Source organism: Podarcis pityusensis (assembly GCF_964106645.2).
Source record: "Podarcis pityusensis genome assembly, chromosome: 4".
Classification (NCBI taxonomy): domain Eukaryota; kingdom Metazoa; phylum Chordata; class Lepidosauria; order Squamata; family Lacertidae; genus Podarcis; species Podarcis pityusensis.
The window spans coordinates 49,612,119-49,756,297 of NC_138027.1; the positions used below are offsets into that span (position 1 = coordinate 49,612,119).

General features: G+C 41.3%; 2 long non-coding RNA genes across 2 annotated transcripts; one reads left to right on the forward strand and one right to left on the reverse strand.

Annotated features, from left to right (window-relative positions):
- Positions 1-21,498: 21,498 nt before the first annotated feature.
- LOC308476211 lies at positions 21,499-92,995 on the forward strand. Its single transcript, XR_013985802.1, has 4 exons — positions 21,499-21,542; positions 27,387-27,551; positions 87,841-87,907; positions 92,883-92,995. It is a non-coding gene; the product is annotated as an uncharacterized lncRNA (long non-coding RNA).
- LOC308476209 lies at positions 26,271-31,042 on the reverse strand. Its single transcript, XR_013985800.1, has 2 exons — positions 30,679-31,042; positions 26,271-26,885 (listed from the first exon to the last, which is right to left on the reverse strand). It is a non-coding gene; the product is annotated as an uncharacterized lncRNA (long non-coding RNA).
- Positions 92,996-144,179: the final 51,184 nt, after the last annotated feature.

Here is a 144,179-nt window from a genome sequence, read left to right on the forward strand (position 1 = left end):
CATCAAAAGTAAAGAAAAAAACAAAAAAATACAACAGAACAACAACAAAAAAGCAAAAACATTTAAAAAACACATCCAATATCTCTATATCTCTACTTTTCATTTACTTGTGTCATTGACCTCCTCACACCTCCCTTTTTTGTATTCTTGTTCAATTAGCTATTTCAGCAAATCCTTTCCATCTTTTTTAATTTTTGTTCTATAATTTATCTTAACACAATTAACCTTAAATTTCCACTTTGACCCATTAACAATCTATTTTTACTTAATTCTTTATAACATTTCTGCTAAAGCCATACAACTTCATTCCAGCATCTTTCTAACATTCATTAATTTTACAATATTTCTGTAAATAAGCTTTAAATTTTTTCCAATCTTCTTCCACCGACTCTTCTCCCTGGTCTTGGATTCTGCCAGTCCATTATTGGCTTATTTTCTACCTCTTGTTGGCAAGTCATGATCTTGACTTGCTGGGGATTAATTTGAATAAAATTAGGTTTTAGGTTTCATTTAGGAGAGCAGGGTCAGCATCTCCCCTTCTGCATGGCATCCCATCAATTCCAACTTCTCCAGCACATTGCCTGCTCCTTGAGGAGGCAGCAGCTAATTAAATCTCTATTTATTATTTACACTATTTTTGAAGAAGCTAGCTTACACATAAAAACAGTGTATTTTTCCACAGCAATTCCTAGAGTGTGATGACTTCTTTTTTGATTTTTTTTTAAAGAATCCTGCAAGGTATACAATGAATATTCATTGTGAAGTTAGGTTATGACACCCACATCTCTCGCAGAGCTTTAAGGGTGAACTTAAAGGATGACAGAGGGATCAAATTATGTACCTGTAAAAGCAATGAGTTTCATTTTAACAGATATATACTTAAGCTGCCAGGGATGGGTTGATTAATGTAGCACCTCAGTGGATTTATGGTTTCCCTCTAAGTAGCACCAAGCAATATTTTATGCCAAAAACATGCAACCGGATTGATCTTCCTGTAGAAAAATAACAAAATAAAACAAAAAAACCCCTCACTGCTATGGCTAATCTTTTGATCCTGTCAACGGAATGAATTTTACTTATGCTGTGGTGGGCAAAAAAATGAGAGAAGCTCTTTATAAGAATGCAGAACATATTCCTCCATATTTATATAACTGTAATACAGTTTAGGACATACTGTTAAGGAGAGTAATCTGCAAATATTGTGATAATTTATTAATCATAATGTGATTGTGTACTCTAGATATACAGGCAGGTAAAAACCATGTCATCTTTTTTTGGGGGGGGATACCTACTGCAAATTAAACTGTTAATCTATATTGCTGCTGCTGCTACTCTCAGTGTTACTTTAGGAACACAGAAGCTGTGTTGTACTGAGTCAAACCACTGGCCCATTTAACTCAATATAGATGACATTGACTGGGAGTGGCTCTGAAGGATTTCAGGCATGGTTCTCTCCCAGAGAACCAGGAGAAGCCGGGGATTGAACCTAGACCTGCATGCGAACCAGATGCTCAACCCACTGAGACACAGTTCCTCTTCCAATCTTGGCCCATCATGGGGTTCAAGTTGGCTTCTGGGGCCATTTCCACAAAACCACACCCTCTTGTACATCAGCTAACATCAGTCATCTGATGGGCAGGGGCGGATGGTCTAATTCTGCTGGGTGCTTCTTCACCAACACATTCTTTGCAGGGAACATCCTGACAAAGCAGACCCCCGCAGCCACCAGGATTGCACTCTGATCATCCATTACGGCATATAGATTAGCGCGGCACATGTGTGCTTATACAAAGCTGCTAGGTAAAGCTCAGGAAGGCTAACATATTAAACGATGAGCCTCCCTTACATAGATGCTTCTACAAAGGAGAGACACTTGCAGGAAAAAAATACATTTTGAAAGCAAAAAGGTGGATGAATAAATATTTTAACAAATAAAATCTGAGTGCAGTCTTATACCCTATGTTGTGACAGAAAAAAATTCTTAAACTGCATTTTCTTAAGACGTATTATAGGATCTAGGGGCTCAGCTCTTAAGAACTGTCATATGATATGGATTATTTAACTTGTTCACATAATTTAAAAGTTAAACATTAATCTGACATATGGGGAGGTGTTGTTCACTACTTGCTTATCATGCTACATATTTTTTATATTCCACCTGACATATATAGAATTACTAAATATACAGTTAGGTATGTAAGGCTACATACTGAAAAGCAATGATTATAAGAAAAGTAAGAAATAAGGTTTTTTAAAGCAACAACAGCAACACTGCAGTGTCTTTGCTGCAGCAACACGACAGAGGGTCTCATGACATCTGGAGTATGAATACATTTATCAGGGCTTAGATGTGAATGGACTAGAATCATAGAATCTTAGAGCTGGAAGGGACCCAAGGGTCATCTAGTCCAACACCCTGCAATGCAGGAATCCCAGCTAAAGCATCCATGACTCTCCAAGGAAGGAGAGTCCACCCCCTCTCGTGGGAGTCTGTTCCACTGCCAAACAGCTCTTACTGTCAGAAAGTTTTTTTCGAATGTTTAGTCGGAATCTGCTCTCTTGCAACTTGAAGCCATTGGTTTGAGTCCTACCCTCCAGAGGAGGAGAAAACGAGCATGCTTTCTTTTCCATGTGACAGCCCTTAAGATATTTGATGATGGCTATCATATCTCCTCTTTTCCAGGCTAAACATACCCAGCTCCTTCAACCGTTCCTCATAAGGCTTAGTTTCCAGACTCTTGATCATCTTGGTTGCCCTCCTCTGCTTGTCAACATCCTTCTTAAATTGTGGTGCCCAGAATTGGACACAGTATTCCAGGTGTGGTGTGACCTGGTGTGTACTGGATCTTAATAAGTTTTTTCTTTATGACACAAACTCTGCAAGTATTTTAATTGGCCACACTATTAACTCTCTTAGGGGAACAAGCACTATTAAGCTCCATCCCTGTCACTGTCACCCTCCATGACAACGAAGTGTGTGATTCCTATTCAAAACCTGTGTGATTTAGAATCATCCATGGTTATAGTGGGAACTGTGGATAGTGACATTGTTGCAGAGACAGAGCTTAGCATATTCATCTCTCCCAAATGATGCTACCCACATGGGGATTATATTGCCCGATGACAACAATATTGATTAGAAGATTCGCAGATTAGAGGCTGGTGCAAATAAATGCTTAACACATGGAGGAAAGTGAATTGTTTTTTTTATAGTTGTTCACTACACAGGCTGGGTAGGGGTGGACAAAAAACAAAAATGTTGTTGGGCTGGTTTGTCACAGAATGGAAAGAAAAATCCTTTACGTTCCATGTGACTTTTTAAAGACAAAGGTGTGTGTGTGTAGGGGTGTGTGTGTGTGTGTGTGTGTAATGAATGCATTAAGAAAAGCACACACACTTATGTGGTGGTCTGAATTGAAAGTGTTTGTGGTCCAAAGACTTCTTGCCTGCCCTCTTTTATTATTTCTAAAGAGTAATTTCACCCTCCTAAAAATGACAACTTGGATTGCAGGGCTTCTGCCACTGTGTACATTGAAAACAATGTAGAAAGTCCTGCCGGGAGCAACAACTCTTGATAGTATGCTGTTGCTCTCACAGGGAATTTTATGCAGTTTGCATTCAATTCCCTCTTAGCATCTTAGGGGTGATTGAACATAACATATGTAAAAATATATAGGTAAAATACATAAAGCATGCAGACTGTACATAAAATATGAACAATACACAGAACTCCCCCTGAGAGAAAATGGAATGCTTTAAAACCTGTTGCTCCTAACAGTACTTGCTACATTGATTTCATTGTGTGCTGGAGCTCCTAGCTTTAGCTAGTGATACGCACTCTTAAAGGGACCCCTGACCATTAGGTCCAGTCGCGGACGACTCTGGGGTTACAGCGCTCATTTCACTTTACTGGCTGAGGGAGCCGGCATACAGCTTCCGGGTCATGTGGCCAGCATGACTAAGCCATTTCTGGTGAAACCAAAGCAGCACACAGAAATGCTGTTTACCTTCCCACCGGAGCAGTACCTATTTATCTACTTGCACTTTGATGTGCTTTCGAACTACTAGGTGGGCAGGAGCTGGGACCGAGCAACGGGAGCTCATCCTGTCGCGGGGATTTGAACCTTAGGTGGGTTTAATTACTTTTTCAAGAAGACATGAAGACAAGATTTATTCCCTGCTTTCCCTTTCCTGTCAAACAGCAGACTGGCATAATGTTAATGTCCAAGATGACTACATTTCAGCAACCTTGACTAAGTAAGCTTAGTTAAATAAGATGTTCCCAGCCTATTTCTAATAGGAGATTTCAATGCCAGAGTTGGGAGTGATCACGACACATGAGACAACTGCATAGGGCACTTGAGTATTGGCAGCATGAATGAGAATGGACAAAGGCTGCTTGAGATGTGTCCATATCACAGCTGCTGCACCATGAACATGTTCTTCTCTACTAGGTCGAAACAGCAAGTGTCCTGGAGACATCCAAAGTCAGGTCACTGGCACCAGAAGATCTTGATTGTCACCATGCGATTGACACTGAACTATGTTTGTGTCACATGGCTATCACAATGCTGACTGTGACTCAAATCACTCCCTGGTGGCAAGCAAGGTCCATCTCCTGCCAAAAGGACCAATACCACAAAGAAGAAAGTGTGGTCGAATCAACATTGCCAGAATACCTGAACTTTGTGGACTGTATTCTGCCTTGGTTAGACCACACCTGGACTACTGTGTCCGGTTCTGAGCACCACAATTTAGGAAGGTTGTTGACAAGCTGGAATGTGTGCAGAGGAGGGTAACTAAGATGATCAAGGGTCTAGAAGCCAAGTATTATGAAAAATGGTTGAAGGAGCTGGGTATGTTTAGCCTTGAAAAGAGGAGTTTGAGAGGAGATTTGATAGCCATCTTCACATATCTCAAGGGTTGCCACATGGAAGATGGAGCAAACTTGATTTCTCCTGCTCTGGAGGGTAGGGCTCATAGCAATAGCTTCAATTTACAAGAAAGGAGATGGCTGTCAAGCAATAGGTTAAGTAAACAGATATGCAATTGGCTAGTGTTCTCATAGTTTGAAAATATTCTTAAATAAAGAATAATTAGGAGTTGTGTCTAACATTAGTCATACTTTGGTCCATTAATTTAAATGGGCCTACTCTAAGTAGAACTTGGCTACAACCCTGTGGCTGCAATCCTGTATACACCTATCTTACTTTAAGATAAGTCCAACTGGAGCTTACTTCTGAGTAGACATGTATAGAATCCCACTGTACCTGCTCAAATGTTTGAAATTCCTGCTTTGAATTCCAAGTTTAATTTAATGGGCACCCATGGTTAATGCTGCAAATGTGTATTAAACGTGAAGAATAGCCATGCATGATTAAAAAAAATTATTCATGTCTTCTCATTTTACATGTAAATAAAATATATTTTCCTCTAATTTAACAGGGCATTGCTGCTGCTTCTTTTTTTAAAAAACAACAATATTCTGCAGTGCAGGTAAGATTAAGATATCATTTATAGTGGAGTGAAACTGGAATGATTTTTTTATTTAAAAAAGTGCAAGTCTCCATAATTAAAATCATATTGCTAATTACTCTAGTGCTCAGAAAAATGCTGTTATTGTTTTCAATTAGTGGTGATGAAACTAGCTAGAAGAATTTATAAAGGCAGAAGCTGTAAAACGGCTGTATTTTGTCTAAGGGATTCTTTGTAATAAATGGCTAGCTAGCCAAAATTAAATAGATATGACTGGCTCTTCTTAGGGCAAGAAAGGATTTTATAGGACATGATGCCTCAAAGTGCCAACATTCATATTCCACAGCAATATCAGCAGATTGAAGCCAGGGCATCATTCCAGAAATTATAACGGTTACTCTGGAAAGAGGTAGCATTCACTCTCATAGCAAAACTTGTAGACTAATATATCTTTGTGGGAAAGGGCCCCAAGTGGGCATTTCCATAAGCAAAGCACCAGTGGTATTTGATTCACAGTATCTATTTTCATACAAATATCTACCACCCATCTCTATTTATGCCATTTTCTGAGATAGATATGCGAGCGAGCACAGTGACACAAAAATTATTACCATCGTAACAAAAATATTATGGTAATATAAGCAGTAATGGAGATGAAGATTTGTTTGCTACATGAGCAGAGAAGGCATCACAAGTTGCTAATTGATACCAGAATAGAATGACTTTATTAGTTTGCTTGGTTTCTTGACAGGCAGTTCTTTAGGTATGAATGTGCAAGCTCATAAGCCACCGGTAATATTCAATTTTTTTTGTCTCCATTGGCTGGAAGGCACAAACTCATGCAGAATATCTATCTATATATCTCCCATTCATTTGGCTCAGTGAAAGATAAATGAATGGAATGCAGCACAAAACCTAAACTTACCTGTTAAACATGAAGGTTTTGAGCAAATTTCTTTTCACTGAGCCCTGTGAAATAAAACGTCTTAGTTATTCTCTTTATATCAGTGCCACATCACGCGTATTGTGATCCCAACAGCTCAGAGGAAAATAACTGACATCTGTGGCAAGATGATATCTGTCAGACTGTTTTATGAAGTAGGGGGTCAGACCCTTTCTGTTAGATCAGCTGATAAGACAGTTTTAGTAATCTACTTATCCGATAATATCTATAAAGGGAGTGTGAGTAGTTAAGGAAAGGAAACATAAGACATTTCAAAAAACTAAGTTATTGCCCTGTTTCCTCCAATGCCTTCTATATTTATAGAAAGAGAAAGTATTAACTTATCTTGATCAAACTACACACTATGCCATTTGTGGTGCAATTGTCATTAGTACCATGCCATACAGAGTGCAGTTCAACACTTACCACCATCTGCCTCAAATCAATTATAATAAATCAACCAATAGTGTTTCACTCATGGCATAATTGCAGTGGGCCAATTATAAAACAAAAGTTTGAGGCAGAAAGTTGATAAGCACTATTCATTACCCAGCATTAACTGTCACATTTCCCCCTACTTAAGCAGGTCTTCTAAATAAATAAGTGCAGACTTACAGACACCATCAATATCTTGAATAAGGTACAGGAAACAGCAGAAATTATAATAAAGTTAAGATATATATGTACATGCATCTAATCTAGCTAGAAACCATTCCCTTTGCAATACAACACTTTGGATTCCATGAGAAATTTCTCAGATATACAACTCTACAGTTCTTCTCCAACTTGGGTTTTAATACATTTTCCCTAGGGTTTCTTGGTCCACTCTAGAAAAATACACTACACCTCCATTCAGTAGCAGATGGCCAGGGAAGGTGGGGTGTCGGCAAACACCTAATTTCCAGTTATCCATGTCACTACTGCATAATGGAATGGAGAGAGCAAGGGTCAAGGAACAGCATTGTGCATACATGTCAGAAGGAGTGCTGGGTCAGTTCTGCCAGTGTGTTGGCACCACTCCAATCTCAGCACTGGCCTGCAGCATTCTGCACTGGCCATAAGAGATGCTCAACATGGAGAACTTATGGTAGTGTAAACATGAGGTTACCAGAACATGTGACCCAGTGGCAAATCAATCCTTCTCCAAGTGAGGGCACAGTTGATGTATTAGCTTAAGTAGGTGATAAGGGCTGTTTACCATAGAGGTCACCTGGGCTTCTATGGACAAAGATGGTGCAAATTGCACTCCTAAACTGCATACCTGCTGCTTCAAGAGGGAATACAAATCCAAATTTGTTGATTCTGGGAACAACTCAGCCACAATGTCACTGTCCTAGCAGGATTCATCTTCAGTCTGGGGTCTCTCAGTCAGTTCTTAATTCTTCTAAGGTAAGAAAGAGCAAAAGACAAGCCCCCCCAACCCCAGTATAATTAATATGGATTTTGGAGATTTACCGCATTTTTCACCCTATAGGACGCACTTTTTCCCCTCCAAAAATGAAGGGGAAATGTGTGTGCGTCCTATGGGGCGAATGCAGGCTTTCGCTGAAGCCTGGAGAGCGAGAGGGGTCGGTGCGCACCGACCCCTCTCGCTCTCCAGGCTTCGCGGACCTCTCTGCAAGCACCGGGAGCCCGGCGCTGGGCTCCCACTGCTTGCGGAGAGTTGCCTGCATGCTGAAGCCTGCGCGCGCTGAGCTCAGCACATCCAGGCTTCGCGCACCTCTCAGCAAGCAGCGGGAGCCAGCGCTGGGCTCCCATGGCTTGCAGAGAGCTGCCTGTTTGGGGGCTGGGGTCGGGGGAAGCTCAGGCTTCCCCCGCCCCAGCCCCGCGCCTGGGGGGGGAAATAATTCCCCCCTTTATTTCCCCGCCAAAAAACTAGGTGCACCTTATGGGACTGTGCGTCCTATAGGGCGAAAAATACGGTAATTAAACTAATAAAGGTATTGTCTGATATGGATTGTGGAGAAAAGTGACTTCTTATCACTTTATCCTCAAAAGCCATACCTGTTTGTCTATATTTTGACAGGCTTAATCCACTCTGGAGGGGCCTCTGTGCCTACAAATTTCACCTGCTTCTGTCAAAAGGAAAGAAAGTCATAGCCACTTTTATTTTGCGTAAGGGTGAATGGAGGACTCAGTGCTTCATTTTACACAAAATTGATCAGAACCTTAATCAGAGACAGAAACAGAAACAGACACAGTACAGAGCGACTCAGCAATAAAAAAGCACATATACATGTACTGTTAAGCAAAAATAGGTATATGAACTCACATTTCTTTGTAAATCTTTTGTATATGCAGAGCAAAGTGCAAGACAAGCAAATGTACTTCAGTTGTTTTCTTTCCACAATGTACAGCTTGCTGGTATACAGATATACTAACAAAAATCTGTGACTTTATAGAAAATGGCTGTGTTGGGAGCAGAAACTACTATATACAAGAGACAAAGGGAAAGAAAGGCTCAGAATAGATCATGTAACTTGTTTTCCTTGAAACAGGGTCTGTTTATAAAAAAATAATAATCCAAGAGTACAGCAGCCCAGCATGGAAGGAGCTAATTTAGTTGATGGCTGTGGATGAGTTTCTGACATGCTGGCTGGTAGAGTATGTGAGCCACAGGTGGTTCAAATCACATAGACTGCTCCATGCAAGGACTGAGGCATTTTCTCACATGGTTTACTCATCCCCACTAATAACATGGAGAGAGCGGTGATGTTTCTTTGGGCTAATCAATCAACCTCTGCCATCCCTAGCAGCCCTTCTTTCTTCAAATGTAATATGCGACAAGAAAGAAAGAAAGATCTGAAGATAAAAAGATTCAAAATACCAACATAAATTTAAAATAATTGAATAGTTCCTAAACATCAGTTAGAACTTTATGACAGTAAGAGCTATTTGACAGTGAAACTGACTCCCACAAGAGGTGGTGGACTCTCCTTCACTGGAGGTTTTTAAGCAGAGGATGAATGGCCATCCATCATAGATTCTTTAATTCACATTCCTGCATTTCAGCGGGTTGGACTGGATGAACCTTCCAGTTCTATGATTCGATGATTCCTTGACCCCTTTCTCCAGATTTTCAGATATTGGAAGTCCCCATTAGCCTGCTTCCTCTCTTTCCATGCCACCTGCTAACCCTGATTTTAATTTCTGTTTCTTGTCACAGTCTCTGATACTGGTCACAGTCTCTGATACTTCCAATTTCCACTCTTTTTTGTTAAACCCTTCCCTCTCATTGGAAGTAGGTATCTGTCCCAAATCCAAGGCATTTGGCAGATGGGCCATAGAGCCTTCTTCAGTAGTTTTGGAAGATCATCCATGTAGACCTGTATCTTGTGGGGGACCCATTAATCCTAGGCTCAACCCTGTCATGTATCAGCCCTGGGGGCTGAGAGGAATATATACCCAATGCATAAGCTGAAACCTTCCTACACCTGATATAAATAAAGCTGTGGGCAATTTTGCTCACTCCTTGAGGAGGGGTCACTACATCGCAATGTGGAATTCAATGTCCTAGTGTGACCATAGTGGTGTGTGTGCCAGTGAAGGTAAGATTCTTAGAGGTGAGATGCACATAGCACCAAGCATTACTTCCTAGAGCATCCCTTCTTTCATGGAGGTAGGCACTACCAGAAGAAAGCAAGTTATAGAAACATGGAGAGGGGATACAAAAATTTTTAAAGACAGGTTCCCAGAATACAACCAGAATACAAATCACTCAAGTATGTAATTACAGGTGGCAAACTAAATAACAAAAATCTACTTAGTTCAGCTGATTATCACAAAGACTTAAGCCACCTTCAAGCATCCAAAACAAACACTTGTTAGCTTGAAAACTGAAGTGGGGGAATATGGATGCAAGCCCCAACATCTTTGCATGCACCAGTTCTACTTCAGACTTCCTCACACTGGGAGATGTTTAAAGGAAGTTTCAAAGCATGTTAAACATTAGGAAGAACTTCCTGACAATATGAGCAGTTCAATGTAGAACATAATTGTCAGGGGTTCAGGAGGAGAGGCACAGGAAAGGGAGGAAATAGAGAGCGAGGGGGAGGAGTCCGAAGGAAATGTTAGCGATGACAGCGGTCCGAGGTCTCTGAGTCTTTCCAGCGAATCGGAAGATTCACAGAAAGGGGCTCCCATGGTCAGAGCAAGGGGGGTGCCTAGGGGGACACCCCAGGAAGAAGGGGCCAGAGGGGACTCAGAGAGCAGCAGTTGGAAATCAGGACCAGCGTCCACACCAGAGTGCAGTAGGGGGGAGGAGTCCCAGGCATCGGGATCAGGCGGCGCACTGCCAGTGGGAGGACATGAGTCAGGATTGGCCACGCCTCCATCGGGGAGCGAGGAAACGGTCGAGAGGAAGGTTGAAGGCTGGGCGCGCGCGCCAAGTTCAAATGTACAGGAGGGCGGCGCAGTTGGCAGCCCGGATAGGGAGCCAGGTCCCAAAGCCCGCCGAAAAGAGGGGGAGGAGTCAGGGGGGTCAACGTCAGCGTCAGAAGAATCCAGGAAGGAAGGGACCCCGGGGGGTAGCAGGACCCAGAGGAGAAAGGAGAGACGGAAGAGGTGGAGTAAGGCTAGAATCTTAAACTGGTGTACAGGGGGCGGAGACTCAGATGGAGCTTCGCCGATCTAACCCCTAGACGTAGAGCTGGGGCGCTGCGGCTTGAAAATGGAAACTGTACTTCAATAAAGACTTTTGTACATTACTGCCGGCTAGCGTTGGTCCTCTGTGAGCTGGGACCTGGAGCCAGCTCTGACAATAATGATTTTGAATGTGGTGGACTCCTTTGTTAAAGGTTTTTAAGCAGGGGCTGGGTTGCCACATATCAGTGATCTTGCAGCAATGGATTTACTGCATTAGAAGGATTGGATGACTGAGTTTTCTTAAACTCTATGAACAATTTTCTTAAACTCTGTGAACAGTTCCCTAACCTTGGGAGCAAAGGAACTGGGTAATCTGTGAACTGGACAAAGTCAAATAAAAATCTGTATTACATTTGAACTAAAACTGAGGTATGGACACTCTCTATAATTTATGTCCTCTCCCATTAGCCCATGTGCACTATTACCATTCAGATGTGCTGGGAAACACTTTTGGTCTTTGTGTGACTTGTTCACTGAATAATAAGCTGAGCAGCTTGCAATTGCAGTAGAGCTCTCTGTTCAAACAGCCAATCAGCTTGCTATTACTTATAGCTCTAGACTTTTAAACAGAACTGAGAAATGGATTTTTATTTTGCAAAATGCCAACCTATTTCTCATTATTGTTTTCCATTTAAATAGGTGGCTGTCTTGCTGTTGTTCATGCTGATGGGCTTTTGTTAATCCTTCCCCATTCCGTGACATTGGTGTAATGGAACGAAGTCTTGCACAGCAAGTCACTTCTTTGATTATTGTGGATTTACAATATCTATTCAGAAGTCTTTTGTTATATGATGGGAAACTTATCAACTACAGATAAGCAATTTTTCTCCAGAAAATGAAAATTGTAGATATTTGTTGCATCCCTGCTTGGAGCCCACATAAGTAACCATGTTACACCAAGGCAGATCATTGGTCTATCTAGCGCAGGATTGTCCACTAGCAGCAACTTCTAGGGTTTCAGACAGGGGTCTTTCATAGTCCTACCTGGAGATGACAGAGGGATTGAATCTGGGAATTTTTACATGCAAAGCATGTGTTCTGCTATTGTGCAACGAGCCTTCTCTTAAGTTACAGCTCACGCTGGCTTCATATTCTTGGAAATAAGTCAAGGATTTTACACTTGTCAAGGGAATTTTATTCCAAGATAAATGGTTTTGTAAAGAACGTCTAAGAGCCATTATTGAATACCAAGTAAGGACAGATATACTCTTACCTGTACTTTTTCTCCTCATCCGTGCACCTCTTCTTGATCTTCAAGAAAACCAATAGGGATGTCCTGCCCATTAGGTAATATAAATCAACCAAGAGCACCTAATCCATAGAGATCAGCTCCCTGTCACCAATGCTTCATCGCTAGTCACTTCATGATAGATAGAGAAGTACTTTGCCAATATAGCAAACATGAAATGCTCACCTAGGATTGTCAGACAGACAGCTTGTGGACTGAATCTAAAAGGAACAGTTTCTCCTATTCTTCTAGACGTAAGGCTGCAATCCTAAACACATGACTAACTAGGGAGTAAGCCATGTTGAGTTCAATGGGACTTCCTTCTGAGTTAGCAAACATAGGATTGGACCATAAGGCTAAAATTATTGTTACAGTCAACCACTTCAAATGTAAGGACACATCGAAGTGAATAGGATAGTGCTGGACATGGAAAAGGGGCAGAGGTTTTCGGTTGGTTATGAAAATGTTAGAAGTTACATTGATATATGTATGATAGATACAATGTTAGGTCAGAAGAAGAAGCACTAAAGAGTTCACATGGTCTCATCACCCCTCCAAGGAAAGTGTGATGGGAGTTGTGGTACTCTGGTCTACCCCTGCTCCCATTTCCAATGCACACAGTGGCCATGTCCCTCTTCTCGTCACATGTTTCACTGTTCACAGCATATGGGAAGGGGTAGGTATGCTGGTATATACATAGAGCTCTTCCATGTGATAGGGATCCTTATGGGCTCACAATGATCCCTACATGCATACACCGGTGCACTGAATGTGTGGTTTGAGGGACATGATCCCCAGGGATAGGAATGGGAAAGAGCAAGTGCAACTTGCATGACCTTCCATCACCACCACCATTAATTCCTTGAACACAAGGGGAGGTTGTCTTAACTTTTAAAGTGCTATTTTGGCATCAAGAATGATATTGTACTTCAAAGATTTAAATGGAAAAACCAACAGAACATGAATAACAACACACAGCCTAATTTTGTTCATCTATATTCAGAATGAGTAGCCATAGAAAAGTGTACTAGTATGAGGGATTCACCAGTTGAATGTAGTCAATTAAGAGATAAATGGTTGCTTTAGAAAAATTCCAGAGTTCAAGCAAAAGGAAATGCAAATGTACAGGTAGAGGCACACAGTAACTTGAAAACAAGTAAAATGCATTGTAATTTATTTCTTTGTGCATCTGACCTGCATTTTAGAAATAATTAATAATGAATTCAGTTTCAGAGTTATTGGCCTTCTCTGTTGTCATAGCACTTGGCTGAACAACAGAAGAAATCATATTAATTTAACTGGAAAAGTCATGCTGTAATAATAGGAATAGCTCAAAATCCGTTTTAAGTCTTTTCTGTTGATGCTTCTGTTTTCTTAGTGGAATGTAGAACTAGATTTCCATTGGCACATCTGGATCCATGCCACAGTGTACTGTCTATATTTCCTATAAAGCTTGCAGATAAATTTCAAAAACTGGGGGCACGCACAGTTGCACAGCACTGTGCAACTTGCAGTTTAAATGTTGTGCAAGAAATGTTATTTCACAGTAAAATTGCTATCAGATTTGTTCAAATTCAGTAACGTATGTGTGTAAAAATTAAAGTAATGTATCAACATACACGGGCTATATACACACTATACCACACTTCCTCAAACTCGGCCCTCCAGATGTTTTTGGCCTACAACTCCCATGATCCCTAGCTAGAAGGACCAGTGGTCAGGGATGATGGGAATTGTAGTCTCAAAACATCTGGAGGGCTGAGTTTGAGGAAGCCTGCACTATACCTTTAAAGCACATTAACAGAATCATAGAATTGAGAGTTGGAAGGAACTCAATGACTCAACTAGTCCAACCTCCTGCAATGAAGAAATCTCAGCTAAAGCATCCAGGACAGATGGACAGCCAACTTATTAAAAACCCTCAAAGAAGGAGAGTCCATCGCCCTTCCTGGGAGTTCATTTCACTGGTGAACAGTTCACACCACTAGCAAGCTCTTCCTGATGTCTAGTCAGAATCTCCTGTATTGGTTCCTACCCTCTGGAGCAGAAGAAAACAAGCTTGCTCCATCTTCCATGTGACAGCCCTTGAGATATTTGAAGATGGCTATTATATCTCTTCTCAATCTCCTCTTTTCCAGGCTAAACATACCCAGCTCCCTCAACCGTTCCTCATAAGGCTTAGTCTCCAGACCCTTGATCATCTTGGTTGCCCTCCTCTGCATGTGTTCCAGTTTGTCAATATTCTTTTAAAATTGTGGTATGCAGAACTGGGCACAGTACTCCAGGTATGCTCTGATCATGGCAGAACAGAATGGTACTATTACTTCCCTTGATCTGGAAACTTTATACTATACCCTATTCAATTCCACAAAAGTAGAAGCACATTCTTACCCTCAATAAATTTTGGGCACTGTGGTTGGTTAAGGGTTGCTGGGAACTGCAGCTTTATGAGGGATAAACTACAGTGCCCAGAACTCTTTGAGGAAAAGAATGCATTTTTTATGTGTGTACACAGTTGTGTGTACACAGTTGTCAGAGCTGCTTCCAGATCCTAGCTCACAGAGGATCACGCTAGCCAGCGATCATTAAATAAAAGTCTTTATTGAGTTACAGTTTCCATTTTCAAGCTGCTGCGTGCAACTCTACGTCTCATGGTTAGATCGGCGAAGCTCCATCTGAGTCTCCGCCCCTTGTACACCAACTTAATATCCTAGCCTTGCTCCACCTTTTCCGCCTGACTGTTCTTCTCTGGGTCCCTCTGCCCCCCGGGGTCTCTTCCTTCCGGGATTCCTCTGACGCTGACGCTGACCCCCCTGACTCTTCTCCCTCCTTTCGGCGGGCTTTAGGACCTGGCTCCCTTTCCGGGCTGCCTACTGCGCCACCTTCCTGTGCATTTGAACTTGGCACGCGCGCCCAACCTTCCACCTTCCGTCTGACCGTTTCTTCGCTCCCCGATGGAGGTGTGGCCACTCCTGACTCGTGCCCTCCCCCCTGTTGTGAGCTGCCAGCGCTTGATCCCTGGCGCCCTTCCTCTTCCCTGCTCTCTGGCGGTGACGCTGGTCCTGATTTCCAACTGCTCCCCTCTGAGTCCCCTCTGGCTCTATCTTCCTGGGGTGTCCCCCTAGGCTCCCCCCTTGCCCTGGCCACTGGTGCTCCTTTCTGTGAATCTTCTGATTCACTGGAAAGACTCGGAGATCTCGGGTCGTCGTCATCACTCATCTTTTCTTCTGCCTCCTCTCCCTCGCTCTCTGTTTCCTCCCTTGCCCTTGCCTCTGCTCCTGAACCCCTGACAACAGTTATAGAGACATATGTGTGTAATAAGTTGTGTGTACACAGTTATAGAGACATATGATGTGATTCAGAACGTACAGAGTGTGGATGTTTCTACAAACAAAGACACTGGAAAGAAGCTATTAAAATAATATGCTTTTAAAATAACAGCAAAATCAGATACATGACTCCTCACATAAGTCTCAATGAATAATACTTCCAGGTATGTGATTATAGCAGCATTCCCCAGCCTTTTACCCTCCAAATATTTTGGCTTGTAACTCCCACAATCCTTCATTGTTTGCTATGCCACCTGGAGCTGATGGGAATTGCATCCAAATGATCTGGAGAGCATGCCCCCACCCCCTCCCACTGCCAACTGGTGGCGCTGTACAGACTGGTGGGGTTAATGCCACATCCACAGCCCTGCTGTACATGGTGGGCAGGATAGAAGATGGGGGTAGGTTGATTGCTGCATCAGTCCAGACTGTTGGTGCTGCAGTCTGGTCCACATTGGACCCAATGTCACCACACAATGGCAGTGGGACTGGTTCAAGAGCCAATGGACCTTAGGGTTACTCAATCCCTCCCTACCTCCAGAATGCCCTTTTTTGGTGCCTTCCATTGACAGCCACCAGTGAAGATTCCACCAGCAGCACTTTCATCCCTCTGCATGTTCAGTGGCTGGAAGAGAAAGCTCCATTCTAGTGGTAGCTGAGGCAGGGTTTATGCTGAGATAAGATGGTGCCCGGCACACTTCCCCTGTGCTGATGGACGCTTGTGCCGATAGGAAAAACTTGAACTCTTAGCAGAGTTCTTAGCAGAGTTCTGCAGCGGTAGAAAGTGTTGCCTTGTGTGTGGATAATAAATCAGACTGAACACAGGCTTCTTGCTAATCTCTAACAGCCTTTAATGAGAATAAAAACATCATAAATCAGTCCCGGCGAGAGAGCGGACATTCTTTCGTCTCTCAGCCAAAAACGAAAGGAAACTCACACACAAAGAAAGATTCCCATATGTGAACCAAACCACGCCTCAGAATGTGAGACGTCACACAGAACTGTTTAACCCCGTAAGTTCTGATTCTCCTCACACCCCCTCTCGTCTCGCATCCTGAGGGAAAACTGTGAGTATAACTCACCCCAAACACAACCCTTCACAGAACTCCCCATGTCGCTGGAAGGTCAAGGGTTTGGTAAACCCATCAGCTAGGTTCTCCCGGCTCGAACAATACTTGAGCCGTATCCAACCTGCTTGGACACTCTGACATACATTCTGGAAACGTATGTCCAAATGCTTGGTTCTGGACTTGAACTGTCCAGATTCTGCCAACCTAAGACAAAGTTGATTGTCTCCCCAAACAGTTATGGGCAAGTAACAATCCCCACAGATCTCTTGGATCAAGCACCGGTAGAAGTCCAACTCCCTGCACAAATCTGACAACGCACTGAACTCAGCCTCAGTGGAAGAAAGTGCAATAAGACTTTGCTTCCGGGACTTCCACCCAACCAGGGATTCCCCGAACTTTACCACCAGCCCAGACACAGACTTCCTGTCCCCAAGAGATGCCCAATCGCTGTCACTCCAACACGTAAGCCGTGCGTCACCTTCAGCTGACAATGTGAGGCAAAACTCTTTGGTATCCTGCAAATGCCTCAACACTCTCTTGATGCCTTGCCAGGCATTTACACTGGGCTTTGTAGCCTCCCTGCTGAGCAGATTCACAGCAAACACTATGTCTGGTCTGCTCCACTGAGAGAGATACAACTGACTGAAACACCTCAGGGTTTTGGAACTCAGAACGCTCCCCAAGCTGACTGTCCTTCACGAAGTTGGTCTCCATGGGCGTTCTGACTCCTGCACAGTCAGACATCCGGAACTTCTCAAGCAACTGCTCAATCTTGCTTTTCTGACTGAGCAAGAAACTCCCGTTTTCACACCTGTTTATCCTAACGCCTAGATAAACCTGAACAAGACCAAGGTTTTTGAGCTTAAACTTCTTACCAAGCTCTTTGGCAAAACCTTGCACCTGTCTACTTGTCTGTGCCACGTACAGAATATCATCTACGAACACCAGAATTGCCTCCTGTGTCTCTTCTGACCCCTTCAGGTACAGGCAACTGTCTGCAAGACTCTTCTGGAAACCCAAACTTTCCAGAGCTTCATTCAGGCACAGGTTCCAATTTCTGGCTGACTGTTTCAAACCATAAATTGACTTGTGCAGCTTCCACACAACACCTGGCTCATTGCCCTCAAACCCTGGAGGAGGTAACATGTACAGATCCTCCTTCAGATCCGAGTTCAAATAAGCCACATCCACATCAAAGTGGTGCACTTGGTGCCCTCTTTGAGCAGCTACTGCTAAAAGCACGCGCAGAGTCTCACTCCAGGACGTAGGAGCATACACTTCGGTGTAATGCAGCCCCCTTCTCTGTGTGAACCCTCTGGCTACAAGCCTCGCCTTGTACTGTGGTTCTCCAGACGCTGTGGGCTTAATCCTGTAAACCCAACAACAGCTCACGGCCTGCTTGCCCTCTGGCAGCTTCGTGGTGGAGAACACACCTAAGGACCTCATTGAGTTCAACTCCTTTCTCATTGCCTCTTGCCACTTCCTGGCTTCTGCTTCAGGCAACTGTTGAACCTCCTCAAAACTCTCAGGTTCGCACTGCGCTAAACCAACCCACACGCTGGTGACCTCAAACCTTTCAGGTGGTACCCCCTTTGTAGCGCGTGTGGAACGTCTGAGCACTGTCTCAGGTGCTCCCTCTGACCCACTGGGGCCAGCTAGTGTGTCCTTGTTATCAGAAGACTCCCCCTCTGACTTACTGCGTCTTCTGGCCTTCTGCACTTTACTAACGGGAGATGAAGGCTCACTTTTGGGCTCTCTTTTAACAACCTGTGGAGATGCCCCTCCCTGTTCTTGACCCTGGTCAGAGACCTGGTCCTCATCAACAGGTTCAGCTTCTAACTCTCCCTCCTCATCAGAATCAGACAGACACTCTGAGAGAACGTCAGGATTCGCATGAATCCTTGACCAAGCACTCTGCTCACAGAACTCAGCACTCCTGCTGACTAGAATCCTGGACTGATCGCCTTCTGGATAGGCAAACCTCCACCCTTTTGTCCCAGGCTCGTACCCACAAAAGATCATTTTCCGGGACCTCGGGTCACCTTTCTTGCGTTGAGCCTTTGGCACAAGCACCCAAGCTTTGCAACCAAACACACGGAAGAAATGCACCTTGGGCTTCTTCCGGTGCAGCAGAAAATAGGGTGTGTCTCCTACAACAGAGCTATAGGACCTGTTCAAAGTGAAGCTGGCAGCTTTCCAAGCTTCGGCCCAAAAGCTCTGAGGCAAACCAGAGTCAAACAGTAAAGCGTCAGCTGCCTCAGCTAGCGTTTTGTTCCTGCGCTCCGCTACGCCATTCTCCTGAGGAGAAAAGGCAACCGTCAACCTGTGACTTATCCCCTTCTGGTGGAAGAAACTCTGCAGAGCAGACCTGGTGAACTCTCCGCCTCGGTCGCTCTGAAAGCTCTGCACCTTGGTGGAATACCTGTAGTTCCACCGCCGCAATCCAGTCTTTGATCAGTTACGCCGCCTCGCTTTTCTGTTTCAGCGAGAAGATCCAGCCGTTCCTCGAAAAATCATCTGTCAGCGTGAGCACACACCTGGCTCCACCCAGACTCGGCACTGGCATGGGTCCACAAAGGTCTGTATGCACTAGCTCAAAAGGCCTTGTGGTTACCCTCTCCGATCTGGGATAACTGCACCTTTTTATCTTTGCTGTTTTGCATGCCCTACAATCCAAGAATTTATCACATGCTTTCATCTTGCAACCCTCACTGCATTCTGGCAACTTCTGGATATATTTCCAACAGCTGTGCGACATTCTCCTGTGCCACAAGTGAGGACACGAATCATGTGTGGGAACGTTAGCACACCACGCCTGTGCTGTCTCAGCATTCCCCTTACCCTCCAGAGGTGTCTCCAGAACAAAGAGGTTGTTCTGACATGCAACATTGACCAGTTGTTTCCTACCCCTGGAAATAGAACAGACATCATTTTCAAAGCAAACCTTATAACCCTCCTTTACAAGAGCAGATACAGATAAAAGACAACACTTCATTCCTGGCACAACGTAGACTTCCAGCTCTGCCTGTAAAAAAGAAACAAACACATTGCCAACAGTGGTTAATTGTCTCTGTGAGCCATCAGCAAGAGTGACTGTTTTTCCAGTTGAAACAGCCCTGCAGTTCCACATTTCGCCACTAGATGGCGATGGCATCAGGTGATGGCTGGCTCCTGAGTCGATGACCCAACGCAGCATGCTGCCCTCACTGGATTTGTCCTTCAGCGTTGCCATGGAGGCAGCTAGGTGATAAGAAGAACCGTCCTTCTCATTTCCTCTGTCACGTGCTCCCTTCGCATTCCCACGCTGGCCTCCTCTCCTAGACTGGCTGCCATGGAAACCTGGCTGACTGCCACGAGGACTTGGCTGACTGCCATGGGAAGCGACCTTGGAGACATCCTGCCCGGCCTCTCTAGCTCTCTTCGGACAGGACCGACGCAGATGGTCAACTGACCCGCAGACAAAACAACAACGAGTGGAAAAAACCTGAACTGTGCCTTCTGGCTTGGCCCCCCCTCTGTTACCAGCAGGGCACCCTGCGCCAGCTCGGCCCTCTCTGAGACGGCGTTCCTCCTCGTCACACAAACGCCCAGTCACATATTGCAGCGTAAGATCCACTGGATTCATCGATTCCAAAGTTAGACACAAATTGTCATAACTTTTGTCCAAAGAGCTGAGCAAAATATAAACTTTCAGTTCCTCAGTAAAGTTGACTTGCAACAGTCTCAGCTTGTTTAAAACAGAGAGCATCTTAGTCACATGCTGTCTGATGCTATCACCAGGACGCAGCTTCAGCTCAAACAAGCTTCTGGTGGTGTGGATCTTTGCCCCAGCTGTGGTCCTATGATGCACTCTCTCTAGTGCCTGGTAGACCTCCTGGGCAGTCTCAAGACCCTCCACCAAAGGTAGCTGTGAGCCCTCCAAACTGAGCACTATAGCTCCTAGGGCTTTCTGGTCTTTCCTCTGTGAGGCTTGGGCAGCTGCAACAACCGCTGCTGCAGCTCCGGCTGCAGCTTGCTGTGGGGGCCCTTGGGTCGCCTCCCACAGACCCTTGGCTACCAGCCAGGCCTTCAGCTTCCTTGACCACTCCTCCCAGTTTCTCCCATTTAATTTTTCAAAGGGGACTGAGAATGACTCCTGTCCATCTGCCATCTTCTCCCCCGGGGCTGAGCCTACTCACATAAACAGCAGCTCCTCTTGGCACCCGGTCCTGAAGATGAGATCCTCCCCAGGAAGCTTCACTGCCTCAAACGTTAGGCAGGGGCTGCAGCTGGCTTCTCCCCCACACACAGGCATGACGTGGCAACAGCTTCCAAAGCTTGGCTAGCTCCCATAACCTGCTGAGATAAGATGGTGCCCGGCACACTTCCCCTGTGCTGATGGACGCTTGTGCCGATAGGAAAAACTTGAACTCTTAGCAGAGTTCTTAGCAGAGTTCTGCAGCGGTAGAAAGTGTTGCCATGTGTGTGGATAATAAATCAGACTGAACGCAGGCTTCTTGCTAATCTCTAACAGCCTTTAATGAGAAGAAAAACATCATAAATCAGTCCCGGCGAGAGAGCGGACATTCTTTCGTCTCTCAGCCAAAAACGAAAGGAAACTCACACACAAAGAAAGATTCCCGTATGTGAACCAAACCACGCCTCAGAATGTGAGATGTCACACAGAACTGTTTAACCCTGTAAGTTCTGATTCTCCTCACAGTTTAACTGGTGGGAGGCATGCTTAGCTGGCAGAATGGATGGAGTGCTAGTTTAAGGGAGTTTGAAATGCTCTGTTATTAATAGACACTCTAGCTGCAGTAATATGAATCTATAGCTCTTTCAGGAAGTCTTGTTTGGTGTTAAGTAAACAGGTAAGTGAATAGAAGTATGCTAGCTCCACCCTCCATTGTTGTTCCTGTCATCAGTCATGAGGACAAATGTCTAAAGGCGGGAACTTGTGGAGCTTCCTATGCATTTTAGAACCCTGATTTTCCAGGGCTTCTAACATGTACATGGAATCTCCATGAGTACAAGAGGCTCAACTTTCAGTAGCTCATCCTCTAACAGCTAACTCATGGAGGCCAACTGGAGCAGTGAAAGAGGGAAAGAACTGTCATACTCCTCACCACGGTCTCACATGTTTACTTAACATGGAATTCGTATGCTGGAAGAGGGCTTTTAGGAATAGCACATTAGCAGAAAAATAACAGAATAGCATCAATCAATAAACACTGTCATCATTGTTTAAAATAGTATTTTGAAATAGGGTGTGAGTTATTTGTGTATAAATAATTAGTAGGCAATACCATTAGCAGTTTTTGTGGTAGTGGATTACTCACTCCAAAGATTCCAGCTGTAGACCAGGCTACACAGTGTGTGTTTATTCAATATTTCCTCAGCAAATAATTTCATATAGATAAGATATTGGTGTTCAAGCCCTAAATGAAAAACAGCCATTATTCAGTGTCATATATGTCAATATAATAAATGTCCGTCGTGATTCTTATGAAGAGAAAAAAATGAAATAAGTCAAAAGAAGTGTGAGATTTATTTTTATATTAGAGCCTGTTGTAAATAATAATAATAGTTTAATATCTGATGTCCATAGTAGCTGCTTCTGTAAATTGAGGCTAGAAATGAAATTCAGTGATAGATTTGAATACTACTGGTGGGTTGGAGATGCCATGTTGTCAGAGGTTTGAAGATGTCTGAAGCTCTGCTGGACGAGTGGCAGTAGGGAGGAGGGGAGGGAAGAACAATTTCTCCATTCCCCCTTTCTTTAATGTCTCCCATACACCTCATTTTTGTTTCTACTGATGTAAGAACTCTGGCATCAGTAAAGTAAGGGCTGTGGAGGTTTATGCAGTGGCTGGGAAGTCACAACTTCTTCCTGAGGCTGAACATCTTACTTTCTCCATCTATCCATCCATTCATCCATCCAGAAAGATAAATCTAAAAGTTATTTGAGCTGTGGAACATGGCCCCAGAGACCACAGGATTGCAGCCATAATATTTTCATGGTTATTATAGAAACTCCTCCCCATGTTATTTTATCAGGCATCCCTGGAACTAGTTCCTCAGATTCTGGTGCTGCAACTCGGAGATGATTCAGTGCAGATGACTTAGTTGTCACTTAGTCATCAGGTATGGGATGACTTAGGTAATGCCTTAGCATGGTCCCCTGAGTTGCTTACCCTGTGATCTGAGATGCTGGAGAAGAGGGTGTGGTAAGGGACCACCATTTCAATAGGACTGAGAGAGCTACAAAGAGAATTAGGAGGGCTGTTAAGTAGAGGCTTCTGAAAATTGGAGGTGATTATAGACTTCCGGGTTGGCGCCTCTGGCAATGGCGGATTTCCTCCGATCGGGAGGAATCCGCTCGGTGGAAAACAGGGTCTGAACCGCCACGGCAAGGCGGAGACCCATCAAAAACCACAGGCGGGAGAAGCCTGTGGACGTGGGATTCGGCTGGCACCTTTGTGCCCCCCCTACTCGCGGGGAAACCTGGGTTTGGGGATCCAGAGTGACGTGGGGTGTGTGGTGCGGTGCTTTGAATCGACTGCTTCTTTCACGGAGTGAAGCCATATTGCTGTTGCCGGAGAGCGCCGACTTTTTCCTGTGAACAATTGGATTTTAAAGAACTGCCCGTGAGTAGAACGGAAAATTGGATTAAGAAACTTTTTAATTTGGCACTGAAGCGGGAAGGTCTAAACAGGAAGTCCGCCTTCCGCTTTTGTAGATAGATTGAAGCAAAGACACGGCAAGCTAGAGTTTAGAAAGTCGTCTGTAAAGGATCAAATTTTCATCATTTAAAATTACTGAACCCCCCTTGGAAGCAGGAGAAGAGGGGGGAACCTTTTTTTTAGACTGTTTAAACCTGCAGAAGAGAGAGTAAAGAAAGGTAATTTTCCACTGTCTTGAACCTGGGAGCGGGGTGTCAGGACAGACGTTTTGGGGAAGTTCATTGACTATGGACAAATGTTTTTGACAGATAGTTAAAAGAAGAGAAACATATTGATTCCATTGTTCCCCTTCGCATTTAAAAGGAACAAAATATTGACAAAATATCCGAAAAAGGAAAACTTTGTTGCTAGATCTGCTTTAAAAAAAAAAAAAAAAAAAAGATGGATACAAATAGAAATTGATTCCCCTAGAGGGAGCTTGTGAAACTGTTATTCGAACTGGGGAGCTTTGCAGCTGTAATAGATTAAGATCGTGGGACCAGACTTCGACCTTGAACAAGAATGTGCTCAGAGGCTCTGGTGCTTGCCTTTTGCAAGACAAGTGCTTTATTGGAACAGTTACATGAGAAGATGGATTTGATAACTGTTGCGATCGGAAATTTTGGACAGGCAGTGGGTACCTATATATAACCCACTCAGGAATTAATCCAGGAATGTGCTTTGACAGATCAGATGAGGGAGGAGGTTGTTGCTGGACCTCGGGTGGCAGAGATGGAGGGAGTTGTGGCCCAGCAGGAACATGAGTTGTTGGATTTGACAAACGAACCTGGAAAAAGTCAGATTTGGAGAGATGGAGTCCAGTTTGGCTTGGAGATGGGGGACTGGATAGACCCCCCTATGCAGGGATGTTTTGACCTTTCAAGTCTGGTTTTGGGCCGGGGGGAGCTCGGAGTTGTGGGGGCCTTTAACTTTGGAGGGACCTTGAAACATGCCTTTAAATATCACATGGATTTCAGTGTTGACTATGGAAAAGGGGCTGACTTGTCAAGAAGGGACAAAAATATTGTTAAGCTGGAGTCTCCCCGAGTGAAAGGAGCAGAAGACAAAGTAAAGTACAGGTATAAACATGAAGAAGACCTGCGGAAGGGACATGGAAGAGACTTAAGAGCCTCGGATATAAGGTCACCAGGTTGATGGACTAGATGGATGGGATAGAAAGGACTGACAACACCCGAGACCAGGAAGAAGAGACGATGGATGAAGATTGGAAGAAAATTTTAAAAATTTATTTAGAAAAGTATCGTAAAATTAATGAGTATTAGGAAAATGTTGGAATGAAATTATTTGGCTTTAGCAGAAATGTTAAAAAGAATTATGTAAGAATATGTTATGGTTAAGAGAATTTGGTATAAATAAGATTTAAGTTTTAAGTTTTAGGTTTTTTATGGTAAGATAAGGTTAAAATAGATTAAGGTAATTTAATGACAGAATATTGTGAAAGATGGAAAGGATTTGCTGAGATAATTAACAACTAGAATAAAAAAAAGGGAGGTGTGAGGAGGTCGATGAAATAAGTTAATGACAGTTAAGGATCTGGGAATATTGGATTTGTTTTTAAATTTTTTGTTTATTTTTGCTTTTTGATTTTGATGCATTGTGTGTTTTGTTTTTTCTTTTTGACTTTGGTTTTTATTGATTTGTATTGTTTATTTGTTACTTTTATCTACTTTTTTCTTTCTTTTTCTCTTTCTTTTGTTTTTTCCTTCTTTCTTTATAACTTTAAAATTCTCAATAAATATCATTTAAAAAAAAATGAAAATTGGAGGTGATTATATCTCACATGCCACCATTATAGATAATGTTGTTGTTGTTGGTATCCCTCTGTCTCGGTAGATAATGGAGGAATGTGCTTTTGGGTGGTGAAGTCAAACTGTTGGAGGGTTACAGCACCTGCTGTGGCTGTAGAGACATGTGCCTTTATAGAGACAATGATGTGCATCTCTCCATGGAGGAGTGGGACACTTTTATTAAGGAACTGTGGGAAGACCTGTTCAACCTAATGATCTGCAGATTCACTGAGCTTAAGCTGGCTTCTTCTGTAGTAGGTGGTGTGGGCAGAGGAGTAAAGAGGCTGCCCAGATGAGCCCCCTGAGGCACCTACATGGTGAAGAAACACTGCCAAACCTACCTCACATTGCCAAGCAGTTAAAAGGGGTTGAACCTTTTGACCCTGGATAAGTCTTCCTTCCTGACAGCAGAGGATGGTTGGAGCAAACAGATGTTCTCTGTTTGAGCAGAAGAAGGGCATGGACCAGTTAACTTAATGCTCCAGTGCTCAGAGCCAGGGTGGTGTCACTCCCAGGAGAATCTGGAGAAAAGCCCCCATCAGCCTCCTCCAGCTAGGCTGCTCACTTAGATGGAATTAATCAGTCCCATTTTCTTCAGTCCTTCATCACAGTAGTTAACAGAGCTGTGACTCTTTACCCCAGATCTGGCCCCATGTCTTCCTTTCCTAGGGTGGGGGGTAGTTCAATTTCCCAAGGTTTCTGGAAGCCTTCTTTGGAATGATATTTTTTGGGGGAAGAGGATACCAGAGTACTACTACCAGTGAGCTCTGCTTGGTTCAGTTTTATCTGTGCCTAGCTTTATCAGGAAAGTTTCATGGGGAGGATGGAATTAAAGCATCTCAGAATTCTGTCTACACATGCATGGCTTTTAAGAATGTGTTTGGACTGCTGGAACGGATTGAGGGCCAAACATGTTGTTTACTTCTTTAAAAAAGTAAGTGCTGTTGCAAATGGTATTTTTAAAAATACATAAATAAATCCTGTTTTCAGTTGTGAGCCTTTCTGTTAAAAGATTTGTCAGCTGCAAGAAATATCCTAACAAACACATCACAAAAATAACTGATTCTAATAACCATTTCTACAGCTCAGTCTTTAATAAATCTGTTAGCAGCAAAGGCAGAAACAGTAGCATCACATCACTAGAATTGGCATCATATGTTTCACAGGTTAGGTGAGGTGCTACTCGCTCTGAATCGAAGAGGCAGCAGGAAACCTTGCTGATTAATTTTACGCCATGTACTACTGTGTGGCTCCTTTGGGTAGTCATGCTTGGCAGTCCAAGTTTGAAGCACTTGGTAGTCAAGTCTGAAGCAGCATATTCTATTTATGTTGATTTCAGTACTAATGACTTTGAAGAGAGAAGTTCAAAAGATGCTCACTTCTGTGGAATAATCTAGCACCAGCTTGATTCAGATCAGACCTATGAAAAGTCAAATGCCAAACTGGGACAGGGTGGGAGGAAATCTTCTGTGCCACTAATTGCAATGCCAGTCCTCATTAGCACTTTGTCACTGCTGATTGCTGTGCTGCTCTTTACAAGTATTGTGACCGCAAAGGGCCTTATCAACTTGCTTTCCTTGACTGCACAGGATTTGCTCTGAGTCCCAGTGATGTACAGCAGCACAATGTTGAGTGAATAGCGCAGGAATAATAGCAACTGGGAGATCTAACAGAGGCCTCACTTCTGTTTTTATAGATAAAACAAAAAATGGTACGATTAATGTATGTCTCCCCCACCACCTTGCTTCCTTTTGAGCATTTTAAGAAATTGTTCTCCAAACTTAGTGAGGCTTTTGATTTGCACTCAAGTTCTTTGCAGGTTTGTTTGCACTGTAATTATGCTCTTGAACACTGACATATTAGAAAGAAATTCAGTGCATGCTAACCCCTTTCAGGCATTATTTGCAAGGGATGTAACAAGGCTGTGAGATCCATTCAAATAAAAATCAGTGCTGTTTTTGTTCCACTGAAAATCGCTTTTCACCAAATACTACATTATTCATCTTGTTCACTATTTAGCATAACTTACATAGCTATTTGTTTAACTCATTTCACTGTAAATGAAATGTTGAAACCATTATTTGTGGAATCAAAAACCACAACAATGATTGTATTTGCTTGGCTGAGTTCTGTTCCTGACCATAGATGAACATGTGAACTGCAGCAATATATTCTTCCTTTTCAGTTTGCACCAGAATTGTCTGGCATCCCTATTTACTGCAGTACTTGCAAAGGGGTCTGTATCCTCAGTGGTGCCGCACATGCCAGCAATGTTACCAAGCTGATTCATGCTCCGCTGGGTCTGAAGGGGGCTGTCTTCATTCCATAAATGGTTTGCAACATGGGAATGGTAAGTCTGGTTCAATCCAATCTTGGGGACTCTTTTTACAGTGAATATGCCCCTGTCGGATTCAGCCAATCATATATCAACTTCCCCATAGAATTGATTCCCTCCCTGTGCAACTTATCTGATAAAGCTTAGAAAGACTGAGCAAAGGAGAGTTTCCACCATGTTCACAGAAAATTTCTCACTGTGCAATCTCTATGGTCCCAGTGCATGGGCAGAAGTCACATGGACCCACCACCTCTGAAGCTAAGCAGTGCCTGGTCAGTGCCTTGATGGATGACCACCTGGAAACCACACGTTTGCTGTATAGCAGCTGATGTTGAGATTGAGAGATCACAGTGAAACTTGCAATGAACAGTTACAATTCTTCATTTAAAATCTGAACACCTGCTGATGTTAAGATTCCCTTACAACTTTTGTGGGGGATTGAATTTGTCCATGCTTGTATTGTGATTTGTTAAAAGATCACTTGGATATTATGTCAGCTGACCAACTGGCCAGCAACATATGCTTTATAAATAACACTCCCCAACAGTAGATTGTGATTTGCTGAGTATTCCACCTTTACACTTTTATCATTAGCCAAACACAATTTGACTTCCTTCCTCAGCATCAGAGAGTCATTGCTTCTTTGGGTGTGTTCACAGACAGAGATCTCCAACACCTTAATCTGAAGCAGAGGAGTTTTGGGGGTTTATGTATTTGTCGTTGTTTTTACAAACAGTTATTAATGTAAAATGAAAAGCCAATGGCATATGTTTCTCAGGCAGTTGACATCTGACATTGTTCCACTTGAACAAAGATTTGTGGTTTATTTGCCCCCAAGCTGCTTCTACATTTTATGAACTGTACTGCAGTCTTTTAATAGTTTTGATTTGATTCATTTGTTCTACTGCATTTCAATAAAGTAGAATGTGTTCATACATTTTTTATGTAGTGTGTTAATAGCTATCTGCACATACCGCTTCGTAAGCTAGTTATTTAGAAGCCTTCATGGAACTCAGGATGAAGGCAGATGGAAAAGAAAGAGCTCACTGCAGGTCCTTCCCTGTTCTGGGAATATATGGACAAAATATATAGACTCAACAACTAACTGAACACTGTCTGAAACCATCAGCCATGTGCATCTTGCTTGCTACTACCACCTCTTCCCAGACGATGATGCCCAAAATAGTGCTCAAACAGCTGATTGTCCAAATGTTAGAAGCTGCACCACTTTTGTCTGAAGCTCCCAGCTAGAGGGAACTTAATCTTCTCTGGCTGGTGAAGGATGTTAAGGTAGGAAGAGGACTAGGAAGAGAAAGAGTGAATGGGAAGGCAGGGAGGCACATGGTGGATTGCTTTAGACTGGCCTGTAAGAAGGTTTTTCTGTTCAGTAGTAAAATGAACCTCACGGTATAGCTGAAGAATATGAATATTCACACACATTTAGGCAGGAATAATCAAATGCAGACATATAGGATGGGTGACACCTGGCTTGGCAGCAGTACACATGAAAAAGATCTAGGGGTCTTAGCAGACCACAAGGTTATCACGATTCAACAGGGTGGTGCAGTGGGAAAAAGCTAATGCAATTCTAGGCTGCATCATTAGACATATAGTGTCTAGAATAAATGTATCACTCTAGATCAATAGTATCACTCTATTTTGCCTTGGTTAGATCCTGTCTGGAGTACTGTGTCCAGCTCTGGATACCACAGTTTGAGAAGGGTATTGACAAGCTAGAATGTCTGTCAGAGATTATTTGGCTTTGACTACTACATTGCAGTCCCATGGACTGCAAGAAGATCAAACACATCCATTCTTAAGGAAATCAGCCTTGAGTGCTCACTGGAAGGACAGATCGTGAAGCTGAGGCTCCAATACTTTGGCCACCTCATGAGAAGAGAAGACTCCCTGGAAAAGACCCTGATGCTGGGAAAGATGGAGGGCACAAGGAGAAGGGGGCGACAGAGGACGAGATGGTTGGACAGTATTCTCGAAGCTACAAACATGAGTCTGACCAAACTGCGGGAGGCAGTGGAAGACAGAAGTGCCTGGCATGCTCTGGTCCATGGGGTCACGAAGAGTCGGACACGACTAAACGACTAAACAACAACAACAACAACTACATTGCAAGGCGTTGGAGTAGATGACCTTTGGGGTCCCTTCGAACTCTACAATTTTATTATTCTGTTTCCAGGTGCATATGGCTTAGCTGGTTGATGCTGCTTTATCCCTTTGGCTTATTTGTTTGCTTTTTGCTGAGGCATTCTCTATGCTTTTATTGTTCTGATTTTAAAAAACTTTATTTATGACTGTTTTTTTGTACTTTGCATGATGTAAGCCACTTTGAGCACTTTAGAAATAAAGCAGAATGATGGAATGGGAATATTTTAGTAAATAATTAAATAATAAGAATGCTCCTTTCGCAAGGGGAATTATGTAATTCTGAAACTGATACAATATTGACCTTGCCAAGGGCATTTCCTAACCAACTTCAAGATGGCACATGGGTAATGAAAGTTGTACAAGATTTGCCATACATAAGCATTGCTGACAGGCCCCTTTATAACTTAATAGACAAAAACACCATCACCTCTGGGTCTACCACAATTGACCTGGTAACTTCAGCTATGAAGTGATATTGACAAACAGCTTTTTAACTCCTGATTCAAACATTCTTACACCAGAGAAGCAGATTCTATACATTCAAAGCTGCTATCTTCATTACTGTACTACAAACATTTTTCAGAAATATCCCTGGTTTTTAAACATTGCTTTCAGTGTCTGAAGACTAAATAATTAAAATGGTCCTCAATACTGGGGCTAATCTGAAAAGGAGCTTTGTGTCAAAAAGGAGGATCGTTGTATCATGATTGTAGAAATGCTTTATTCTCAGTGGTTCGTGATTGCTGACCAGCAATGTTTTCACCATAAATGCCCTTAAGCTGCCCTTAGTGGTATCAACACATAGCCTAAAATTATTTGCTATGTAGCACTGTAATGTAAGCAGCATTTGTACCTGATCCTGATTGGTTGCAATCATTCAGAGAGAAATTTCAGAGTGTGTGTGGTTGCCTGTGGGGAAGCACTGCAAAATCATAGGGTGGGGAGGTAACATTCAGGTTGCTATTCTAAACACACTTACTAGATCCAGACACTCTTGGAGGGAAAAGGTATCCTTCTTAATTCTCTTTGACTTCTCAGAGGCTTTTGATACCATAGACCATCTGCTGCAGCTGAGTTATGGGTGGGTGGCACAGCTTTGTAGTGGTTCTGGTCCTACTTTGATGGTCGCTCCCAGAGGGTGATAACTTGGGGAGTCCTCATGGGCCCTTGGAGCCTGCCAGATGCATGTGGTTTTCAGGTGGTAGTGGTGGGGTCACTCTTATAATTCTTTCTAAATGAAGTCATATTTAGTTGATATAGCCTTTTTGGCTGTTTGTCCATATGCATAACAAAAAATCCACCAGACCTCAGCAAAATCTTCTGGGTTTGCTAGACCCTTTTGTCCCTTCTTGGATGTGTCAGTTTCTCAGAGATTGCAGTAAATATGTCAGCTGCCCATTGTTATGCTGGCCACATCCTTCCAGCATAACAATGGACAGCTGACATATTTACTGCAATCTCTGAGAAACTGACACATTCAAGAAGGGGACAAAAGGATCTAGCAAACCCAGAAGATCATGTGAGTAACTAAGGTGTTCAAGGCAATGATTGGATTTTGTCCCGCCAAACATGGAGAGTTGGCAAAGTTAAGGTTTAACCAGTCTTTAGTGACTTCATGTGTGCAGTGCACTATGGAAACAGAAATAACCTTTTTATTTTTGCCTTAAGTGGATGGCTTTGGATCAGCACCATCACCAAGAAGTAGGCTGAGAACTAATATTAATTCCAACCCCTGGAAGTTGATGGTTTGAGGTGCTGTTTCAATAAGCAAAATCTAGCAAAGTCTCAGAGAGGAGCTGAATGTCATCAGAGTACGGTGCGCAATGTAGTCATACATCATCTCTGGTTGTCAAGGTAACATACCATTGCCATTCTAAGAATAATAGATCTTTCCAAATCCCTATAGGACTTAGTGCAGTTGTCAGGTAGTTATGCTACCTGGTTTCATAGAGTTCAACTTCTTGTCGAGGGTTTCAGAAGAGATCAATGTATTAACTTTTTGAAGACAAACAGAAAATATCAATTTCAACAACATAACTGTAATTCCAGCGTCCTGTGTGTTATTCAAACACACCCACCCCTTACAAAACAGCAGCTTGCAAACTATTTGTAATTGTCTGGACACAATATTGCGATGAGAAAGAGCCCATTGGAAGACCATCTGTTTTACATCTAGAAGGTCCCATGTTCAATTCCTGGCTTCTCCATGTAGGGATAGAAATTGTCATCTGCCTGAAATCCTGGTGAGCCACTGTCAGTTGGTGTTCATGGTACTGAACTAAATGGCAACTACTTCCTTTGTTGCTTCTCCATGTCAATTTTAGATTACAAGTGATTGTTGCTGGATTCCAGCTCCTGCCTTCCCCTACTATGGCTTATGCTGGCTGGGGCAGCATGACCAATAATACCTGGAAGGCCACAAATTTCCTGTCCTTGACCTTTAGGATCACACAATGAAACACTTGTCTAAACTAGATGATCCATGGAAACAGCCCATAGCCTTCAAAATGCTGTCACAATTACCGAAACTCCAGTGAGGTGTTTGCATGTGTGAATGAGCTGTTACTTCTCATGAAAGCCTATTGCAATTTTGTGTACATGCAGTGATTATTCACATACATTTGCATATTTACCTTAGACTATTTAACAACTGTATTTTTTATCTTGAATAAAATGCAGCATTTGCAGAGAACGCTGGAACCTTCTGCTTTTTTATTTTATGATATGTGACTGCAATTATGGTGAAACGAGGAAGCTATGACTCACATAAAGTGGATTTTGAGGGTGTTCTATGATGTGTGAAATGTATCTGTCCTTTTGGTGAGATGCAGGGTATCAAAGCCATCTTCTGCTCTGTTTTTATGCCATTTGAAAACTTTCTCCAGCCTTCCTATACAACATCTATTATGATATCTCTTAAAATTGAGGACCCCCTGGTCTTTCATATACGTACATGCACCTTGCAGAATGGGATGAGCTTTTCTTTGATGTATTCCCACAGTGATGGTGACTGTTTTTGTAATTATTACAATCATATTGGATTTATCTGAAATCTTGAACAGCTGCTGCCAACCGGAATCAGGTTGTATACAGTCAGAGCCACAAAGTTTATGCAACGTTAAGTGGCAACTTTTAAAATGGAAGAATTATGTGAAGGGAGTCTTCCCTATTGTATTTACTTATTATCAGACCAGCTTGGGTTAAAGCAAAAACAAAACTTAAACAACTAACCTTTTTAACTGACCTAGAAAATATTGCCCTGTCTCTTTAGCATGGCAACTAAATTAATTCCTCTCAATTAATTCCTCTCATGAAAAAGAACAGAGTTCAATTTCCTCCCCATAGAAATAATTCATAATTTTATGATTCAGTGGAGCTGGTTCATTAGATTCCATATGAAGGTACACTGCACATCTCTAAGGCATAACATATAACTATTGTGTGTGTGTGTTTTTTTAATGCTCCTGTGGCTGCTATTTTTGGCCACCTCCCTTGAAGTGAGAAGCAAACAAACCTCCAGAAATGTAAATACACACATTGTCAATGAAAACAAAGAAGCTGTGGGAGGGGGCATTATTTCCCCTTAAAAATCTGGTACTTTTAATATATGCCTTCATTTTATAATCTTAAAATGCAACTTGTTATGCTTAGCGCAGTACAAGGTTGTAATATTATCTTTCTTGCATATATAATGTATAATCTCCCTTCTTTATACAATTATTTGGAGACCTCCACTTTTAGCTAGTAACCTTAGGCTCAAAAGTTATTAAGTCCTATTCTTCCATATCCATTACTGCTTTGATTTCCTTCACTCATGATACTTCAAATAATTTTATGTCAAATCTTGGCTTGAAAGATTGCCTATCCTTCAAGCAAACATTCTTCCAATAAATGGAAAACGTTCTCCACTTACTAATATATATATATATATATATATATATATATATCCCATACTTTAAATCTAAATTGCAGCATATTATTTCATTTTGTTTAGCACACTGCATCTATTTTAAATATTGACAGTTGAGGCAGATTTTACTATAGTTGGATTATTTTAGACATATGGCAGTCCCCATGTGAGCACACAGGGATGCCATTGAGCTGGCAGTGCAGCCTGGCTTATGTGGAGACACCAAGTCTATGAATCATCACCACCATATGCCCCCCCCCCCCTTATATACAGATGTCCTGATTTCCCTGATAGCATTGAGACTCTCTGAAACTCTCCAAACCACTGGAGAAAGGGTGTTCTAGTGACATGGAGGAGTCCTACTTTGCTTTTTTTAGACAGAGACAAGTTGACATTTTTCAGAACGTGTGTTCTCCCTCATGGAGAGCACAGGTTGCGGGTGGGGCTGACAAGACACCTCACTGTTACTAGGCTAATGGTTTGGCCATCCTTTAAGCAGGGGCGGGCTGTTACTGGGGAAATCTAGATGTTGCCATTTGTTGATTGACAGCCCTATTTGTTAAATACAATGCTTGCAGCGAAGAACTTCCTCTTTTCGCTGCTTACTTCGGATCAACTTGGACCATCTGGAGGACAGTGGAGTGATCTTCTCATTGTCTGGTTACATTTCTTTATTTCCCCCTTCTCTTTAATCCTCTCTAGTCCCTTAATTAATTTAATTCCACCCCTTTTCTTTTTCCTGTTTGATTTCCCACCCCACCCCTTACCCTGCCCTTTGGGAAGATTCTCCCTGTACCTGTGAGCGCTGCCTGTGAATAATCCTCCTTGGCTTGCCTTTCCCAATAGGGAGAGAGCCCCCATTAGGGGCTTTCTTTTGCAGAAAGGTTTCCAGCTTAGCTGGAATCACTTTCGTTTATAGTATCCCCAAAGGTGGCTTTACTTTGGGTGTGTGCAGCGCTGTTGGCCAAATTTTAATCTAGCCTTGGGCAGGAGCACCATTTTGAGCTTCCTTTAATATTGCAATGAGTCAAAGATTCTTAAGAGCAGAAGCAGTGAGGCCTACATTCAGGCCTAAGCCTGCTACAGTTAGCAGTAAATTGTTAAGTCTCTGTGACCTGTGACTCATTCTCTCTCTAAGAATGTATCTTTTGCTTGCAGGCTCAGTTGCTATTGTATATTTGGGGCAGACAGAGTAGAGCCAGTGTCTCTGTGCCTCTAATGACTATGAGCACTCTGTGTATGCTCTTTAACTATGCTGTTTCTGAACAAGTTTATTTTCTTCAAGTTTGTTTTGCCCTGATAGTGGCTACCACCATTTTAGAGAGGAATTGTGGCTTAGTGGCTAGAGTACAGGACTAGGTCCGGGGAGACAGGGTTTCCCCCTCTTAGCCATTGTTATAACAAAACAAAACAAAACAAAACAAAACAAACTGCTCCTTTTGGACTATTCTGTGGCAGGGTAGTTGGGCCCATTTGTGATATCATTGCTCCCTCCCCCCCAAAAAAGAAAGGAAACGAAAAGAAATTTGGGTTTCTTGAGGAGGTGCTTCCCTCTAATAGGGCAAGCAGGGGTACCTGGTCAGGCGGTGGGCTGCCTCGAATTTGTTACTTCATTGGAATTATTTATGTCTGGCCTAGCAGGTGATCCTAAGGCTTTGCTCGCTTTGCCCTAGAATTCAATGGCATCTGGCAGCGATTCTGGCCTGAATAGCATCCCCAAGTGGTGCACGAAGCATTGGTTTCACTGGTTCCTCACATTGTTTAGTTTTTTGCAGTCTATGGCAGGGCCTTTGAAGATGCATCCAGAGCTTGCCTCTCCTGCAGAGGATGACTTGCTGATGCCCCAGGTGCCTTCTTCCAGAAGGAAGCTCTTCGGAGGCGGCAATCCAGGAGGAGGGCAAAGAGGAGCATGGATGATGCTTACACTTCCTCGCAGGGATGGGGACATGCGGACTACTTGCGCAGGTACATCATCCCTGGGCTCTGATGATGATTCATACTGAGGAGATTTCACCCCTCCCATATCCAAGAATCTCCTGAGGAGTCTGCTGATTCTCCAGAGAGGAGGAGGCGTGTTCTGCTCTCTACTTATTCTGCTCCAGCACCGAGTCAGTCAGTCAGTCAGTGTCGGAGAGAGAGAGAGAGAGAGAGAGGGAGAGAGAGAGAGAGACTGAGTGTTAGAGATCGTGTGTAGAGATAAGGTTGCTGCTAAGAGCAGACACTCAGTGCAGTGCAGCATTCATTTATGCTTAGACCTACTAAGCTCTGTATATAGTTTGTATAGTTGTAGATAGAATAAAGAAGATATTCTACAGAGCTGCTCTCCGAGTTGTTTATATACTCTGCTAGAGTCTGCTGTACTCTGCTGTGCGACGACTGTCTTCTTGTTGGAGTGAATCCGGTGCTCACAACTCTAAGCTGTGAGTCCACAGCACTTTGACCTGTTCCTGTGCAGAAGGTGGTCTCTGGAAGTGCTACCCAGCTCGCCTAGCCCAGTTGGGGCTGAAGTGGATGAGTCCAGTTGGTGGCACTGGCTCAAGGGCGATGCTGACATCGGTTATGGGCCCAGACAGTCGCCAGAGGTTTCTGTTGCTGACTGCCGGACGGCGGAACGGACGCTGCATGCTGGACTGATTTGCGGTGCCCAGAAGCAGAGCTGTTTTGGAGCAGAGTGTTCAAGCTGCCGCTGTTGCTGTTGCTGCTGCTTGATTTATGGAGGTATGTTGCTGACTGCCAAAGAAAGAAGATAGCATCCCTGTTTGCCTGTTAATTGTGCTCTGAGTGGGAGAGAGAGTGGCTGAAGGAGTCAAGGCTTTATCTGTGTTGCACGAGGGAAGTGTCTTGCTCTAAGTAATAGCAGACATGGCCTGTGCACATTCTGGCCAGATGGCTCTGTCCTTTCCTCTCCTCACGCCTGAGACCTATGCAGTTTGGCAGGTCAAGATGAAAGCGCTTTTACAGAGGGAAAAGCTATTTCACACTATAGAAGATGACCCTCCCGATAAGGATGATGATGAATGGCCTGAGTGGCATGCTGCAGATATGAGAGCCCGAGGGACAATTGTTTTGAGTGTTTCAGACCACTTGTTGGTGAACTTAGAGGGTCAAGAGACTGCACGAGCTGTTTGGCATAAGTTGAGAGATATGCATTTGAGGCAGAATGCTGGTTCCAGTGTGATTTTCTTCAAGAAGCTGTGCAGGCTGCAATTGGAGAAAGGTGGTGATTTGCCTAGCCATCTATCTCAGTTAAAGCGTCTCAGACAGGACCTTGTTCAGCGAGACCTGGCTATTTCAGAGGCTGTGTTTGCAATGCTTATGATAAATAGACTAGACGATTCTTACGATGGAGTAGCTGCCCAGATTTCTACCATGCCTTCTGACCGGCTAACGGAAGATTATGTGTCTAGCGTGCTCCTGAATGAGTGGGATCGCAGACAGGCTGTTAGAGAAAGCCGGGAATATGCTGCTGTTAAAAATGTGCTTGAAAATGTGCCTAAGTCTCCAGCAGGGGAAAGTGAAAGTGAAACTGCTGCTGTTAAATCACTAAAGTTGAGGTGGTGCTTTTCGTGTGGAGCACAAGGCCATTTGAGTTTTCAGTGCAGCAAGAAAACTTCAAAGAAGAAGGGAAACTTCAGAGGCAGAGGGGGAGGAGGACGAAATCCCCAAGCACCTGCTACTTCAAAGGCTTTGATCTCTCGCTGCTCCAATCAACGTGGGTGGAGTTTCTTTGTGATCGACTCTGGCTGTTCAAACCACGTGGCCAAAGATAAGGATCTCTTTGTTCATCTTGAGAAGCAAGAGAAAGAAATTCATCAAGCAGATGGGACTGTCCTCAGGAGTTTGGCTCAGGGAACTGTCTTTTTAAAGAGCCTGAATGCAACAGTTAAGAATGTCCTGTATGCGCCTGATATTCAGGACAATTTGTTGAGTGTTTCCCAGCTTGATCGTCAAGGTTTTAAGGTGGTGTTTGCTAAATCTCGCTGTGAAATTCGTCGAGATGGCAAGCTCATTCTGTATGCAAAATGTGTAAATGGTGTGTACCAATTGCCTTTTGTTTCAGGTACAGGTACTGCAGAAGCAACTGAAAAAGAGTGTTGCAATTTATCTGTTGATAAGAATGAGAAGTTGCATGACCAGTGTATTCATTATTACCACCGTGTTTATGGTCATTTGAATTTCCAGGCTGTGGCAAAAATGCCTGATATGGTTCAGGGTATGAAGTTAAAAGAATGTCCCTATCATATGAAATGTGTTTCTTGTGCTGAGAGTAAGGCAAGGCAAGCTCCCAAAGGTACAGAGTCTGGGAGAGAGGCCAAGAAACCATACGAAGTCATTCATGCAGACTTAGTGGGGCCTCTAGCGCTCTCTAGAGGCAATTCAAGGTTTTTCATGGTTTTGATAGACTCCTATTCAAGATATGTTTGGGTCTATATGCTGCAGAAAAAGTCTGAAGCCTTTACCAAGTTTCGCCAGTTTTGTAAATGGCTCAGAAATGTACATAATGAGAACGTACGTTGTCTTTTCACTGACAGGGGAGGTGAGTTTTGTTCAGAGGAGTTTGAGGCTTTTCTTTCTGAACAAGGCATTGAGCATAGGATGGCCACGCCCAGATCACCCTGGCAGAATGGTTTATGTGAGAGAATAAACCAGACCCTGCAGCAAGGAATCGAAACACTGTTACATGATTCGGGACTGCCTAATCCCTTTTGGGCCGAAGCTCTTTCGTTTTTCTGTCACGTGTATAACAGGAGGTACCAGTCCGCTGTAAATTGCACCCCATACGAGATGCTTCACAAAAGGAAGCCATGTGTAAAGCATTTTAAAATTTTTGGATCGGAGGTTTGGGTGCACACCTCACAGGGTGACAAGCTTAGCAAGCGTGGAGAACATGGCGTTTTCCTAGGATATGAGAAAGGGTCTTATTGTGTTCTGATCACAGACACGAAAACCATAAGGCTGACCAGGAGTATTGATGACAATCCAAAATGGGACAGAGTTGGTGTTTTTCAGTGCCATCCCATTTGTGATGATGGTGCAAAAGGGGCAAAGACAGTTAAGAGGGAGGCAAGTTCTGATGTGATTGATAATCCTGATGCCGATGTAAATTCGGATGGTGGCACAGATTATCAGAGCCCAAAAGCCTCAGGAGAGTCTGACGCAGATTCAGACTTAGCAGCTTCGTATACTTTAGCTCCCCACTCTCCCAAAGAGGAGGAAGCACCAGAACAAGAGGATCAGAGAGTTTTGCGCAGATCCGAGAGAACAACCAAGGGTGTACCACCGAAAAGGTTTTCTGAAGAGTTTGCAAAGGCTGCGGTCACATGCAACTCTGGTGGGGTTTTTAAACCAGGCATGAAGTGTGCCGAGAGTAATAGTACAAAACGCTTTATTTATTTCCTTACATGATATTTGAAGGAAAGTGTGTGTTTGAGTACTGAAAGTGGTTTGTTCAAATCTGCCTAATTAGTAATGTAAATTTGCATCTGAGAAGAAGAAATGTTTATGAAGATTTTTCTAGAAGCTGCTTATTCATTTGAGTATTCACAATGTGTATTTTGTGTGAACTACAGATTGAGGTTTGTGTTTTAACTCTTTCCTGATATACACAGAGTGATTGTAGTAACTGTTTATTGATGTGTTAAAGTGTCTTAGATAAAGGGGGAGAGAGATACCTGCATATGTTAACCAAGGTTGTAAGCAGAGAACAACTTTTGGAGTGTGTGTGTAAATTGCACTTATGTTAAAGATTCTTGAAATGGTCGGATGAAATGGGGGAGGATGAGGAGATTTCACCCCTCCCATATCCAAGAATCTCCTGAGGAGTCTGCTGATTCTCCAGAGAGGAGGAGGCGTGTTCTGCTCTCTACTTATTCTGCTCCAGCACCGAGTCAGTCAGTCAGTCAGTCAGTGTCGGAGAGAGAGAGAGAGAGAGAGGGAGAGAGAGAGAGAGACTGAGTGTTAGAGATTGTGTGTAGAGATAAGGTTGCTGCTAAGAGCAGACACTCAGTGCAGTGCAGCATTCATTTATGCTTAGACCTATTAAGCTCTGTATATAGTTTGTATAGTTGTAGATAGAATAAAGAAGATATTCTACAGAGCTGCTCTCCGAGTTGTTTATATACTCTGCTAGAGTCTGCTGTACTCTGCTGTGCGACGACTGTCTTCTTGTTGGAGTGAATCCGGTGCTCACAACTCTAAGCTGTGAGTCCACAGCACTTTGACCTGTTCCTGTGCAGAAGGTGGTCTCTGGAAGTACTACCCAGCTCGCCTAGCCCAGTCGGGGCTGAAGTGGATGAGTCCAGTTGGTGGCACTGGCTCAAGGGCGATGCTGACACATACATCATCTTGGACCTCTACGGGGGTCAGGGTGAGGCTGTCCCAGGTCTTTAAGGATCTTCTTGGATAGCTCAGCTGGTCAGCGTGTGGTGCTGGTAATGTCTAGGTTGCAGGATTGGTCCCTGTATGGGACAGCTGCATGCTCCCCCATCGTTCTACCTGGACACTGAGGTCCAGCACCAAGGGCTTTCTGGTGGTTCCCTCACTGCGAGAAGCAAAATTACAGGGTGCCAGGCAGAGGGCCTTCTCGGTGGTGGCCCCCGTCCTGTGGAACACCCTCCACCAGATGTCAACTACCTAGACTTCTAGAAGACATCTGAAGGCAGCCCTGTTTAGGGAAGCTTTTAATGTCTGATGCCTTACTGTATTTTAGAATGTTAGACGCGGGGCTGCCATCATTCCCACAGCTTGCTGGGATCGCAGCTTTGTGCTTATGGGAAGGGTTTTCTCAAGGTTTAGGATTCCTCTGGCTCTTCAGCCAGTGGCTCGGAATACAGCAAATCAAAAGTCAGTTAGAGAGCTACCTGAGGTAGCCTGAAAGAAGGTTAGGAAGCAGCTTGCATTGAGACATATGGTGGGATCCCCTTTGATCCTCCTTCTATTCCTGATCTTCATTTATCCCCATCGGGGATTGTCCCTAAGAAAGACCCATATAATTCCATCTGATCCTTATTTATCACATCCCAAAGGCACCTCAGTGAATGACGCTATCCTTCCGGAATTGTTCCGTGAAATACGCGGCTCTGGATCAGGTGGTTGAGCTTACCAACAAACTGGAAGAGGTGCCTTGTTGGCGATATGCAATATTCATTTGGCTGTTAGGCTGCTGCCGGTTCACCCTCAAGATTTTAAGTGGTTGGGCTTTAATTTGGATGGAGCTCCTTATATTGATAAGGCGATGCCTATGGGTTGCGCAATAGACTGTGCAGCACTCAAGTCCTTTAGCGCGTTTCTGGATTGAACAGTGCGAGTCAAGACTCATTTAATTGGGGGTACCATTATTTGGATTGTTTTACTGGCTGGTTCATGTGACACCAGCCTCTTCGTAGGCTTCTGGACACCCTTTGTTCCCTCTGGGAGCTGGGTGTTCTGTTGGCAGTGGATAGGACAGTGCATCCTACTGCCCCTTTTAATGGATTTGGGGGTTAGCCTGATATTGTAGCTCAAACATCTGCTTGCTGTCCTGAAGCTGTTTGCCTTGAAGGAAGTTATTCTTGTTATACTTCCTCTGAAGCAAGTGAATCTTGCTTGCAGAGTGTTGCCCCAGGCCACCCCTTCCATTCCTGCTAGGCCTGGGGCCTGAGGTCCCCTTACCTTTGTGTACGCTTACCAAGTGAGGTGAAGGCAGATCTCATGCGATGGTTGCAATTCCTTTTTTTTTTTTTTAATAGAAATTTATTGGGTTTTACAATAGCAATACACATAATAAACAGTGTAACATATATCTTGACATAATTTCACATTTTCTTTGGACTTCCTCACATCTCCCGCTCCCACTTTCATCGTTATAACATTTTGTCAGCAATTTATCATCTTATTTAGATTCTTATATCCCTTCTATGTTTCATAATCTTATAGTTCTCGAAAGAAGTTAAATTTTCACAGTCTTACTTATTTTCTTAAAAAAAAACCTCTAAGTTTAGTGGTGCTCAGTTATTTTGGTCTAGCATCTTATTTAGCATTCGCTCAAATTACAATGTTTTTGTAAATAATTCTTAAATTTCTTCCAATCCTCCTCAGTCCTCTCTTCTCCCAGGTCACGAATTCTGCCGGTCATTTCGGCCAGTTCCATGTAGTCTATCAGTTGCATCTGCCATTCTTCCAGTGTGGGTAGATCTTGAGTTTTCCAGTATTTTGCGAGAAGTATCCTTGCTGCTGTTGTTGCATACATAAAAAATGTCTGGTCCTTCTTTACCACCCCTTGGCCGACAATACCCAAAAGGAAAGCCTCTGGTTTCTTCGATGGTTGCAATTCCTAAATGAATGCAATGGTAGTTCGCCATGGCAGGATACCTTGAACCTGCACAGGGATTTTCAGGTTCATGCTGATGCTGCTGGATCTTTGCCCTTTGGTTTTTTATTTCAGGGGCTGCTGGTGTGCATAGCCATGGCCTCAAGCCTGGTGTTGTGAAGCAATCATGTGACCTAACTTTTCTTGAGTTTTCCCCATTGTAGTAGCTGTTCACATGTGGCCCGAGGAGTTCAGTGACCATCGGATCTGCTTTTGGTCTGATAACCAGGCAGTGGTGAGCGTCTTGGCAAAACAGTCCTCACGCTCCAGCTGAGTCTCTGCCCCTCCGCTCACGCTTCGAGCTGCGCTGCTTAAGGTTTAATATTGTGCTTTCTGCTCTCCTGATTACGGGATCCTCTAATGATGTTGCTGACACTCTATCCCATTTTCAGATGGAGCGCTTCAGATCCTGGGCTCCAGACACTCAGCTACTGCCAGACTTTTCCGGACCACCTGTGGCACTTTGACAATAATTAGTTGTCAATTACAGAGAGCAGCAGCTTCCATTTCCCCTTCTGCTTTTAGCTCTTATGAGAAGGCCTGGATGGATTTCTTAGCCTTAAGCTGGCAGTTCTCGGCCATTCAGAAGAACTGGCCCCCATCCTCTGAGCAGATCCTGCAGTATTTGGTCCACTTGCTGCAGATTGGATGTGCTGTTAAAACTATCAGAATTCAGTCCGCTGCAATGTCTGAAGCTTTAATTTTCAGAGACCCTTGTATAAAGTCTGTCTTGTGCAGGGCCTTGGAAGGTTGGAATAGGCGCCAACCTCATACGACAGTGGGCAGGAAGTCGGTCAATTTTTACCTATGCAGTATCTGCAACAAGTTATAACTTGTCTGCTGGTTAAAGATCAAGGCGAGACTCCTTTCATCTATTCCATTGCATTTTTGGTGCACTGAGGGTTGGGCTGAGAGTCTGGAGGCTTATTGCTTCAGGACTTTTCCTTATCTGCTTTGGAGCTTGTCATTAGAGTTGGGAACTCTAAAACAGACCTAGTGGGCAGGAGTGCCACCATCAGGCTTCCCGTCACAGGTGAGGAGGGCCCTTGCCCGGTTATGGATACCAGAAATATTTGGCTTTTCATTCCCCTGGGGGCTGGCCCGCTCCTAGCGCATGAAAATGGGTTCCCATTAGCCAGGCATCAATGTGCTTACGTCGTGCACCAGTTATTACGGCCTGCGGCTTGCCTACCGCTGAACACGCCTCATTCCTTCCGAATAGGGCTGTTGCAAAGGCTGCACACTGGGGGCCTGTCAGTAGACAGGATTGTGAATACGGGTCATTGGAAGTCTGATGCTGACAAGGGTTACATCAGGAAGTGTCACCAATGATGTCTGTGCTGATGCCTGTCTGTTATTTCCTTTTTTCATAGGAGCAGCTGTGCACATTTGGATTGTCGGCCACAGCATTGTACACTGGGCTGGCAAGCGCTCTGACGAGTCTGGACTGGGGCGCCATCTCAGTCTTCCTGCCCATGTGAACATATACTGGATATCCAGATGGGGAATGCTTTGGGAGGAGTTCCTTCCTTTGGAGCGGTCGAGTGTGACCTGTGCAGGTTCTCCCGCAGTGCTGGTGGTGCAGCTGGGCGAGAATGATTTGCCGTCTTCCTCCAGCATAAGTTTGCATTTCTGCATGCAGGAGGACTTGGATGAGTTGATGGCAGCTCTCCCTGGACTCAAAATAATTTAAGGCATTGGTTCAATGTGGTCTGGAGGGGGGGTCCCTCCAGCACCTGTCCCCTCCAATGCGCAAAGGTAATCCGTTAAAGGAATCCAAGGATTCGCCATGCTTTTGTCGACCCCTTTCGAGGGGTAGGGCCAAGCAAGAGTCCCTGGAGCTTTTTGGGTGAGCTTGAGTCTGATCCTGGTTCATTGCTCCCCCACAATGTTTGCTTGTACTGACGATATGGTGGGGCCCAGTCATCAGTGCTGCCCTGCTGAGGTCAGGTGCAGCTAGTAGGGAACCAATGCCTAGACAAACTACCACCGAGCAGGCCAGAAAGCATGTTAATAAGGGGGTGGAAAATAAAATAAAATAAAATAATAAAATAAAATAAAATAGGTCCTTGCTTTAGGTGGTTCTGTGATATTGCACCCTGCTATTTCCGTCGAGGCTGTTGCCCTCTTTAGGGCAGATGGGGTGCATCTTTCTCCTATGGGGAACGACACCTGGCTGGATGCGGTTGCTTTGGGATTCATTGCTCCCCCATGATGTTCGCTTGTACTGACGATATAGTGGGGCCCAGTTGTCAGTGCTGCCCTGCTGAGGTCAGGTGCAGATAGTCGGGAACCAACGCCTAGACAAACTACCACCGAGCAGGCCAGAAAGCATGTTAATAAGGAGGTGGAAAATAAAATAAAATAAAGTAAATAAAATTAATAAAATAAAATAACAAATAAAATAAAATAAAATAGGCCCTTGATTTAGGTGGTTCTGTGATATTGCACCTTGCTATTTCCTTCAAGGCTGTTGCCCTCTTTAGGGCAGATGGGGTGCATCTTTCCCCTACGGGGAATGACACCTGGCTGGATGCGGTTGCTTTGGGATTGAAGGAAGGGTTGCATTTGTGAGTGGTCTGGCAGTGAGCTTCAGTGCTCAGTTGGCGGTTAGGCATTGGTCTTGGAATTGGAACATGGTGGAGGGGTATGGATTCGGCTGTGCCTGCCCCTCCAAAATGCTGCTGCTGCTGCTTCAAGGGTTTTCTGTTAAAGGAACCCAGGGGCTCCCCATGCTTTTGTCCGAAACCCCCTGGCAAGGGCTAGGGTCATGCAAGCCCCTGGGAGCATTCTGGGGAGAGGTGAGGCATGGTTCCTAGTCCCGTCTCTCTCTCCCCAGGTGACTTACCCTTGCTGACTTCGTGGGAGGTGCAAATGTCAGAGCTGTCCCCATGCGGGGTCAGTTAGTGCTACCAATGCCTAAGCAACCACTCACATTGCTATAATTTGAATAAAGTTGTGGCCAAAATTATGCCAAAAACCTTAAACAAAAATTAAGTGTCAATTGTGTTTTTCTTTTGGGGGGGGTGTCTTGGGGACCTCGACACGCAAGTATTTTATTTGGAGAAAATTTCTGATTTCTTCCTCTTTTTTTATCATCACCCTCTATAAAAAGACCACTTTACAGAATTATTTCTGAATACCCCCCAGCATTTTGTTTGTGGTAACCACCATCTTCTCTCCACAAGGCCACGGTATTGTAGAGGATACAAAATGGTGGCCAGGCTTCCAATGCAGTTGCCATTGTTGCTACTTGCAGTGGCAGAAAAAATCCAAAAACAAAAACAGCTTGTAAGGAAAAAAGAAAGGAACTATACTACTACCCCCACTTCTCTCCCCAACTACTACAACTTCTTCTTCTTCTTCTTCTTCTTCTTCTTCTTCTTCTTCTTCTTCTTCTTCTTCTCCTCCTCCTCCTCCTCCTCCTCCTCCTCCTCCTCCTCCTTCTCCTTAGGTCACCTTCCTCATCTATTTCCCAGTCTTTATGAGCTATTTTCCTGTAATTTTCCTAACAAAATATGTGACTTACACACACTTGGCAACAGGTCTGGTGCCTTTCATCCTCTTCTATTGAAAGTCCAGGCTCTTTCACAGCAATCATATAGGTGTGATTCATGTAATGCAAAGTAATCGCCATTGGATGCAACCTATAACAAACTCACAACAGTAGATTCTGATGGTGATTTTGAACATTATACTCAAGCACAGCAGAAGAGTTACTGACTTGTGCTTCCTCTTGTTCAAAGCTCATCTGTTTTAGATGTGAAACAGTGACTTGTCCTGAGTAGGAAAATTCATGAGTATGATGCCTCAGAAGTTAACACATCTAAGTGTCCAAGTCATCACTTTCCATTTTGCAGTTTTACATTGCAAATGAGGTGACAAGTCAGTTCTGCTTCCTCAGTCAACAGTTGTTTGTAGTGTCAGAAACTGTGCAGAGGATTTTCTGCATATATGATGTGTGTGAATGCATTTTATTTCTATATATTCCTTTCCTGTTGTTACCGAATGGTGAGAGAACCTGATAAATATGTAACAACAACAACAACAACCCTAAATGCTACTTGTTAAGTATAAAAATGTGTAGACTGGATGCAGGACTTGCCAGGCTATGCAGATTATGAATACTCCCTTCATCATGTTTTGAGGGCAATATTTATACTTGTATTAATAGAAATAGGGAAATACTCATTTTGTTTCCATGGAGAGTAGAAGTAGACAGATATAAGAAAATTTGAGAGAGAGAAAAAGAACATTTTTTTAATCTGTCACTTTTCCATCAAAACTAAACACTTGGGAAATGGTGTTACCAACTATTTTCAGTGAAATAAAGCAATTTGAGAGTCTGGAAATAAATGTATTGTAACGTTACTTTTCATATTGATGTTAAATTTAAGACTAGCCCAGGAAAGCATTTGCCTTTTGAGTTTGGCATCAATGACTGTATTGATCTAGTGCCCTAGTGTATGCCCTGTTTTGCAACCTCATCCAACTACACCTGAGAATTCTTCCCTTTTTGTCTTCCATTTTATAAATCTCATGCATTGTATTGCCAGCTCTGCACATACATTCCTTCTGCTGTTTATATAATGCAGGCCCTGGAGGAAAATAACTGAGTGAATTATAATAAACAACATATTACAGGCAATCAATAATATAACAAAATCTTAATTATAGGCACAACCATGCAGTTGTGTATCTGATGCTCTTAAAAATAGGGGCTATATTCATTTGTATTATTTATTTATTGAAATATTTATTGCCTGCTCTTCATTGCAATAACAATTCCGGAGCAAGTTGCATTAAAAATTTAAATACAGAATATGTGATAAAGCATCGTAAATAAATATACCATATTCCTCCATGAGTGGAAAACTAAAAGTAATAACAATGAGACACATGTGCTAGTGATCAGCTGATGCCTGAACGTAAAGATGGTTCTTCATCTGTACTCTAAGACTTATTAGAGCTGGTGCTAACCACATATTAAAGAGGAATGCATTCCATCATTCCATTTGTTTATTTTGAGAGATTTCCCCCCCATAACTGCCATTGGCTCCATTGAGTTCTCACAGCACAGTCCCATTGAGTTCACTGAATAATTGTTGTTCAACATGATAACTTTAATTGTTATCTAGTTATAACTCTTTTAGAAACCTTCTGTTGGAAAAGGAATACATAAATATTGTAAGTACAGTAAGTGAACACATAAAATCCCGATCACTATCTCTCAGTCTGTCCTATCGCACAGGGTTGTGGTGAGGATGCAACATGTAAACTGCCTTGAGCTCATTTAAGAAAGCAGAATATAATTGTGACAAAGCTACTGCAGTAACAACAAATTACCTGATTAGGAACATCTGCCATAGCTTCTACATCAAGCAAAATGTAAAGAAAATAATGAGTGGTTTATTTTAAGTTGCACTTTCAAAATAAATGATTTCCTTAATATATGTTTTATTCAGTCAGTAGTAAGGTTTTTATATAAATTTTGCTTTTGAAACATCTATATTAAATTATTATTATTACTATTATTATTAGACATATACACTGCCCTATACCCAGAGGTCTCAGGGCGGTTCACAACAGGACAGCAACATATAAAATCAAACCAAAAGCAGTAACCCAATAACTCCCCCCCCAAAAAAAGCGCCACATTCTAGAAGGATGTTGAATGTCAATAAGATCAACCGAAGGTCTTGTTAAAAAGGAATGTTTTTGCCTGACGCCTAAAGGTGTATAATGAAGGCACCAGGCGAACTTTCCTGTAGATCAATAGATAAAATGTGTAATAAACATCTCTCAGTCTCTCTTAGTATCCAGTCTTTGTTCACTAACAAATCTGTTTTAGTCTGTTCCATTCATATACTTCAGAAAGTTGAAACAAAATAAAAAAATTCCTTCCAGTAGCACCTTAGAGACCAACTAAGTTTTATATTGGTATGAGCTTTCGTGTGCATGAACACTTCTTCAGATAGTTGTTTGTCTGTCTGTCTGTTCTCTTATGCATTTGGATACTTCTTAATATGCCAAATTTTGCATGATGATTTCCAAGATCAAGGAGCAGCATTTTTTGTCTATGTTTAGATACATTTGGATACAATTTTGGATCATGATGGCAGGCTGAATCTTTAAAAACTGCACTATTTTGTGTCATGAACTGGCAGGACTTTGGGAAGGAGGAGGAGGATCCCAGCAAGGGGTGCAGCTGGGACTGAGTCACACGGGGGCAAGCTGGGGGTGGGGAAGGAGAGGTTGGTATAGGTAGTACTCACATGGTGACAGAGGATGACGAGGGGCCAGTGCACAGGAAGCTGAGCAGAGGGACCCCTTGCCAGAGCCAGAGAGGCCCCCATCCTCATGAACATGGTGGGTCCTGAGACATAGGGAACAGTGGGCTGTGCACTCCAGGATGCAGAAGCAGGTCGGTGCTTGCAGCCCAGTTCATTAGCTGACTAGGTGGGTAAAGAGGCATGCGATTCCTCAGCTGGGGCAAGATGAGAGCAGGTGAGGGTCACATGCCTCATTAAGCCCAGATGCAATCAGCAGGCACAGTAGAAGAAGGCAACAGAGCTGAGGTGTTGTGTCTGCTCAACTGCCCATGTTGAGGTCTTGGATGCTCTTGGGCCTCCACAGGTTCCTACTTCAGGCGTGACTTCAAACTTGGATTAACCCTGAACCTCGTTTCCTGACTTTGGGCTTTCAACTTTGGATCTCGGATTGTGGATTTTGTGGATGCTGATCAACCCTGAACCTCGCTTTGACCTTTGGCCTTTGACTTTGGATCTCTGACTGCGGACTTTGCAGATGCTGATTGACCCTTGGATTTTGGACTTGGTCTTGACACACTGTCTGCCAGGTAGGCCAGGGGATCAGATCTTTTTGTTGTGGTTCGAGGACCCGATCCCCGCATAGTGGAATGAAACACAAGGACACGTGATATAAGGTTAATGGGCAAGAAAAGGCCACAACTTTATTGATTACAGCAAGTGAAAAGGTATTGGCTTAGGCACTGGATTACATCAGCTGACTCCACCCACTCGGAGAGGGGTGAGTCTAAAACAGGGGGGTTTATTCACCAGTAGGTGGAGCCTGTTGATGCTAATCCAACAAACAGTGAGGCCAGGAGGCTGGCGCCACAGCAATTTAGGCTGCTGTACACACACCCTTGAAGGCACCTGGTTGGGTGCCTAGCTGTGGGCGTGGGCGCCAGCCAGGTGAGTGGAAGGCAGGGGGCAAACGCCCCCTGCTTGAGGTGGAGTCCGGCTCCCAGCCACAACCACTCCCCTCTCTTGCAGGGAGGAGAGTCTTTTGTTTGATTGGAAATATATTGGAATATATTTTAAAACATTATATATGTGTATATCTGCCATAATTGAGCCCAAGAGGTCTTTGATTGGGCAGCATAGGAAGTGTGGATCAAGTCAGTTCTGAATGGAATTTGCAACAGAAGCTTAAAGAGAGTCTACATAAGAGAGAAACCAAACAGTGAAAAATCCCATTAAAATTCCCATTCCTGAAGCAAAAAAAAAAAAAAAAAAAAAGCCTTAGGGTAAGGAAGGGGCAGATGGTTTCAAGTAGCAGAAGGCGTCCATTAGCACCTCTCCCCAGTAGCAAGTAACGTGTGGTATGTCTTGTTTCCCATCAAGGTCAGAGGGCGTGAGTGCAATAGTTTGCCACTGAGATATTTCTGATTTGAATAGGAGCCTTCAATTGCCTGCTACCCTATCCCTCTACCCCAATATGCTTAGACTTTTTCATGTTGAATGAGGATTGTTAGTGGGGGGAAGGAAGAAAGCCAAGGTATTTGTGCTAATATCATCTACTCCTTGCTTAAAGGTGCCTGGTGCCCAAATTGATTTGGACTGCTTTATTCACATTGTTTGGATCTGGCATGCTCTTTGCACCAGTATTCTTGAGGACTGCGGGGTGGTTCGCACTACTCCTCTGACAGCTCCAATAGTTCTTCCACAGGTCTTCCACCAGAACGACCCTCAATGGTATCTTTAACACTGGTTCCAGGAGACCCTCCTTGACTCATGGAGTGTCTGGTTTATCTTCTGAGGACTCAATGTCTGGCACCAGGTCAGGGCTAAGCACAAGACCTCCTATTTGAATAGTTAGGCCCTCTCTGATCTGTGCAGCAGACTAAATTACTGTAGATTCAGAGAGAACAATAAAACCCAGAATTACTACATCTTTACACATATTTGGCACATCTTATCACCTCTATAGCATGCAGTCACTTCATTCAAGATCTATTTTATTTAAGACCATGACACATTTGTTCAAATAAATGCACACCTCTGGTCCTCAAGCACTGGACACAGCCTGCAATGTCACATACTGTTTACATTGTAAATTATTTTTTTAAAAAAAATATCTGTTTTAAATCATGCTGGATCTTCATCTGTCTGTGTGTATCATTCTCGCTCTTTTTAATATCATTTGGATCATTTTAACATATTCCAAGCTGCACATTCAATTAAAATTGAACTGAAGCAATGAAGATGCAGCTGCTCTATAGCCTGAAATAAAACATGAAAAAATGACTGAATTGGAGTTCACATTTAGATGAGGTTTTGTAAACCGTGTGATGTCACCCATGCTATCTCAGAACATATCTTTCATTTTATCCCCAAACCAGAGTGATTTCTCCAAATGAATCATAATTTGTTATCTTGAAGGGCTGTATCTTTTAAAGGAAAACCTGTGGGTTGTTCTTTTCTTCCATTTCTAGTGGGCAGTTTAAAATGTGTGAAATATATGAATGGAAATATTGAGTGGGGGGAAGAAGCTTCATGTCTTTTCCAGTAAATACTGTTTGTATACAAAGAGCTACAACTATATATACTGTATGCATGCCATCTGCATACCTTATGCTATGTATACACTCTTTTGGAGCCCAAGAGTGGGGCATCAGAACCACAAACCAGTGGGTTTCTTTCAGAGTCTGAGCTGCCCTAATTCTGCAGGAAAACACTGGGATGTCAGAAGGAAACCATGTCCTGAAACCTCCTGTTCTCTCTCAAGCAAAGGAAAAGCAACCAGTGCTATTTTTTCCCTTAGAAAAACCATCCGTTTAGTTTAGGATTTCCCTTCTCAGTTCAAGCTATCATCTCTGTTGGATATCTGATGTTTATTTCATGTCTCTAAAACTTCCCATTCATCCTTGATTACTTTAATAACACATTCCAAGCCTAGTAAAAAGAAGCGATCAACCCCAGAGCCTCTCTTCATGTAGATTGCTCCTCACTACAGCAGGAGTTCCTGTAGGGTTAATATACTTCATTTCTTGGTTCAAAAGCTCTGATAGTAACTGACTACTTCCATAATAGTCACCAAAGATAGGGGGAAATAGGGTGGGCAGGGGTAGTCAGCTCTGTTTTCTTAAAATATTGGGTTGGTGTTGTCCTAAAGCAAATATTGTCAGCATACCACCATGATTCTGTTTTGTTGTGCTAGCTTAGAGAACTGAGCTTGGCTTTCATGCTGAGACAATATAATGGTTTGGCACTGCTGTGACAACAGTAGGTACCGCTGTCATTAAGCAGTGCACCAAAATCTTGGCATATTACTGGGAGGATATGGGGCATGAACCCAGATGACTATACCATAGGTAAAAGATGATGATGATGAGGCCCTCCCTAAAAGATTTGCATTCCTAAAAGAATGTATGTGGCCATGGAAACTTCTTTGCTGGTTTAATGACATCTAGCTGATGTACAGTTGTAAATGGTTGCCATGCTACTGATTGCCATCTTGCTTCTTATCGGGTGCTTAAGGTGACAGAAGCCACTCTGTGTGCTATTGCAGCAATGTCTAATTTCAGGACTGGGGGTGCATTTGCTTTTTATTTTCATTATGAAATTTCATTTGAAATACATTACCAAAATGTAGAGATCTTCTGTACTGCCTCTGATGGCAGCACAAGTCAATTTTTAAAGCACATTACACATGCAGCAAATGCAATTTTGTTTTTATTAGCAAGCATAAAAACATACCTCTCTGGTTCAGGTTTCCATGTAGCTTATGTTGAAGTAGGGTGTTTTACTGCATTGTCATCTGAAATGAAGACCTACAGTAGACTATTCTGTTTTCAAAAACATCCAAGGGTGATGTGCAAAAGTAGCCTTCGCATAATAGAAAGGTATTTAATCTGCAGCAAGGAACTAGTTACTATGCCAACAAGTCACCACAATGAGAAGTATTTCCAAACTCTTCTATTATATGAAATATTAACAGAAGATAAGATGGTAATTTACTGTTAACCTTGGTGTAGTAACTTAACCTTATACGTAACCATTTACTTGTACAACAGATCTCTCTGCTGCTGCTGGCAGTGGAGAGCTATTTTACTGGAAGGCTTCTTTGAGGGGACATAAGAAAGGACCAATTGGAAATTTGACATGTATTTCATACACTGGGTCCCTACACAATTGGACCTGGCATTTGCCAGTCACAGTGCCTGACCAATGGTTTTGTCTGAGTGGGCGGGAGACTAAACTGCCACCTTCTGCTGTGCACTGCTCCATTGTGGGCTCCAAGTCCCCTTTAACTGTGATTGATTCCATGAGATTCACATAGTGTGATCCAAGATATTGGAAAGGGGAATGTGGAGGGATGTAAGACATCCTGCTAAATTGAATGGAATGAGAAAAAAGGTACATGGGATGACAGAATGCTGCCGTATACTGAGACAGACCACCAGTATAGCTAGCTTGATATGCTGACTGGCAGCAGCTCTGAAGAGTTTCAGATGGGATCCCTCTCAGCCCTAATTGGAAATGCTGGGGATTAAAAATGGGAAATTTGCATGCAAACCATGTGCTCTACCTCTGAGCCCTAACCTTCCCAAATATGAGCACTGTATTGGCTGGGGGCTGATAAAGAGCATCCTGGTACAGCTGTTAAGCTCCAGGATATTTCTTATAAAAAGTTAATTTACAGAAGGAAAGAAACACTTGTCAACTATGGAGAGTGACTGTTTCAATTTCAGGGTATGGTCAAAAAGTTTTATCTGTGCTAGTTTTGAAAGCTTTGGTTTGAGTTTGGAGGTTGACCCCTCATTTGTGCAGTAATGTGATGAGAATTAGAGACAATAAGATTGGGCTGTACAATTATCTTTATACAGACACCTTCAAGTGCATACATGTGGGCAGGTAATCCCTCCCCTACCTGGCCTGATCTCCTTGGCAACGCTTCCCCCAGGTGGGATTGGACAGCTGACTGGGGTAGGCGGAGACCTCCAGGTATCCCACCTGAGGGAAGGCGAAGCCAAGCCTATGCTGATGGAGCCGCTCCAGATCCAGGGGCTGCATGCATCCACGCAAAGGTCGCCCCCCCCCCATTTTATGCGGGGAGTGGTCATTATTACAATCCTCATTTAAAATAATCACTTTTCCAGCTGTCAGCCATGTTCACTGTTAAGTGAAGCCTTTTAAAATTCTTATCAGTGTGTTTTTATAAGGGTGTTTGTGTGTCTCGATCCACACCCCCCCCACACACCTACACACAGACACACACACACACACCCTAGTCCCACACCATTATCACTTAAATCAAGCTAAACGAATGCCAAACAAATTTGTCTGTTTTGAAAAGAAAACTAATATCTGCACTGCTTGAGTAACGTTAGCAAATCTTGGAACACATTCCACATTATGAGCTTAAAATGGATTGATAGTCATTATCTCACCATAAAGGGGCTGTAGTTTGGTGAGGGGAGTTACAGAATTGCCAGCAACCTCAGTTCTATGTATGTTTCTCTTATGGTCAAACGTAAGTTCAAGATATAAAAAGTCTAAGGTATAAAAACTTGTATTTTAATTGTATGCACTTCCCCTAAAATATATACATATTGTATACATTTTGTACACGTTATCCCCATAGAATGTACATTTTGTATGTCTTTTTCCTACAAAAGATATCTTTGGCACACACACTGGATCCCTAATGGAGCACAAACTGCACCAGCTTTGGAGTTGCCATAGATTATTTCCCTCCAATTTAATTTGGGGAAAACTCATCACACCATTTGTGCTGCCAGTATGAGTCCAGTTGATCATTGATAAAAGGTGGTTATCTTTCTTTGGTCCTATTCCCATCTTTTGGATTGCTCTGTAAGCAGCTTAATACCAGGATAACTAGGAAATCTCTACATGGAAATAACTTTTCATTGAAATCATTTGATGGAACCCTTCTGAATTTCTTGCCACCCTCTGGAGACAAAGAAAGGGTGTACACACTTAAGGCCTTTGACCATCTTGTAACTAGAAGTTTTCAAGGGGATCTTTAGTTGCAAAGAAGTTCAGTATCCAGAGAAAAAACTATGTCTGATCAGCACCTGAGTGCAGGAGGTGTCAATCAACTGAATTCATGCTGGCATAAGAATGAAATGAATTCCTTGAACATCCCTACTTGGACATTCTAATTAGTGTAAAGGCGGGATGGAACTCCTTTAATACTTGCAGGAACACACATTCCTTTTCAGCATGGCATTTCCATCTTATGACTTTTTATTAAAAGTACAATGTGAACGTTTTTGCAGCTTGCAAAGACATTCAGAAGATTTTTCATATTTTCCGAGGCACGGCATCCACATGGGAATTTGTAACGTATTTTAGACTAACTTAAAAGAAAGCTAAAGTGTGTAGCGTATCCATTTAAATGGTAGATGGCTCTATGCCAAAATGCTGATTCCTCCCAAGCTTTGAAGAGTAGAGAACGTATACTACTTACACCTACATATTTATTGCAGCTTATTAGATAGAGGTAAATATGTAGTTATTCAGGGGGTGGGCGGGGGTAGAATGATTTCTTTATTCCCAGAACATGTATAACACAGAAAGAAATTGCCTGAATTCACCTTATAGTGATATATTTTGTGTTTATTTCAATTTTCTCTGCTGGTGGTTGAATGAAACTCATGGGTGCCATTTAGGAAGGGGGGCAGTTACCTCCATGTGGTTCAGACCACATGGGAATTATTCAAGAGCACCTATATCTTGGATCAGCTCACAAGCTCCATGCAGGGAGTGATTCTTAGAATAGGAAGTATGTTAACTCTGTGTGGCGAAAACAGAAACCCTTTTGCTTCAAAATGATAGAACAAACCCAACAACCGTAGGGTGGTTTGTGCTACTATAATACTATGAGATTTTTTAAAACACGAAAAAGCACAACATAATGCTTCTAAAAGCACTTATAAATGATCTTTAATCTTTCTAGGAGCAGATGTTTTATTCTATCTGAAATGATGTTCATGATGGAGCTGTATCTAGGGCAAATCTTAATGGGGTGTTTGGGGTATTACAGTGCTTAAAATGAAAACAGGGCTTTTTTCAGCTGGAACTTGACAGGACTCAGTTCCAGAACCTCTCAGGTGACTAACATTGCCATTCTAACATATTAAGGGAAGTGTTCATTGTGAGTTATGGCACCTCTTTTTCTAGAAAAATAGCACTGGATGAAAGGCCCATCTAGTCCTGAACTCTGTTCTCTCAGTGATCAACAAGGCGCTAATGGGAACTCTACTAATTGTTATTATTTATTTAAGCCATCTGAGCTGGTGGCTATATTTCTGCAATCTTATGTTGATAATTTCCATATTTTAATTATTTATATTGTGTACAAAAACTAATCCCATGGGGGGGGAAATATTTGTCCTTCTAAATAAGAATAAACACAGAAGAGTAAGCAGTCTTTTTTTTCTTTTCTTTTTTGCTGTTTCACACCTCACAGGCTCATCAATTAGAGATGACCTAGAAACTTATCTGCTTGGTGATGAGGCATGCACAGTGTTTGATATCTAATTCTCCCCCAGACACACAGCTGCTGTGTGGGGCTAATGGCCATATTTACAATATCCCCTCAACCTTCAAATTGCCTCTGCTGCTAAACTCAGCAGATTCCATAAGGCCATGAAGAGTTACTGCTACTTAGCACATTCCTGACTCCCGCCTTTTGCAAGTCATAGCAGTTAAGCAGGAGCATTAGGGATGGTATCTTCCATTTGTCAACACAAAGTTACTTTCTAAAAGAGCAAAGGGGAATTGTGCTTTGGATGCTACAACTATGAGTCATTGCCCCCCCCCCCCCGAGACTTTGCTTTCATAGGTTCAGCTTAATGAGTAGCTCAAGGCTGAGCCTGGAGACACACACAAAACAGGGACAGAGATTAGCTTTGGGTCATCCAATGGTGTGTGGATCGGGAAATGCCACACTGATGAACTGCTCCATCAGCAGCAGTCAGTGGCAAGATGTCTTAGTCAGGAAAACTGGGCAGTGGGACTCATCCAGCCCCTCAGATTATTCTGCCCAGTAGCAATCCTGACCCCACTTACTTTCATTGAATTCAGTAGGACTCATGGTTGAGTAGACACAACTAGGATTGCACATTCAAACCAGTCACTCACAGAATGTTATTACAAACTGAGCCAAATGGCACAAAAGTTTAATTATAGTCAACATTGTTGCATTGCTTAAACAGATCCACATACGGCTGGAGATAATTCAAGATGTACATATTTATTGCATTCATGCTGACCAATTAAATAAAGGAAAATGGGATACAAGAGCTTGTGTAGCATTATCAAAATCAGCTTAACTGTGCAAGTGATTAAGAAGACAAGAGCCTGCTGGATCAATCCAAATGTTGATCTAGTCCAGCAGTTGCTTTTATAAAAAGTGGACAGCATCAAAGATTTAATGCTTTTGTTCAAATAAAACTATTAAAAATATCTTTATCTGGTGAACTTAAATGATCTTGCAAGAACAAATAAAAGAGAAGTGACTCTTTCTAACTTGGAGGCGTCACTCAAATCAATATTGGTGTCCTGCCTTGGGACTTCAAAGCACAGCACAAGGAAGCAACAAAAACAAGTGTTTAAACCATTAGATTTGAACTTCAATACAACTTGTTCCCTTTCTGGCAGAAGCACGGTAATAGCAAGCTTTGCAGTGTGTTTTATAGCCTCACACCCAGAGATATGTTATGATTTGAGGCCTCTTTTCTAGAACTAGTTTCTTAGTCTGCCAGCTAGGCCTCTCGTTCAAAGGATGAACTATCAGTCTCACTCAGCAGCTCCTGTGAACTCACATTATTCTTTACATTACAGCTACATTGCTGTCTTCTGTGTATTTTCTATTTTTCAGCTTTGCTGCTGAAGCTCACTATGTAGGAGCTATTTAGGAGGAGCTAAAAGGCAGGAGTTCAAATCCTGGTCATGGTAGATAAGGCTATTTCTCTACCAGAGCTCTGCCAACATTAAATATTTTAACTACACCCAATCTTTTTGGCTGTTTTTTATTTTTATGACAGCCTTTTAATGCCACTTATTTGATATGTCTGCATCAGATGTTCCAATAGATGATAGATGGAGAATTTTCCACACATGACCAAGTTTGGAGTACTTAGTTGAACTGGAATACAAAAAAGGGAGGTATGAGGAGGTCTGGGAAACAAGTAAATGTAAGAGAAGTGATGAAAAGATGGAATTGTTTTTAATTATTATTTTTTTGTATTTCGTTTTGTTTTTTCTATTTTTCTCTTTCTTATTTATGTATCCTTCTTTTGAAACCTTAATAAATATCATTTAAAAAAAAAAAGTTTGGAATACTTAGAAATATAATATCACTGACATATATAGAGCAGTGTATCAGCTGCCAAATGAGTCCTTACCTTCAGGGAAGATCAATGGAAGAAGTAGTAGAATCTGAGTTTTGATAGGCATGGATCTTGTCTTCCTTTTCCATCATTGTACTTTCCTTTACCCTAGAAGCTTGTATGTATACAGAAGCTCATGTTGTCACAGAAATCATATGGCTGGGTCAGCACCAGTAGGTTATATCACTGAATGCTTACTTGCAGACTCAGATGTACACATGGCATTACATTATATTCATCTCAAGGATGTGGCAAAAAATATGATCCTCGTATTCTTCTCTAACTCATATTTAATCTGACTCAGAGATGAATTCTCACCAACCGTCTCTCATTCACCCACTTATTAATTCCCCAAATCTATCTTTTTGCTTCAACCTCACTTACTAGCAGTAAGGGTAGAAAATTGTATCCCCTAGTGGGTAATTCAAGCCTGAGCAGGGCTTGGAGAGGGGGTGGGATTCCTTCCGTGTTTGTGTGTTCTCTCTCAAATGTATGCATATATATATATATATATATATATATATATATATGATATATATATATATATAGCTTGGCACAAGAGCCAGAGATAAAATGTGTCTACAACTGACTATGTAGTTTGGGAAAGAAGGCAGAAACAGTCTTAGGGTGGACATGAGAGAGGGGATCTTGGGAGTTCAAAGGGGTTAGTTTGAGTTGGTTTGAACAATTTTCATGCCAGCCTATCATGTGCCAGGAATAGCTCATGCATCACTATTCATTTTTCACAAATTTCCTTCCTACAGTAAATGCAATATATGCCATGGACTTGTTCCCACCAGACTTATATAAAGCAAAATAGATTGTGCATGTGGAAAGAATGGCTTTATCTGAAATATAAGCTAATTGTTTTTATTCAAATAGGTCTGCCTTTCGCATAGCTAGCACGCTATTACTCTCACAAGAGTTTTCAGCTAATTGTTGTATCTGCCACTTGCTAAATTTGTTTGCTAAATTACAAAGTCACAATGGGTGCACAGCCAGCCACTCCCCCGCCAAAAGATCTTTACTCTAATTGTTTTATCTGCTGCTTGCTAAATCTGTTTGCTAAATTGTACCTTTCATTGAGCTTACACCAAAACCTTTTCAGGAAGCAATTAGTACCTACTGACAAATTTTATAGCATCGTGTATACACTTTAACTGCACGGGTGGGTCTGAAGGAGAAATGTACAAATAATACAGCTGTCAAAAGACTGTACTAAAGCATTGCCCAAGGCTTTCATAACAACATTCCTGTTATCGGACAAACATTGTTTCAGAGACATGAACTTGAAAGCTGTTCTTCCACATGTTTGTGTTGCTTTTGTTTTTATGACTGACAGAATATTGTTACTCTAATTCGAAATCTTATCTCAGGGCCATATTCCCTGTTTTTGCTTCTGTGATGCAGAAATGCACTCCAAATATAGACTCACTGGAACCAGTACCACTACTCCTACACCAAAGGACTGATTTAGAAAGAGTAGTAATAGCAGGCTGTCTGTGTATTCCACAGGGATGGGGGAGAAAATCAATTCAGTTCAAACTGAAAAACAAGCCAGCTTTCACACTTCCCAAAACAATATGTGAAATGAAACACAGCGATCCTTTTAAATTCACACCTCTCTAGATTTTGCAATGCAGTCCTCTAGCCCAGTAATGCAGGCAAAGGTGCATATACTATGGTAAGTGTACAAAAAATGGATAAATCAGTAAACATACCGTAATATGCAATACTGTATTATGGACAATTGTTTGCAATAACGTGTATGTTCCAGAAAAATGGATACAAAAATGTGTGTATTTGGATAAAGCCAAACTAAAATCCTATGGAATCTTCATGAGAACTATTTTTTAAAAAAATTAAAAAGAAACTGATAGAGAAATGCGGAGAACTGAATGAAAGACTGGAAAAATAATGAAGCAAGCATAGCCAGGGATGTTGTGGATTCTAGATCAGCAACATCTGGAGGGGCAAAGGTTCCTGTAATAATAATAGGGGTTGCTCGTGCGTAAGTTGCCGCCACTCCTGGCTAGGTTGCCTGGTTAAACCTTTTCTGTCTGGACAGCCCTTCACTTCGTGGCTGTTTCAGTCGCTAGCAGAATCCGTCAGTGGGCATTTCTTAAACCTTTTCCAGCATAAAAGCTGTTTGACGCCAAGTCTCCTCCTACTCTCCCTGCACGGAAGTCTTCTGCGCAGGGAGGGTGTGGGTAGCGGAGGACCCGTGCTCTCCCCGCTGGTCTCCGGCGAGGAGTCCTGGAGCCCCCTCGCCGATTCCCCCATCTGCCCCCCTTTATCCCTGGTGTTACGCTGATTTCCTTCCCCAGCTGATGAGCTGCCTCTCTCTCTGCTGGGCCCTTCTCCAGCATCACTTGAGAGCCTTGCCTCTACCTCTGGCTCCGATGTCAGTTCCCTGACAGTTCCCTACAACTGAATTAAATAGATCAGATATCTAAAGTAAGCACCAGCAAAGGCACATAAATATGTAGCCCTATTCAGGTAGTCACCTGAACATTGTTTAAAGTGCCCACAAGTGTTACCCCATCGCCATGTATGCAGCTTGTCGCATTCAGATGAACACTTGTATACGTCTCCACGTGAATGGGAATGTTGCTAAGGGTGAGGCTTCTTAGTGCATTCCACAGTGAAGTTGTGAGGAGGAGCCCACCTGTGAAGGGACATTGAGAGTGGAACTTGTGGGTGAGTCTCCACCTGCTCCTCAAGCAAACAGCTGAATAAGACTGAGCTTGGCCACATTTACAGAAAAGTAGTCAAAAGAAGATGATAGCAAAAAGCTCTTACTGTAAATACCAGAACATTGAGGTAGATTCCACTTAATCTAAAAACCTGTCTCCACACACATGCCTTAACGATTGGGGTGTTAATTACCTTTTCCTTCTGCTGGAAATCTTCGATATTTGCATATAACTGTACATAGAGAATGTGGAAGGAAAGAAAACTCACCCGCCTCAAAGGAAAACTCTCTTCCCAATTTGGAAGTTGCAGTAGCCATGGAAGACTTTCCTTCTCCTTTCACAATCACCCTGAATGGCAGGACATGCCAGCAATCCACCTCACTGGCTACCACTACGTATATGATAGTTTTGTACATATGGTTTGGAGCACACTTTGCTTATTTGAGGGAACATCTGACAGTATGATGCCTCGCCTGATTTATAATTTAGCTATAATTTAGCTATGACTTGACATTTGAATTTGCTGAATGTGTAGTTCATTTGTAAGTCATGCACCACTTCCTATAAAACATATGGGTCCGTACTAATGGCTATAAAATAGTTTGGGAAACTGCTGTGTAAAGTCTGAGATTTGCATCAGTACCTTCAATTATGTTATCCTAGAATACTGTGGCTGCATAGTAATTATCAGGGACAGACACTTGGGAAACATTTTTTAATCAAAGAATTTTGATTAGTCTAATCACTGCTCAACGACGACTGCAAATGCAAGGTCTTGCCGCATTCCAGCTGGAAACCTTAGGTTTCTTTGCTAAGGAATACAGAAAGTGTTCCTTGGAAATAATGACACTGTTGTGGCTGCCAGATGAAATTTGCAAGCTGAAAAGTGAGAGGAATACCAAAGAGCAGAATACCTTAAACATAAAAAACAATAACTTAAGACGTTTGACCTAGGCCACTTTGCGTTTTCCAAGGCTAACTAACAGCTGCTAGCACAGCATAAAGCTGCCTCAAGTTTGATTTTATGTTTTTAGCCATGGAGAGTCTTTCTGTAGACTATTATTTATTGTTCTGTTTTGCTGAATGCATCGATTACAAGAAATGCCTCCTAAAGACAGAAACTGGCAAGATCTGATGTACAACTATTAAGAGTCTGAATGCACTAGAATGTACAATGTAAATCCCTCTGAGGAACACATCCCCATTTTTATGAACATGCAGTGCATCACTACATTCACCATAAGAAGCATCTTAATTATCATTTTAATCAAACATTTTGTTTTTCAACAGTCTACTGTTAATTCCCACTTTTTGTCTGTGCCCTATAGCACAATTTATTTTTTCTCTCTTTCTGCATCATAGATCTCTCCAAATACTAATAGAAAAGTGGGCATAGCTAGAGAAAAAGTACTAAAAATAAAAGAAAAGGTCTTTCTCCCTGATTTCTGTTCTAATGTTCCCCATTTCCTCTTCATTCAGCTCTTACTGTCAGGAAGTTCTTCCTAATGTTTAGGTGGAATCTTCTTTCTTGTAGTTTGGATCCATTGCTTTGTGTCCGCTTCTCTGGAGCAGCAGATAACAACCTTTCTCCCTCCTCTATGTGACATCCTTTTATATATTTGAACATGGCTATCATATCACCCCTTAACCTCCTCTTCTCCAGGCTAAACATGCCCAGCTCCCTTAGCCGTTCCTCATAAGGCATCGTTTCCAGGCCTTTGACCATTTTGGTTGCCCTCCTCTGGACACGTTCCAGTTTGTCAGTGTCCTTCTTGAACTGTGGTGCCCAGAACCCAGAGTACTGGACACAGTACTCCAGGTGAGGTCTGAGGTGAAGTAACATTGTATTGTGAGGCATAAAAATGGCAACTGCCTATCTCTAGCTGGAGAAGGTTGCTGCTTGGGCCTCTTCTAGACAATGAAGAAGGGAGCAGATGGTGGTGGCACCAAGTGGTTTCAGGGCTCAGCAGGTTAAGTGTCTTGGTGGCTCTGTCAAAGGTGTGCGGGTTTTGTCATTAACCTAGCCATGCTAGATGCTGACATCAAGTCCCAGTGTAAGGGCTCCTCATATGAGCATTCAATTTTGGGGGGGGTCTCAGAGACTTGGAGCCTGGTCAAAGGAATACTTATGGGAAAGTGGGCGTAGCTAGAGAAAAAATACTAAAAGGACAAAAAAAGGTCTTTCTCTCTCACATTATTAACATTTTATTCCTGTGTATTAATTGACAGAAGGTGACCTTTTGAAACTCTGCTGAAACAAAGTTGCTGTGGGCATTTTCAGGAAAAAAAGGACAATTATGCCATGACATCTGGCAGGCTATAGCCTTAAGCCTTATTAAATATATATGTTTTGAAACTTTAATATGGCCTGCATATTTCCCAGTGGGATGGGATCTCCAATCCACTATGGTACCTTCTTTGTTTTAACAGTGAAGTTCCTTTGAATAAAAATAAATGTTTTTTTTTTAAAGCTTAAGGTTAGCTGTGTGTGATATCATGCAAGATTACCATTGGACATCCCAGCAGCCGAGACCCCATTAATATACACACATGCATGGTGATGAGGCAGATGCTTCCCTGTGGTGTGCTTCCACAGTGTGGAGAGCCAGTGTGGTGTAGTGGTTAAGAGTGGTAGACTTGTAATCTGGTGAACCGGGTTCGCGTCTCCGCTCCTCCACATGCAGCTGCTGGGTGACCTTGGGCCAGTCACACTTCTCTGAAGTCTCTCAGCCCCACTCACCTCACAGAGTGTTTGTTGTGGGGGAGGAAGGGAAAGGAGAATGTTAGCTGCTTTGAGACTCCTTTGGGTAGTGATAAAGCGGGATATCAAATCCAAACTCTTCTTCTTCTTCCACACCACAGAAGCATGTGTGTGCGCGCGCACATGGACATTCTAACGCCATTGTTGTATTCTGGGTAAACCATGGAAAATGGAGTCCTGGCCACCAAGCAGAGGCTCCATTATGCCCACAGTCAATGCTAGCTTTGCTTTATGCTGGCCTTGCCCTATGCTTGCTCAAGACTGAAGTTTGGTGCAATCGGAACAGCGTGAGTAGCTGAATTTAGAAATTTCAAAGGAGCTTTATATGAGGACTTCACAGAGGAATGAAAACCTAGGATCAAAGAGATCATGCTAAATAGAAAGGCTGTTCGTTATGATAAATGCTATGTCATTGAAGGATGCCAAGTCAAAACATATTAGAAGAACAACAACTTTGATAAGCACAACCAAGGAATGGGCCTAATCCATCATATGCATAGTATAGATAACACCGAGGAGATGAGTGTAGTAGATCTTCTCCCCAGGCCATAAACTAGAAAAGGACAATTTATGGAGTAAATAAGAAAAAGCAAACAACATGACTGATTCTATACAAATGCCTGTATTTTCCATATTTAAAGCAATTTATCTGTTGACTTGTAAAGCAGAGTCATGCAATGCCCACTTGCATTTAAAGTAGTAAACCCAAAGAAAGCTAAATCACACATGGGGTTTATTCTAGCGTTTAGATTGGCCCTTACTTAGTAATCCTCACAAGCACCCTATAAGTAGATCAGTCTTATTATCTATTTTATACATGGTGGGCTAAGGCTAAAGGACTTTATGCTGCACAACACCATCCAATAAGTTTATGACATGAGCTGAGATTTAAAGCAGTGGCTTCTAGTTCATACCTCATGCTCAGAACAAACATGCTGTTCCAGGTAGACCTATCCAGAGACCTAATTCTTTGAAATTAAAGCCGCCTACCTGATGCCTCTCTGCCTTATGCGCCATACTCTGACAACAACAGATAGCTCTGCACCATCTTGACCTGTAGCGATACGTGGCTCTTTGTAGCCAACTCACCTGACACCCGAGTCCCTCTGAATATATCTGTTTGAGCTCAGGAGTGGGCCGGATCCAGTGTACAACCCAAGACTCAGCATGAAAATGAATGGAGGCACAAGAGAGCTTCTGGACTTTCTTTGCATTCTCCTTCCTGTGCATGGTTCCTTTGGACCTGATAGTTTTGATGCAGCAGAACATGTCTATATTTATAGATCAAGGTTTGATTTTAAAATTTCATGTCCTTTCCCTCTCCCGTTTAAAATTAATGACGCCCTTTTCCCTTTAAGATGATTTAAATTCATAGCCTGCTGAGCATATAGGTTCTGCTTTTTAATCCAGAAAATTACAGACTATTACAGTAATATTATTCACCTTTTTCTCTTAAAATGTCAAATAGCTAGCCTGAAATCTGGTAATGGAAGATAAATTTGTATCTTGAGAAAGACTTAATGATATTTTTTCAAATCTTAGTGTCGACTGTGTTGAACAAAGATATTATTTCAACACACAATGTTGAATAATTACTTTCTAATATCTACAAAGTGTTTTGTTCTAATGCTTTTCCTTAATTGTACAGTGGTACCTCAGGTTACAGATGCTTCAGGTTACAGACTCCACTAACCCGGAAGTAGTACCTCGGGTTAAGAACTTTGCTTCAGGATGAGCTAAAGTGGTACCTCAGGTTAAGAACAGTTTCAGGTTAAGAATGGGCCTCCAGAACGAATTAAGTTCTTAACCCGAGGTACCACTGTACTTATATTGGATAGTTACATATAGTTGCATGGTGGTTTCAGAACCTCTGGAACTTATTTACTGGTCCATACTATTCTCTAGGCTGGGTAGTGTGGGAAGTCAATTAAGCATCTCTTTGTGATAAACTGAAAGGTGATAATAGGAACACTGCTGTATTTCTCACTGTATCTCTATCACTTCATTGCATTTGTACAGTATCCAACCCACCTGTCACTAAATACAATGCAGGTGATACTATGGGTGGTGTTTTTGCCTCCTCATTTCAAAGGATATTAGGTGATGGAGCAAGAATCCTATCAGAGCTAGATATGATCACATCTTCACAACTAATACATCACTGGAGAGAGTCTTGCTGGACTTAACTAGGCCCTCAAGACTGTGTTCTGGATATCCATTCTGTAGTCTTAGGTCTCAGCTAGACTGGTAAAGAAAAAGAGAATTATATGTGTTTTATGTGCCACCAGATGGTGACATGGAGTCCCATTTTTCTCTACCTGTTTTCCCTGTTTAAATTTACAATGCTTTAAACTGAAATGCTTCTTTGATGTGTCTAGATCTCGCCTTGTTATCTGTGCAACTTTTCAAAGCCATACAAAAATGGGAGTTTAGTTAATACATCTCCTTTTGCCATAGTAGTCATAGCTGAAGTGAATTTCAGTCCTCGGTGCAATTGAGTTGAAAGTGGTTTTTGTGTGTGTGATTAAGCACCAGTCACAGAACAGCAGCAGGATCCCCCAAAATAAGGAGTTTGAAAACTCTATTTATAAGCAGAGCTGTCAAAAATACATCTTGCTGCTTTTCATTTATATGCAAATAATTTGGAATATGTCTTGCATTTAGCTCAAATAAAATGCAGATGTATGAAATATGTAAATAACTGGATTTTTTTATTGATGGATAAGTGCCCACCTGCTCTTTTTGGATCACAAAAATATAATATGTCTGAGTTTGATTGTAAGAGCCTGATCCTACTTAGGCTTATTTAAAAGTAAGTCCCACTATATTCAATAGGGCTTACTGCCAAAACTGTGGTTGGGAGACATACTTATCTGGGAGTGAGCCCCATTCAACTCGGTGGGATTACCTCAGAGTAGACATGACGAGAGCTGCACTGTTATTTACAGTTGCTGCAGTGATGCCACACTTCAGTGAGTTCATCATTATTTAGTATGTATTTAACAAAAGAATTTATTCCCTCAGGGCAGTCATCTCCTCCCTCATCCCATAGTCATCTGCCATCCATTCACCTATGGGAATGAATGAGAGGGAAAGTGTGAATGACACAAGACACCTGCTTTCACTTCAAGAAGACACATCCCATCCCCTTTTTGATGCCTGCCAATCCCTCCTCCTCCTCCTCCATTCCCAGAGGAGAGTGGCTGGGACCATGTGGGTGGGGAAAGAGGACACTGTCCTGTAGAAAGAATAAAGGAAACAGACGGAATTAGGCGAAGGCACCAGGTGCCTCATTCTTGCAGAAATTTTTAGAGTGGAAGAAGATTGGAGAGTTACTTTCCCTCATCTCACTCTTACCAGTCTTGTTCATTAGGCAGAGCCCTGCCCTACAGGATTCAGCGAAGGGCACTGAAAATCAAGTCAGCCCCTATCTGCATAACCCTTCACTCTTCACTCGTTCATTTCACTTTAGAATATGCTAGATCACCAGGAAAGTAGGCTAAAAATTGTTGTGAAGTGTCTCCCAAAATAAAGTTGCTAAGTTCATGTTTGAAAAGATGGTGACAAAATTTCCGGGGTCAAGCCAATTGCTCTATGTGTGCTGGTTTTAAACAGCAAGAAGCTGGTCCTTGTGAACCTCCCTCAAGTCCCAATTCAAGGACAATTCACCATCTGCAAGAGTCTAGCTTTCCACTGCAGACTGCCCTGGAGTGTCTGTCTGATGACAGTAATGAATAGCACTATTGAGGGGGAAGCCCGGCATATGATTCTTAGCTTGTTCCCAGAACTGATAAATTATTGTTTGACTGATAGGAAATGAGTTTATTATTGGCCTCAAGAAAAATAACCTGCAGCAAGCTCATTTACTGCACATGCAGCTGAAAGAGATACTGTAAATCCATTTTCTAAATATGTTTTCCTCCAGGACTGTCTTGACAATAGGCCCATATCCCCTTCCTGAAGAAGTAATTCCCTTAATCTATTTTGTCACTGAAACTCAACTACAGCACACTCTAGCAGACCTATTGTTGATGTCACTTTTCTTCAGGCGAGGGGAGTAAGTGGTATCTTGCTGAAAATGAGTTCTTGCTTTAATTCACTTTAACACCTTTAACCAGGAACGGAGAAGCTGTACTACAACGCCCATCATCCCTGGCTGTTGGCCTTGCTGGGTGGGGCTGATGGGAGCCACAGGTGGAAAGCCACAGTTTCCCAATCCCTACCTTAAAAAGAAACTTGGACATTCAGGAGCTCATCTACATGCATCTGAAACCCATGTATCTTTCTGTGGAGAAGCTTACCCTTCAGCATTTTAATAATCATAAGCAAATGAACAAGGAAAGGCAGATGAAATGCAAAAGCACAAGTCATTTCACTGCATGTTGATGTAACACCCAAAGGCAGGCTTTAAGTGACAGCCTGAACATTTGGAAAATTAGAAATCTGGAAAAGCAGAAGTGCTATTTGTGTGACTATCACTCAGATATAAGCCAATCTGGTATGGAAGCTAGGAGAACTCATTGATGTGTCTCCCCATACACATGTGATGATTATACAATCAATATGAATATAAAAATTGGGGAAAGTGGACTGTGGCACCATGATTAGGAACATTCTGAAATGTTCCTAACATCTAAGGACGTTTCTATGTATGTGTGAAGATTGATACATATTTTTGTACATTCCATTGGAGCTTATGTCCAGCTACGTGTATGGGATTGTAGTCTAAGACATAGAATACAACATACATAGATATAGTAGACAGGGTTGCTAGGCTCTTAGATGATAAACTTTTGTTAAACCTTTACCCACTTGTGTTCCTTTGTTCTTGATATTTTAATTAAGACAATTTCATTTCTTCACTAACACCTTCATTATTTACAAGTAAATCCCACTGAACTAAGTGGCACATATTCCCTATGTTTTCAACCCTTTGGGGTCCCTGGCTCCCTTGACCAGCTACATTCTTTCTGTGGCACCCCTGTGGGGTTCAGGAGCCCAGTTATGTCACCCCTTGCCTGCAGAGCTGGCAGCCCCTCACCCCTTTTCTATCACCTTCTCTTGTGGAGTGTTCCCTCAGCCTCCTCTCTTTCCCCCTCTCCTTGGGAGTCCTCTGAGCAGCTGCACTGCCACCCCTGGTTTCTGAGCTGCCCCCTGCTCCAAAGAGAGGTCCCTCTTCACACTGCCCCACAGGGGCCTGGGAAGCACCCCCTGGTCAGCCCCAGAGGCACCATTCGCCTGGGGAGCTTATAGCTAGGGCTGCTGCAATAAACAGCTGTGCAAGCGTTTGGGAGGCAGAGATGCAAGTGGGCATCAGAGGAAGGAAAGAGGGACAGAGGCCAGCATTGCCTGTGGCACCTCTCACCATCATTCAAAGCACCCCAGGGTGCCACAGCACACTGGTTGAAAACCTCTGCCTGAATCTATGTACACTGGATTGCAGGGGGTTACTTAACAAAAAGTGCAAATTTGCTATGTTCACATTAAAATGTGAACCAAACTCAAGTTCTCCCCCATCCCTACTTTTTAGCAGTTCAGTCACAGGCCACATTTCAACAGGCTTTAATTCACCACTACAATTTTGAATACAACCGTACAGAAAACCACAGCCAAAGTCGTCAAATAGAAGAACGCTTTGGAAAGCACCAAGAAATACTGAACTTGTGAGAACTGCCACAAGTTCTGTGGGATAATGCCCTCCTGAAAGACAAACACTATTATGCAAATAGGTGCATACCGTATATTATCTGATAATGATAGTGATGTTAATAATAATAATAATGATGATGTTCAGTTCTTTCTCACTTTAGAGCTTTTCCAGTCCAGTGCTCAAATGATCAGAGTTTAATAATCTGACAGCTGTGAATTTGCTCAATAGTCCTGATTCAAAGATTTGTCATGAACATGATATGGAAACCTCTGTTGCCTGTATTCAGAGGACAAAAATTTCTGCTGTGAACATTCTCTATCCAGTATGAATGCAGAATAGGAGAACAACATAGAGATAGAAGAAATGAAATTTACCGTGCAAATGGTTCTGAGAGGGTAAAGAAGCATGAAACAGATATATAATTAGAGATCTCTGCAAACAATCTGGTTAAAAGATATTAGAAACAATTTCAATGCCATTTCAAAAGCAGCAGTGCATTTGGGAGCATTGCTATTGGAAACGCAGCGACTGTGAACTCCTGAAGATTTCCAATAGATGTGGGCAGATAGAAATCAATTGAATAATAGTAACTCACATCCATTGTGGGGTTGTTGTTTTTTTTACTAAACTTGAGAAATAGGATAAAAGGGGGAGATGTCAACAGGAATAAGGAAATTTGAGCAGCAGGACACATTATATATATTCAACTGTATGAACTGAACATAGGGTGGTAACCACATTCTCTATCATTACTTAGAGAATGCAAACACCTGACTAATCCTGTTACAGAAAATAGAATAATATCAGCCAACATGTTATTTAACTGATCAAATAAGTGGTTGTAAAGTATTTTTTCCCTCCAGGCATACCTGCATGAACTGCTTTCAAATTTTGCTCCATTCCTTCTAAAGGGATGTTTTCCATTAGATAAACACTCTCTTACAAGCTGCAGTCTCCTTGCTTAATCCCACAGAGTCATTTTATTAATCAAGCCTCTCGATAGATGAATAATTTCTTTTTCTTATGATTTCTACAAAAGATTTTGGCTTGGAGAGAATAAAGGAAATGTGGAACATTTCCAAGCCCTTTTGTGAAGCTACTGAGGAATGATAAGTCTGCTGTGGTTTTTTAGACATTCAGACTTTCTACGATGAAGGAAGATCTAAAACTGGCACAAATAATAAAGGACTATGGAGGGTCAAGTTAGAATTCACACCTGTTTAAATCAGTCTGGTCTTTAAAAAAATCAAGGCCATATGAGAAGCTGCACTTCTGTAGACAGTATTACACAGAACTGAGAAATCATGGAAGTGTTGAACTGAAAACTTATATGGTATTTATTAATGGATTGTTTTTTCCACCTTTAATAATACAAATCTTTACAAGGTAGCTGAAAGCAAACCATAAAATGATGATAAAATAAATCAAAGCATCAAGATATTCAAACATAGAAGGATGAAACATCAAGGACAGGAATAGCACCATATCTGAGAATACTTCTAAGTGTCATTCCTGATCAGCTACTGATCAGAGAACAGGGACATGCAGCAACAACATGGCTATATACTAAGGGAAAGAGTGGACAGAGATCTTCAATATTCTGGCAATGCAAACTAAAAGAATAGTGCAAAAGTCAAACATCAGTGCAGATTCAGTATTGGGACCATGTGCTTTAGATTTGCAGCGGGGGGGGGGGTTGTTTTTTTTGAAGGAGAATGATTCAGAAGCATCTTTAACTTGGTCAGTAAGTTTCATATGGTAAAGCATGTTTTGTGCTTACCATTCTAATACCCTTCTTATTAGAATGAGTTCTCAGATAGCTACCCACGTGAAAATCTGCCTAAATTAATCAGGTCACTAGATGAGGAGATATCTTAACAGCACAATCATATACACATATTTTCAAAAGTAAGTTTCACTGAGTTCAGTGGGGCCTACTGACTGAATCCCTACTAACAAGTTGCTGCATTTTGTTGTGAATCTACCTAATTTGCACCTCCTGAAACAATAGGTTCAGTGAAATGCAACTACCTTCAAAATTTGCACATCTCTGAATTTTGTGGTGCAGTTCCCCAATAAAAGAATGAATGTTAGAGGGGAGTGTATATAAGTGTGCATATGTTATAGAAAACACACAGAAAGGCATTATATTTGTATTTAAAATATGTTGATTTTTATGGTGAATTTTCCTGAGGATTTTTTTTTAAAAAATGCAATCTGATGTAAAAATGAGGGAAATAGAACTGATGGTTGTAAAAATGAGAAACTGAAATTGACAGATTCATATCTCCCTCCCAGCACCCAATAAGCAGATTCAGGATTGTAGTTTTCATGATCTGATAGTATTCTAGAAGTCCTCCTATGAATGTATGCACACATTCCTCAGGTATAAGAGTGGAGTTTATATCAGTCAATGGCATCATTTAACAGTGTTTGGGGCTAATATTAAGACCATAAGATGCCAAATAACCTTGCAATCAAGCATCAGCAGCAAAGTCTGTAGAAATGTCTCCTGCTTACATATTTTTCACTTTAGAAAGTGTGAAAATCTAGGTGTTATATGATTAAACTCTACAACACGCATGTTGACAGTAAGAACACTTAGCTGCTTCTTTACATCAAATACTAAACGTAGGGAGATGAAACGCTAATCTTTTAAAGACTAAAATGACAGGGATATGGAATGGTAATCTAAGTTATTTGAGAATACTTTACATCTATTTGCTCCCAGCTATATGCGCCAATAGAATAATGGCCAGAAATTTCAACTGGACAAGGAGCAAATCCTGTGTGGAAAAAATCCCACACCAACCCATTATAGATTAATTATGGATGCAGTGGGTGGGGTTTGAACTATTATATCCCACACTAATGCAAGGAAGGTGTATTGTTCAATGTCAGGCCAGGTTACTGCAGCAATTTGTCCTTTCGTTTGAAAGATATTTGCTCTCAGTCGCCAACGTTTTATTTGCTCATTGTTTTCCTTATCACACTTGCCATGTCATTTTAGAACTGAAGTGTCTGTAAGAGTGTTCTATTACAAATGAGGTTTACAGGACGAAAAGGTAACTTTCCTGTCCGAATAACAGCAATCATGTCAAGCTGGGGGGGGGGGGGGAGAGAAACCCTGCAGGTAATAAGTCTGCAGAAGGCCTCTTGGGTCATCTAGTAAATGTTCTTGATGTTCCAACGGGTTGTTTGAGGGCATACAACACAGTGCCTTTAACAAATCTGGCAGTGTGTCATCTTTGTTCGCCTCTCTGGAGCCATAAAATATAGACAGTCTCCACATTCTGACCATCCTTTACACTTTTAAAACTACTTTCCAATTTATTGCTTGGCAAACAAAAGTTTGAGGCATGCTTCTTAGAGATAAATTCTCACACAAACTGTGAGTTGCTTGTGCTAACCACACGGTGAGAGATTATCCATAAAGAACATATGCCTGCAATTTTTTGTGAGTCCTGACAGGTCTTGCATGGACATTAAATCTGAATCAAACTGCTTGAGCAGAAGGTCTTTCTTTATAAAAACTTGGTTTCCTTTAAAAAAGAAATCAAACAGCATTGACGGCTTGACAAGATACAGTATGAAAGCGTGGAAGATATAGCAAAAACAAACAAACAAACAAAATAAACAGCAAAAAGCACCACGGTGGGAATTGTAATAAGCAAAATGCACATTTAAAAAGCTTTCTAAGGATTCTTAAGGAGTGAGCCTTGCTTTAAAAATCTCACCCAAGAAGACGCTTTTCCTTAGGAAAAAGTGAGACTGTGCTTATGCTCTCTGGCAACCTCTCTACCAACCAAGTACAAGTCAGAAGTTGTGCTTGCTCAAACTTCCTGCACACTCCTGTCTTCTCCCAGACCTTCCCCTAGTCTTCTATATGTTGGTTACAGAGTATATGAAAGGGAAATATCAGTGTATAGACTCCCCAAGCAGGCCAGCAGGTAGGAATGATCAGTTTGGCTATGGACAGATGCTTTCCTTGAGCCCATCATGACATTGCTGCTGTTTGTTAAGAGGAAGTTTCTGGGAGATGCTCCCAGTCAATCTGGCTCAATGTATGGCTACTGCTGTGCAATGCATCCTAACAGAATTCCTTACTCTCCTTGCGGCCGGGTGTGTAGAGCTTGCACTATCCAGCAGTAGCCTCCTTACTATGAGAATAAAATCATAGAAGGACCACAAGGGTCATCTAGTCCAACTGCCTGTAATGCAGGAATCTTTGGGTCAAATCCACAACCCTAAGATTCCGAGTCTCATGCTCTAGCAACTGAGCTTTCCCGACAGTGATGGAAGCAACAGAGTGCAAAGTCTGTGCGAGTGTGTCAGAAATGGCAGAGGACTTGGAGCACTGGGAGGTGATGACATGGAGATGAGAGGGTGCACTGACCAGCTGCGACCAGACACTTCAATGGTCCCCAAACCCAGTGCAGCAAGTCTATTTTTCTAAATACAGTGGTGCCCCGCAAGACGAATGCCTCGCAAGACGAAAAACTCGCTAGACGAAAGGGTTTTGCGTTTTTTGAGTCGTTCCGCAAGACGAATTTCCCTATGGGCTTGCTTCACAAGACGAAACGTCTTGCGAGTTCTTGCGAGTTTGTTTCCTTTTTCTTAAAGCCGCTAAGCCACTAAGCCGCTAATAGCCGCTAAGCCGCTAATAGCCGTGCTTCGCAAGACGAAAAAACCGCAAGACGAAGAGACTCGCGGAACGGATCAATTTCGTCTTGCGAGGCACCACTGTAAATGAAGAGCAAAATAGAACCTTAAAAGATAGCCATTTACAACACCACAGTTGGGATGGTGTCAGCGCATGTTACAATACTATTCCTCAACCACCGCTTTTTTTTTCTTTGCAAAAGATTTATATGTGTCTCAGCACATAAACCTTTGCAAGGGTACCAAATTTCTGTAGCAAGAAAAGTGGGGCATGATTTTCTAAAATAAATATTTTGTAAATTACTTTTAGGATCATTAATTGGGAGAGAAGAGATTTTCACCATCGTGCAGCTGGCTTCGATCTGGTAGTTATAAGTCCATGTGTAAAATGAGGAATTTTTAGCTTTGGGGTATTGTTTATAACCACCCATTTTTCCTGCATTTCTTATGTTGATTGGTGGACTGTGGGAGCTTCTAGTGCCCTACTTCTTAAATATATTTTGGTGTTTTTGCTTTGCATTTTAGAAGAAAAGGTCATTCATCTTTACATGTGCAATCTGGGAGTTGGATTTGTATCCATAAACATTTCCTTTGCAGCAAAAGGAAAATCATTCTAGATCTTTGGGTGTCCTGGGTCCAAACCAGGAGCCCTTGGAGAGATTGTCTTCTGCTGATGACTGTCTTGAGGGGATCAATCCACTCCTTGGTCCATCACATGTGGAACTTCAGGCAGGAGGGCCCACATCTCCTCCCCTGAACCCCTGCAGGGACACCTGACTCACAGAGCCTTCAGAGAATCAGGACAGACACTTTCCCAGCAGCTGTCATAGCAATGCTTCTCAATACATTGTGTGACCAGGCAGCAACTGCCCCAGCCCCCAGGGGCCACCAGAAAGGAATAATGACTCGTGATAATGTGCTATGGAATTAACATTTGGCCACAACTTTATTAAACTTTCAAATGTGGAAGACCTTGGCTTAGGCATTGGGCGTGTATCCCTCCCAGCCCCCCAGCCGGGGGAACTGGGGCTCCTCAGGGTTAATGGGATATGGGGGTGCACTGCAAGACACACATGTACGCAGGCAGCCCACCCCATATTCCCGCACGCAGGGTAGTTCACTGAAAATCTTTCAGGGTATGGCCAGTGACACCCATGTTACAACCCCTTTAAGAGGGAACCGGGAATCGCTGCCGTGGGGGGGGGGGTGAGTCAGCACTTCACACACACACCCATTATAGGGAAGAAAAGACTAAAGGATTCCACCCAAGGCCTTAAACTGCCAAAGTTATGACGAATTGCTACAGGGAGGACAAAACCTGCCAATGCAGGATCTTCCTGGTTCTTCAACAGCAACCAGTCAAAAGAATGTAGCAGCGCCCACTAAACAGGAAGAAAAGGGTTAGCCTGCAAACAAGAAACATTAAACAAAGGGAGGGTTGGGTGGGTGGGTGGCTGAAGCTCCTGAGCCGACTGCCTGGCTGCTGCCAGCTCCACCCCCTATTTATGCAACTGGCCCCACCTCCCAGCAGTGTAAATTGACTAAATGAGGCTGGGCGTGAACCTCCAAAGAATAACACTGAGAGGCAGGCCAGCCCATACAACCAGTAAGTTCCCTGCACGATCTGGCAAAGGGCGCCCACAGTGTAAAGTGTGAGTGCTCATTATGGAGATAAGCATTTTTGCCCTCAAAGTGCCTTGCAAATTTGTCACAGCATTGACTTGTTCCTCCAACTATAGTTAAAATTAACCACTGTTTATCCACATGCAAACCAATGTAGCAACTGTAGCTAGCTAAAAGTGGAAGCAAAAGCTTCCAGTCTCCACCTTGTGACTGCACCCAAAGAAGAGAGTGGAGGGGGCGTTAATGAGAGCAAGACTCGCTCACATGACACTAAACCATAAGTTGAATGCTACTTCTGAGCTAGGCCACCAAATCAGACATCTGAGCTACAGCAAAAGCTTCACGTACAGTGGATGTGCCTGCATATACTTTGCAGAACTCTGGGGTTGGGTGAGATAATAATTTCATGAAATCCTCAGATCCTGAATGAAACACTTCTGATTGCAAAAAAATTACTACTAATTCTTTAAAGCACCATCAAATATGCATATTTAACTAACAAGAGGTAAATGAATAATTTATCCAAGATAGGATGGAAAGGAAGACATTAAATTGTTATCTATAGACCCATTTTGCACTCAGAAAAGCTATTATGAATTCTCTGGAGTTTTGTTCTGTGCTACATGTCTTCAGTGTTCTGGATCGTTACAAATGTGTTCCGATTTTTAAAGAGTGCACACTTTTGACATGCAGCAGTAGCTGAACAAATATTCTATTAAGAGCTTTTTGGAAAGAGATTTCTTTGAAATGCTCTTTTTAAATTGCTATTCCGCACAAGTAATTCATGTTGTAGGAACTGTGTGGTGCCATTTAATGAAATTAGAAGGACTTTTAAAACAACATTTTATTTCTGTTGAAATTAAGGGAATGAACATTTCTTAAAAAGGAAAGAAAAACATTTTATGTGCACTAATGCTTCCATTTCATTGACTGAAAAAGTACAAGTAAATACAAAACAGGGGAAGCTAAGAAGAAAGGGACCAGCAGAATTTCCTGTGCTGGCCAAAATATAAGTTGTGATTGTGCTGCAGCAGACAAAGTATGATAGACGCAGAACACATTTCATTCGTCCAACAAAAGGGTAAATGATGCCTCAGATGCGTATGAAATGGTATCCTGCATTTTCTGCTATAGTAGCTACTTCAGAAGTACTAGGCTAGAAGGCTAAACCTGAGCCATGTTACCATTCATAACATATGGAGTATGGGGAGAAAATGGTATTTACTATCAAACTTTCAATTCTATATTTTTTTCACTTTCCATGGCTGATGCATACCCATCATGCATACTTTAGTAAGCAGTGCTCTAAAATATTCTGGGCCTCGGGAGACATTACAAATTGTAATTAGCACCATAAAGTACCCCCAAAAGAGAAAGAAAACTGGACATGCTCCAGAATCACTCCTTCTGGGTCTCCTCTTCCCCTGTATGGGGAAGGGAACCACAAAACACACCCAACTGAACAACCCTTCCAACATTCGATTTATTTTTTACAAAGAAAAGGGGGGGAGCAGGAGCAGGCCTTGGCAGGCACCAAAGAAAACAATGGTGACCATGAGTGGCAAGTTAGGGATCCCCCCAGACATGCTTCCTGGGAGTTAATCTATTTGATCTCAATGGGGTTTTGTTCTAGGAAGATTACAGGATTTAGGATTATATGGTAAATATGTTTACTACATTTTAATGAGGATATTTTTGTATATGGTGTAGCAAAATTAGAAGTTACTTGATGTGTGTGATTTCACAAAGCTTTCCATTTTTGAGGTCAAACCTTATTTCCCTATAAAGAATGATAATAATAGTATTTTGCTGTAACGTATTGGTTGAATAGCCATTGATGACAGTGTCCATTATTCCAGTATGAATAATGCATTATAGACATGCACTGTATTATAGATATCAATTTCTTCATTAGAAATTGCGTGTTCATATTCCACTTGTCTGTATCATGTACCTTTCTGTTTAAAAGAAAGTCATCACAAATCATTCATTGAAAAGGACACTAATATTAATAGTTGATTTGGGTCAATTGAGTTCAAAAGACAGTCAATACATTTATTTATAGTTCAATCATATGTATGTTTATTTGGAAGTCAGCCTCACTGAGTTCTTTGATGCATACTCCCAAGCAAAAGTGCCCTTTTGAACACAGAAAGGGGCACTTTAAACAGAGGATGGAGTACAGCACTTGAATTAATGATTGCGTGTCGAGGTCCCCAATCCACCCCCCAAATAACTCACAACAGACACGTAATTTTTGTTTAAGATTTTTGGCATGATTTTGGCCACAACTTTATTCAATTACAAACCATGAGTGGTTGTTTAGGCAGTGGTTAAGACTATCTGTCCCCCCCCCCCGCCAGGGGACAGAACTGACTTCCGGGCACCACCGAAAGCCAGTGTGGGAAAACAAGTCGGGGGAGAATTGGAGCTGAGTCACAGGCCTCAATTCTTACCCGCAAGCTCCCCGAAGGCTTGCCGGCCCTAGTCCCATTCCAGGGATTGGACGAAAAGATGGCAAGCCCCAGGATTCCTTTAACGGAATTCCCTTTCCACAGCAACCATGGAGGGGCAGGCCCAGCCTATCCTAACCCCTCCTCCACCAATTTATAACCAATGCCTAACCGCAACCTTACAAGCTGTGACGATTTGCTACGCAGTAGGCAAAAACCACCCAGCCGGCCAATTTGCTAGATGGAAAAATTCCTACCAGGCCCCTGCTCGAAGGCAGACGACACCATGACAGGCATAGCAAGGTCAACGCAACAACCCCTTACTCTAGGGCGGGTGGGCGGGTGATCCGTTGCACGCAGCAAAAGAGAAAGCCCCAAGCTGCGTGCAGAGTATTTAAACATTTTACCCCTCCCACCAAAATTGCAACATCACTTTTACCCCAGCAACCCAGCAAACCAATCGCTGCCCCCAGGCCAACTTGGAGAACCTGCCTGGCAACAAAGGGGTGGCTCAGCAGACCCCACCGCAAAACGTGCTCTCCATGAAGGAGAACACACTTTCTTACAACATAGATATATTTTGACAAAAAAATAAATCAAGAGGGGTTGTGTTTCTTTCAACTTTTCTTACTGGGCAATGGAAGCCCATCTCAGATATTTTTCAGCCCTGTTACTACATTCCCTCATAAGCTAGTCCAGGCATAGGCAAACTCGGCCCTCCAGATGTTTTGGGGACTACAATTCCCATCATCCCTGACCACTGGTCCTGTTAGCTAGGGATGATGGGAGTTGTAGTCCTAAAACATCTGGAGGGCCGAGTTTCCCTATGCCTGGGCTAGTCATTTAGGGTATCTAGAAACTTAGCATTACTTCACTTAGTTTTCATCTATGCTACACATCCCTTGCAAGGTGTCCAATCTGATTTGTAGATTTTTATTATTCTTGTATTCTGTTAAAGTTACCATTCCGTATATATCTTAATACTCGTAAAATAAGAATACTATTTTAAAAGCAGTGCGATAAGCAGCATCTGTTCATCCTTTAGCATTGGCTCAGACAGTGCCAGTACACAGTAATTAGTAATGTAGAATTGTAAAGCAATTTTGGGGTGGTTGGGCTTTTTTGCTTGGATTCCTTTCATATTCTAAGGGAGGATTGCTGCAACTCTGCACCAATGTAAGCTAAAGGTAAAGGACAGTCAAATTTGACTATGGTGGTGTTCATCTCTGCTTTCAGGCCAAGGCAGCTGGCGTTTGTCCACGGACAGCTTTCTGGGTCATGTGGCCAGCATGACTAAACCACTTCTGGTGCATGGAAACACCATTACCTCCCTGCCGCAGCGGTACCTATTCATCTACTCGTTCTGGTATGAACTGTGAGGTTGGCAGAAGCTGGAACAAAGCAAGAGGAGCTCAGCCCGTCACATGGATTCAAAACTGCCAACCTTACGACCAGCAAACCCAAGAGGCTTGGTGGTTTAGACCACAGCACCACCTGAGTCCCTCAGGTTGAATACTACAGAACTCAGAGGAGCTTCCTTCTGAGAAATCGGGTCCTCCCTTAAAGAGGGCATGTGTTGCGGTGAGACCTGGCAACCAAACCCTGTGTTGTGGGTGGGTTGATTGATTAGCCACAACACCCAATTGGCAGGTCCCTTGATGCTGGATTTAATCAGGCCAATGGGACGCAGGCTAAACGGATCAAGGGACCTATATGTATCTATGCACGTGACCCAGAGCTTCCTCTTTCGGTGCATGCATTGGACCACCCGCCCACCTCTCCCTATGTTTAGGGCTGTACACTTGACCTTGCTATGCCGTTGTGTGTCATCTGTCATTGGGACAGGGGCATGGCAGGAATTTTCCCCCACTTGGCTGATTGGCTGGTGCCATTTGGGTTTCACCTGCTGTGTAGCAAATCGTCACAACTTGAAAGGTTGCAGAAAGGCTCTGGTTCAGGTGATAGGGATGGGAGAACGCTCTCGCCATCCCTATGTGAAGGGTATTCCGTTAAAGGAATCCAGGGACTCAGTGGTTTGGTCAACCCCTGTGAGGGAGTTGTGCCCGTGCCTGAGTCCAGGGGGACATTTGGGTGGCGGAGATAGCCTGTTCCTGGCTTTCCGCTTATCCAGGTGTTCTCCCTAGGCTGACCTATGCTGGTGCCCTGGGTCAGCGCTACCTGCATGGCAGGGAGCTAGTTGAACCAGAGCCTATGCAACCATTCACTTGCTGTAATCAATAAAGTTGAGACCTAAATTCTTCCAAAAACCAAACCAAAATTTGAGTCTTGTCTGAATTTTTTTAAAGGGGGAGGGTTAAAAGTCTGAACATGCAAAGCTTGGCTGGGAACAAAGTGTAAGGCAAACCGGAATAAGTATTGTAAAAGAAATGAAATATACTAAGTGTAAAAGAATCACTTTTTAAAGAGGATTTGAATTTCATTTCACCAAATGCTAATGACTGGTTATGTATTTGCTTATTTGGCAAAAGTATGACTCACTCACTCCAAAATGAAAGACGGAACAGCTGGCATTGCTTGGCACCCAAAATGGATTCCTAGAAAGAAGTGGGGCCCATTTTGTAGCAACCATTTTCTTTTAATTAACTCATGTAAAATGGTTTCAAAGGAACAGGGAAATAAAGAATTGGGGGGGGGGGGTTGTGCCTAAGATTCTCCATGGAATGGTGAATCAGGTAAAACAGACTAAATAAGATGGGTGGACTGTTTACTTATTTCCTTTTATAGATGAAATTTCGTTCTCCAGACCCTCAAAAAGTTCCCCAAAATCTATCCCACCCCTCAAGGGTGGGAATTCTATGCTCACTAACACGGTAGTTATTTTTTAAAAGACAAAGTATTGTGCAAGTGGTTGTGACAGACATTTGCTGAAATCTGAAGCATTTTGCCCCGAATATCATCTCAGCCATTTCCATATGACCCGAACATATTATTTAGGTTAACATAGAGTGTACCAAGAGTTACTGTAGCACTTTTAATATAACATATTTTCTTCCTTTTGATTTTATGTCAATCTTTATGCTCTTAAAATTTTGCAAGTCCCTTCAAAACCCCTTATGCAGCAAATAACTAACAAACTGATTAAACAACAACCAACAGTACAATCCTATACTTGTGTACTTCTAAATCTGATTGAGTTCTTCAATGGGGCATACTTTCAAGTAAGTGTTTATAACTGCAGGTAATGGAAATGCTCAGCGTATATAGTATAGTATAGAACAAATAAGCACATTCTCTTTGAAAGTGGGATAAACAGGTTATAATTAGTTCAAAATGTGCAAAATAGGGTTTGTGGCTGGCAGCAGGAACAATTCAAGCAAATATTACTTTAATCTGTCTTTTGAATTCTAAAGCAATTGAGGCATATACAATAGGAGAGCAGCCCACAGGGAAGATTATTATAGAACCTAGAAAGGTATTTTCATTCTGTTAGCTCGACCTTGTTTGCAATTATCAACGTAGCCTATCATTTACTAAGTGGTTAGTTGTGCGTATGGGACCTTTTTCTTGCACTATAATTACAATGTGTAGCAAAAGTATAATTGTGAGGAGTGGTTGATAGAAATGGGTAGTTAACTGTCATTAAAAAGCTTCCTTAATGTATTAATTTGCTAATAAATATTTGTCAAATCTGTCTTTGGATGAGTTTTATGAAATTATATATAAAACCTGGCACCATAGCAGTGTTGTGCAGATGACGGAAATGAAGAGGGTTTTACCCGTCTCTGTGAGTTGATCAGGGCTTCCGCACTTAACTTTTTGGCAAAGTACAGATTACTTGCAAAGGACGTATACAATAAAATTTTGTTAGTCCATAGGGTAGCTCTGCAGATGTTTTGGACTACAACTCTAATAAGCTCCAGATAGATGGGTAATGGTAAGGTAAGGAATGATAGTCTAGAACGGTAGTCCAGAACATCTAGATGCCACCAGGTTTGAGAAGGCTGACACCAGCTCTGTACAGAAGACTCACTCAGCATATGAAGGTTGGATATGGGCCACTGAGTACAACCCTGTTCCCTCTCTATGAGTTGATTATCCCAATATCTGTCTCTCACATGTCATACGAATACAATTTTTAAAAAGCAACCTATTTTACGAAAAGAATGCAAACCAGGGAGGTTGTTTTTGGCCTTTCTCCTGCCTGATTTTTGGTAGTATATTATATAGTGCAACTCAATGGGGAAAATCCTAGAGGAGAGTGACAAAATCAATATAGAGTTAAAGTGTATTTAGATTCTGTGCTATTTTCAGGCCATTTTCAGTACTCTTAAAAATGGCATTGGATGAGTTTTTAACACCCTAAAGCATATTATACATGGATATGTAGTGGAGCACTTTCCATTTTTATATATAGTCATAAATGTGTTCTTACAAAATGGCAAAGTGGCATGCATAGTTATCAGTATTAGTGATTCACACTTTTATGGTGGGTTTTAGAGTTTTACACACAAGCAACTAAACTTCTCTGATGTCAAAAAATCATGTACCTTAACTATACGAGAGAAAATTGACCAAGGAACCTATATGTTATGCACTGAAGTTCTCACCCTGGGCCAGCAGGGGGATACTGTAGATAGTTTTCACTCAGGTCCAGATATGCAAGTAAGGGATTGAAAGTGACATTCAGTGATTGGATAGTTACAGAACGTTGTTACAGTTGCGTTGTACTGGAGCTCTATATAAGCAGGCTGGCTGAACCCTTCAGTTCAGTTCTGTTCTGGCCTGTGAATAAACAAGAACTGTTTGAAGAATCGCTGTGTCGTCTGATATGTTCACCCACAACTTAACACTATACATGCTTTGCAATGCTTGAATGACCAATAATTAATGCCTACTTGTTCTTAGATTAAGTCAATATGAGTGTGTGTGCTTGCTTTCATTATATAACAAATGGAATGTTTACAATAGTTTGTAAGAATTATCAGGACAAAACTGAGCATTCTCCTTTGTTCTAAGGTGCAATCATCCACACTGATATCATTCTTGTATAATTTGTTCTACAATTGCTTCCACAGCTGAACAATATTTATGAAGCCTTTTGTTTCTTTTACTATTTGGGTAATTTTTGAAAAATGTGTTGCAAGATAGAATGTTACACATTTGTGTTTCTAGCCATGTAAGTATAACAAAATATTTCCAGAAGGTATGGAGCACAAGAGAAGTCAGCTAGAACCATATTTAGAATTTCATTTTGTACAGCATTCTGCGAAACTCAACTTCTTAAGTCAACAGGTCTACCTGATGAAGCCACAGTTTTATGTCAGGAAAACAAATATCCAAGTCCCACAGTTAGAAGAACCAAACTACACGTTCCACACAGTCACATATAACCACCACCACCCTCACCACAAATTATCCATTACAAAAGGCAGCCATAGAGGCTAAAAACTGAAATGAAAAGCTATCATTTTAAAGGGGGGAATAGGATGGTCTTAAAAGCTAGAATTACAACTTAAGTGTTTCACTAGGAAGTTACATTGGGGTAGGGTTGTGCCAAGCTTTTGAATGGTCTTTATTTTAAGCATTTGAGGGGTGATGAAATGAAGAAGCTTCAAAAGGATTGTGGGGTGTATAAAGTCTCATTTTTAAAAAAAGTATACATTTTTACACCCAGACACTTTAAAACAGGTTTTAAAACTCCCATTCGCATGCTCACAACAGCATACGGATCTTTGAAGACAAGCTTCCAGCTTTGCAACACTTCTGGATATGATGCCATGTAATGCCTGCCATGCTAAATACTTTCTTTAAAGAGCCTTCTGCTGCTACAAGTTGGATCCTCCTAACAGAGGGTCCATGTTGTGCTCGGCCCTGAAACTCTTCCCTAACCAGCTTGTGGTTGGGGCTTCCCCCGCTCCAAGCTGGTGGTGTCACAGTTATGCCAATGGCCTTTAGCTAATCAGCAGCGTGGCAAGGTTGGGGGTTGGGGGTATCTATTTGGCAGCACGACGTAGGGACACCCGCCCACCCACCCATTAATTAGGTCATGTTTGGCCTTGCTTTGGACTTCGGTTGGTCACCTCTTTTGGAATGGGGGCCAGGTAGGAATTTTTCCCAATGTGGCAGATTGGCTGTGGCCACTTGGTTTTTGCCTACCTCTTAGCAATCATCACAACTTTGTAAGGTTTGGCGGTTAGGCATTGGTTTAGGGGAATGTGGGGAGGGGAGGTGCAGCCATCACCTGCCCCTCCAATGAATAGGGTATTCTGTTAAAGGAATCCGGGGGTTTGGATCTCATCCGAAGCCCAGAGAGGGGCTAGGGCCATGCCAGGACCCCTGGGAACCCCAGGAGTGAGCACCAGTCAATATACACTGACAGAGATCCCCCTGCTGGTTGTTTACCATTCCAGGCTTCCTGCAGGGTGGGGCAGGAGCCAGATATAGTTTGATACCAATACCAGTCACATTTGTGTATTTTAATAAAGTTGTGGCCAAAATTTGCCCATTAACATTTAAACTAAATTCTGTCTCCACTGTGTCTTTATTTCCATTCGGGATGGGTTTTGGGGCTCGAAGCACAAGTGCTAACAGGGTGTTAAAAGCCTGTTTTGTGGGTGGGTGTGGTGGTGGAAAGGAATCCCTTGGCCACCTCATTGCATTCATAAGGTAAGCATACCCCAACCCCTTTAAAATTCACACACATTATCCAAAGTGAATGTCTTTCCCAGAGAATGAATAGATGGGGGGGGGGGGGCAAGGATCACAGTTTGGCACAACACTTCTTCTGGATGTGAATCTAGCCTGATTTACCAAAAAAAAAAAAAAAAAAAAAGGCAAATCAGTTGTTATAGTCTCATTTGCTTCTTCCTTTATAACAGAGTTTGTCAAGCTGCACTGCTAAGACAGGTAATTACATGAGAAAGTAGCTGAGAACTTGGTAAACACCGAAGTGCATAAATGTCACTTCAAATTAAGCATTGCTTCATTAAGATACTCCTTGTTTTGTCAAGCACTGCTTCTAACCGAGGATGAACTAATCATTTCTCTCATTTTCTTATGGTCAAGTATTTTGCAGGGCGGCCAGCGGGGGTGGGGGGCAGATGAATATTTGCAGCAGACCTGCAGCTGCTCCAGAACATCCTGCTGTTATGCGTTTGCTATTCTGCCAGACCATCATATCTGCATTCGTGACTCCATTCAGACTGCAAAACATCTCAAAGAAAATTGCCAGATTTCAGCATAAAGGAGATATTATAGTGAATCCAATTAATATTATTTGCCAGTTGTTCTATGTTAATGGCAGACATTCAGTAAGACTGGACTGCTGTAAACTGCTTCCTAAATGGCACTCCCCATGCTGACCTATCTCTTCCTTGCCAGAAGCAACCAGTGAGGTGAAGTGAGGCAGGGAAAGTAACACTAAGAACGTTGCTTTTAGCACCACTCCCCTAGTACACATCACTTGTAGTTCTGGCCTAAGTGTAGACTCTTATCAGCAATTATAAGACAGGGATGAGGAACCAGTGATCCGCTAGATGTCATTGAGCTCCATCTCCCATCAACTCCAGCCTGATTTGGTAATGGTCAGGGACAATGAAAGTCCTAAAACACCTGGAGGGCCACAGATTTGTCATCCATGTTATAAAAGTCCATAGGTCAATATATAAGAAAGATCTATCTACTCATAAATTTCATGACCATTTGTTACATAACCAATAATAATTTCCATAATTTAACAATAAAGGACACATGCCATATTGAAGTTGGTAAATGTCCCAAACCAGCAAAATGATAAAAATATTTCTAGTCTTCTTCAGACAGTCTGTAGATGTGCTAACTAATCACTCAAGAGTAGGCTGTGGAGACAAGTGTGTAGGCTTCCTGTTAACATCATTTTCATGATGCTCCATTTGTTGGAGGTCAAGGAGCTGATGTTTTGAGCCTCTGGAAGCCATGGAGAACCCATTGTGTTTTAAAACCCCAATTTTCTGAACTTTTATTCCCCCCCCCCCAAGCAAATGGTCAAAAATGAGAATGCCAAAATTCTTATTCTACTGAGAACATTGTTACAGATCAGTTTATATTCATCAAGAGGTGTTTTTTTTTTAAAAAAAAAACACAAATATGGAAATTTAGTGATATGAATTTAAGATGAGAAAAAGGAGAAAATGAAAAAAACAGACATTGACATATAGTGCAGAAATAACAAAAATCCTTCCAGTAGCACCTTTAAGACCAACTAAGTTAGGTCTTAAAGGTGCTACTGGAAGGATTTTTTTTATTTTGACTATGGCAGACCAACACGGCTACCTATCTGCAGAAATAACATTTGCCATAATTAGCATCAAACAAATGAAAAAAGGTGGAAAGGAGCACATAAGAGGAAAGAATGAGAGCTCACAGTGTATTCCTGATTTTCTAGTCTATATTTTGAGATCAGGCAGCATTATGTCTTCAAGGAAGAATGAGGAAAGACCAAATGATGGTCCTCACATGATTTACATTCTAGGTATTCTTATGTTTTGAATTAAAATGTTAAGATACAGTTGACTTTGTAAGTTTTCATGGCGGGGATGGTGTGTTTGTGTGCAGTCAGAAGTTCAGTCAAGGCGAATAAGCTTACCAAAGCAAATGTGAGTGCAGCAGAGATTGTTTTACTCAGTAAACACAAACTATATACAAACTATACACAGTTGCTTCAGAAAGTCTTTCTGAGCCTAGAGAGAGCTTTCAGAGTCCTTCATTCAACAAAGTTCTCAGCAAATGTGTAGTACAAAGTTGCCAGAGTCCTACAAAGTCCACATTTCTCTGAGTCTATGGTCTTCAGTTTTTTCAATTTGTTTCCAGTTCTGTCTCCACAATCTGTCCTACACAGAAAGCTGTAACATGAGCTTCTTACCAAGGCTGCACTGCAGCAGAGATCAGGACATCATGTGCACTCTGCAGCTGTACCTTAGAAATAAATCATTCCAACTGACTTATGGAGAATTAACTCATTCCTTCACAGGGGTGGGGCTACAAGTCACATCATCCCTGGCCATTGGCCATTTTGTAGGCTCCTAGTATAATTCCTCATACTCATAAAGACCATTGGAATTAGGTTATCCCTTTCTCACCTTACATGCTTCATCAAAGCAAATGAGGTCTATAAATTTTGATGCCTGTTTAATTATACCTAGCAAGAAAATAGACATGCAAACTTTTGACCTTTTCTGTTTGATCTTTTATATTTTGGGGGGTTTTGGCTGGACAATTGTGCTGTATCTGCTCTTCTGTAAGGTTGTAAACTGTAAGTAGAGTGGAAGGGCAGGGCAATCAAAGTATGGAATACTGAAAAGGTTGAAACCATAAAGCACCTAATACTAAATTTTGATATATTTTTATTTAATACAAGACAAAGGTTTGTAATGGAAATGGGATCATCCCTTTGGAATGTCTGTATTCATCACTGGAAAATAGTGGGAAACTCAACAATGCTTCAATCCTTCAAGATTTTGTAGATTTCTTCCGGTCTTTGGAAGAAGAAGAAAAAGCAAAAACAGCAACTATTTAGCTCCCCCTAATTCCCTTCTTTGCATAACAGTTCTGGAGAATACTGTGGGTGGAATGTAGCATCACACTAAGGCAATGTTTCCACCAGTGCAATCATTTCTGCTTGCTGGATGGAATTATCTCCCCTCTCCTGCCCCCCCCCCCACTGTTCTCCTGACCTACATAGTTTTTTGGGGAATGCAGGAGGTGGGGACACTGGTGAAGAAATGGGGGGGGGGAGAGAGAGAGTGCACCACCCTGGCACTATCAGGGAGGGGGGTACCATTGTGGCCCCCCCGGACACACGCCGTGCACACCCCCCACCATGCTGGGCCCCCAGGACACATGCCAGGCCCCCAAGTGAAAATGCCAGTCTCCCTGGAACATCCTCTCTCTTCCTAGTAGGCAACGTATTGCCAGGCAGCTAGTATCCCACCTCTGCCCCACCCAGAAAGCATCTTCTGAAGTCATATTTTCCATTGCAAGCTCCTCAGAGAAATATCAGGGCATAATACAAACAGGTGGGAAAATAAATTCACAAGGTGAAGAAGACTTGTGCCTTGTTTTTAACCATTTCCTTGCCATTTCTATGGGTGTAACTATTATCCTCTTTAGCCAATATTTTGTAGGTGTATGACACAACCTTGAGTTATTTTTCTCTCCCCCACCCTTTCCAGCCCCACCATGTCTGTTAAAATCTCAGGAGTAGCAGCCTGTTTTCCTATCAGCTGGACTTTCTTTCCTTCAGCAATTGGCAGAGGCAAGCAGTTTCAGTGTGAGCTGTCATTTGATTATTTTCCTTCCCTACCCTCCTGCTCTGATTCCTGTTCTTCTTTACTGGCTTGGAACAAGTCCTCACTGTATTGAATTTTCCTTACAGACCAACATGTTGCCAAGGCAGAGAAGAAAATGCTTCCTTCCCCATCCCCCGCCCCTTCTTCCCCTGGGTGAGTAAATGGCTAGCATTTGACCAGCGCAGCTGTATTTTACACAGTGTTATTGTTGTCATACTGTTATTTTTAGCGTAGTTCTAGTTACATTTTTAAAGCCTCCATCCCTGTTTCTTTGGCCTATGATGCTGTGTAAGCATCTCTGGCATCATTAACTGCTAAAGAGCTGACAATGGCTGAAGCTGCTTTTGTATAAACAAGTGCAGCAATTTTTCCTTTCTTTCAGACAGATTCCTCAAGGCCATATGTTATGATATCATTGATCTGACCTCAATATTGTCAAATTTCACAAAATCAGGGCTGTTAAGCCTGCAACTTTAAGCAGATGTAACACACAGCAGGATGCTCCATCAAAATTACACATTTGGACCCTTATTGCTTCCTAACGGATGGAACAGTTTCCAATTATTATTTTTTCCCCACGGTACCTTAGCACTGAGGCATGAATCCTCTGAATGGGTAAAGGGATGTTTTCATGGCATTTCCAGATGATACAAAAAGGCCCCACAGGAATTTATTTTCAGGGGTGAAATAACAGTAGCCCTGATCCAGTGTACAATTCACCTGTGTGAGCTGTTATTTTATTCTCTCTCTCTCTCTCTCTCTCTCACACACACACACACACACACACCATGCTGTTAACCATGCTGTTCACAATGAACTAAGGTTTTAAACTCTGGTTAAACATGTGGTTGGAAAGACCACATGCTTCATTAGGGTTTTAAATAATAATAATATGCAAGGCTGTGCTAGGGCTGCAGATCAGGTTGAGTTGGGTGCTGTAAACAGCAGTAGTGTGGACAATGTGTCCATGCACATCCAGCTCTACATGCATAGACCCCTATCTAAACATGATGTTTGCATACTGGGGACACCAGATAGATGGCCAGCACCATCTCAGTTGCATAGAGAAGTACATAGGAATGGTCCCAATGAAAATACATGTGCCAGGCTTGTTTGTCATAGGAATGGAACTAAAGCCCATACCATTCCATTTCTGTGCATCCCATTTTAAATGTGCATTTAAAAATACTAGATGGTCTGGGTTGTGAGTGCTTATGAGGTGGTCTCAGGCCTGCCTACCTTCTTTTCTTGTTTTTTCTTTTTTAAAAAATAGTTTCAGCATCATAACAGTGGCTAACTAGTGTGAACCTTTGCATCACATGTAATGAAATCAATGCAGCAAGGCATCCTGGGAGTGAGAAGTCTTGATGATGTAAAATGACACAGACAAAATCCAGAAGGATGTGGAGATCGAGCAGTATGCTGATTCTGGAGTGCATCTGTGGACTGATCCCTGAAGGTCAGATCATATGTGTCTGCTTCAGAATTATTGCTCAATTAATGTGTCCTCTATACTTACTTTTAATGAGTCAGGTATAGGAAAAGATTTGCTCATTTTCAAAACGATACAAGCTTTGTGGTCTTCTACATTTCTTCTATAGCTTTGATGTTAATCTTAGTGGGAGTAAAAAAGTTGCAATTACAAGCACATTGGGAATTCCTGAAAAAGAACTTTTCTGAACATGTTCCACATATGGTTTGTCAATGCCACTCCCAATCTCAACTGATGCTAAAGACCACCTATCTCTATCGCCATCCCTATCTGTCCCCTTCATTCAAATGTTCAGTTAATTTCCTTCTTCACATCCAGATCTTTTTATTTCTGATTCCATCCTTTTTATTTCTATTGCTTTTTTATATTTAATGTGGACTAAAAGGGTTCTTTTTTCCATTTTACACAGTTCTATTCTGATTTTGTCTTACAATAATCATAATTGTACAACAGTAATAATAATGTAAATATCAATATTTATAAGCATATGACAATTTTCTATAGTTAATAACAATGCTTTGATTCAGAGAATAATTATAATTAAATTATAGGGTGTCTAGTTCACATTGATTTCTGGAAACACATTGATTAGCTATGCTTCAATGCCCTCTCACTGCCCGTAATGAATATAATGCAACCTATAATTTAATGACAAGGAATTATCTAACATAAACATGGAACTCAGATTCTTTTCAATCAAAACAGTTGTTTTTCTGTGCATGTGTGACTTTCTCCACATAATCTATAATTTTTGCCACCTGCCCCAAATCAGCAAATATTTCATGCTGTCTAGATGTGTTAATTTTTATTAAATAAAAAAAAGCTTATTCTTAGATCTAATAACTACCTTCTAGCACAAAAAGGGTTTTGTTTAGTACAGTTGTCACTGTGGTGACACTTTAAAAGAAATATTTCTAGTTCTTCCTGGTAATTAAAAAAATTGGAATAACATTTGCTAGGTTGTTTACCATCCTGAAATTGTGCTAAGGTGTAGAATAACTGAGTGACACATGGCCAAAATATCTGGGGAATTACCAACACAAACTCTGGTCACATCACATTATGCCCAGGATCCAAAGTGTTTCCAGGAAAATTCAAGGTGTAATTTTGCTGGTTTCCTGACAGATTGTGCCACATAAAATGCCATTCCAGAGGGTCACCAAATGTTTAGCATCAGCTTCTGGGTGGCAGAGTGGACTCTGGAACAAAGGCCCTAGCTAAAGCTCTTGTGCATGTGTGGCCATTTGGCAGCAGACTTTGAGAAAAAACTGGATTCATATCCCAATGGAACTCAAAGCACGGTTTTGCAGAACCAGTGCAGGTTATATTGGTCATTCCGTGTTTAACCTACACCCCGGTCAAGGACATATCCAGCAGTGATACTTCTTACCAAGAATGGTTCTAGGTTACTTGTTTTTTCATGTAAAGGGATCTTAAGCAGCTTGGCTGGAAATGAGCTGGGCTTGATAACTAATACCACTGTTGTCAATCAGCATACATAGCACTAGACTGAACATTGTTCCATCTTGATACATTTAGCAGCTACTTTCGTGTTCTTTCCTTCTGTACCTTCCTTCATAATTGCTCCTGTAATATTTTTCTTTTTCATAAACTGAATATTATCTACATTACAAATGTGGACTCCTATACTGTATGACTGACAACATAATGCTATGCTATGCTATGATCACTGATACTTATAGATATGTTACAAAAGAAGGAATTATCATGGTACTTACCATATTTTTTGCTCCATAAGGCGCACCTGACCATAAGGTGCAACTAGTTTTTAGAGTGGGAAATCAAGAAAAAAATATTATTTCCCCCCCCCCAGCCCCAAAGAGCAGCAGACAGGCTACGCACAGCCTGTCCACTTCTCCCAGAGCTTCTCAGGGCTGCCAGGGGAAGCCCGGGTCTCCCCCTCAAGCCCCAAAGAGCATAGAAGCCAAGACAGCCAGCGGGATCCATCCCTCTGGCTGTCTTGGCTTCTGCCATAGCCGCCGGAGAGGCTGCGCGCGGCTAAAGAGGAAGCTAGGTAATCAATGTATACATAATGTATGTTTAATTTGTAGGCTCTGAATGACTAGACTTGAAGGGGAAGAGACCCGGCAAAATACATTATATAGGCCCAACCAACACTGTTAGGTGTGCTTAAGGCCACTGAAATCAATTGTCTTAAGTGTATGTAACTTTGCTGATAGTAATCTGGGATCTAAAATTTCCAGTGCCTAACTCTGTGTTGGATTTCACTGATAGTATTGTAGGCTCTAAAATTTAGAGTTGTTTCCGTAATAACAGTTTGTCCTCTCAAAGAGCCTGATGTGAGCTTGGATTCTCTCAATGGATTCTATTCAGAACCGGTAATTTGCAATACAGGGCTATTTCTAGCTATTCTGATTAGCAATAACTCCTCTCTAGTTAAAATGATGCTCACCATCCCTTTTAAGTTCCACGGCAGATCCATTTAGCTTGTGACATTCTAACATTAGTTTCTTTGCCAACAGCACTATAACTCCTTTTCATTGCCTATTAGAGAAGAGAATTACGCCAAGCCATGGCCAAAGATCACATAAGAAACAAGAAAGTACTCTTTCTACATGATTAGCTCCGTGTGCCTTAGGAGAGTGAGACAAATGAAGAGGAGATCATTTAGGGGAAACTTCTGTTAATGCTTACCATGTTCCCGATTCAGCTGTAATCAGTCTGACTGGCTGTGTAAGGAGGAGGAATCTACCATTCAGATGACTGATAGAAAAGCACAGGGCACAGTTAAATTGCTACCATGGCTATGCTGTGGGAGGATTCGGATCTACCCAATGGAGTTACGCCTTTACAGCAAATGCATACACATGCAACTCTATGGTCAGATAACACAGGCTTGGTGTGTTACAGAAATGGGGAAAAATAGCCCCCGAATATGGGTCTACCACAGTTCTCACAGCAATCTAATTCAACTGATTCACTAATTATATGGCCGTATCTTAGCTTATTGCATCAGTCTGAAACCATTGGAATGTTTACTTACATTGCTATTAGTTCTCTAAAAACCAGAGCACAGCATGGCTGTTCGAATCAAATTTGTCTGTCTTCTGCTTTTTCTCATAAAGAAATTAAGAGATTTTGAGTGAAATGTTGCTAGTCCCCTTTCCAGATTCCCAATTTCCTTTTCTCTGAAGGAAAATTTGGACATAATGACTTCACGATACAGGAGTTCACAATGTGAGATTTTCCCCTTTTCATGTAGCCATGCATTTATTTATGCAAATTTGGGCTACAGCGTAGAGGCTTAATTGCTCTGCAACCTCTCTAAAATGTGAATGAATTGCTTATTATATCATTAGTCTTTCACACCTTTTAAAGAAGGTCTGGGTGGCAAACTTTAATGGTGGCTTTCAAAAGCCACAGAGTTCCAGAATGTATACAGAGGTCAATGCGGGTGTTTTGCGACATGCACAAAGTCTATTCATTCACCATCTCAATCACTGTGGTCTGCACGTGGTTTAATAGCTACATTGTTTTGCCATGCTCATAATTTCCCCCTACTTTGGTTAGCAATGTTTGCGGTTGGAAATTGAATAGCTTATATTCTATTTTGCTGTGCAATTATTTATAAACACTTTTTTACATCTCTTTTAGGGACTTGATGCAGGAGAAGAGTCATACCAAAAATATGTTCAGGGTTGGGGGAGTTTCTTCAGAATGCAGGGCAGTGGACAAGAATCAATGGCATTCAAAGACTCTAATATCTATACACGTCAACTGTTGTTATTATTATTAATATGATTACAACTATTTATTAAATGTGTTAATTGTTATATCTTGCCCAAGGCAACCCAAAGTGAATCTAAAGGTAAAGGGTAAAGGGACTCCTGACCATTAGGTCCAGTCGTGACCGACTCTGGGGTTGTGGCGCTCATCTCGCTTTATTGGCCGAGGGAGCCGGCGTACAGCTTCCAGGTCATGGGGCCAGCATGACCAAGCCGCTTCTGGCGAACTAGAGCAGCACACGGAAATGCCGTTTACCTTCCCGCTGGAGCGGTACCTATTTATCTACTTGCACTTTGATGTGCTTTTGAACTGCTAGGTTGGAGGAGCAGGGACCGAGCAATGGGAGCTCACCCCGCCGTGGGGATTCGAACTGCTGACCTTCTGATCGGCAAGTCCTAGGCTCTGTGGTTTAGACCACAGCGCCACCCACTATTTAATACATAAATATTTAATACATAATCTACCTATCATTATAATTTTGGTTTACCAATAGGTACAGAATTTGTACCTAAGACTGAAACTTCTGTTCCATCTATCTATGTGACTTGTCTAATATTGTTGGTTATTTATGAATGACATTTTGTGGCAGATTTAAAATGTGCTGATTTACTGCCTCCAAATATGAAATTGTGCTATCTGAGTTGTAGGGAAACTATATTAATATCTGAAAATAGTTTCCGTTGCAGTTCTGATTAAGCCCTCCCAAATCACCAGACTCTACAGAAATGGTATTTGGCTTGATTAAACCCTGCCTGTTTATTTAGTGAATGTATACCCCACCCTTCATCATAAAAATGTTTCCCCTGCAGGTAACAACACAACAAACAAATATGCAAAATCATATTACAAATAAAGCAAAAATTACAATATATAATTTACAAAAATTACACCTGTCCTACTTCAAGGGTCTATGTATGAATTCTACAATTAATACATTAAAAAGTGAAACTGTCATAAAGTACTGAAAGGCCATAGTCACAGAAAGATGGTGGAAATTTGGACTAAAATATTCAGAACAATGTTTAAGCACAAATGCCACTGAAAAGGCTTAAAGGGCTGGGACAATTAACATATATTGTTGCTCAGATACTTAGACTTCAGCCCTAAGCATGTCTACTCAGAAGTAAATCCCATTTAATTCATTGAGACTTACTCTTGGTTGAGTGGAGTTAGCATTGCAGCCTAGGGTTCTCTTCTCGTCAAACCTGGAAGTTCCAGAAGTTCCAGAATGACATTCTTGTGCTCACCTTTGGCAACTGCTGGTCTGAGTCTGTAGGTCATACTTCAGGCACATTGTGAACGGACACTGGGGGTTTGCTTTAGCCCAGAAAGCTTTATTTCCTTAACTTCTGTTTTGGCAAATCACTAAATATTTGATCAGAAAGAGTGGTCCCATATGCCATAGTTATAATTATGAGCAGACTGATATTTACACACATATTGGAATGTTTATCTGCCATGATGCCTCATGCTTTTCAAAAGAAAATTAAAATCTGTAGTGGCTGCTGTATGGAATAGGGATTTGAAAATACACATAATTTCTGAATTCTAAATCCAACTTGACAGCTTCCCTTTCAGCACCACTGGTATGTGTAGCTTCTGCAGATCTCGGAAATTAGGAGCTGTGCTCAGGCTGAGCTGCCACATGAAGTGGACAGTATGGCCACAGATGACTAAGAATACATGCAAAATTTGTTGGTGTTGTATAGCCTTCTTTATCATATTACTACACTTGACTTTTGTATAGAAGGGGATGCAGAAAAAGGAATGGTGTGTAATACTGTGTAAGTTCCCGCATGGACAATGTGACTGGTGATTGAGGGACATGACAGACACTGTGCAAATCATTATGCTATTGGTGACAAGCAGTGGTTCACTGGTAGAATATATGTTTTGCATGCAGAGGGTCTCAGATTCAAGTCCTGGCAACTCTAAGTAGGCCTGGAAAAGACTCTTGCCTAAAACCCAGAAAAGCCCCTCCTAGCTAATGTAGACAAAACTGAACCAAATGAGTCAATGGTGTGACTCACTAAAGGGCAGTTTCTTGCGTTTCTCAGTTCATGGGAGATGGTCTGTGGGATCTCTATGTTATATCTGTTCATGGAGCTGCTTGTGGTGATAAAGCTATTTGGGTTGAACTTCACTCTGATGAATCAAACATGACATGAGCCAACAGTATGACGCGGCAGCTAAAAAAGCCAATGCAATTCTGGGCCTCATCAATAGGAGTATAGCATCTAGATCAAGGGAAGTAATAGTGCCACTGTATTCTGCTCTGGTCAGACCTCACCTGGAGTACTGTGTCCAGTTCTGGGCACCACAGTTCAAGAAGGACACTGACAAACTGGAACGTGTCCAGAGGAGGGCAACCAAAATGGTCAAAGGCCTGGAAACGATGCCTTATGAGGAATGGCTAAGGGAGCTGGGCATGTTTAGCCTGCAGAAGAGGAGGTTAAGGGGTGATATGATAGCCATGTTCAAATATATAAAAGGATGTTACATAGAGGAGGGAGAAAGGTTGTTTTCTGCTGCTCCAGAGAAGTGGACACGGAGCAATGGATCCAAACTACAAGAAAGAAGATTCCACCTAAACATTAGGAAGAACTTCCTGACAGTAAGAGCTGACAGTAAGAGTAAGATTCTATGATTCTATGATTCTATGATTCTATGAATCCTTACTGTTTCTTTTTGTAGTATGGAATTAGGACTGTGTCAACCTCCTATGCAAGAATGGAGGCTGATATGGGCAAATTGTTAGGAAGGCTTAGCATGGTATCTGTTGAATGTCTCATAACATTAATTTGAACACACACACACACACACACACACAAATGGTTTCAATAGAACAGGATAGGATAAGAGATGTGATGTGATGATGACACTTCTGTCCTTCACCCTATTCCTATAGCGGGTTACAAGATTAAAACATTCATTTCACTTTTAATTTGCAGACGACATTTCTATATTACTATACACAAGGCATCTTATAGCAACAAAATGTACAACAAAGAACACACACCTTATAATAATCTGATTCAATACATATAGTCATAATAAAACCTAACTTTTAATTGGAACAATTTATATCAAATAATGTACCGTATTTTTCGCCCTATAGGACGCAATTTTTCCCCTCCAAAAATGAAGGGGAAATGTGTGTGCGTCCTATAGGGCGAATGCAGGCTTTCGCTGAAGCCTGGAGAGCGAGAGGGGTCGGTGCGAACCGACCCCTCTCGTTCTCCAGGCTTTAGGAAGCTATCCGCAAGCCTTGGCAGCCCGCGGGAGTTCCCGCCGGGCTCCCTAGGCTTGCGGATAGCAGCCTGCATCCCGAAACCCGGGGCACGCAGCAGAGTGCGCCCCGGGCTTCGGGCAGCTCTCCGCAAGCCGTGGGAGCCCGGCGCGACATCACGCTGGGCTCCCACGGCTTACGAAGAGCTGCCTGCATCCCGAATTTTTTTTTCTTTATTCCTCCCCCCCCAAAAAAACTAGGTGCGCCCTATGGGCCGGTGCGTCCTATGGGCTGAAAAATATGGTACTATTCAATAATCTATTAGAATACAGTGGTACCTCAGGTTAAGTACTTAATTCATTCCGGAGGTCCGCTCTTAACCTGAAACTGTTCTTAACCTGAAACACCACTTTAACTAATGGGGCCTCCTGCTGCCGCCGCACCACCGGAGCCCAATTTCTGTTCTTATCCTTGAAGCAAAGTTCTTAACCTGAAGCACTATTTCTGGGTTAGCGGAGTGTGTAACCTGAAGCGTATGTAACCTGAAGCATATGTAACCCGAGGTACCACTGTATAATAGTATACAATAAAATTAACTCTCAAAACATAGCAAATAATAATTAAACAGAAATTCATTCTTAACAATTACAATAAGTAATCACTAAACTATTATCAATAAAAATAACTGCAGTCCTAGCAATGCCTCAAATGCTGATCAAAGGTGTGGCTGAGATGCAGAGGTCAGGTCAAGGGAGGAAGGAAAATCTATTCTCTAAGTGTGTTGGGGGGGCAAAAATCAATTGTTAAACAGGCGTTTAGATATGGATTTCCAAGAGCTCCAAGAAACACAACTACTTTCATTCTGATCTCTCAGTCTTCTTTACAGGATATACCACACTGAATTGTGTTTTACAACTCATCAAATCCCCCTGAAAAATGGGTGTGGAAGTAAAGCTGATATTTAAGTCAAGCTTAACTATTTAAATTGAAATATTTATTGAGGATGTAATCCTACACACTTACCTGGGAGTAAGCTCAAATGAACTTAATGATCATGATCATAATTCACGATGTCTTAAGCGCTCTTAAGGTTTGATGTACAAGTAGGAGAATGAATATTGTGACAAAACTGGCACAGAAATGGTCAACTCATAAAAAAAAAATCAGCAATATCTGACTCTAGGAGAATAAGGGGAAATTTACACTTGTAGACAGTATTTGAAACAAAATTATGGAAGGTGGCATATGCTTATTCTCTTTCTAAAGAAATAAATAAAACCCTAGATTCTGAATACATGGCATGATGCTGTGTCATTTTTTGGCCTCACCAAGCTGGTGCCCTCCTGTTGTTTCGGATTATATTTCTTATCCTCCCTGAACTTTGACCCAGATGCTGCTTATGGAAGTTCAATTCCTAAATATCTGGAGGGCACTATTTTTGGGGAGGTTGCTAAAGCTGGGCATTTAACATGGGGAAAATATCTTCATTAAACAGAAATGAATGTATCTGCAGGACATCTAAAGCTCCTGCTCTTTAGCCTGGAAAACTATTCAAATGCAATTTTTACATTTCATATCATAATGTTTCCAGTTCTCATGATCAGAAATAAAAGCTTATAAGAAATGGATGGGGAACAATGGTGCATTCTTCATTCCTCTTCACCACACAGTATTGTCAAAGGCCCAAGTCTGCAAGAAAAAAAGAAACAGTTGAAATCCAATAAAAGTGGAATTAGAATGAGATTAATGTGACTACCTTTCTTTCACTCGTCAGGACAAATCCAAAAATGTGACACAATGGAAGCTGATATCAGGTGAGGAAATAGTTAAAAAGTGTGGAATTGTAACCAGTTATAACTTGTTCAAAATTTCAAGGATTATAGCAAAGAGAAGACAAAAAATTAAATGGTGAATTTAAAGGAAATATTAGAACACAAACTTTTCTGCACTCATACTATCCTTTTCCACAAATCCACGCATATAGGCAGACCTATTGGATAGAAAAGGCAACACACAAATAGTCTTATCGAGGAGCCTCAAAACGCTTCAAGATAAGAGACAAAGATAGCTTGCCACAGTTCTTTCTACAGTTCTGCAATGGTAGAAGTTCATTCCATTGCTATTGTGTCTGAGGTTTATAAAATTCAACCATCATAAAATTATCATTTAGTCAAAATCATTGAAGGGATCCCTGTGGCTGAAGTTATGTTTGCAACACATGGAAGGAGTTAAAAAGGAACAGTAGGCTCTGATCACTTTTTGTTGTTGTTGAAATGAACTCATCGGGATTTCATGCCAATTCAAAGAGTCACTTCCTGTCAACAAGCAGAGCCATTCCACAAAGAAATCAATGCCTGCCTCATAAAATTACAGTTGATTCCTGAATACTCTGTTAGCAACAGAAAGGAAAGTGGGATTGCAATCTGTGAACTCTGGTGAGTATCACAAGCCAAGTTGCACTCGTTTTGAAAAATAAATGTCACCCAAAGTAAGATAAAATCTTGCATGTAATTTTAAGTGAACTGACGCAGTGGTGCATATCTGTAGAAATTGTTCTCTGGAGAATCAATGCTTTCAGCTGGCTTTTACCAGAATCACATGCACAAGGTAGATTCAGTAGCCAAAGAAAGCTAGGTGGAATGTACGCACATATAACAAAAAACACTGTGGAAATGCTTTTTTAAAAAAGTTTTGGAAAATACATTGAATTTGGCATAGCTCACTTTCACCATCTAGTGTCACAATTTTATATTGCGCTTTACAACACATTAAAAACGTTTATTTGCAGCTGTAGAGTTGAGTCCCTCGTTATCAATAAAATAAATTTGCCACTTTCTTGAATTTTGTTAGCAAGAAAAAGCCACCATTCCAGAAACTTAATAAAACAGTAAATCCGGGCATTCAGAAATCTTCCCTATGCTAAGAACAATTGATTTTGTTAAAAAAATTCCATATCTCTGAAAAAGATGAAATACAACTAAATCTTCAATCAAAGAAAACTATTTTTGTGCTACTGGAATATCTCATACCAGAACAGACACTGTTATTTGAACAACGCTTTATTGTTATAGATAAAGTACTCCCTTTCAATCAGCCTAGGTTGTCTGAACTAATGGATGTTTGACTTTAATGCATTATGATAAAAGCTTTTTGGCAACCTCACTTGGTGAGGTTTTTGCTTTTTTTAAAAAAAGAACATATTTAAGCTGCTACAATACAGATTTGGTGACAGAATACCCAATCTGACAACAGAGTAATCGGAGATTGAGAAATCACTTATGTTGTGATATATTATTGCACTCTTATCACAATCTCCTTATTCTGTAAATAATCAAATTATTAATCAGTCTGTCTCAACCACCTCAGTGGTTTTCTAGTCCCTCTACTTTGGAGGCAAGTATGAATAGATACATGTCAGAAAAGTAAAACAGGAGTAAAATTTAAGAAAAATTTCCCCTATTATACTATTGAAATACTTGTATTAACCAATATTTAAGATTATTACTTTAAGTCCCTAAGCAGCATGGGGCCCGGTTGCCTGAAAGAGAATCTTCCCGCTTTCATATCTGCCTAGTCTCTAAGGTCATCTTCTGAGGCGCTTCTCCAAGGACCCTCACCAACTGAGATGAGAAGCTACCAAAATCGGGCACGAAATCGGGCACAAAAATTTTGAACCCTCTCACAAGTCTCTTGGTACCCTCACTGTGGTCAGATGTACCTTTATATTCTCCCAGGATTTTTAAAAAGGGTTTCTTGAACCTTTTAAACTAAAGTTATCCTCTGATGCTGCTTGTATTCTGTTTTGTATTAGGATGTATTTCTTCTGCTTTAGATTTTAGGTATTGCTCTGTTTTGTGGTTTTAACTACTATTTGTAAGCCACCAGGCAACTTTGGTTGCTGGATGGTAGAGAAGTGTAACTCTTAAATAATAATAAAAATAATCAACCTCTCCCGTATTTTCATTAAATCCCTAATTGATTAACTGGATTGTTAGTAGGACTTCAGACAGAGACCGAGGTGAACATACAGGGTGACCAAATCAGTTTCTGTGCTTAAACCAGGCCTAAATCCTGATTGAAATGGATTTAGAAAACCAGTTTCCTCCAAGAGCGCCTGGATCTGGACTGCAACCACCTGCTCAAAAGCCTTACCCCCATAACCTTGTTTTGAGTTTGTGGGTGCTGGTCATCCTTAATCCCTGGATCCAGCAAGTGTTAGAATTTAATCAATTTAATTTAATCACGGGGTGTTAAAATGGATGTCAGACCTCTATAAACCCTGGATCTGGCAAGTGTTAAAAGCTAATTATATCAGGCTAGCATCCTAGGTTAAGGTTAAGGTGATGGGATCAAGGGGGCTTGGTGCGAGATGGCAAATGGGTGGGGACCACTCCCTTCACAGATAAAGCCAGAGTTTAGAGTATGAGGAAGGAGTAAAGCAGAAAACTGGAAAGCCAGAGAGGCAGACCATGATGTTTGATGACTGTTTGAATCCAGTGCTGCAGCTATGGGAGAAACAAGACCATCTTTGGGTGTTATTGCTCCCTCCATCATAGACGCAGGTTTTATATATGCATAAATACTCCTTATATCATAAAGATACCATAGTCTCTGCTGTGCCTCATTCCCAAAAGGAAACACACATCCTGGGTAAACGCCTGGGACTCCTGGAATCTCACACCACTTGGACATTGTGGTGACATGCAACAGTATCCTTTAACCAGGGGGAAATTTTCTAATAAAATTAGCACACTGCATATTCATGAGGTACTAGGATATGATGGTGCCCTTTTCCCCCCAAACACAATACAGATATAAATGAAAAGAGAGGATAGCTAGCTAGCAAAATGAAATGGATAATTAAAGGCTCCAGGGTTCAGACTATAATGTATCTGAATTACAAGTAAACGTTAACTTTCTTTTTGAGAACTGGTTCGCAAATCTCGCTCTTTAAAATATTAACAGGAGAGTACTCAGTTGCAACCATTGAAGATTAAAATATGAGCACTCGCAAAATTAAAGCCTTGCAATCTAAGAGCAATTTAAACCTAACTTTCGGTGTAAAAAAGATTTTAAATACTTGTTTTTCCAAACATAATTCTCAGTAGAAGAAAGGTTTTAATGGAGATTGAGAGGTCTTCATATCTAATGTTTCATCAGTGGGAGATAGTTCAGAATTTGTAAAGAACCTTTATTTCTATCTATTCATGCTACCCTTGTGATAGCAGTACACTGGCTGTAACAGTCATGGCTTTCCCCAAAGAATCCCAGGAAGTTTACTTTGTTAGGGGTGCTGAGAGTTCTTAGGAGATCCCTATTTTCCTCACAGAGCTACAATTCCCAGGATTCACTGGGAAGAACTGATTGTTAAGCCACTCAATACGTTCAGTTCTGGTAAGCGTGTTGCTGCCACCCATCACCATGCATTTCCACCTCTGACCCAGTTGTGTTTGCTTCGGGCTGAGGCAGAGTGGAGTAGAATGGCACTTGGGTCCACTTGCTGCTAGACCCTCACAACCTTCTTTTTCATTGTATTTCCTCACGTCACATCAAAGATTCCACTTCTAGCTTTCTGGGTGCTAGGGTTTGATCAGTGCTTTGAGAATTAAGATGAGCTGACAGATGTTGTGTAAAAATGTAGGCTGAAGGAAAACTGAGGGGTTTGAAAAGCGTGGGGAAAGGGGGCTGGCAGAACTCTTGCTGGGTGGGCTGGAGCAGGCTGGAACAAAGGGGAAAGCAGCATGGCTAGGTCCTCTGTTTGTAGAGGAGCAAAGAATCATCTTGAGATGTGAATGCTCTGAGCCTTCTCTCCAATGTACATTTAGGTTGTTTATACTGTATGTGTAAACAAACCCTATATCATAAAGACACTACAGTCTCAGCTGTGCCTAATTGCCAAAGTAAACATGAACCCTCAGTGAGCATCAAGATCCCAGGAATCTTACACCATTCAGAGATTGGGGTTGTGTGCAACACTATGTATATGTTCATCTATTTTCATCTTGTAAATATATACATATATATATATATATATATATATGTATGCTCTTAGTCATTCTGGGCTGTTAAGTATGTTAAGTACAGAAAGACAGAACACAACACAACAGATACATAAATTATTGTGGTGATCTAGGTAGATGTGCTAGCTAACAGTGTGGTGAACTAAACATTCTGGGAGAAAATAAAGTTATAAACTCAATGCAGTGAAAGGGCTCTGTACACATAAGATCCTAGGAAGCTTTGGAGTGCAGCCATTTTCTCTCATTCTTGACCTTTCTCAATTTGCCTGTTTAATTAAAACGATTTCATCAGATTGGGGTTTTTTTTTCCAGAATTGGCTATATCTTTTTTTTAACTGTGCAAGTATTTTGAATTCTAGAAGCAAAATTAAGAAAGTCCAAAATGGTTGAAACCTTTCTGGAATCTTATGAAGTACTCTTGTTTTCTCAAAACAAAATTGAGATGTAATCTATTAGAAAACTAAATGATCAGAATCAGTTGTATGCCGTGCTATATGTCTGTTTGCTTAGTGCAATAATTAGGCTGCCTCGTTATAATGAGCAAGTTACAGAGAAAAATGGCTTGACTGCATTATTAATTATCTGCTGACAAATTATTTTCCTGTTTCTGAACTAGGCTACAGGCCATATGAGGCGGTGGTGGTCGTTTGAAAATTAAAGCACATCATTTAAGTCAACAGAACTATAGTTGGCACCATGTGAAAATTATAACACACAGTATGTGTGTGTTTGATAAGGCTTCTGTTGATTTTCTTTTTCTTTTTTAATGAACAGCTTTTTTTCTTTTTTTTCAATCACTGCTACATAATGCTTAGAAAATGCTTTCCCTACCTGTGTGTGCCTTTGTAGGGTCCTTTAATCCCACGTGAAGTGTTTTGTTCTTTTCTTTCCCTGTTATTACACTTTTTAAGATTGTTTCAAGTGCTGCAGGCAATTACACCCAAGGCACTTTAGCAGAAGGGTGACGAAGATGGGAAAATGTCATGTTGTACATATTTTGCAGATATCTCCTCCACCTGCCTCCACTATCATTGGTATCTACATACTGTAATGTTTTGGGAGATTAGATAGTTTGTGCTCACAGTTGCTATATACTGAAATAAGTTCTGTAGGGCTACTTGGGGTCAAAGCAGTACCATGGACAAGACTAGACACATTTGTCTTGTTATTAATATTTGCATGGATGTCCTTCTTGACTAATGTTTGATGAGGATGCATGAGAGGGCCTTCTTGGTGGGTGCTCCCAGACATTGGACCTCCCTTCCTAGAGAGGCTATTGCCATTGGTGTCAGCATGCACTGCAACCACTGATGCCTACCCAGCACGATCTAGGAGATGGGCATATCCTCAGCCCTTGTACCAGGCAAATAATTCATCTAGTATTCTGTGTTCTCATCACAGACCCAGCCATGTATCTTCCTAGTGAATGAACTATTCACTAAAAGGTAAAGGTAAAGGACCCCTGGACAGTTAAGTCCAGTCAAAGGCGACTATGGGGTTGAGGCGTTCATCTCGCTTTCAGGCCGAGGGAGCCAGTGTTTGTCTGCAGACAGCTTTCCAGGTCATGTGGCCAGCATGACTAAACCACTACTGGCACAACGGAACACCGTGATGGAAACCAGAGAGCATGGAAATGCAGTTTACCTTTCTGCCACAGCGGTACCTATTTATCTACTTGCATTGGTGTGCTTTTGAACTGCTAGGTAGGCAGGAGCTGGGACAGAGCAACGGGAGCTCACCCCGTCATGTGGATTCAAACCACCGACCTTCTGATCGGCAAGCCCAAGGGTCTCAGTGGTTTAGACCATAGAACTACTCACTACCATTCATTAAAACTTCATTCAGATGTGTTCAGTTATCTGCAAAGGGTGATTGTATGTGTAGGATGGGGGCAGGGAGTGTTGGCTTCTCTGTCAAAGGTAAGAATATTTTTAAAGGGATATATAATTATACCATAACATGGACAATTATTACTTCTTTAGTGTCTAGCTTGAAGGTTAAGGTATTATAAACCTAAAGTGGTCATTTTGCCTCGAAAGTGAGGCCATAAATCTTAATGCTAAATAAATAGTCTTGTGTTTAATCGTGCTGAGATTCTCACCAAGATTTCTCATTTCAGACTTCACATTCTCAAAATGGAGTTTCTTACTTGAGAGTCCCATTGAACACAGTGGGGTTTCTACTTCTACTTCTGAGTAGATATGCATAGGGTTGTGCTGTTGGAGAGTATAGAAACAGATTAGACACACCACTAGAAATAATGAGGAATACCTATGATTTTAATATCTTTGAGTAAACGAAATTAACAGTTACTAGCCTGGTTCAGTAAACTTGAATATCTATTCTAAGAGACAAATAGAAAAATAAAATAATTTTTGTTGCTATAGTAATGAACCATATTTAAATAGCATAAGACTAGAAAATGAGATACAGCATACATTTGCTGTGAGCATTTAAATGGCATTGAGGCTAGGGGCTTCTCTATGCATGTGTGTGGCTAAAGATCAACAGAAGTTGACAAAACATTTGAAATGAAACATTTCTTAGATGAAACATTCTGGAATTATCTGTTTTTTACAGTAGTGATTTACATATGTAACTATATTGTAATTGCAGTCTTGTCCCTCTCTCTCTTTAGTGAGGGAATTGCAATCTTGTTGGTTACAGTGTTCAATGTATGTCAAATCCTTTTAGACTGTAGCACATTTTTAATGGGAAGCATGGAAGCTGATAATATGAACCATAGCTGAAGAAAATCCAGGTATTATATAAGCAGTCCTGTTTACTAGTTGCTAAATTGTTTGTTGCTGAATGTCCTGATTTATTTGGCAACCCATTCCCTTAAAAAAAAAAGCAGGCATTATTAATAATATTATTGTTATGATTTCTGAGCCAACAGGGATGAAATTCATACCAAAAGCTAATTCCAGATGGACATTTGCCTGATTGACAGTTTCCAGAAAGGAGAAGGGAGCTAGTAGGGTCTTGAAAAGGGACAGCCTGATCTAAGCCTGTTCTAAAACAACAACAAACCCTATACTGAGATAGACCAGAGAAGGAGTGTCATGGAGAGTTGCAAGGCAATGGAGCGGCCAAGATGGTGTGGGTGCAACAGTGCATTCACACTTTATCAGCCTCCCCACCACCTTGTCTCTCCTCTCCCTCTCCCAGTCAATGGCAGCAGCACACCTACTAGGAAACTAGTGGTGTGATTTTGTCTCACTGAGCAAGCCACTGCTTCTATTGTCATTATCTAGAAACAACAGCAGTGGCAGCAAAACTTCAGTCCACAACATGCAGGACGCAACATGTGCAAAATCCGTTGATTTAGCACTTCCATGTTGCCATAAGTCATACTATACCAGCAGAACTAAAGCCTCCATCCAAGACAGCATCAGCAGTTAGCGTGTACAAAAGAAAGTGACTCCTCTTTGCTGTTTCTATGAACACTGCTGTCAGGGGTGCGGGTCTACACCAGGCAAACTGTGTTATTTTAAGAGACTTATTGCTGCCAGCAATAGCACTGGATCATTCAGTGAAGATACCAGGGTTGGCATAAGACGTTTTACTACCTTAGACAGAAAGCAAATTATGTTCTTCTCACATTACGGCACAAAGCAAGGAAGACTGGACAAGCTATTTTGGTTTGGTTTGGCACATGTGTCAGAACACCCCACAAGCATTTTTCTCTGTGAGTAAACATGGACTAATAAGATATGAAATAACTAACAATTCTGTGCCTTTTCATGGTGCCCAACATAAGCTGCCTGAGTTAATATGTGCTAATGTTAACTTTTTGGCTCCATAGTAAAGGTAAAGGGACCCCTAACCATTAGGTCCAGTCGTGACCGACTCTGGGGTTGCGGTGCTCATCTCGCTTTATTGGCTGAGGGAGCCGGAGTACAGCTTCCGGGTCATGTGGCCAGCATGACTAAGCCACTTCTGGCAAACCAGAGCAGCGCACGGAAACACCGTTTACCTTACCGCCGGAGCGGTACCTATTTATCTACTTGCACTTTGACGTGCTTTCAAACTGCTAGGTTGGCAGGAGCAGGGACTGAGCAATGGGAGCGCACCCCGCCGCGGGGATTTGAACCGCCGACCTTCTGATCGGCAAGTCCTAGGCTCTGTGGTTTAACCCACAGCGCCACCCGCGTGACTCCATGGTGGCCACATGTAAAACATATATTTCAAATGACTTTTTTTTTTTTTGCCACAAGTAATAGACCTTAAGTTTTATTTATCAAGCAGTAGTCTTACCACACTATTTATTTCTGCACTCCACAAAGTTTCTGCATTCAAGGAAGAGTTTAGAAAAGAAAATCCAGATGGTAAAAACAACTAATTGCAATCCTAACAACTCTAGGCATTGTGGAGTGATTTCACACTATAACTTTCCTTATCTGCCAAAGCAACCATTTTATACTTAAACTACAAATCAGTCTTGATTGTGAAAACAAGCACAGGCTTCATATGTTAAATTGTTTAGGTACATAGTCAAGTGAACACCAGAGTAAAGAAATTTAATTTGCATAATTCACAAGGTAAACAAGAGGCAAAATGTAGCACACTGTACTGCTGTTTTACAAGTATATTTCAAGAAGCTTCCTGAGCAAATATGAAGGCACATCTCTATGAGCAGAATAGAAATGTGTGCCAAGATTTCATTTGGGAATCCACCTAGAAATTCCAGTTTCTATTTCAGCAACAGATTTTCACACCATTTTTGGACATATGTCATTAACACACATGCCAGCCAAAAAGTGAACTGTTGGAGTTACTTCTGATGAAAGATGCTTAAAATTGCACTGTGGTTCATTAAAGGATTTCCCCACCCATCTTGTGTCTTCTGTTACTCCCCTGCCATTTTCTCCCAGATGAGTTTTATTATGCCATGGGAAGTTAAATAAAATTGGGCTGGGTGGGCATTAGTAGGGGACAGTCACTGAGTGGAGAAGCCATTAAATCAGCGGTTCTCAACCTGTGGGTCCCCAGATGTTGTTGGACTACAACTCCCATCATCCCTGAGTTCTGGCCTTGCTAGCTAGGGGTGATGGGAGTTGTAGTTCAACAATATCTGGGGACCCACAGGTTGAGAAAGGCTGCATTAAACAGACTGTAAACCAGCGATACTTCCTTCCCAATGCCTCCCCTTGACACATCATCAACACTATGAGACCCAGGGCCATGGCTTGTAAGGTAGATACACTAGAAAGTTTATCAATCTTCTTTTTGAAGGCACAAATGGGCCAAATGTCCCATGCCTTTGATTTCTCTCTCCAATTGTGGGAAATTTAAGATTATTTTTATTTGATGTCACAGGGTCACTTCTGGGCAACCCTTTCTGGATAGGTGTGAACCCTTTTCGGGTGTTCTTCACTCCAGTGTTTAAGAACACATGAGGAAGGAATGGGGCCATTCTCAGTAGTCCCACACCCTTCCCTCAATGTCTGCACATGCAGTGCAAACATATTTAGTATGGAGACCTTCCTGTGTACATGCTGTAATCATGAATGATCGGGGTGCATACCCCCCCCCCCAGCCATACTGGGATTTATTTTGTGTGCACATATGTCTAGAAGGTGCACAACATTCCAGGGACAGGAATACTTGGCTCTGCCTCACTCTTAGTCCCTCAACGCTAGAGTGAAGGATACCAAACAGGGCTGACGTGTTGGAGGTTTGTAATTTATTTACACAATCTGCCCCTCCTCCATTATTTATCTGTTTGTTTTATTTCCTTTCTTGATTCCACTTCCTTTAAAATATGCCTAACTGGTTTTTCAGTAAAAAGCATGAACAATTAAAAGCAACTCCATATATAAAAGCAATTTGACATCCAACATTGATACAGACTGGGACACATATTTACACTTAAAAGTCTTGCAAAAAAAGGAAGGTCTTCAGTAGGTGCTAAAAAGACAACAGAGATGACGAGGCCTGACTGCCATGTAATGGGAGTTTGAAAGGGCAGCTGTCGTCTCACTTAATACCTGATTCCTATATTGTGCAGAACAGATCTCACTGCAGAACACAATGATCAGTTAGGTATATAAACGCTGAAACAATCTTTTGGAAATCCTGTCCCTAAGCTGAATAGGGTTTTGTACAGCAGAACCAGCACTTTGAACTTAACACAGCTGTTAATTGTGGTTTGAGGACCCAACCCTGCTTTGTGGAATGAAGATACACAGACACAGAGAAGGTGGAAAATGAGGCGGAATGGCTGGCGCAGCAGTAAGTTAAACTGCAAACCACACCCCCTCCAAGCCGCCCAGTTGGGCGCTTACCTGTGGGCATGGTGCACCAGCCAGGTGAGTGGGGCAGGGGGCGTAATGCCCCCTGCGTGACGCAGAAATCACGTCCCGCCCACAACACCTCCCTTCTTGGAGGAGGAGAGGCTTTGGCAGCCAGCACAATTTATTTTTCAGCAGTGTAACATAAAGGTGCCCCAATGAACAGCCTAGCTTCAGGTTTGGGGCCAACCTAAATGGGAGTCCCATATAGAGTGCACTGCAGTAATTCAACCTGGAGTTTACCAGCTCATGGATGACATTGGTCTGACTATCCTAGTCCAGAAATGTTAGGAGCGGTTCTGGTCTTACGGTTTTTAAATAAAAAATAGAAATATTGAAAACATTGGTAGAGTTGTGAAATAAAATGATGATGATGATGATGAGGATATGAAATTCCTAGTTACTGCAAAAACATTTTAGAAGTTAGCATAAAACCGTTAGAACCAAGATCCATGCAGGGCAGAAACCTATTTCAAGTGCTTAAGTACAGGGAGCTATTCTATAAGTAACTTGGGATTGGTAGTGATGGGCGGAGGAAATATTCATTCAGGGCTCTTCCTATGTCACCTCACTGGAAGCAAGTGGATTTACTCATCACTACTCAGCAGGCATCTAGTGATTTGCAAACCAATAAGGTTGTCATTGTTGAACCTGGTTATATTATATATTGAAAGTCATTTCTCGCCACTATCTTCTATGTCAGTTATTATTTTATGAGCTACTCCTGACCCCTGCAAATGTGTATAACTATTAGATTTGTGAGTATTCATAAGATAGCATGAATAAACACAATTTTCTTTTTTCTGGTTGGCTGATCATCAGTAACCTGATTCTTCAAAGAACTCTTGCATCCAAATTATTTGGTTGTGGATTGGGTAGCGAGAGACTGAGAGCTCTACTGCAACCGAGGTAAAATGAATAAAGATGCGGAAAGAGATGTGAGATGCAGGAGATGAGGCCACAGGCAGAGACATCTGGGCTGCGGGCAGTAACCAATGTTTTTCCCCTTCCCTCAACTTAACCACAGCAGTTTAACCCTGAGAAGAATGAAATTAATAGGGAAATAGCAGCTTCATTTGTATTGTACCTGAAACATGTTCCTGATCATGCCCAGTAATAAACAAAATATTGTATCTAATGTCACTCATACTCAAAGTATACCCATTAAAATTAATGGCTCAAAGACAGTTGTGTTTATTGATTTCAACAGATCTGTGCATGACTAACACTGGATCCAACCCAGAGTATTAAAGCAGTTAATGGCTATAATTCTAAAGCTTTCAGTTTGAAGAGGGGTACTAGGAAAGGATGCCGATTGACTTCATTCCTTTAAAAAAAATATATCCCAGAATACTTTCACATTAGCAGTGTGCATTATAACCCAACTAAATAGCTTAAAATGAGAGAAAAGGAACATTTTGGTTGGCCTAATAAATACTTTGCCCAAATATTTGGAGCTGTTCATTTTCTATTCCCAAATTGTTCACATAATTCACCAATCAATTCTGCTGTACCTGGACTATTAAGCATATAGTATTCCTGCCATCATAAGAATACATAATAACTGTGCTTCCTACATTGTTGTTTTTACATTGCTCAATAAAAACAAGTAAAGGGAATGCTCAGTGTCTCTGACTCTCTTCCTAATCTTTATGGCTCTGTATCTTCACCATGAAGAAACTGTTAGTGCTGTTTCCATGGTGATCCTTGAACTTCTGACAGAGGAGGAGTAAGACAGGCAGAAGTAGTTCTATGTCTTAGGGTTCACCCCCTTGTTTAATTCTAGGTGCGTGGGCAGTTGCTAGTGGGAGTGCAGCTCATTGGGAAGGGACATTTATCTATACTCTCCCCAGTCCTGCTTGGAATGAAACTTGCTCTCCACCTGCAGATACCCAGGACCCTTAAGGGAGAGGAAATCCCTCAATGTCAATGTACATTTGGTGGAATACCACACTGTTTTGGAATGTCCACCAACCCTCTAGAGAAGATTTCCATGGGAAAGGGAAAGTGAATGAATGAAAATTGCTTCTTCTTTCATCCAGAAGGAGTGCCCAGTAAGCAGAGTTATCATTGCAGAAACTATGGATTCATCTCATTTAGTAATAAGAAATGTATATCTTTTGGAAACAAACGTTTGGAAAAACAGCAACACCAGCACTCATACTTGTCAAAAATACTTCTCAGCCATGATATATTTATAATCATTGAAAGCAGGAGCCCCCAATCTTTTTTCTTTATGGATTAGCCTAGTAATGGATGACAGAACCTCAGGGGCATAGGGGACCACCAAAAGTGATCAATCAGAAAATCTCAGTGACCAAAGTGGAGCATAAGAAGTGGAACATGGCCCTTATCAGCCAACCACTCAGGGCAAAATTCCTTCCCTTCTCTGTTCCTCTGGTCACACCAGACCACAATGGTCACCACTTTAGGCACTCTTCCATGTCCTGTTTCCAGGCTATCTGTAGGCATCTGGTTGGTCATTGACATGACAGGATGCAAGACTAGATGGACTTTGGTCTGATCCAGCAGGACCTTTCTGATGACCATCTGTTCTCTCTTGTCTGCTTTGAGGTGGAATAATACGCACAGGCATCCAGGGGAGAACCAGCAAAACTGATTATAACAATGGCAACTTAAGGAACTAAGAAAGGAGCAAGCAGGATATGGAAAAGGTAGAAGATTCAGAAAAAATCTTTTAATCAAATCAAAATGAGAGTAGATGAGCAAAATATGAGAACGAAGGCAATTTAGCAATTAGGCTCCTAATGTCAAAAAAAGAGAATGTGGGCACTTAAGCAAGTAATGAGTAATTAATCAGACATGTAATTAAGCAAAATGAGCACGTCTTATGGTTCTATAATATTGCTTCTAACTTTAGACCAGGAAAAATGATTTTCCCGCACCCTCCACCACTGCCTATGCATTATGAGATACTCAACTTACTGCCAGTGGATCATTCAGTAATGTGGAAGACTCTGGATATTATTAACCAACATCCATGTTAAGCTAAATTTAGTTGGAGTTCTATACAATTATTCTGATATAGTGAGATTTTAACAGGTTTTCTTTTCCCAGCTCATATTTGCCTTGATGATTGGAAAAGCTAGAGAGAAACAAGTGGGAAGTACTTGTTAGTACCAAGTCATAACTGCAGTCTTAACTGTGTTGCAATGCTGGCATGCCATTATGTTTAAAGTAGATTTATCAATAATATCAATACTGAAATAGTTAAGTTCTTCTTGTAATGCTAACTTACTACTGGTCCCTACAACAACAGAATAGGAGAGATACAAACATTAAGCAAAGAACCATAGTTACATCATAAACTGGACATTCCCCAAACTGATTTTATTCTGTGGGAATAAAACACATAAGGAAAGAACAATAAATACAGCTACGTTCTATTATAGTTCTTTGAAGTTTTTTTTAATTTATATTATTATTCCTTTTGATGAAAATATAGGAACAAAAAACTGAGAGGAGCTCATTATCCTGCACTTGTACACAACTTGAACTCAGTTTTATTACATAAAAGACTAAGGAAATGCCCAATCACTAAACAGGACTCAGTGTAGAAAAGTGTTTGGCCTATTTATTATTAAGGAACATTCATATTCACATGTTTCAGTTGGGATTTAGCCTGTATAAGATTATAAAGGTTATAAGGTTTATAAGGTTATAAAAGTGCATTTTAAATATTTTTACCTTTGTATCTTATGGTTGGAATAAAATTTCATTTTTGAATTAGTTTTTCATAATTGTTTTATATCTCAACTCCCTTTTTTCCCTAGAAGTTACATTTTCTTGTGGGTAAGTCCAAACTATAAGATTTATCTACTACTGCGATCAGTAACACAAGTTTTGTTTTTGTATATCCTTTACCAAAATTGCTGCAGTTGCATATGAACTTTTGAGTTTCCAGTCTTCTCAGTCTTGAACTATCCCAGCATCCCAAATTTGAGCTTCAGTTAAGCTTTGCAGTGATTCTTTCCAATGCTATATTTGCAACATGCTTTGTGAGAGTTTCCAAGGTAAGAATAATAATTCAATTTCTATACAAAAGCAACAAAGGGGATGTTTTGATTAAATTAAGTATTGAGAGTAGAAAGCTATGTTAAACCAAATAGTTGTCAGGGGTAAAAAGAAACAACAACCCAGTAACAATTGAGAAGAGAACTGGAAGAGGAAATCGTCATCAGATCAATAACAAAGCAGAAGCAGGGATAATCTATTGATGTTTGCTTTATAAAAAGACTGAGCATTTAAAATCTCTCATGTTTACAAAGAAAGGTTTAAAAATTAAAACTTGCTTGTGTCCAACTCAGTGTTGGCACACTTTGATGAAAAGCTCCCGGTGGTGCTGGCTGGGACACTGTGTACATCTGAAACTATGGGCCTGGACAGGATTTGGTCCCTGGTATCATTGCCCGCTATACAGGTCCGGTTTCCTTCAAGGTAGGGTAGGGGGGGGGACTGGTTTACAAGAGACACTTCAACCAGATCAGAGCTAGGGCACCTCCGAACACAGAACTTCAAGCAGAACCAGAGGACAGAGAAATGGGTACTTCGGGAGATTCTGTGTCCAGGCCAGGGTGGGAAACAGAGGGGTTGCCGGTGATTGAGTTACCCCAGCAAGGCAACTTCAGACTGGAATCCTCAGTGGCTCGATCGCCAGTGACCCCCTTCAGAGCCGACCTCGCTGACTGCCCCACTCAGACCACAGGTACCGGAGGAACCTCCTGGGTCACCCACTCGGGCACAGGAACCGTGACAGTCCAGTGGGAGCGGAAAAGGCCGGCACACCTTGATGACTATGTTTGTTCCTTTTGTTAGGAAGTTGGGGGGAGGAGTGTTATGTATTGGGTTTAACACTTTTTATGTTACAAGGCACATTCTAACCAATCGTATAAGCGTTGGTAGACAAACGTTCTAATGGCAAGTAAGTGCATGCACTTTCAACTGTCAACTGTCAACTGTCAACTGTCAACGATCAGTTCATGCTCAGGTTCATTATTGTGTTGTCCAGTCAGTTTGGTTCTCGTGTTCCTATGAGTGAGCGGTTGTCACTGACAAATGTTGAATAAACTTAGTTGAGGAACTTATACTGCCTTGGGCTTCTGACTTTTTCTGAACATTTAACACCTTCATTTGCAAGGAATCGTACAAAACAAAGTGGCACTAATAAAGAAAAGTTCCAGGGTGGCAATAGAAAGCAAACTAAAAATGCTTTTGCATTTCATCAAAACTTTCCAGCAATATCAAGTTATAGGAAAACTGGTGCTATTAACAGTAATCCTTCTAGTTGGTTAATTGTTTCAGCAACTTCCATGCAGATGACGTGTGATGCTAATTATTTTCCCCAAGAGTTAATGATAACTAATCACAGGCAGCTATAGGAGAGCTATGAGATTCAGGTGAGGGTCAGATGCCTTGTCAATCCCAGCAGGTATATAAGAGGACGACCTGCCCTGCCCAATACAATGCTAGGGACGACTTAGTTCACACAATGTGGTGGCTGGGCTACTCATTGCTCCCCACTCGTCCCTTATGCACTGGTTTTACATGCATACTGAGTGTATAGGACTAGGGCTGACAACAAAGGAGGCAGCCTTAAGTCAAGTTCTACATTCTAACTCTATAGCTAGCAATTCCATCTCCACCAATGTAATGGCATCATTCAGATTATTCTAAACCAAGAAAGAAGTGTGGGAGAGGAAAATGCACATCATAATGAGATCAGGCATAGAATAAGTTGAACCATACCTAAATAAGCCTAAACAAATATCTGCTATTTTCCTTGACAGTCCCATATTCATAATGTGCAAATCTCTCCTTAAATATGTGTGTGTGTGTGTGTGTGTGTGTGTGAGAGAGAGAGAGAGAGAGAGAGAGAGAGAGAGAGAGAAAGATTATCCCATTTGCCACTCACAAATTGTATGGAAATAGGTGTATGAAATAACATTAAACTACTGCATTTGATGCAAGTTAAAATGTTATATTTCATACTATCAGAAATAAGACTGTAAATACTGACAATTACTGCAACTGTTGTGCAAATATCTTCCATCCTACATGAAGGAAATACCAGGATATCTTGCTTGGTGCAGTGATATGAGTTACTTATGCTAAGCCCCTTGTGTATTAAATAGATCTTCATGTCCTGATTTTGCCACTTTTTACTTACTGGGCTTATGAAAGATTTGGCATTTTGGCACTTCACATGATTAAACCAGATCATGATGTATTCTCTGTGACAGCCCTTTCACATTACGTAACCACTCACTGCTCCTGAGAAAATAAGCTATGAAACACATTTCTACTCCTCATACTTTGGTTTATGAGAAATGTATTGAACCATGAATGATTATTTATCATTTCACCTAAAATCCAAATAATTCCTGAAATATACAGCTTGAGAGTTAATGCTCATAATTTGAGGCAAAAAATTATTTGGAATTTAGGTGGTGTGAAAAGTAATCATTCTTCATTCTATAAATCCCAAACTGTACATTTTAAGATTAAAAACACAGAACATGTTTTGAAAACAAATAAAGGATAATGCATATCTAAGTACCACCACTCACAAGCGCTACAGTGGTAAGGATATGTTAGGTAAGGAACAAAAAGGTATCAATGACTAAAGCAAATATGTTCAAAAACATGCAGATACTTAAAGAGAATGGATTAGATCCTAGATCAATGCTAATAAAAAACCCCTGAAAGAACTAAATGAAGGGATTGTAGGGTTTTTAAAACATTAAATCATCATGACATGGTTTTCCCAGTAGTGATGTATGGAAGTGAGAGCTGGACCATAAAGAAGGCTGATCGCCGAAGAATTGATGCTTTTGAATTATGGTGCTGTAGGAGACTCTTGGGAGTCCCATAGACTGCAAGAAGATCCAACCTATCTATTCTGAAGGAAATCAGCCCTGAGTGCTCACTGGAAGGACAGATCCTGAAGCTGAGGCTCCAATACTTTGGCCACCTCATGAGAAGAGAAGACTTCCTGGAAAAGACCCTGATGTTGGGAAAGATTGAGGGCACAAAGAGAAGGAGACGACAGAGGACGAGATTGTTGGACAGTGTTCTCGAAGCTACCAACATTAGTTTGACCAAACTGCTGGAGGCAGTGGAAGACAGAAGTGCCTGGCGTGCTCTGGTCCATGGGATCATGAAGAGTCAGACATGGCTAAATGACTAAACAACAACAAAATCATCATGACCCAAATTTCATTGAGCACCACTACAATTATTCTCACCAACTCTAATGTGCTCATTAAACTAAATTCTGGCATTTTCATTGGACACCTTGTTGCTTGTTGTTAAAGATGGCTCAAAAGGGACTTCACCTGGCACAAAGTGCCCTTATTCAGCAGAAGTATCTGAGATATCAGGGCTCTCAGGGCCACAGACTCCGGGAGAATGGAGGTGTGTGCCACTGTGTTGAGTTCTATGCCCTAATAGGATAGCTTTGTGGGGGGCCCTAAGTTTTCCCAGCTGTCAGTGGGACACCCACTTCTTGTTTTGAAGCCCCACAATAGTTGGACAATGCCATAGTACAGCAGCACTTTGCGCTCCCAACCCATTCTTGCTATGGTGGCTACGTTATAGGGGAAAGATGCCCTTGTAATGAAGATTTTGGCCAAAGGTAAGGGAGAAATCATTTCCACGATGAACACTAAAAGCAGCCATCTACAATTAGAAGGTCATATTGTACATTTTGTCACATTTTCATAGCTAACCTTATTTTATACTGAATGATGTTAATACATTAGCACTCAAGTTAAGAATATGATTTACATAAAATCTCATTTTTACTTACAAAAACAAAAAATCAACTGGCCTGGTTATTATTTTTCTGTGAAAAAAAGAGGATAATAATCCTTGTTGGAGTTTAGGCTAGCACTTTTATTGCCCAGATTTCAGATGCTGACTATTGTTGCTTTTCTTCTTCTCTTTGTAATGATGCATTGACTACAACAAGCCTGGTAAGCTTACATGATGCATATGAATCCTAAACGAAATGAAATTAAAAGTGAGCAGCTTAGGGCGCAGCTGGCACTATGGAAATATTGAATAGGGTTAACAGAGTACAAGCTACAATAATGGTGTGAAATCACAAATGTTTTATTACTCACTAGCAGAGCAATCCCAAGTATAGGAAGCTACTGGCTTATTTATATTCACGTGCGTTGATCCCAGGGTTCTTTTTCGATTTAGCATGTGCTTTCAGGTTGAAAGGTCTCTTCTGACATTCACATTGGGAATGGATTCCACCTTTGGGATGCTGATTTGCTGGATTTTTTCTCACTTGCCTTGGATCTTTCACAAGTGAAAAACACCCAAATCTCACCCATTCCTTCTTGAACAAAGCTGTATTTCCAAATAGCATGATCCACTGAGCAATATTTGAGTACTTATAACACCACCGTGTGACTCACCACTGAGCGGTACACGCAACTCTCAGCTGTACTTGCCAAGGGAGAAAGTGGTTTTTTGGCTTCTGATAAAGCGGTTCACAGAGCATATACAGATTCTGGATCCTGCCCACACTTCTTCTCTGCAGCTAATCTAATGACAAACATTGCCAATGTTTAATTCATTTTGGCCATTTTCTCTCCTCTCTCTCTCTCTCTGCATGTTTGGCTGCCATTAATTAACTTTGCCACTCTTCACCTCAGTGCTGCCATCTGATCCGTTCTCCTGCCCCCGTTGCTGCATTTTGGCCCATGTTTGATGTATTGCTGCCATTTCATTAACAGACCCTGCCATTTAATTTAACTTTTGTTTTCTGCTTTATTTAATTGCGACAGCTTGTGACCATATCACAGTTTTCTTGGGCTTCTTGGTTCTTCCCTCTTTCCCACTAGCTCCTTTATCTAGTGGGATAAGATCAGAAATTCTCACCAGAAACCATAACATTATGCCACGCAATGTGCCCGTCTGACACAGGGACACACTATGGACCCATACAATTAAAAGTGACTTTGCCACAGAAGAAAGCAGAGCACCTTTTCCAGGAGCTCCAAGATTAGTAGGGAACCCCTCTCCTATTTAAATTGACCTTTCTTTAAAAGCTTATGGAAACATGTCTGGTGTATGTAGATACATAAATATTCACAATCCCTCAGCCGTGTTATAGGGCATTTTGGTAAGATTCACACTTGAGCATTAGCTCCATATTTGTTTGACTACATATTTATTGCATATTATGAATCTGTGATGCTTTCTCTTTGGAGCAAGCAAATTACAAAACAGGATAAAAGAATTTTGGCTATGGATGTTGACCATTACATTACACACTTCAAGATGCCATGCAACAGAGTTTCGTGCACTATAGATGCTTTATGGTTCCTCATTTTACAGGCAAGGGGCTGAGCAGTTTGTTTCCTCCACCCTATTTAATTTCTGTTGTGGAGCATCCTTACTGCATTTTGGTTATTTATTGTTCCTTGCATTGTTTGTTCTCAATCCCTCATGCATAAAATGATCACTGCCTTGTTCAGTGAGAAATCTGTAGAGAGCAATAGCAGAATAGGTCATGCACAAATTGTCTATGTTTCATTAAATATTAACACAGCCACAAACTGTACATAATTTAAATTATACTATACTTTTGAAGTTTGGGGGATATTGACAAACAACTTGAATTTTAATGCAGTGCTATTCATATCTGAATACTTAGTGGATACATTAGAATATATTTTATTTTATTTTATGGAGCAGTTCAATTTTTTAAAAAACCCCCACACATTTTCTTTATGGCTTACATTTCTCTCTACTTGTTCCTTACACTTTCTTTTTGTCAAAGCTCAGGTTGCAAATAAGCAATTCAAAACTCTTTTTCTTTCTTGTGTCTCCTAACCATTAATTTAGAGTACTTTGGTTTCCATCTGGTGGGAAGATGTATTTTTGTAAAAAGACAATGAAAAAGATTGCTGATTACTTTGCATCCCAAGTAGTGCTGGTGCTTGAATGTTATAACACTGCTGGTTAAAGAAGTGAATTTGCCAACCCAGGTAATCACTCCCTAGATATTCATTGAGGAAAGGTGCCCTGTAATGCATAGTGCAAGGTTCCCTTCTGAATTTTGATTTGAAGTGCTTATGGTAATGTCTACATGGTTGCTGAATGCACATAGAATTGGACTGGGGTGCTTATACATTGAACTCTGTGGCACTTTCTTCTGAGTAGACATGCTTAGGACTGCTCCGTACATCTTCCAGTTGCATGTGCTGCAATGTTTTCCAGTGTTTACTGCTGTAAATGTTTTCCAGTGTCTCCTCTTGTAAATATGATTGCTTTATATTCATTATTCTGTGTGGCCAAAAAAAGAGGTATAATTAATAATGATGAGAAAATGTCCAATTATAGAAATAGTATTTTGCAAAACTGTCAAGATCATGTTTGTATGTTGGCTTCTGCATAATTAGATGATAATCAAATAATTGGATTTGATTTTTTTAATAAAAAGAAAACACCTAGCTTCTACCAGGCCAGAAAAAGATGAATGCATGAAATCTATCATTCATCATTATTTTTATTTTTTTAAAGGTTGAAAGCTAAGAGAACAGGAAAGCAATAAGACTACTAATTCCTGAAAAATGTGAGGTGAAAGCAGCAAACCCTGCTTGAAAATATTGAGACATATTCTGAGGGTGTTGCTGCTGCATTTTTCTAAAAGACCTCAACATATTCTTCACTATGAGTCATTGTCCTGTTGCTCAGTTATATTCATATACAAATGAGTGCCTTTCAAATATATTTTAAAATTTGTAGAACAAGCATACTGTGTGTGTGTGTGTGTGTGTGTGTGCGTGCGTGTTCACTTTATGCCATTTATGTTTGTTTTAATAGGTTATGCTTCACGGCTTGTTAAATGTTATATTTTGCATTTTTGCGGGGTGGGTGGGAAAGGCATACTTCCTTTACGTTTACCTGTGTTGTTACAGTCCTCATCCCCCCAACACTTCCTTGAATGATGGGCTGTTCCAGGGGTAATGTTGTTTGGGGATTTGATTTCCACTGGAGGGTGACTCACTTACTCTGTTTTAAAATAAATATACACTTGTCTTATGTACAAATATACAAGTAGAGCATACATTGAATTAAGCAGCATAAAACACCAAGCAGGCTGCTGCCTGATTTGCTACCTCAAATAAAATTCCCAGAGGTTCGTAGCCTGCATCCCAAAATGCTTCAAACCTTCCGCTCTCTCTCTGCATTTCTGAGTATAAGCCCTATTCAAGCATTTATCATAGGACATAAATGAACACTCAAGGAGAGGCCAGAATGTTCAGTTCTGCCCTCCACTCCTCATCCTCTGCATTGTTCATGATGACTGCAATGGGAAAACCACTTGAGCCCATTAAAACTTCTCTGTATTCTGTGGTTGCAGCATGGGGTGAGAACGTCCTAGCATGGCTTTACATAACCTTCTCTACTTGCACATTCAGTTTAGTTGCTAACATACACCTAAAGAAGGCTTATCTCTTTCTGAAAACTGATTTCATCAACACCTCTCACAGGGAGACTTTCCATCAGTTTCATCCCCTTACCCGTGTCTGTGTGTGTAGCAAGGGGTTCAGCTTCTAAGCAGCCACTCTCATTCCAAACACTCAGACTGCATTAATATCTCATTAAGATCCATAGGATTATTTTGCAGCTTCTCTCCAGAGGATATGCTTCATTAATTGTGCTTTCATTCTTTTTTCGTCCCACTGGAAAGTAGAACATTTGGGGTCAAACCAATCTGGTATGTGGAATAACATTTTAACGTTCCATAACTGAAACATCTCCTAAGCACATTGTGAAGAGCATCCCAATCCTATATATTTGCTTAGGGAAGCAGTAGCTTGCAACATCGCCATAACAAGTGATATCATGAACTCAGAAAATACGAAAAGAACAACATAGCTTTGGTTTCTTCCAGTAACAATCCAGATACTGCAGAACCTCTTTTCCATGTATAGATGAATTGTGCTAGTTCCCTTGACTTCAGTGAGGCTGAAAAGCTGCTGGCGTGTTGTGTAACAAGTTGACAGTTGCCTGCTTGCAGCTACTGCAGGGTTATCCTACTGGCGTGCACATAGTGGCACAAGTTGGCTTTCTTCACTGGCAGATGGAGCATTTTGCCCTGGTTTAGGTCCTTTGGGGTCAGAGAGCTGATTGATGAGATCAGACTGCAAATGTAATCGTTTCTGTTGTACTTACATAATAGCTGAAATTGTGATCTCCTATGCACAATGATCCCTGTTGACCTTACAGAAACTGCAATTCAAGCAGACGGTTTTATCCTCTATGTATACACCCTATAGATTTACAAATGCGTTTGCCAACCTTAATCAGTTTTAATCAATTAATCAATTAAAAAACTATTGAAAATGGAAGAGGTTCACCTGAATCATGAAGCAGCTTTCCCTTCCTTCCTTCCTTCCTTCCTTCCTTCCTTCCTTCCAGAAACATGTTACAGTCATATCTTGAGTTGAATGTGCTTCAGGTTGAGCGCGTTCGAGTTGTGCTCCACGGCAACCCGGAAGTAACGGAGCGCATGCCCAGACACTCAAAATGACGTCACGTGCATGCGCAGAAGTGGCGAAATGCAACCCGCGCACACTCAGACGTGCTGTTGCGTCTTATGTTCCATTCGGGATGTGAACGGGGCTCCGGAACAGATCCCGTTCGCATCCCGAGGTAGCACTGTATTTGAAACACATACTGCATGTCTCTGCTATACTTATAATAGAAAAACAAAGGAAGTACACTCCTTGCCAAGAATGATGTACAACAAACCCATCAGCAAAAGCCCTGTGCACAATGGGACTTTCCCCCCTTCTCCTTCTCCTCCCACACCCCTGAAACTGTCAGGGTATGGGTGCAAGAACCCCCAAGTCAGCACACGTGGTGGGGGGAGAGGGCGCATTCATCCTGGCAAGCTGAAATGCTTGTGCAAATGAAGCCCATTCCATGCCCAATAAGCACAGGACAACTTTGCTCGCAGAGCTGTGGCCCATAGATTGCAGCAAAATACTGGGCAAGGTTTTGCCCAGTATCTTCTCTGTGTTATGGGCTCATGGGAAAAAGCTGTCCCATGAGCCCATGCTGAAGAGGGGAGGGAAAAGCCTATATAAGGCTGCTTTCCATGGATCTCACAGCCATTTTGCTTAGAGAGCTTCCCGTCCACTGTCCCTTGTGTTAGACCCTTCACTGAGCAATTTTGGGTCACTGGTTAACAGGGCTGGAAAGGAATATTTCTCTCTCAACTGGAGTGGCACTTTGGTGGTCCCCCCCCCCCCCACCTTTCCATCAGTGAAATTATGTCTTTCCTTTGCTAGGCAGAAAAACATTGTTTATATGTGGGTGGAAATGGCATTTGTCAGGATTAACATAGTATGGGGGAGGGGCCCATAAGGGGCCTGAGAGGAGGATTGACCATGGCAAATCCAAGTGTGGGTTCGGTTATCTGCCTGGTTGGAATCTTCACCTTGGTCCACCAGTGAGACCCTGCTTGCTTGGCTTGCACCACGGCAAGGTTCAACACTGGCCAACTCCCATTGTACAGGTTTGGAACAAACCAAACCCAGCAGATCCATTCCATCAACATGGGGTTTGTGGAATGATGAACTGATCCTGGGACCCAGTGCCATGCCAATCCTTGCCCTGCCTGCTGCTGTCAATACAGATTTGGCCTGATTTTATCCCATTACTGTTGTTCAGTCTGGTTATTTTGCTACTCTCATGGGTCAGATAATATGGGCAAATATTCATAATAGTATCCCATTGAATTCCACCATATTGTTTTAACCCATATGCATTTTGTGTGAATTAAATTAGATGGGTTGTCAAATCCAGCTAACTGTGATCCTGTGGTCCCTAAGAAGGCATCACAGAGGCCATAGAACACATCAATTCTCCCTTTATGTAGGTGGATGGAGGTCTGCCCTTAGAGAGATCCAGCATCTGTTGCCTTCATCTGCCTTTAGTGCTGCCTCCCTGCCTTTTTAGAATTGTAAGATTTCACTTCTCCACATTTTCCCCATAATCAGATGACAGCCTTATTTTTGAAAGGTCAAAAGGTATAATGACAAAAATGTCCAATATGCATGGAAATGTCTCATTTATAGAAACGTGGACAATTATTTTACTGCTTAGACATTACAGATTTTATTCTCTTTGAACAATAAGAAAAATGGCTGACCTGTCTGACTTTACCTGGGTATTGAAATTGGCTGGTCTGCCCATAGAGATATTTCTTCCATATAGTTGAATGCACCAGTTATCCCACAACAGGGTTTGTTTTTAATGGATGACTGAAGCACAGCTGGTAGCAGGTTCAACAATCATTGCATGATGTGTCCAACCTTCTGGAAAAGACATTTATGCCCTTTTTATTGAACACAGTGAAAAGGAAATTTTAAAGAACGCTGCTTCACAGAAGGAGCATGTCTTCTCTCAACAGTGCATATACATGCACTCCCTTGCCAGTGTGATGTGGGGGTTAGAGTGTTAGACCAGCCCCATGACCATCAGGGTACAAATCCCCACTCAATTGGTATGAAGCGTACAGTTTGCATGACATCTCCTTTTTGGATATTTCAACACTGAAACCTGAATACCCTCCAGAATTTGGCACCCCAGGGGTTAACAAACACAACAAAGTCATTTTATTGCATCAAAAGGAAATTAGCATATTTATTAAATATGTTAAACAGAATCAATTGACAGAGACTTTCATAAAAAGACACTAATTATATGCTAAGTTTGAAAGAGTTTAAAACTAATATAGGAATTAAAACTAGGATGCAGTGACATTGCTTAGGGTAAGAAAGAGGATGGTGGCTGAAATGAGGAGAAAATGCTGATTTGGCTGAAGTGTGGAGGTGCTAACAGGAGAATTTTGGATAATGACTAGAGTCATTTGCTTTATAAAAAGGAAAGGTGGCCCGAGGAAGATGGGAGTTTGGATAGTGATTTTGTTTTCAGGAGAAAACTGAAAGTTGGGGAAAAGGGACGGAGACTAAGAGTTTAGTTTCTGCAGTAGGTGATTATAGGCAATATGGGAAGGGACAGGGCAGAACAATTGAATAGAAAGAGCAGATCATCCCAAGACAGAAGGATGTGACAGAGATTGAATAAGAATGGATGAAAAATTCGATTCAGTTCTCATTTAAAAGTTAACTCACATAATTCACACTTTCCAGAACAATTTTTTTTTTTTTGCAAAAGAGGCAAAATCACATACAGGACACATTTGCACTCAAATGCTGGTGCATTTTCACAATATATTTTTTTAAAATCATGAAATTTTATCATGAATCATGAATTTATTTTTAAAATCATGAAAACAGATAAGGAAATGTGTAGAATTGAATTTAAGATTGGGGGGAAAATGAGAAACTAAGAGAAACTGAAATTGACAGATTCATCTATCTCAAAGTTTGATTGGGGAAGCTTAGGGAAGGTGGAAATGACTGGCAGAGTTTCAGTGAGACTGTGATGGTGTGTGTGTGTGTGTGTGTGTGTGTGTGTGTATTCAAAATATAGCAACCCTAATTCTAGACCAGGTGGAAAGAGGCCTATAAGGCAGGGAGCAGGACTCCTTTGGAGGAAGTATTGCAGGGTGGGGCAAAGCAGGAAATGGAACTGGCAAGCAAATGGGCTTTCCAGAAATGAGGGAAGTAGATAGCCGTGTTGGTTTGCCATAGTTGAAACAAAATAAAAAAATTCCTTCCAGTAGCACCTTAGAGACCAGCTAAGTTAGTTATTGGTATGAGCGTCTGTGTGCATGTATATCTGAAGAAGTATGCATGTACACAAAAGCTCATACCAATAACTAACTTAGTTGGTCTCTAAGGTGCTACTGGAATGAATTTTTTTTATTTTGTCCTTTTTCTGTGAGGCTGGAGTTCAATATGGATGAGCTTCAGCACCAGAATGAAATATAGCAGAAGGCAGAAAAGAGGATAGGAGTGGGTGTTGGTCCATCAGAAGTGCTCTTGTGTAAAAGGAATGAGGTTTCTTTAGGAATTACAAATTTCAGCCAAATTTGGAGCACAAATGTGGAGTACATACAGTGTTGGACAATGAAATCTGGGTTACTGTTGCGTGTCAAGACCCCGAGGCCTGCCCCTTATGTTGAATAAGAATGAACAAGAAGGGAGATCCTCTGGCCTCGTGGCTGCTTAAAAGGGGGCAAGCCGTGCCCCCCCGGCCAACTGGATTGGCCAGACGGGGGCTGTGATGTGGCCAGGGACTCCCTGATAATGTGGGGTTTCACCCAGCCCCGCTGTGTGTGGAGGCCACATGGCCTGACCGCAGGACCACCCCACCCAGAAGTGGAGCGGCCTTGTCTGCTTCAAATGGTAGTAAGTCTACAGAGTCTCAGGCCAAGAGATTTCCTTGTAACTGGAAATTTCAGGAATGGAACTTGGGACATTCTCCATACAAAAAATGTGCTCTGCCACTAAGTTGTGGGCCATAGCATATGGCCTCTTTATGTTTATTGCCCATTACCTTGGCTTTTATGGTATCATCTAGACTCTGGGCTGCCTTGGAGGCCCTAAAGTGAACTGAAATGTGAGATTTAATGTGTTTCAATACATAACAATAACTTGAAAAAGAATTGCAACTTGGTCCATATTCAGACCTGGGAAACTTTAGTAGTAGCAGTAGTAGTAGTAGTAGTAGTAGTAGTAGTAAACCACCCTTTCACCAAGATCACAGGGCACTTTACAACATCAAAATGAAAAATGAAAACACAAAATACATATTGTAAAAACAACCAGCAGTAATCCCCTCCCATGAACACATTTACAATGCAATAATGTTATCGTTGATGTGAATAATATTATTCAAGGCAAAACACATGGTAGCTTCTCCCAATCTGGTGTTTTCTAGGCTCCCTTCAGCCACGTCCTGAAGGGCACCAGGTTGGAGCAGGCTGCAGTATGGAAACACAACATCCTGCCCAACAGATAAAATATTTATCCAACAAAACAGCATTTCAGACTATCTGTGTATATCTCACTGTGCTCAGTAGGACAATATTATGCCCAAGTAAGCGTGCATAATATTGCAGTTCTAATTTTGTTTTATAACAATAGGCATTGAAACACATCTTGGATATAAAAATACTGGCATTTTTTCCTTACTTCCCTTAAACAATCAGGTTGATGTATGCTTGTTCCCTTATCATACTATTTGCTCTCATGGTATTTGGTAATTTCCCAGAAATGAGACATAAATGCCCTTTTGGCTGTTTTAAACCATTTTAGCTTCTAAATCATTTTAAATGAGTCATTTTATTTAATTTGCTTAGCCATTAAAAGGTCACTCTAAATAAACATGCACAGTACCCAAAGGTTTCTTTGCTGTCAAACAGAAGGTTTTATTGCTATAATTCTACAGATTCTTTCAGCATATATTTAATTGATATAAATAAACCTACACAAGGTGCCTACTTAATGTGAACAGAAAATACATCTGGATTCTTTCTGAATCCTAATTATCTCTATGTGTCTAAGACATTTGCAGAGATCAAGAATAGAGCTTTCTACTTAATTACAAATATAAGTCATATATACTCTGATTTATATTTAACAAATACTTTGCAATTAAAATGTAAATTGTTTGGGGCAAAAGTGGACCCCAGTGATAAGGTAAAGACAGAGTAAAAAATGCTTTCTTTACATAATAGTATTCTTTGTCATTCTTGTATTTAGCATTACAATTAACAGTATCTATACCGAGACAGGAGAGGTGAGCCTCCTTCTGTGGCAAACTTTGCCCCTATCACCCCAAAATTAAGGCACGAGTCATATCAAACAGATTTAACTACAGGCTACAACTTAAATAACTGTTATGTCTAATATATATGGCACATGCATAAGTATGTCTCATACTTAAGTATACTGTTTTAGACACCTGATAAAACCGCCCCTTCTGAGCAAATTTACCCAGATATATAATTATATACACTATACCCTTGAAGAGTCCTGATTTTTCAGGGATAGTCACAGAATTACAAAAGCCACACTGGCTTCTGATTTGATCCGGGAAGGTCCCTATTTCCTCCACCAGTGCTGCCACCACTGAGCTTGAGGATGTCTCAAGGCACTCATCTAAGTAACATCCCCATCCCCATTTCAACTCATGCTGTACCTGCCTTGTTTAGGCCCACCTGCCAACAACAAAGTCACACAGGTCTCATGCAGAAGGTCCATCTACAGTGGACCCACATAAAGCCTGTGAAGGCCCTTCTTAGCATCCCTCAGACAACCAACTGCATCTGCCAATCAAGTTGCTTCTTCTTGCTTTGTCCCATTGTGCAACAATTTTTGATGGGGAAGGTGGAGGAAGAAGTAATTGCTGGCGATGCAACACAGGAAAAGGTACTATGATACATATATGGTGGAATTGTTTAAACATCAAACAATTTTGGGAAATAATATATAATGAAATGAAAAAAAATGTTTAGATACTCATTTAGGAAAACACCAGAAGGTTTTCTATTGGGAATAGTACCAGGAAGCCTAAAGGAAGAAGATAAGACCTTATATTTATACGCAACAGTAGCAGCAAGGCTATTGATTGCGAAAAACTGGAAAAGTGGTATAATACCGACAAAAACAGAGTGGCTTGCCAAATTATTGGAGTATTACAATATATCCAAAACAATGGAAGAAATTGGAAGGATTTCAAAAGAAAAGATAGATAGGGACTGGAATGTGTTTAAAAGATACTTGCAAAATCATATCGAAAAATCAGAACTCCTATTAGAATAAACAAGTTCCATTTCAAATACTGAAATATCAAATAAGATGGATAACAATGTGTAATAGAAAAAGAAGTATGAAATTAGGCTAAAGGTGTGTGAAAGAAAGTAAGAGAAGTGGGAAGAAATTGTAATTGAGTAGATTTGAAGTCAAACACAAAGGTGGGGTGAGAGGTGGTGGATGGTGATGGGGAAAGGAATTATTTGTGGGATTGAGTGTAAGTATGTTTGAACACTTTTAAGGATTGTATGAAATGTATGTTTGTATGCTTGTATATGTGTATTAATGATGAACTATTTTAACAATAAAAACTTATTAAAAAAAGAAAGAGAGAGAGACCACCCTTTTTGCTCAGCCATTTCTCGCCCAACAAAAATGTGGAGCTGGCAGCAAGCAATTGCTAACCCTGAGGAGGAGCTTTCTCTGCAAAATGTGTGTGGGAGGGGACAGAGGGATGGAAATCACCCAATTGCTCAGCTATTTCTTGTCCACCAGCCAAGTGGGCACTGGTAGTGTGCAGTTGCTTAGCTCCACAAAGGGAGTTTAAAACAACATTTGAAGAGGCAAAAAAGAAGTGATGTGTTCATACAGCAGAAGGGCTTTCCTTAGATGAGATAGATGATAGAGATGATAGATAGATAGATAGATAGATGATAGATAGATTAGATAGAGAATAGATGATGATAGATGGATAGATAGGTGATAGGATAGATTAGATAGATGATAGATAGATGATAGATAGATAGATAGATAGATGGTAGATCGATAGATGGGTGATAGATTAGATAGATAGATAGATAGATAGATAGATAGATAGATAGATGATAGATAGATAGATGATAGATAGATAGATAGATAGATAGATAGATAGATAGATAGATGAAGATATCTTACATGTGCCCTGGTAGAATTCTGTCAGTTTCCTGGGCCTTGGAACACATAAATGCACATGCAGAGGCACCATAGCAGTCATCGGGCACAGAAAACATGTTCAAGGAGCCACTCAGAGAATGCACTACTTTTGAAATTGATGATTCAACTGTTCTTAAAAATTAAATATATTCAACTTGTTTTCAAAGTCCTTATGGACAGTTTCAACTTTCAGTATGAGGTAACTACAAGGTTGTCATGATGTACCACAGAAAGCTTATTTTACCTGTTTTCTGGTCATGGATATTAACTCTAAAAGCACAGAAGCTGACAATGACAAACTTCCTTGCAGGAGTCTGCAGGGAATAGGCTGCTACTATCTAGACCAAAATGCAAAATCCTCTACTGTTTGAATAGTATGAATAGAAGTATTAGATTAAAAAGAGAGAGCCAGCTCAAGCCTCAGCACATTTAGCTCCTACAAAGAGACAAGGAAGCCAATTGTGTTAGGATGAATAACTGGAGCATCTGCAGATTATGTTATCGCAAGCAGGATGCCTGACACATTTTGGATTCTAAGCTTTCTGTCAACAGCAATGGTATAAGTTCTCTCATGTCATTTGAGTTTATGGCATAGCATGGTTTCAATAGTACAATTCTCTAAATATGGATCCAGCAATTGGCTTTAAAGGGATACTCTAGATGAAGGAGCTAGAAGTTCTCAGAATTTAAAATTGTGTTTTCAATTCACAATTTGTCTTCCCAATTGTTTAAAAATAGCAGGAGCAAAATAATGTGCACCCCCCCAAATCACACACATCTATGTTAAGCTGCTGAGTTTAAGAAAGAAAGCTTAGGTAACCAAGAATGGAATTATTATTATTTTTGGAAGGATTGCAAATTCAGCTCAGTTCTGGTACTCAGAACAAATCCCTACGTTCAGTAGCTTCTCAGAAGCACCACAGTCTTTAATTCTAAGTACCTGTATAAGTATTTGTACTGGGTCCTATGGATATTTAGTAAAACATAAAGTAGATTCCATAAATCTGAATAAGCCCTTCTGTGCCCTACCACATTTAGAATATTCAAGCTGGGATGGGAGAAAATTTCAATTCAGTTCACATTTAATAGTGAACCGACCAAAACTGCACTTTCCTAACCAAGACAGGAACTGTCATCCTTCAAAAGTTGCACTTTTGTGAATTTTGCAATGCTTTTGTCCAGCCAAGTAACGTGCATAAAATGCATATTTCAGTGAAGATAGTGAAATTTTTTCTTTCAAAGCAAAATGGCTGTGAGCTCCAAGGAAAGCTGCCCTATATAGGCTTTCCTCTCCCCTCTTCAACAAGGGCTCATGGGACAGCTTTTCTCCATGAGCGCATCACACAGAGAAGACACCGGGCAAAACCTTGCCCAGTATTTTGTTGCAATCTATGGGCCACAGCGCCACCGGGCAAAGGCATCCTGTGCTTATTAGGCACGGAAAGGGGCTTCAAGAATGCACCATAATAAGGAAAATTGCATACAGAAAATGTGTATATTTAGGGGAAATTGAATACAAAACTGTTATATATGAAATGCACACCAAAAAGCTGGTGAATTTTCACGAGGAACATTTTAAGGAAGTTCACAAACTGAACTTAAAACAGGAAAAACCGAGAGAAAAACTGCAGCACTGCACCCAGACACAAATCCATGGCTTGCACAGCCACTCCTGATTTAGATGTTACAGACAATAGAACTGGTTGTCATCAGCGTACTTATGACACTTTGCTCGAAATCCCCTAATGTTCTCTCCCACTGGAAACAAAATAGTTTCTTGTGATAACCCACATCACATGTGCCAGGGGACCAACAAGTAGTCTCCCAATACTTTTCTCTAAAACTGCCCTTGTAAGCAAGATTGGAAATACTGAAATACAGTGCCTCAGACATAAATCTCACAGTTGGCTCAGTAGGGTACTATGCTTATGTTGGACTAATACCCACTGTGCTGAGAGAAATAAGGAATTATATATCTACAGAAATACTGTAAAATTAATGAATGCTGGAATGACGTTGGAATGAAGCTAAGGGGTTTTTAGCAGCAATGTTATAAGGAGTATGTAAAAATGGACTGTTAACAGATGAGAATATACAGTTATTATATATTAAGACAAAGGTTTAAGATAAAAACAAAGAGGGAAAGGATTTGCTGAATTAACTTACTGAACTGGAATACAAAAAAGGGCAGGTGTGAGGAGGTCAGGGAAACAAGTGAATGAAAGACAAGATATGGAAAGATCGATTTGTTTTTAATTGTTTGTATTTTTTCTTTGTATTGTGTATTTTCTTTTTTCCTTTTTCATTCTTTTATCTTTTTTTTTCCTTTTCTTATTATTACTAGTGTAACTTCTTTTATTTCTGAAATTTTAATAAATATCTTATAAAAAAAAAAGAGAGAAATAAGGAATTATGAATGGGTTAATGTACCTAGGCCCAAAAAGCTAAATGGAGCTCCTGACTTATGAATAGTTTCTCTTATTTCCTCCTTGCCTTCTGCTATAGCTAGCAATAGCTGATGTCATACCCTCCAACTTCCCTCAGATGAAAATAGGGACATTCTATTCTACACCAGTATCACTGATGGGGGAGGGGACATTTTCACATTAAGGTCTGTATTTAAAATTTGCATGATACAGTCAGTCTCTCCCCCCCACCCCCCGGAAGTGCAGCTAGCTGCAGCACCCACCCTCAACCCCCATAACTAACATTTTTAAAAAGCTAATATGAAATATATGATGCTTCAAAAGTTCACTGGAATAGACTGTTCTTTCAACTGCTTGGAATTTTTGAAGTTTTAAAAATTCAAAAACGGAACATTTTTTAATGAAATGTTTTAAATAGAACATTTCGTACCTGCATGATTCATATCAAGATGATTGTTTCCCAATTGCTTTGGATTAACTACTACTCCAAACAAATCTTATTTGCATTAAAGCAGAATTTTAATTAAAAACCATGTATTAAAGAAAATTAGTTTACACAACTACATACAAATAACAAAAGTATTGCTTGTTTCATTATCAAGTTGCTCTGTCTGGTGAAATTATTTTCAGTGACTATCAAACCAATAAACTGTGGTTGTATTTTCAGTTCATTAAATATACAAGAGGATCAATCTATGCTTGGGAGTGGGGAAGATGGCAGAGATAGTTCTTTTAGGCAGATGATTCTGAGGGGGAGAAATGTGCACTGTATTAAGGAATAATATTTTTTTCAGTGAAAGCAAAATATCACCAATAATACAAGGATGAAAATGAAGAGGAAAGAAAATACGACAAAAATTCTTTTTGATATATAAATATTAGTAGAATAAGAATACAATTTCTCAGTTTTAAAAGAGTGGGAAATATGAACGTATCACCTTAAAGGAGCTTTGAAGTAGTAAATGATCATTTTCATTTGCTGGGCTGGACAACCACTACCATATTTGACTCTCTAATCTGCTGTTCCCCAGCAACAAGCTTCTTTTATATTCCTTAATGTGTCACTCAAATAATGAAATAATCCCTTTGAAATTCATTTATTTCACTATGGTTTTCGTCATGGAAGATAGTGACCAGGATCCAAAGAACCATCTGAAAATAACAACAACTCTGGCAAATATGAATTTGGATTTAAATCTACCTGAATATATCTATCGTTTGTGAATGTGTTCCATTTCAACATCTATCTTTCTCTTTAGAATTGCAAAAGAAATGCATTTTCTACTCAGCTGTATGGCTAACTGAAAATAAATATTCCTGAGTGCCACATTCTGTGTAGTTTGTGATGTTTTTCAGGGACTGTTCTTATTTTCCTGCAACTTTTCATCTGAAGTGATGAAGCCTGATGCATCAGAAGGTCATTCATCTTGGGGTCTGGACTTTGGCCAGATCAGTTTCTTTGCCCTAGTTTAAAATAATGTTTGTAATGGCCAGCTCCTTAATATACTCCATTGGACAATGATAAAAGGAGGGTTCAGACTAGGAATGGGGGATATATTTAATTTATTTTTCATTCAAAGACCAACTCACCTATTTTATAATATCTGAAACAACCTGTGGCCCAATGCACAGCTATCTTTCAAAATGCACACTTTTTGATTTTGTAATGCAGTTCTCTAGCCAAATCATCTACACTAAAATACAGAGAGTATAAATAAATGCATATATTTGTGAGAATGCCATACAAAAATATATAGTTAAGAGAAATTCACATGAAAATGCTGATGAATGTTCATGAGGACATTAAAACAAAAAAGCATTAACTGATGTGGAATGGTGGAGAACTTAACTTAACATTAGAAAAATTGGAAACTGAAGGAAGCTGAAATTGGCAGATTCATCCATTCCTTGTTCAGACTACCTCCCAAATGTGTCAAAAGAACCCATAAGAGGAGCTGTGGGCTGCATGGATTATTCGATGCCTTCCATACTGATGATCACAGAGCTCCTCCACCTGAGGAGGGGACTCCAAAAGTTATCCTGATTTTCACAAATGCATATATCTTAATTTCAGAATGCAACTTTGGTATGTAATAAATATGAGTCCTAGTATTTGAATAGATGTGCAATGAAGCTTAAAACTATGGTGACAGCAAGCAGCCTGTCATCCCATACCAAATAAATATGCAAACGAGCTTAATGCTCTGCTTATTAACTCCTATTTTCTGATAGGTCAAGGATGAGATTAGGGTGTTGGTTTGAGCTACCCCATAGAACTAATGGTTCCCCCCCGCTTATATATTATGCTCTGAATAATGCAGTGACCTTTCAGTGGTAAGTGTTCTTGGGCTAATTATGCATTTGTGTTTAATTTGCATCCCAATTATGCAGAAATCTATCCAACTAAACTGAAACTTTAAGCCTTGTACAATAAATAAGAAAAAATAATAATAGCTGTCTTGTCAACTGGAACATCACCCTTGCATATTTTAGCTAGTTAAACCTGGACAAAGTGACCTATGCTGAAAATAAAGAGGGATCATCTTTGCTATTAAAAATGGGTGCTCTGATGTATCATGATTGACTAAAATAGATATGTAAAGGAAACTCTCAATTCAGAAAAGGAACCATACCTAATGCAAGCATTGGTATGGTATTAGCATTGTTGTTAAGGAGTGACCATATTTAAAGATTTTTTCTTTTATTTAAGGGTATCCCTGATGCACTGTAATATCCTTATTATGTTTAAGTTTAGCAGGATCACCAACTTTTTTGGACCAGTGCCACATTTGAAATTTTTAAAAAGTGCTGTGGGCAGCAGTCACAAAACGGCTGCTGTGGATGTGCTGCATAACACACAATGACTTCCACATCTCAGAGGAGGGGGGGGGAACGTATCTGAAGTGGAAATGTTCAATACAGTGGTACCTCGGGTTAAGTACTTAATTTGTTCTGGAGGTCCGTACTTAACCTGAAACTGTTCTTAACCTGAAGCACCATTTTAGCTAATGGGGCCTCCCGCTGCTGCCATGCCGCCAGAGCACGATTTCTGTTCTCATCCTGAAGCAAAGTTCTTAACCTGAAGCACTATTTCTGGGTTAGCGGAGTCTGTAACCTGAAGCGTATGTAACCTGAAGCGTATGTAACCCAAGGTACCACGGTATAGGAGAATCAGATTCTGATTCTGGTCTTCTCTCTGGCACAGACAGATCCTTCTCAATAAACCTTGCTACCTCTTCAAATTCCATCACCTCCTCTTCCTAGTCTTCCCCCTCTTCTCCCAGGCTCTGAGCCTTCTTTCCTTGGGGGTTCCCCAGCTGGTTGCTTCCACCATTACTCTGTGTCTAACCACTCCCTGGATTTACACAACACCTCTAAAAGAAACCACTGCTTTTTTTTAAACATCATGTTTGTTTACTATTACCACATATGAGTGTACATTGCATGTTTTCTTTTTCATGGGTAGAGTCATCACAGCGATCCATAGTTTAAAGTAGAAGTCGGCAAATGTGTCCTCTTTTCTTGCTCTTCAAAATATGGCAACCTTGACAGGACAAAACTAGCTGGTGATTTTGTGGTTGTAGAAGTGGGTTGTCTTCTGTTCTGACATGCAACTATGTTCCTTTACCTATATGTACACAGTGGGAATATTTGTGTAATGCTTGTGAATACCAATTGCAGCATATAGCAGGTTAATTTTCAAAAGGGTAATCTATGGCTTGATCTATGGATGGCACTGTGTTGCAATATGGAGCTGAACTGAAGAATTATGGTCCCTCCAGCTCAAGGCTCTATGATTCTTTGCTGTCACTGTTGCCTACCATTTACTCCAGCCAGAGTGTTGAGTTACAAACCAACCTTCTGCTGTTTGCAGCTCTGTCTTTCCCGTTGGAAATAAATTGCATATTTAAAAAAGCAAATGTAGCTGCCTAATCAGTTGCACATTGTGCCACAGCATGAATTATAGATAAACACTGGTACAAAACAATTTAATAGTTTCTGTGATTTTATAGAGCCTGAAAAAAGGAAAACAAAATGCAGTATATCTGTGCATATAAGTGTGTGATGCATTCAAAAGGAGCAGATGTAAAGCTATGGCAATATAGATATTAACATACAGTTTAATTGCAAGAGCACTAGCAAATTGTGTAAAGAGAGGAGGGGAAAAAGAAAAACTGTAAAACTAGGCACACACAGTATTTTGCAGATGGCTGGCAATGACTCAAGGGCCTTTAGTCAGCAGCTGTAGAAAGGGCAGATCTGGCACACACAAAATGTATATGAATTATCATTGGTTATCCATGGGTCGTCTCTCTCTGCATCTCTTCTCCAGTAAAATATGTACACCGTTGGAGGCTTATGGATTCATATGTGTAAGAGTTTTGCCAATATTTGCTTGGGGAGAAATGCTTAACAGGAAACCTATTCTAAAGTTGGACTTCATGCTATGTGTGGTAGGTGTGAAGCAATGTGATACAGCTACATTTTGATAGGACAGCATTTTAAAAATAACATTTGTGAGGACAAGTGCTCATATGTGTGGCTAAAACAGTTAGGCTATAACATTTGGATCAGCACAGACCCAGCATCATCTTACAACACAGCACAATGGCTGGGGAACTGTAACTACAGATTTCCTAAGAAATCTTGGTTTAAGGTAGATACACATGCAAGCACATGACCCTTTTGAAGACAGCAAGTTGCCTTGATCACATCTCCCAAATTAAGAAATATTTCCTCTTCATCTTAAGAAATGATAATCTTTGAATATTTGTTTTCTTAAGAAAACTCCTTTTAAGTACTCGGGCTAGCATTACATTCTTTTAAAAAGTGATTCAAAGTTCAGTCATTCTGAAGTATTGGGATTCAAAATGTTTTGGGCTACATTATGGGAAGGCGATTTCACAACATGGATTATGCTAACATGTTAGAATGTGTTTCAATATGTTCTTACACCACTGTTTTTGTATTTGCTTTAAAATCTGTTTGGTGAATTTAGTGCATTTTATGTTTTGTTCTGCAAGCTGCCATGTGAGAGCTATGCACATTCTCCCCCCCCCCCCCACAAAATTATGGGCACCGTAGTTTATATAGCCCTTAACAAACTATTGCCTAGAATTTTCTAAGGAGGGAAAGGTGCTCTGAATGTTCCTTGAAGCTATAATGTGTGCATAGCCAGAGTCAAGGGAAAACCCAGAAATATAACAGAGTGAAGTTTACAGATGATACCATGAGATCATGGATATTGATGGCATCCTAACTATCTTTGCCTATACCTGTAAGTAATTCTCATTGATTGTAATCAAACCTTTTATCGTGTAATACTTTCCTACGAATAAGACCTATTGGACTCATTGGAACATATTTCTGAATAGACATGTATAGGATTACATTATTAGGATTTGAAAGATCACCTCCATGAGGCCATCATCCTTAACTTACATTCCAGTGGAATCTGATGAGTTTGCCTTGTAGGGGACTTTATTCCCCTGATACTTCATATATATATTAGTTGGAAGTAATCGCCAGTGAGATGAACAGCAGTACTGCTAGACCATGCACTTACAGATGCATCATCTTGTATCCAGAAGCTTTAGCTTAATTGACTTGTGAGTTGGACTGTTAATCACCCCAACTTGAGATATGATAAGAATTTTTTTTTTAATTCATCCACTTTTCCTATATAGCAATGCAGTTATACAATGCAGTTAGTCAGTATAACTGACTAACTGTTAAGTAGTCAGTGAATAAGCAAGTTGTTAAAGTCTGCAGTTTTAAGAGTGCATTTCTTCAGCAGAAAGAAACCCTTTCATTTCATATGCTAAAGTGATGACAATGTATTACTATTCAAAATGACAGAGTGACAAGAATGTAGTGATTCTGTAGCTTATAGTAGCAAGGTTTTTTGTTAATTTAAAAAAATGCATAGGCTTGTCATTGTAACATATTTTCCTTCTCTTTGGCTTTTTACAATAACTCTGCATGGTGTTGCTGTATTCCCGCCAGAAATAATATCATAAAGGACTGTTTTCTTTTGAAATCACCTGGTAAGTGTTTCACACAAAAGGAGTATAAACCAGAACCTCCCAAAGAATCATATCAGTGTTAGTCTGTTTTGCGAAGGAGATTTTTTTTCAAGTGTACCCTGGTAATGACTGCTTTTCTCTGACATGGTTGAAAAATTGATTGATAGGGGGAATTGCTACCTGGCCAATCCTGCAGCCAGGCTCCTTGCCTGCAGCCAGGCTAGCTGTACAACAAATTCAATTCTACACAGCTTTCACAATCTATTGGTTATTGGTCCTTGCTCTTGCTAGCTCAAAGCATGATTTATGTGTCCATTTTAGTACCTGCACGCCACAAAGAACACTCCCCTCCACAAAAATTAATCCAGTAAACCTCTATTAAACTATGTTTCTTCACAGGCAAGGTGCTCTCCGCCAGTAGGAAATAATAATTTCCACCAAGAAAAGTGTTGTCCTTGCTAAATCTGAAATGAAATAGTAATCTATGCTGCTGGGTCGAAATAACCACAACTGTTACACACAGACCTCAACATGGAGATGGTAAGGCAGGAGTTTTCAGATCTCCATCTGCATGCCTGAACTGGCATCCCAAGCAGTGGTGGTTGGTACCCATTGGGACTGATAGGGTGGAAGACAGGTGGAGCCACAGCCAATGACAGCAGAACCAACTGATCTTACTTCTATGAAGACACAACTGAGAAAAGGAGGAGAAAATCAACAGCTGTGACCACATCCTGGGCCGGTTTTAAATAAGAACACGGGAAGGTAGGGGGCTGGTTAAGTGCACACTGAGCTTTGTGGGCAGTGCCCCATTCTCTCTAATGTGAAAGCCTCTACTGATCACAAGGGATGCTGTTCCAGGAGACTCCTCTCTTATCAATGCTATTTTTCTAGGGGAAAAGGGTGCCAGAAATCACACAAAGTCTTCTCTTGTTCTCTTATAATGGCAATGGTGCCCATCAGAGAGGTGCCAGAACTGCGTTCCGGTGAGTTCTAGCTGGGGAAAAAAATTCTGCTTCTTACAATCACCAAAGAAAGAGGAGTTTCTCACTAGAAAATGCTTAAAATAACTCCTATGATTCAGCTGCCATTCTGCCTGAAAACCCCAGATATCAAACCCACCTCATGTCACTCTCTATAAGTTCTGAAGACCTTTACACCATATCTCAAACAAAATCTTAAAGTTACTTATTCATTTCACCCAAATACTTCAATCTGGTAATTTTGTATTTGATGCAGTTCTCTCTTTTTCTTAGGATAGTTCGCATATTATTTACTTCGCTTAATTTCTCCACAATTGATTATTATATATGTTGTTGTTTACAGCTGAACGTGTGCCAGAATTGCATTGAAAAACACCACATCTGACGTGGTGTTAAATCTTTGACAGCCCATTCATCACTGCATGCTTCAGTAATCAAGCGCTGAAAAATTATTGCAAATAGGATCACCAATCATCACAACCAGGTTTCTTTGAGGCAGCATGATGCAGAAATGCCACACAAATGCAATGCCTTTCCAAATAACTTCTGACCCAATTATAAGACTATAGCTGCCCTAGGTGGTTCCCTAATCACATGGGGAAGGAGTATGCATACACAACCCATGGGTCCATGGGCAGCTCTTTAGAATTTTGCACAATTAGAGCAAAGCTCTGAATATGGTTTTTAAGCATATTTGATTGAGCACATGGTAAGAAGGTCCCCAAGGGCAGTTATCTGGATTTAACGGGATTTCTGATCTTGTGGGAAAATTTGTCAGTATGTTCAATGGAACCCTGAAAACCCTATTCAGAAAAACATCTCAAGAGCAGCTGGTGTACTTGGGACATTGGACGGGCCCTGCTTCCAGCTCTGCATATTGTGTGTTCAGGCAAAGACCTCATGATTATTATTACTCATTTTATTTATAGTTTATTTTTTCTTCAAAAAATGAACAAAGCAACTTATAAACATTTAAAATAGTTTTTTTTTAAAAGTAAAAACAACCTAAAATGCAGGATTGTGCATAAAAGAGAAAATCCAGCTTAGACCCACCTCCACTTAAAACAAGTATGCAGTAAACTAAGCTCCAGAGACCTGGGTGAATAAAAACAAAAAAGTGGTATGTCTCCATGGGGAAAGTGCTCTAAGAAGAGGGATTTACCACTGAGAAGGCCCACTCTCCACACAAAGAAGGGCCTCAGAAGACAACTGCTGCTGAAAGCAAGATAATGATATCCTTATGAGGAAGTGATTGCAAAGTGTTAGCATAAATACTTGAAGCTCAATCATGGCTGCTAAACCTAGAAGGAAAATATACTGCTAAACCTAGAAGAAGAAGAATATTTTCAAAGGGGTGTATATAAAATCAAATGTTAAAAAAGAGGCAAAGATCCAAAGGGTAAGCTTGTGTAAATAGAAACACTTTAAGCCAGCATCGAAAACTAAACACAGAAGATGCCTGCCAAAGATAGAAAGGCAATGAATCCCACAATCTAAGTGGTGCTGTGTTAAATGCTGCATTCCCTTTTGCTGCCAAATGGATGTCACAAGGGTCATGTGGCAATATTCCTCTACCAGATCTCAAAGATCTATTACTGAACCTAATAGAAGGGCTACATCCTGTGGACCAGGAACAAGTCCATTAAAAATATTTCCCTCAGCAAATCAGTGGGATGGAGCAATTGAGTTTGTATTAAGGGGAAGAGAAGCAGGGGCACCAGTTCCGGAGAAACCTAAGCATTTTAGAGTTCGTGCAAACCCAGAGCTCACAGCCAGCCAGATATACTAGGCTTTTTCAGTACAACTGCATTCACTGTGCAACTTTCTGTAAAATAAAAATAAAAATCAGATCACTTATAATGGAACAAATGGAAAGCTTTTATCAGGGAAATGATAGATCTAAGTAGTCTAAGAGGCAGACCCAAACATCACCTTTCTGATAGCTGTCTTTGTAAGCTAAACCAGATGATAAATAGTGGAGGCAGTGTATGAAAAGGCCAGCCAAAGATAAATGGCAGCAGTACTATGAGAGCTCCTCATCCATACAATAATCAGGAAACAGAGCTGTCAAGCACACTGAAGCCTCTTGAGCCAATGGGAGGTTTGCCACAGACTTCACTGGAGCCAGCAGTTTATCCAAGTGACTTGTTATTCTGCTGCTGTCTCATTATAGAGTTGACTGACTTTTCCAACTATGACTCCATTTGGAGGTGTAGAGACAAGAAGTCCAATGTAGCACAATTAAATTCTGTTCATGTCTTCCGCAAAGTGCAAGACCCTTTACATCATGAATGTATATCGTTTTGACCTAGAAGAAGAAGAGTTTGGATTTGATATCCCGCCTTTCACTCCCTTTAAGGAGTCTCAAATCGGCTAACATTCTCCTTTCCCTTCCTCCCCCACAACAAACACTCTGTGAGGTGAGTGGGGCTGAGAGACTTCAAAGAAGTGTGACTGGCCCAAGGTCACCCAGCAGCTGCATGTGGAGGAGCGGAGACGCGAACCCGGTTCCCCAGGTTACGAGACTACCGCTCTTAACCACTACACCACACTAGCAATGCGTGACCTTCCCTGATGTTTCCAAACATCTCTTCATCTAAATATCTCCCCAGATTTTGGGGTCCCAAATTACCCAGCATTTCTTTTGAAGCTGAACCAATAAATTAGAGATATTCTAGCATTTTAACATTATTCTTTCTAAAATTTTAACACAGCACTGCCCTTGGCTAGATTTTTTACCCAAGGCAGGTGGACTGATTTGAAGCTTTAGCTGGAAAAACAAATATTCCCAAGTACAGGTCCACTTAAGAGACTCTTGTACTCTTGTCAGGGACTGGCTGGGCAAGGAGGAGGAGTGGCAGCCAGTTGCCCAGGAGGTGCCAGAGGGTGACATTGGGGAAGAAGACTTTGAACCTGATTCAGACTGGTGGGGCAGGAAGGCACCATTAATAAAGGGAACAATCAGGGAAGCATTGGAGCCAGAGGGTGGGGGTGAAGGGGAGAGGCTCAATGTGGGCACAAACTATGATAGGGAAAGAGTAGGGGCTGCGTCTCCTGCTCTGCAAGACAGTGCTGTTCCAGGTCCTTCCCCTCCCCCTTTCTCAGCTCAAGAGAAGGGCAGAAAAAAGAGCAAAGCAACTAAGGAGGGCTGGGTCATGGTGGAAGACGGCTGTCAGGGAATCTTAAAGGAGGGGAGGAAGGGCTTCTGCAACTCACTCATCTGAATCATGTTTGTGTCCTGGGTGTTAAGCAATAAAAGTTAATTGCTGTCAAGTCTCATGCCAGCATCTGATTTATAGGATCAGGCAACGGTCAGCAGGGCTATCCTGACAGCCTGACATCTCTTGTCTTAGAGCTAGCTGGAGAAACTGCTACACTGCAGGGTTTCATCCTAACCTCCTTTCCAGACAAGCGACCCAGATATTACAGAAATTCCAACAAATATTTATTTGGGGCTGGAATATTTCAAATGGTTTGAAGGTAAGTTGGTTTCTTATATCCTATGCCACATAAACCCATATCTCTCATAACTCTATGGTGTCTTGTTCAACTGCAACTCTCAGCCAAGTTACCGTTCCATCTCCAAACACTGATTTTGGCCTGTACTCAACTTGCATTGGCCTCCATAATATTTTCCAGTAGTCTAGTCCATATTGCAAGGCCCATCTCTTTCTTATGGTATTTCAACCTCTTTCCTAAGCCTCTCCATGTCTTCCTTTTTTGACTCCTCCCTAACCTCTGACCCCCTCTATCTTAAGCCCTGGAGCAACTGGCTCTACTCTGTTAAATATATATTAAATATGCATAAAATGTAATGTTTGTATGTATTGAAGTTAGTAAAAAAAAAAAAAAGACTGAAAGGTTTGCATTTTGCAAAGAGAAGTTTGCATTAGGCAAGTTAGTTACTTAGAGTAAGTAACCCAAACATGTTACATGTGTAACATGTTTGGGTTTAGGTTCCAATGTGCCATATCATGTTTAGGTGGAATCTAAACACATATAAAAACTGTTTTGAAAATGCTTTTTTTAAATGCATTTTTAAAAATCCATTGAATTTTCCGGGTTGGCGCCATCGCCGAATGGCGGACTCCCTCCGAGCTCCGGAGGGAGTCTGCTCGGCAGGGGCTGGGTCCTACCGCACCGGCGATGCGGGGACCCTTAAAAACCACGGCCACGAGGGCCGTGGACATGGAGACTCGGCTGGCACCGTTAGCGCCCTCCCGACTCGTGAAGGAGCCTTTTTAAAGGCTACGGATCGGGTGCCGGGGAGAAGCGTGGTGCTTTGAGTCCTCTGCTATCCCTGCCGAGCGCAGCCGCATGCCATCCGGCGGAGAGCGCTGACTTCTTCCATTGAAAATTCGGACTTCTTAACAACAACCCGTGAGTAATTTGGAAACCGGGTTCAAAAGGAGGAAAAAAAAAAAAGAATTTTTTTTTTTCGGATTGGACACGAGCGGGGGGGGGATCCAAAAAGGAAGTCAGTCCCCCCCCCTACTGTAAACCTTCCAAAACAAGGACGGGGAAACCAAGGTCCAAAAAGATTTGTATTGCTGATAAAAACTAAGAATTCCACGATGGGGAACTACAAGAACTGTGCTGGAGGAAGAACTGAGGGAGAAGGGAAACGTGACCCCCCCCCCTGGGAACCGGGGTGATTGAAGAGAGAGCCTGGTGAAAAGAGCCGGAGATTTTGACAGCTGTCAAAGTAGCTGTCAAAGTCGGAAAGCAGAGAGGATTTTATTATGAGAACTTTGCTGGTTAAATTTGTTACAATTTGTTATAACTCGTTGAAATTTGGATACAAAATGGCGAAAACATGGATAACAATCGGACTTTTGGACTAGAGAAAACAAAGTTACAACAATCCCCCTAGAGGAGGTTCGGGACATTACAAAGATGGTCGTAAGTGGAAAAACACCATTGGAATTTTACAGGACTGGTTATCTTCTGGGAAAGCTGCAAAACGGAAATAATATTTTGTCTACAGGGTGTTCAGCTAAAGGAGACAATAGAATTTTCTATTGAAGAAAGGAAGGGACTGAACGCAAGTTTTTGTTCCTGAATAACAATAATCCCTGCAGAGTTACTAAGCTTCTGAATTAGAACGTTTTAGCAGCGGAACAAGAGGAAATTGGACTACAATTTGGAAAGAACAATGGGGGGAGTTTTATTAAAGATCTGAAGTTAAGTGTTTTAAAAAAAAAAAAAAAATAACTATAAAAAGAAAAAGCCAGCAAGGAGTTGGGGGAAATAGGTGATTTATGGACTTTAAGAATTCCAGGCGGATAACATGGTTTGGTGGTCAGGGGGAAATTAAACCGGGGACAGGGGGGGGAGAACTAAAATCCAAAGGCTTGTTAACTTCTTTTTTTTTTTTGAACTGGTTCTTTTTCATCTACTATACTTTTTATTTCTTATTTTTGATATTTCTATTGTGTGGGGTGTCCTTATTATTAAAAAAAGGGAAATTGTGGAATGAAAATGGGGTGGGCCCTGGGAAAGAATTTTTGTCTTTTATTAAGAGTATTGATGAGGAGTGTATAAATTTCAAATTCGGATAATGGTCTAAATAAATTAAGTTTCAATTAGAACTGAGAGCTTGTGGAGCCAACAATGTGAAAGAGGAATATGGTAGGGGTGGGGGAAGGGGGGAGTCCCGGAAAGTGGATGTATGAAAATAAGGCTTTGAATGTATTTTAATTCTCACTTTCTGTATTTTTGAAAATTTTAATAAATATCATTTGAAAAAAAAAAAAAATGAATTTTCCATAAGGCTTACCCGGGCCATCTAGTGTCACATTTTATATTGCACTTAAAACACATTTTAATGTTTTATTTGCAACTGTAGAGCTAAGTCCTTCGTGTTTGCTGTTAAACAGTAGTTTTCTCTAATTGAAAATGGAGAAGAAATCATTTTTGCCCTGCAAAGATTCTCTAAGTTTTGTTGTTGTTGTTGTTTTAGGTGCCAACATAAAAGTGTTGTCGGTATAATTTGAGTTACAATCTTGGCAGGAATTCTGAACTCTACTGTAAAAGTCCAGCTATTCACAGGTGATACTCAGCAATCAGCAGTCAGACAGCAACAGGATAGCAGGTCATTTGGCAGATGCTGTAGTTTCATAGCAAGCCTAGACATTACTCCCAAGACCTTTGAACTAAAAGTGAAATACAGAGGTACCTTGGTTCTCAAACGTAATCCATTCCAGAAGACCATTGGAGTTCCAAAATGTTCGAAAACCGAAGCACAAAGGGCTGGCTACAAATGCAATTGAGAAAATCGAAAAACATGCAGTGGAAGCCATTCAACTTCCAAAGCACGTTTGAAAATGGAAGCATTTACTTCCGGGTTTTCAGCGTTCAGGTTCTGGAATGTTTGACAACGGAGATGTTTGAGAACCAAGGTACCACTGTATCTAAAATCTTTAAAATAATAATAATCATGTGGTTCTGGGCACTGAAAAACCATCTTTACCTTTGACAAATACAGTGAATAC